Source organism: Ictalurus furcatus, chromosome 25 (genome assembly GCF_023375685.1).
Source record: "Ictalurus furcatus strain D&B chromosome 25, Billie_1.0, whole genome shotgun sequence".
In the NCBI taxonomy this organism is placed as follows: domain Eukaryota; kingdom Metazoa; phylum Chordata; class Actinopteri; order Siluriformes; family Ictaluridae; genus Ictalurus; species Ictalurus furcatus.
In genome coordinates this window covers 1202890-1347068 of record NC_071279.1, presented here as the reverse complement: position 1 = coordinate 1347068, position 144179 = coordinate 1202890, and the positions used below count along the sequence as shown (strand labels likewise).

Sequence of the window (144179 nt, the reverse complement as noted above, 5' to 3'; positions counted from 1 at the left end):
GGGAAACAGAGCGACGTCCTCGGCGGAGCAGGGAAACAGAGCGACGTCCTCGGCGGAGCAGGGAAACAGAGCGACGTCCTCGGCTGAACAGGGAAACAGAGCGACGTCCTCGGCTGAACAGGGAAACAGAGCGCTGTACTCAGGAGTGGGAATGACGTTCGCCATGGAGCAGGAAGGCTGAGCGACGACCTCAGCTGAACAGGGAGGCTGAGCGACGACCTCAGCTGAACAGGAAGGTTGCAGCTCTGGAGTTGAGATCTCCTCGTAGATCTCAGGCTGGGGCTCTGAGGTCACCAGGTGAACCCTGGGCATGGGCAGAACTTGGGCGGCTGTGTCGGTAGACTCGGGCGTGAGCAGAACTTGGCTGTGCGTGTCGGCAGACTCGGGCGTGAGCAGAACTTGGCTGTGCGTGTCGGCAGACTCGGGCGTGAGCAGAACTTGGCTGTGCATGTCAGCAGACTTGGGCTTTGGCAGAACTTGGGTGGTCGTGTCGGTAGTCTTGGGCGTGGGCTGAACTTGGGCGACCGGGTCGGTAGACTTGGGCGTGGGCTGAACTTGGTCCGCAGGCTTGGACATGAGCATGACTTGGGCAGCAGGCTTGGACATGAGCATGACTTGGTCACCTGGGTCAGGAGGCTTGGACGTGAACGTAACTTGGTCAGCAGGCTTGGACGTGAGTGGAACTTGGTTAACTGGGCTGGACATGAGCGGAACCGGGTCAGCAGGCTTGGACATGAGCATGACTTCTGGCCGTAGTGTCATTGGGGCTTTTCTGTGTAAACGTTTGTGCTGACGCCAGCTGCTCTTGAAGCATTCCTTGGAGCAGAAGAAAGCTTCCTGGAGGCCCAGCTTCTTGCAGGTGGGACATTGAAGCTGAGTCTCTTTCCCACAGCCCTCGGTCATACATCTCGAAGAATTCTCTCCCGCGTTGGCCGGAACCTGAAGCGGATCGCTGGTTACTGCCCTGTCCATCTCCTCATAATAGAGGTTGAATGGCGGGTCCGCCTGGGGCTATCCATTGACTCTCCACCCCAGTAAATCAAGACCATGAAGTTGTCCAGGCTGTGAAAACTCCCCCATAAACAGTTCTGAAAATTGTGAGACGACATGGAGGACTGAGGACCCAGCACTCACCAGCTGCTCCGCCCAGTCACGGGCCGGACTGCAAAACCGGGACACCATGAACCCGATCCACTGTCTCTTATTAGGTTTGGGATATGCCAGGCTGCAAAAATACACCTGGCAGCTAAACAGAAACTCCAGCGGGTAGCTCCCCAATCCCGCGGTCTCTGGCGGAAGCTTGACGTCGTACCTTTGAGGAAATTGCACGGATGAAAAACGCGGCCAGTAATCCGAGTGTTCCCTGATGAGGTATCGTCCAATTACTTCCCTGGTTTCTGTAGCTTGACTTCTCTCTCGTCCTCGTGCTGCATCCATGGTACAGCGGAATATTCTGCCACGACTCGTGACGGAGCGGAAGATAAGGCGAATGCAATCGCAGTTCGAACGAGAGTTTTATTTAAAGAAAGACAGTCAAACAAATCCAAATTGTAATCCAAAACGTAATCCAAAACATACAAGGTCAGACGATCGGTAAACAGGCATTAACTTGGGCAAGGCAGAGATCAAGGTCGTGGTATGGAAAACAGGGTCGATAAACAAAACATAAAACGTGGCATAAAGCGAGGGACTGGTAGCGGAGAAACCAGTAAAATAAACTAACGAGCCTAAACATGAAACTGACTATGACTATGGACCGCATTAAACACATCTACTCTATTCTAGTCTAATATTCCGCATTGAGTGTTGTGAGGCATGCGGTATATATGCTGACATGATTACCCTCGCAACTGCTAACAGCTGAGGGTAATCCGGACACACGTGACATGACAACCAGTGACAGGACGGGGAAGAAACATGACATAAGCAATAACAAAAGCACAAGTTGAAATGTCACTGCTGTCAACATTGGAAAAGCAGGTGCTCGCGCATTCGCGCTTAGAGCACGCTGCTTCAAGGAGGAATCATGACAAGTTGAACGTCAACAGAGTCCAATAGGGGCAGACTCAAGTCCGAGTCCTTAATGGCCAAGTCCAAGTCGAGTCCAGAAAGTAATTAAATTGAAAAAAGATTTGAAATTGCAATTGTAAACTCAACACTGAGCTGTTAAATTAATATTTTAACCTTCACAACCCAATGGTATAATACATAAACATAACAAAAAATACCACTATTACATCTTGCCATTGCCATTTAATATTTTTATTTCATGTCAGCACTCCAAATAGTTTCCTATAAAAAATGGTTTCAATGAAAAAAGGGATATAAAGGTGTATGTAGAACTTATTATATTATGATGAAAATACAATAATAAAACAGCTTCATTTGTATCACACTATATTGTATCCTGCAGTTCGAGTTGACATTTCAATTATTTGATGCGTCTCATGAGGCAGACTCAACTGTACTCAGAAAACTTCCGAAGTGTCCGAGTCCGTGTCAAGTTCAACTACAGATTTACCTGAGTGCATGACAAGTCCGTGTCCGTGCATAATTGGACCAGAGTCCGGGATCGAGTACCCCAACCGTACATTATTAACATAATATAGATTCATTTAATCATTTGACACATGGTTTTTATCCAGATAGAATTGCAACCTTGTATACACACATGTCTTTACAGCAGTGGTCACCAACCTTGATCCTGGAGATCTACATTCCTGAAGACTTTAGCTCCAAACATAATCATGCCCACATGACCACCCAATCATTGCTTTAAGAAGTTCTTGGTCAACTAAAACAGGTGTGTTAGATTTTGGTTGGAGATGAAACCTGCAAGAGGTTTGGTGACCACTGCTTTAAAGGCTCTAGAGTTGAGTCATGAATACGAGAATGATTTCAATTAAAATGGAGTGAGCATTTCTCACTCCACAGGACCCAGTCAAAACCCCACAGGACCCACTACCATGTCCATATAGAATAATATATATATTATAGAAATTGCCTCATTATATTACAAATGTTAGTTCACACACACATACACGTGTATATATGTGTGTGTGTCTGTGTGTAACTACTGTTTTGTTGTCGGGTTGTTATTAGCACAGCTCTATATCATGATACATAGTGTGTATGGTAGAAAGGTTATTTTGCACATCTTTGTATCCACAAATTTTACCTCCACAAATTTGTAGGTCTGCTCTCCATAAAGCCTATTGGCTACGCTGAGGGCATACGGAGCTCCTGCTTTGTTCAGTTCAGCCATCAGCTTGTTGAAGCTGACGTGGACGTCGTCCTTGGCTTTGTTGTGGTGCAGCACCTAGGTAATATGGATGGAGATATAACCAAAGGTTTGTTTTTTGTTTTTTTTTTTGTTTTTTTAAAAAAAAGCAGGAAATCTTTGTGGTAAATGAAGATTACCTCCATCCTGAGAGAATTTTAGATTCACGTAACAAATCATGAATAAATGAGTAGAAACAAGTGAAAACTGTGGTTCATATGTCATACTTTTTAATATGTAAGCTGTGTAGTACAAATGCACAAAAAGAAGGGTCCCAGTTATCCGCCACCAAGGAGAAGCACCTATATGTATGCCATTAACTACAATCACCAATGTTATTGCCAAAATAATGCCTTTTCCCCATGGATGTTAGTGCCTCCACGGAGTATTTGCATCCAATAACCTTTTGTAAAGCCGATGGTAACTGGACCTTCTGAGATTGCTGTGCCTGTTGAACTGCTACTGGTTGAACACTTAGGCTTCACTGGTTTGTTGAAGCACAAGACATACAGTAACATATTAATCATCAGAATTGCAAAACCTTTTTTTAACTACATACACAAGTTGTTTGCATGAACATTAGTAAAATTTGTGCGTGCCTGCATGGTCATATACTTAGTATAGAAATGTGGACTTAAAAATCATGAAACAGGATTTTACCATGTTTATTATAATATACAGATCTATTGCACAGAACAAACTGTTCATACAGGAATTAAAGGGACACACTTTCCCCTACACCCTACTCATGTTTCAGGATGATCTAACATCAAACTAGGCCCAGAGTAATTACCAAGATTTGCATTTCTCTCAATAACCCATGATGTTGCAATTTCAGTGCAATTCCTATTCCAGTGAAGTGAATCACACTCCCTAAACAGTCTGAATGGCTGCTGTATGATGAGTCTTGCTTTTTATTTGCATTAGTTCAGAAATTTTCCACAGAATTTCTACCAGTCACCACAGAAAATGAAGAAATTTTCATATTTTCTTATGTTAACGTACCATCTGGGTGAATTTACACCACATTCACCATGCGTCCTGTGATGTTCCTTCTTTATAATCACAGTAGACAAACTGAATCCTACCCCATCAAAAGAAGGGAACTGAGTTGGGGTAGCAACTAAACAGATCTTCAATTATAAAGAAATGACAATGATAAATTTATGTGCATGTCTTCAGAGCACAGGATCCTAACACTGGTATGGAGTACTTCTTATCCAGCACATTTTAATGTTAAGAGTTGTTGGCCGACTAGTTCAATCAGATGTGTTGGGAGCTGGGAAAACACTCAAATGTGAATGGCAGCAGGGACTACAGGACCAGGATTGGGAACCTGTGCTTTATGTATTGCCAAAATATATAAAGTAAATGACATACTGCTATAGTACAGCACAAAGATTCCTGTGCATCAGCAATCATCCATCCATTCATCCATCCATCCATCCTCAACCGCTTATCCGTTATCGGGTCGTGGGGGCAGCAGCTCCAGCAGGGGACCCCAAACTTCCCTTTCCCAAGCCACATTATCCAGTTCTGACTGGGGGATCCTGAGGTGTTCCCAGACCAGTGTGGAGATATAATCTCTCCACCTAGTCCTGGGTCTTCCCCGAGGTCTCCTCCCAGCTGGACATGCCTGGAACACCTCCCTAGGGAGGCACCCAGGGGGCATCCTTACCAGGTGTCCGAACCACCTCAACTAGCTCCTTTCAATGCAAAGGAGCAGTGGCTCTACTCTGAGTTCCTCTTGGATAACCGAGCTTCTCACTCTATCTCTAAGGGAGAAGCCAGCCACCCTCCTGAGAAAACCCATTTCGGCCGCTTGTACCCGCGATCTAGTTCTTTTGGTCACTACCCAGCCCTCATGACCATAGGTGAGGGTAGGAACGAAAATTGCCCAGTAGATTGAGAGCTTTGCCTTCCAGCTCAGCTCTCTTTTAGTCACAACGGTGTGGTAAAGCAATTGCAATACCGCTCCCACTGCTCCGATTCTCCAGCCAATCTCCCGCTACAATGTCCCCTGAGGTACTTGAACTCCTTCACTTGGGTTAAGTACTCATTCCCTACCCGGAGTAGGTACTCCGTCGGTTTCCTGCTGAGAACCATGGCCTCAGATTTAGAGGTGCTAATCCTCATCCCGGCCGCTTCACATTCAGCTGTGAACCGATCCAGTGAGTGCTGAAGGTCACAGACCGTTGATGCCATCAGGACCACATCATCTGCAAAAAGCAGCAATGAGATCATCAGGCCACCAAACCGCAACCCCTCCCCACCATGACTACGCCTCGATATCCTGTCCATGAATATCACAAACAGGATTGGTGACAAAGCGCAGCCCTGGCGGAGACCAACCCCCACCTTGAACGAGTCCAACTTTTTGCCGAGAATGCAGACACAGCTCTCACTTTGGGCGTACAGCGATTGAATAGCCCTAAGAAGGGAACCCCTCACCTTATACTCCCTCAGCACTTCCCACAGTAAACCCCTGGGGACCCGGTCATACGCCTTCTCCAGATCCACAAAACACATGTAGACCGGATAGGCATACTCCCAGGACCCCTCCAAAATCTTTGCAAGAGTAAAGAGCTGGTCCATTGTTCCACGACCAGGCCAGAATCCACATTGTTCCTCTTCAATCCGAGGTTTGACTATTGGCCAAACCCTCCATTCCAGCACCTTGGAGTAGACTTTACCAGGGAGGCTAAGAAGTGTGATACCCATATAATTGGCACACACTCTCTGGTCCCCCTTTTTGAACAGGGGAACCACCACCCCGGTCTGCCACTCCTTGGGCACTGTCCCCGACTTCCACACAATGTTAAAGAGGCATGTCATTCAAGACATCCCCTCCACACCCAGAGCTTTCAGCATTTCTGGATGGATCTCATCAATCCCCGGGGCTTTGCCACTGTGTAGTCGTTTGACTACCTCAGTGACCTCCACCAGGGAAACTGACGATGATCCTCCATCAGCCTCCACCTCTGCCTCTACCATAAAGGGCGTGTTAGTCAGATTCAGGAGTTCCTCAAAGTGTTCCTTCCACCATGCAATTACCTCCTCAGTTGAGGTCAACAGCGCCCAATCTGTACTGTACACAGCTTGGATGGTTCCCCGTTTCCCCTTCCTGAGGTGGCGGATGGTTTTCCAGAAACACCTTGGTGCCGACCGAAAGTCCTTCTCCATGTCTTCTCCGAACTTCTCCCACACCCGCTGCTTTGCCTCTTTCACGGAGAGGCTGCAGCCCGTCGGGCCTGTCGGTACCTTGCAACTGCCTCCAGAGTCCTCCGGGATAACACATCCCGGAAGGCCTCCTTCTTCAGTTGGACGGCGTCCCTGCCCACCGGTGTCCACCACGATGTTCAAGGGTTACCGCCCCTTGAGGCACCTAAGACCTTGAGACCACAGCTCTCCACCGCAGCTTCAGCAATGGAGGCTTTGAACATTGCCCACTAAATCTCAATGCCCCCAACCTCCACAGGGGTGCCAGAAAAACTCTGCTGGAGGAGTGAGTTGAAGACCTCCTCCAGGCGTTCCCAGTTCACCCGCACGGCCCGTTTGGGCATTCCAGGTCTGTCCAGAGTCTTCCCCCACCCTTGACCCAACTCACCACCAGATGGTGATCAGTTGACAGCTCTGCCCCTCTCTTCACCCGAGTGTCCAGAACATGCGGCCTCAGATCAGATGATACGATTACAAAATCGATCATCGACCTTCGGCCTAGGATGCTCTGGTACCACGTACACTTATGAGCCTCCTTATGTTCAAACATGGTATTCGTTATAGACAGTCCATGACTAGCACAGAAGTCCAACAGCAAACGCCTGCTCAGGTTTAGAGCAGGGAGGCCATTCCTCCCAATCGCGACTCTCCAGGTATCTCCATCATTGCCCACGTGTGCGTTGAAGTCTCCCAGCAGAAGTATGGAGTCCCCTACTGGTGCCCCATACAGGACTCCATTCAGGGTCTCCAAGAAGGCCGAGTACTCTGAACTAGTGTTCGGTGCATATGCACAGACAACAGACAGAGTTCCCCCCCCACAACCCGTAGGCATAAGGAGGTGACCCTCTCGTCTACCGGGGTAAACTCCAACGTAACGGCGCTCAACCGTAGCCTTGTGAGTATCCCCACACCCGCCCGGCGGCTCACACCCTGGTCAACTCCAGAGTGGAATAGACTCCATCCCCTATCCAGGAGTATGGTTCCAGAACCGAGACTGTGCGTAGAGATAAGTCCCACCAGATCTAACTGGTAGCGCTCCACCTCCCGCACAAGTTCCAGTTCCTTCCCCCACAGAGAGGTAACATTCCATGTCCCCAGAGCTAGCCTCTGCCGCCCGAGTCTGGTCCGTCAAGGCCCCTGACCTTTACTGCCAGCCTTGTAGCAGCGCACCCAACCCCCACGGTTCACCCCACGAGTGGTGGGCCCATAGGTTGGAGAGGGGGGTGCAACGTTGCTTTTTCGGGCTTTGCCCGGCTTGGCTCTGTGGCAAACCCAGCCACCAGGCGCTTGCAGTCGGGCCCTTCCTCTGGGCCTGGCTCCAGACGGGGGTCCCGGTCTTCCTCCGGGCAGGGTAACTCCTCCTCTCTATGCTTTCTTCATGATGGTTTCTTTGAACCATTCTTAGTCTGGCCCCTCCCCTGAGACGACTTTGCCTTGGAAGACCCTACCAGGACCACAAGGCTCCAGACAACACAGCCCTCAGGTTCATAGGGACACACAAACATCTCCACCATGATAAGGTGACGGTTCCCGGAGAGCATCAGCATCAGTATGGCCTCATTTCATTTTAAACTCATCGTCTTTGGTTATATGTTCTTTCTCTTTGATGATTGCTTTTTTGCTTTTTGTAACCTTTGTGACCTTAACTGACTGAAGAGTCTGTAGTGTTTTGCAACGTTAGTGAACTGGAACTGCAAACTCAGTCAAACCCAGAGGAATGTTTTATACTCGAGTTCTGCTGAACTGGTTGTGGCAGTGTAGAAAACAGTTTTTCTTGAAATCTTAGAAAATCCTCACAAAATGCTAAATGATTTTTTTTCCTTTAATTAAGATGGTCCACATTTCTGCACTTTACTTCTACATACTTTAATCAAATCAAGCAATAAGGAACACCAAATCCATGGTACAGCCTTGTTCGGAGATGGGGAAGAAAGCAAAAATGTGGAGCGGTCTGAGAATAGACTGTTTAACTAGGCCTAAGCCATGTCATCATCATAATGAAAGATAAGATTATGACTGACAGCAACGATGTAACCATAGTAACGACATAGTCACAGCTACATGACTATAAAAGCTGTAGCATGTACTCATTTTAAAAGGTCACATATCCTTTGAGCTGACAGGGGGATTTTATAACAATTCCACTCTCGGCTAAATACAATGTGATGGACTCTAGGCAATCTAAGCTTGTGCATCTGAGTGTATCTAAAGACTCTTGGCAGTAAAACAATGTGGAAATCCGTGAGGCTACAAAGATCTTTGAACAGACACAAAGCTTTTTAATTTGGATCTAGTTCACATGCTGTGGATGGTTCGTAATGGATGACTATGCTGAAATTAAACTATGCTAGTTAGTTCCATTCAGTATCAGCATGCTCAACGTTAAAACACTCACTTCGGCTAACAGCACAATGGTTTTGGGAATGGCTTTTACATTCACAGGCTACCCATTAGATTGATCCGGTTTGAACAGTCACAAATCTCCAAGTATGCAAACTAACAGGTTTGATTCACGATATACTGCCAAAAGACAGCATCATGCAAGAAAGACACCACAGTTAAGCTGTGATAGAAAAAACCAGGACTCTACATTCTCCACTCCAATGATAAACTGGTTCTTCACCTATTTTTCTAACCAAGCATGTTTCGACCTTTATTTACTCCATGATTATTAACATTTATTGTCTTATGTGTATTAATATAACTATTATGATTTTGCATGATTATTATTTTTGTTCTGACCTCAGACATCTGAGTTGCTGTGTTGCCTGCAGCTCCTAGAGACACCATGGCCAGCGCAGAAGAGATGCTGAGAGGAGAGTAGAAGACATTCCCGGTTTTGTTGCCTTCCTTGATCTTGGTGAATAGGTGAAGTGCAAAATTGGTGTTTGCCACTGAAAGAGACTCCATTTTGCAAAATCTGAAGGAGAAATATATTTTTTGAAATAGCAAATTATATATATATATATCAATGAATAAAAAAAGGCAGTGAAAATATGACACTAAAAACATGAATTGACATGAAATTTACTCCATTAAAAAAACAGCGACAAGGGCGTGCGCCTGACTAAGGCAAAGCCCTTATCAGCTATTAAAACGTCATTCGAAAGTGAAGTAAACTGAAATAGTTCTAAACAGTCACAGAAACTTTGTGAACTAAAAACCAACTTCTGATGCTTCCTTCCTAACTACTGACAAACAGCCGTCTTGTAACGCTTTAACTGCAACATTCTCATTACAATACTGCACTACACTTACCTTAACTCCTGCACTGTTACACTGACCTGCTGTCTGAAATGCTGTGGTCCTCAAACTGTGTGATTTTATATTTATATACATCATTTCCCAGCCCACCTCCCCTCTAAGTCCCACCTCCCCTCTAAGTCCCACCTCCCCTCTGAGTCCCACCTCCCCTCTGAGTTCCACCTCATTGGAGGCAAGTCCAGAAAATGACGTCGTATGTTTAGAAGTCATGCGATTGTAATAGTGATGGGAGGTTCGGATCATTTTACTAACTCGGTTCTTTGAATCTTGTCCAGCAAAATGAACGAATCTTTTTCCGAGTCATTTCGTTCCTTTCAGCAGAATATAATTAAAATGTTACATGTTAAATTCCCCAACACATCTAGTACTTAATAAACTATCAAATAAACTATAGGCTAATGCAACCAAGGCCGAATTATGAGAAACAGAAATGATTCATTAATAGCTTAGCTGGGTCTTGAGGCTATGCAGTCTGTTAGTTCACCTCACCTCACGTTTTGTCACGTCACATTTGTCACGTCCGTTCCCCGGAAACAGAAATGATTAGTTCACACCTCGAGTCTTCGGGTCGAGTCGTTCGTTCATCCCGTTTCCGGTACTGCATGGTGCGCTGCCTATGTGGCGGTCACCAGAAGAACGAACGACTCGAACGCGAAGACTCAAGAGCTGAACTAATCATTTCTGTTTCCTATACAGAACCTATGAGGATGTTACAGCGCATACCCGGTTAAAAGTGAACGAATCACTCTCTGAGACAACTCATTGTTCCCGAGTCATATTAAATATTCGTTCAAAATGAACTTCACTAGATTGTAATGGCATTATTGTAATTTTGATAAGGTGATGCGATACACCTTTAAATACAACACATTTACCGTATATGGTTACTTGTTGAATTCCAACATGGCTAGCCCAGGTTTAGGCTAGTGACAGCATGTATTTTTATGTTTTGACGGTTTAATTAGTATATTAGTATATCGTCACGAGCAGTTTATTAGGAACACTGGTACACCTACTTATTCATGCAGTTATCTAATAAGCCAGTCAAATGGCAGCAGTGCAAAGCATTAAATCATGCAGATGCAGGCCTGCAACTTAAATAATGTTCATATCAGCCATCAGAAAAAAACGTGATCTCAGTGATTTTGACCGTGGCATGATTGTTGGTGCAAGCCAGTCTGGTTTGAGTATTTATATATCTGCTGATCTCCTGGGTCGGGGACACACACACACACACACATCTATCGAGTTTACTCAGAATGGTGCAATAAAGAAAAAACATGCAGTGAGCAGCAGTTCTGCTGATGGAAACTCCATATTGATGAGAGAGGTCTACTAAGAATGTCCAGATAATGATTTGAGCTGATGGAAAGGTTGCAGTAACTCAGATGACCACTTGTGTGTATCTGTGGTGCTATGTGTCAGGCAAACGCTGATTGGTTGGTGGAGAGATGTGTCCGGTTCCATACCCATAAACATTTTGAATTAGGAATAATATTGCTCAATTCTTAGTAATATTGTTCAAAATATATCTGAAGTGTAAAGAATAAGATGCTGAACAATCTCACACACACACACACACACACACACACACACACACACACACACACACACTGAGAGGAGACCCAGACAGGAACAGAGTACAGAAATATATTTGCATATTTTAAGCGAAACATGTTTAGTCAGTGCACACTTATTTAGTTATGACATCAAATGACTGCATAGAGTTATAACTGCACTTCAGAGCATAGGACAATTTAAGGAGAGCTGTAGCGTCCACAAAAGAGAATGCTCCGGGTTGGTTTGTGTTGAATGAAAAAGAGGAAGGGGTGGTCTGCCACAAAGCGCTCTGGGGGAAGCATGGCACAACGCATCATCATGACGGCCGCGGTGGCTGCAGCTGCTTCAGTGCCTTCCTCATTCACTTCTACAAAAGACTTATGCACCACCTTGGAGAGCACCAGGTCATCGCAAGGGGACATGTGTGAAAAATCACACTTGCCCATGTCAAAGGCATCTACCATGCCCATGCTGATGAGCAGCTCCTTCATGTCATAGGTTTCCTCCAGTTTGAATCGTGGCAAAGACACCTGCACCTCCACAGTGTCCATCATATCAGGCCGTGTCCACTCCATGAAGTTGTCATAAGTGAGCTCGTGCTCAAGCTGATTTTATTTTAAAAAAAAAAAAACATATAAAAAAATTTTAGATAATAAATTATATAATACAGAAATACTATACATACACATCATTATTATTATATATATATATATATATATATATATATATATATATATATATATTTATATTTATATTTATATTATATATACACACACACACACATAATCTCACAAAAGTGAGCACACCCCTCACATTTTTGTAAATATTTGATTATATCTTTTCATGTGACAACACTGAAGAAATGACACTTTGCTACAATGTAAAGTAGTGAGTGTACAGCTTGTGTAACAGTGTAAATTTGCCGTCCCCTCAAAATAACTCAACACACAGCCATTAATGTCTAAACCGCTGGCAACAAAAGTGAGTACACCCCTAAGTGAAAATGTCCAAATTGGGCCCAATTAGCCATTTTCCCTCCCCGGTGTCATGTGACTTGTTAGTGCTACAAGGTCTCAGGTGTGAATGGGGAGCAGGTGTGTTAAATTTGGTGTCATCGCTCTCACACTCCCTCATACTGGTCACTGGAAGTTCAACATGGCACCTCATGGCAAAGAACTCTCTGAGGATCTGAAAAAAAGAATTGTTGCTCTACATAAAGATGGCCTAGGCTATAAGAAGATTGCCAAGACCCTGACACTGAGCTGCAGCACGGTGGCCAAGACCATACAGCGGTTTAACAGGACAGGTTCCACTCAGAACAGGCCTCACCATGGTCGACCAAAGAAGTTGAGTGCACGTGCTCAGCGTCATATCCAGAGGTTGTCTTTGGGAAATAGACGTATGAGTGCTGCCAGCATTGCTGCAGAGGTTGAAGGGGTGGGGGGGGGTCAGCCTGTCAGTGCTCAGACCATACTCCGCACACTGCATCAAATTGGTCTGCATGGCTGTCGTCCCAGAAGGATGCCTCTTCTAAAGATGATGCACAAGAAAGCCGCAAACAGTTTGCTGAAGACAAGCAGACTAAGGACATGGATTACTGGAACCATGTCCTGTGGTCTGATGAGACCAAGATAAACTTATTTGGTTCAGATGGTGTCAAGCATGTGTGGAGGCAACCAGGTGAGGAGTGCAAAGACAAGTGTGTCTTGCCTATAGTCAAGCATGGTGGTGGGAGTGTCATGGTCTGGGGCTGCATGAGTGCTGAAGGCACTGGGGAGCTACAGTTCATTGAAGGAACCATGAATGCCAACACGTACTGTGACATACTGAAGCAGAGCACATGCTGCCGCAGGGCAGTATTCCCGCATGATAATGACCCCAAACACACCTCCAAGACGACCACTGCCTTGCTAAAGAAGCTGAGGGTGAAGGTGATGGACTGGCCAAGCATGTCTCCAGACCTAAACCCTATTGAGCATCTGTGGGGCATCCTCAAACAGAAGGTGGAGGAGCACAATGTCTCTAACATCCACCAGCTCCGTGATGTCATCATGGAGGATTGGAAGAGGACTCCAGTGGCAACCTGTGAAGCTCTGGTGGACTCCATGCCCAAGAGGGTTAAGGCAGTGCTGGGAAATAATGGTGGCCACACAAAATATTGACACTTTGGGCCCAATTTGGACATTTTCACTTAGGGGTGTACTCACTTTTGTTGCCAGCGGTTTAGACATTAATGGCTGTGTGTTGAGTTATTTTGAGGGGACAGCAAATTTACACTGTTACACAAGCTGTACACTCACTACTTTACATTGTAGCAAAGTGTCATTTCTTCAGTGTTGTCACATGAAAAGATATCATCAAATATTTACAAACATGTGAGGGGTGTACTCGCTTTTGTGAGATACTGTGTGTGTGTGTGTGTATATATTATACACACACACACACACACAGACACACACACACACACACATTTTTTATATATATATATAAACACACAGACTATTAAAAAAAAAAATTCATTTTATACATAAATTAAGTAGATTTATCATTCACCTTCTCAAGGCCAGTAGTGTTATCTTCAATCTCAACAGGTAGCATAATTAGCATGCTGAGCTCCTTGCCCTTATATGGCATTTCAAGAATCTTGCACCGCAGATCAGGAATAAAGGCCAGGGGAAACTTTGCCTTCTGATTCATCATCTGCACTGGTTTAGTTTCTTTCTGCATGTAAAACATTAAAATACATTATTTAGCATTAATGTAAATGGGGGGGGGGCACAAAAATTCACAATTCACAAACATGCATGACAGATCACCACCGTTTCCACAAGGGGATCATGCTGTGATTTTTAACTGGAGAGTTTTTACCTCCACTACAGAGAAAACCTTATTCATGTACGCAAGTTACAGTGCTACTTTTTTCATCTTTAGGGTTTTTTTTTGTTTGGTTGTTCTTGTTTTTTCCCTTTTTTTTTTTAATGCCTATATTTTGTTGGATATCAGTGCAATTTCTGCAATTATATTATTAGGTAATTTTTTTTAGCTTTACGGTTTAACATTTTTTCTAAAAAACATGAAGTAGATATATCTATATTTAGTTTGGCGACTGTGCCTCAGGTGGTAGAGCGGGTTGTCCAACGTAGGGTTGGTGGTTCGATTCCCGGGCCACTTGACTCCACGTGACTCCTTTCCTTGGGAAAGACACTGAACCCCAAGTTACTCCCAATGGCAAGTTAGTGCCTTGCATGGCAGCTCTGCTACCATTTGTGTGTGTGTGTGTGTGTGTGTGTGTGTGTGTGTGTGTGTGTGTGTGTGTGTGTGTGTGTGTGTGAGAGAATGGGTGAATGAGACACAGTGTAAAGCGCTTTGGATAAAAGCGCTATATAAGTGCACCATTTACCATTTAGTTTCTTGGCCACAAGATATCGGTGCAATTTCTCACAAAACACAATAGGACAGGGCAGGAGTGCACAAAAGAAGAAGGAGTGCACAGGGGAGGACAGGAAGGAGGAGAGGAAAGGGTAAGAGACTGCATTTTTTTTGTAAGTGCATGGCACCCACCTTGTTCAGCTTGAAAGGAAGCTCCTGTGTTGCGTCAACCTTAAACTGCTTCTCCCAGCTGCCCTTGAAGTAGATGGCATTCACCAAGACAAGTCTGGTCAAATTATCAACAATTCCTTCTTCCAGCAAGTTCTTGATCTTTTCTATTGTGAGAATTTCGATTCACAAAAACATTGTTAAGCAGACACAACATTCATATAGAACCACTGCATAGAAAGAAAACATTTCTTCATGCAGTTAAGTAGAACATGATCATGATAATGATAATAATAATAATAATAATAATAATAATAATAATAATAAAGTAGTAGTATCCTAGTACTGAGGGAGTACACAAAATAAGTGAAAATCAGCAAGATCACAGGGGAACAATCTACAAAGTGGGTTTGAATTATAGCTAGACTAGATCTGTGGAAGGTAAACATGGATAGAAAAAGTTCATCAGCTTAAGAAGCATGCTGATAATAAAATACACACAATTTATTGTCAGTGTTTCACTAAAGTCACAAGAGCCCTCTATACAGTGCTAAAAAAAAGTGGATTATGCAGCAAGACAATGATCCAAAGCGTAGGAGTAAATCCTAGTCAAAATTACATGAAAGACTGATCTCCTGTTATCAGAAGCGTTTGGTTGCAGTTATTGCTGTTAAAGGTGGCATAACCAGATTTTAAGTTTAAGGGGGCAATTACTTTTTCACATGGGTGATAGGTGTTGGATTTTTTTATTATTATTGCATCAATAAAATTTTTTTAAAATAAATAACTATTGTGTGTTTTCTCAGGTTGCCTTTGTTTTATGTTGTATTTCATTTGAAGATCTAAAACGGTTTAGTATGAGATACACAAAAACAGAAGAAATCAGGATGGGGCAAATACTTTTTCACAGCGCTGTATGGTATTGCTCCAATAACAATATCATGGCTCAACTTATCAGCAACGGATTTTCTGAAGATTAAAGCTAACTGCTATCCGACTTTGTGACATTCCTACTTTGGGAATGTTTGATGCAGTGAAATTACATTCAAGGATTTTACAATCTGTTAATCAAACTATTTTACTTCCCATGGAAGTGGAAACACTATATGAATACATTTTAGATGGAAATTTCAAAAACATGTTTAAGTACTAACCTTTTGTTTGCTTCTCCACCCAGTTATTAATATTGACCCGTGCAGATTCTGCATTTGCTTTAAAGTCAACAGTTTCCAGCTCAGCATGGTAGTGTGTTTTTGTCTCCTTCAGAAATTTCTGTTTTAAAAAAAAGAAAATCAGTTAAAAACAATGAAATACAGGAAGATCATCAATTACTGGAGAATAAATGCAACAGAGTTGAACGTCAACAGAGTCCAAAAGGGGCAGACTCAAGTCCGAGTCCTTAATGGCCGAGTCCAAGTCGAGTCCAGAAAGTAATTAAACTGAAAAGATTTGAAATCACAACTGTAAACGCAACACTGAGCTGTTAAATTAATATTTTAACCTTCACAACCCAATGGCATAATACATAAACATAACAAAAAATACCACTATTACATCTTGCCATTGCCATTTAATATTTGTATTTCATGTCAGCACTCCAAATAGTTTCCTATAAAAAATGGTTTCAATGAAAAAAGGGATATAAAGGTGTATGTAGAACTTATTATATTATGATGAAAATACAATAATAAAACAGCTTCATTTGTATCACACTATATTGTATCCTGCAGTTCGAGTTGACGTTTCAATTATTTGATGCGTCTCATGAGGCAGACTCGACTGTACTCAGAAAACTTCCGAAGTGTCAGAGTCCATGTCAAGTTCAACTACAGATTTACCCGAGTGCATGACAAGTCCGTGTCCGTGCATAATTGGACCAGAGTCCGGGATCGAGTACCCCAACCCTACATTATTAACATAATTTAGATTCATTTAATCATTTGAAACGTGGTTTTTATCCAGATAGAATTGCAACCTTGTATACACACATGTCTTTAGAGCAGTGGTCACCAACCTTGATCCTGGAGATCTACATTCCTGAAGACTTTAGCTCCAAACATAATCATGCCCACATGACCACCCAATCATTGCTTTAAGAAGTTCTTGGTCAACTAAAACAGGTGTGTTAGATTTTGGTTGGAGATGAAACCTGCAGGAAGGTAGATCTCAACGAAGAGGTTTGGTGACCACTGCTTTAAAGGCTCTAGAGATGAGTCATGAATACGAGAATGATTTCAATTAAAATGGAGTGAGCATTTCTCACTCCACAGGACCCAGTCAAAACCCCACAGGACCCACTACCATGTCCATATAGAATAATATACATCTTAGAGAAATTGCCTCATTATACTAATAGACAGACAATAATATCAACTAACAAATGTTAGTTCACACTAACACATGTGTATATATGTGCGTGTGTGTGTGTGTGCGCGTGTGTGTAACACTACTGTTTTGTTGTCGGGTTGTTATTAGCACAGCTCTACATCATGATGGTCACGATCTCGCCGGCAGATGGCGCTGCGGCATCGACGTGCACGGACGGCTGCAGAGCGCGCGCACACGATATCACAGAATGAGAACTATTTCCTATGGACACGTGCCTTTGTTTTGGTTCTGTTCTCTTCCTGTTCAGGCATTGGTTGATGTTCGAGGGTGTCTCATTATTGGTCCCAGCTGTCTATGTTCAAGAGTAATTATGTTTGTTATGTAAAGCCCTCGTGTTGCTGTGCACTTTGCGCAGTATCAACGGAATAAGTGAATGCAAAGGTGAAGACGTTCAAGCATGCTTAGTGGTTGTGTTTCCGTGTCCAGTTTTATGTTTAACCTCGATTATCTCTTCCAGTCTAGACCGCATTTCTTGTTTAGTGACTTCAGTTTGTAAATAAAGACTTTGATCTGCTTCTAGAAGCTTCTGCTTCTAGTCTCATTTCGTAACAATGATACATAGTGTGTATGGTAGAAAGGTTATTTTGCACATCTTTGTATCCACAAATCTTACCTCCACAAATTTGTAGGTCTGCTCTCCATAAAGTCTATTGGCTATGCTGAGGGCATACGGAGCTCCTGCTTTGTTCAGTTCAGCCATCAGCTTGTTGAAGCTGACGTGGACGTCGTCCTTGGCTTTGTTGTGGTGCAGAACCTAGGTAATATGGATGGAGATATAATCAAAGTTTTTTTTTAATTTGTTTTTAATAAAAAGCAGGAAATCTTTGTGGTAAATGAAAATTACCTCCATCCTGAGAGAATTTTAGATTCACGTAACAAATCATGAGTACATTAGTAGACACAAGTGAAAACTGTGGTTTACATCATACTTTTTTAATATGTAAGCTGTGTAGTACAAATGCACAAAAAGAAGGGCAGCACTGGTCCCAGTTATCCGCCACCAAGGAGAAGCACCTATATGTATGCCATTAACTACCATCACCAATGTTATTGCCAAAATAATGCCTTTTCCCCATGGATGTTAGTGCCTCCACGGAGTATTTGCATCCAATAACCTTTTGTAAAGCCGATGGTAACTGGACCTTCTGAGATTGCTGTGCCTGTTGGACTGCTACTGGTTGAACAGACTTAGGCTTCACTGGTTTGTTGAAGCACAAGACCTACAGTAACATATTAATCATCAGAATTGCAAAACCTTTTTTAACTGCATACACAAGTTGTTCGTGCCTGCATGGTCATATACTTAGTATATAAATGTGGACTTAAAAATCATGAAACAGGATTTTACCATGTTTATTATAATATACAGATCCATTGCACAGAACAAACTGTTCATACAGGAATTAAAGGGACACACTTTCCCCTACACCCTACTCATGTTTCAGGATGATCTAAGCTTTGCGTAAGTGGCCTTGCCTAAACAAGCACAAAAATGCCTTTATAATAAGAAGGACTGCAAATAAGGAGTGCCTGGTAAAACATAATTTATCAACTACTACACTGTACTGTATATTGTCCTCGTGACAAACCAGGCCCAGAGTAAATACCAAGATTTGCATTTCTCTCGACAACCCTTGATGTCGCTATTGTGCAATTCCTATTCCAGTGAAGTGAATCACACTCCCTAAACAAACTGCTTTAGGGGCATGTTGCTAAAACACAAGCAGTGGATGTGACACGTGGTGAGAACCTTTGCTAAGGCCCAATAAACAGTCTGAATGGCTGCTGTATGATGAGTCTTGCTTTTTATTTGCATTAGTTGAGAAATTTTCCACAGAATTTCTACCAGTCACCACAGAACATGAAGAAATTTTCATATCTTCTTATGTTAACGTACCATCTGGATGAATTTACACCACATTCACCATGCGTCCTGTGATGTTCCTTCTTTATAATCACAGTAGACAAACTGAATCCTACCCCATCAAAAGAAGGGAACTGAGTTGGTGTAGCAACTAAACAGATCTTCAGTTATAAAGAAATGACAGTGATGAATTTATGTGCATGTCTGAGCACAGGATCCTAACACTGGTCTGGAGTACCTCTTATCCTGCACATTTTAGTGTTAAGAGCTGTTAGCCGACTAGTTCAATCAGATGTGTTGGGAGCTGGAAAAACACTCAAATGTGCACGGCAGCAGGGACTACAGGACCAGGATTGGGAACCTGTTCTTTATGTATTGCCAAAATGTATAAAGTAAATGACCTACTGCTGTAGTACAGCACAAAGATTCCTGTGCATCAGCCATCAGTATGGCCTCATTTCATTTTAAACTCATCGTCTTTGGTTAGATCTTCTTTCTCTTTGATGATTGCTGTTTTGCTTCTTGTACTCTGCATTTGTGACCTTAACTGACTGAAGAGTCTGTAGCATTTTGCAATGTTAGTGAACTGGAACTGCAAACTCAGTCAAACCCAGAGGAATGTTTTATACTCGAGTTCTGCTGAACTGGTTGAGGCAGTGTAGAAAACAGTTTTTCTTGAAATCTTAGAAAATCCACACAAAATGCTAAATGATTTTTTTCCCCTTTAATTAAGATGGTCCACATTTCTGCACTTTACTTCTACATACTTTAATCAAATCAAGCAATAAGGAACACCAAATACATGGTACAGCCTTGTTCGGAGATGGGGAAGAAAGCAAAAATGTGGAGCGGTCTGAGAAACACTAACAGACTGTTTAACTAGGCCTAAGCCATGTCATCATCATAATGAGAGATAAGATTATGGCTGACAGCAAAGATGTAACCATAGAAACACAACATAGTCACACCTACATGACTATAAAAGCTGTAGCGTGTACTCATTGTAAAAGGTCACATATCCTTTGAGCTGACATGGGGATTTTGTAACAATTCCACTCTCGGCTAAATACAATGTGATGGAGTCTAGGCAATCTAAGCTTGCGCAACTGGGTGTATCTAAAGACAGTTATCTTGACAGTAAATCAATGTGGAAATCCGTGAGGCTGCAAAGATCTTTGAAGAGACACAAAGCTTTTTAATTTAGATCTAGTTCACATGCTGTGGATGGTTTGTAATGGATGACTATGCTGAAATTAAACTATGCTAGTTAGTTCCATTCAGTATCAGCATGCTCAACGTTAAAACTCTCACTTCGACACAATGGTTTGGGGATTGGATTTTACATTCACAGGCTACCCATTGGATTGATCCTGTTTGAACAGTCACAAGTCTCCAAGTATGCAAACTAACAGGTTTGATTCATGATATACTGCCAAAAGACAACATCATGCAAGAAAGACACCACAGCTAAGCTGTGATAGAAAAACCACAGACGGGTAAGGAATTTATGAAATATTTCTTTATTAATAAAATACACGTTCAAATGCCAATGGTGGAAATGTACCGATTAGACTAAAATACCCTCAATATCCCTGAACAGTCTTGCTAACTGCTACTTGTCTGAACATGTCACCATTTACCAACTCTTACTCATCCAAACCTTCCCTTTTTTTCCCCCTTCTGTGACTGTACTATTCCTGCTACCAAGCTGTATAGCACTGGTAATCGTGCTCTCTCTATTCTAGCATCTCTCTGGAATTAAGTTTTAGCCAACCTCCACATCCTGTCTTCAAAACACATTTCCCAAGGTGATGAGCTACAGGACTCCACATTCTCCACTCCAATGATGAACTGGTTCTTCGCCTATTTTTCTAACCAAGCATGTTTCGACCTTTATTTACTCCATGATTATTAACATTTATTGTCTTATGTGTATTAATATAACTATTATGATTTTGCATGATTATTATTTTTGTTCTGACCTCAGACATCTGAGTTGCTGTGTTGCCTGCAGCTCCGAGAGACACCATGGCCAGCGCAGAAGAGATGCTGAGAGGAGAGTAGAAGACATTCCCGGTTTTGTTGCCTTCCTTGATCTTGGTGAATAGGTGAAGTGCAAAATTGGTGTTTGCCACTGAAAGAGACTCCATTTTGCAAAATCTGAAGGAGAAATATATTTTTTGAAATAGCAAATTGGCAAAGAAAGCCCTGGATGGTAAAAAAAAAAAAAATTAATAATAAATAAAAATGTAGTGAAAATATGACACTTAAAAACATAATACACTGCATTTTTGATAGATGTGGTGTTTCCCCCCCCCCCCACGTTTTTCTCACCACATATTCCCACATTGATTTTGCTGTGGCTTTATTTATTTGTTATTATTATTATTATACGATGCAATTTTCAGAGGTTTTTTTTTAAATACTTTTGTGTGGTAATCCACTTGAATTGACATGAAATTGTCTTTCACAGTAAGGTTTATTGGTAAATTAGACCTTTTAGCTGTACTCTTAGATGACTTTTAGATGCACTTGACTCAGACTGTAGCCCTGAAGATTTTTCCTTCAGTCCCGAATAATTATCCACTTGGAGTGGTTTGTTACTACATAACTGAAGGTCAGTGAAAGAAGACGGTGGTGTCGACGGAAGCGAGACCAATCAGACAGGGCTCACAGGAAAATACATGGAAACACTCGTGTCTTATTGGCTGCCAAACACTGACTCACAGTGTCACTGTGAAGAAAAATGGATATACACCGATTTTTAAAAAAATTTTAACCAGTAAAGGTGTTGAAACTGACACAGTAACATCCTCTGATGCTGAGCAGGAAAACAAGGGTGTGTAAATATGAATTCCAGTTTACGTGAACATGATATGAACAGAGCAGAAGGAAAGATAATGTACTTTGCATGGCACTATAGCAGCTAGACCCATACACTGATAGCTTAGCTGTGCCTCCCTGTGGCTAGCGACACCAAACTAGCCTAGTTAGAAAAGATTAATATTTTATCAGTCTGGTAATCCTACAAACACTAACAACACCCGAGGGAAGTTTTATGATAAATCCGACTTTTTCTGATCATGTCATACATTGACGAACGGTAAAATTACTGAAAGAACTATGAGTCTCACTTTGTAGTGTATTTTTGTAGGTTTTGAAAGTAAAGTAATTAGTAATCTGAGGACTTTTTACATTCAGTAATGTAATCAGATTACAACTTTCCCAACACTATATGCATATTATACACACACACACACACACACACACACACACACACATATATATATATATATCCATTATAACTTAATATTTTATTATCAACGCTTTAAACAGGACCCCATGGTGTATCAAATATACGCAAGTGCTCTTACAACCAACCCCGTTGTCCCTGCTCACTGTCCCTCTTATCAGTTCCGCATGAGGACTGGTGTCCGCCTTTCTCTTCCGCCCCTGGGACAGACTCCAGTAGTTTACAGTGGGCTGTCTGCACCACGCCCCGTCACATAACCTCCATACTACTTTACTCCAAATTTACTCCATTAAAAAACAGCGACAAGGGCGTGCGCCTGACTAAGACAAAGCTCTTATCAGCTATTAAAACGTCATTCGAAAGTGAACTGAAATAGTTCTAAACATTCGCAGAAACTTTGTGAACTAAAAACCAACATCTGATGCTTCCTTCCTAACTACTGCGTGTGCGATCGTCCTGACAAACAGCCGTCTTGTAACGCTTTAACTGCAACATTCTCATTACAATACTGCACTACACTTACCTTAACTCCTGCACTGTTACACTGACCTGCTGTCTGAAATGCTGTGTTCCTCAAACTGTGTGATTTTATATTTATATATATATCATTTCCTTGTCATCTCCCCTCTAAGTCCCACCTCCCCTCTGAGTCCCACCTCATTGGAGGCAAGTCCAGGAAATGACGTCGTATGTTGTAATAGTGATGGGAAGTTTCGGATCATTTTACTGACTCGGTTCTTTGAATCTCGTCCAGCAAAATAAACGAATATTTTTTCGAGTCGTTTCGTTCCTTTCAGCAGAATATAATTAAAATGTTACATGTTAAATTCCCCAACACATCTAGTACTTAATAATTAACAGTTCATGTTTTTGTTACCTCTAGGTTGGATAATTGCAATGCCTGATATAGAAAATATCTATGAAGTGTAAACAATATGTGTAACTGATATTTGAATATGTTAATGAAGTGTACTCAATATGTAACCAACATTTAGAATTATTACTTGAGCATAACCGTATAATCAATATTGGTTTAAAAACATAATCTATATATATAATCAACAGTTAGAAGCATAATCTAAATCCATAGAACAATGTTTGATCAGGTTATATTCTGAGTGGATTTGAGTTGAATGAACTCTGTGTTTCAGTGTACAACAATTGTTCTTCTGTATTAGCTGGCACCTGTCTCCACAGCAATAAATTGGCAGTAGATATGTGCATGCGTAAGTAAATAACTTTGAGGCAGATACCAATTAGGGAGTTAGGAGAGGGCCTCGGGAAAGGAGGTACATATCAGCGGGGACAACCGATAGAGACAAACATATGCTCATTGAGGCCTAAGAAGGGAGCCGAGGTCAAGATACACAAGCCTGTGTGAAACCATTCTTTTTTTTTTTTGTAAAAGAAACCTTGTCCTCATGAAACCTTTTAAAGAAAAACAACTAACTGCGCATGCTCCACAAATTTAAGATAACACATAGACATGAATATTTAATTCTGGCAAAAAAGATTGGTCTGTTTTAATGAGGAAAGGCAAAACCCCACCTACAAAGACTATGCTGTGGAGAAAGGTATATAAAGACATGTTTGTGTATGCATAATTTGGACTTTCTGCAGACTGTCACACTTTATTGATTTTCAATAAAGTTTATTTACTTTTTGACATCTACTAAACTCTCTGTCTCTGCAGTTTTTGACTTAGGCTAAAAAGGTTGATTAATCCATGACACTGACTGTCTGGATGTTCCAGTAGGTGCATAAACAAAATCCAGTTCGTAAAGAATGCAGCAGTCAGAGTCCTTACTAGAACCAGAAAATATGACCACATGTCATATCCACACTGCACTGGCTCCCAGTAAAATTTCACATTGGTTACAAAATACTATTATTATAGAACTGAATGGGCTACAGTACCCGAGTGTCTTTAATGATCCACCTTGCTTGCTTCAATCAAAAGGTGCAGAGTATTCTGGCATTGTTAAAGATTGATAACAAAGGATATGAATAATGTCTTTGTTGTTAATTAGCTTAATTCGTTTCACATGTGTGCCTATTAGAAACTACAGACAATTTGTCCATGTTGCCAAAATTTTCCATTTTGATGCAGTAAAATAAGTTAGTTTTCAAGAAACACAAAATATGTTTAGTTTCTCTTTAGCAAAATATTTTATGATAGCATAAATATTTATATATACATATATATATTTACATATACATTTTTAAAAATGTTTCAGTACTAATGCTGTGTTTGTTTCTCTACCCAGTTATTAATTGTTTTTTTTAAAGAAAGAAAATCAAGAAAAAAATAATAAATACATAAATAATTGTGTGCTCTGCGATGGACTGGCACCCTGTCCAGGATGTACCCCGCCTTGTGCCCGATGCTCCCTGGGATAGGCTCCAGGTTCCCCGTGACCCTGACAACGAGTAAGCGGTTGAAGATGGATGGATGGATGGATGGATGGATAAATAAATACAAAAAATAAATGTACAACCCCAGTTCCAAAAAAGCTGGTACAGTATGGAAAATGCAAAAAACCCAAAAAGAATCATTTGAAAATTCATTTCACCCTGTACTATATTGGAAACATTGTTAACACATTATTTGATGTTTTATTTTGTACATTTAATTTATTTTGAAAATATACACTCATTTAAAATCTGATGACTGCAACACACTACAAAAAAGTTGGGACAGTCGACTGTTTACCACTGTGTAACATCACCTTTTCTTTGAATAACACTTAAGTGTTTGGGGGCCGAGTGAAGACACCAATTGGTTCAGTTTTCCAAGTAGAACTTTCCTCCATTCATCCTTTATGCATTTATTCAGCTGCGCAACTGTATGGGGCCTTTTTTGTGCCACGCGTTCAATCAGAGACAGTTCAGGACTGCAGGCAGGTCATGCTAGCACCCGCACTCTCTGCTTACGCTTGTAATCCGGGCAGAATGTGGTTTGATGTTGTCCTGTTCTGGATGGCAGCATATGTTGCTCCAAAATGTGTACATATTTTTCCTGACGCTGATAACAGCTTGGACGGTCCTTTTCCTCTTTGGCCCAGAGAACACGACGGCTGTTTTGTACAAAAACTATTTTTCTGCTGTCTTGCTAACTATCTTGCTGCTCAGGTAGATAAGTTGCAACGACAGGTAGATAAGTTGCAACGACAGGTAGACACGCTGACCTCGGCGTTTAGTATGTCTGTTGACTTACAAAGCAGCTTGCTGCAGCAGTTAGAAGAACAGACCTCTCAGCATTCACGTAGACAGGACACAAAAGGCACACCCTATGCTTACCTCAACCCCTGCAGCGCGCACACTCGCTAGCCACACCAACCAAGATCATCAGACTTCTCAACAGACGCAGGCACAAGCCTCTAATGCCTACCCTGTAATTAGCTCAACCCCGGTTACACACACTCTCACTAGCCACACTGAGCTGTTACATCCACAGACACCAGCTGTTCATTCAGCCCATCTCCCTGGACTTATGCCACCCATGTTTGATGGGGGTAAATCTCTTGACCCAGAAGAACGGCTTCAGTCTGTTTCTTGGTACAAGACAACGCTTGGTTTATCTGACACTCAGTTCTTCCTTGAGTTGACAAGGTTATTTGGAAAGGAGCCCCGGAAGTGGTATTCTGCCATGCAGCCACACCTACTCTCATGGGTGCATTTCTCAGATCTCTTTCGACAGGCCTTCCTGCCTACAGACAATGTAGAGAAAATCTGGAGAGGGATTTGGGACAGAGTTCAGACTTCAAATGAGCCACTCCCCACTTTTGTAGCTCACCTAGTGACTGAGTTCAAGCGACTAAAGCAACCGCTTTCTGAGCGAGAACAGATTGAAGTAATCTGCTGGCATGTCTCTGATCAGTATAGACTAGCCCTTCATGTTACCGCACCTACAACTTTAACAGAGCTACTTTTGACCGCTCATGAGCTACATGCTGCACTAGGGCCTGTTTCGTCTAGTAGAACCCCCATTGCCCCGACACCTCCTCGCCAGGACCTGCACTGCTACAAATGTTTGACTCTGGGGGTCACCACATGCAATTGTGGGAACTGTAGGAAAAATAGGCAGAGTGGTAGTGCTGAACCTACCAGAGGGGTTGCTGTAGTTTCTAAGATAGTCCAGGAGACCCCAGGTACTTCTGAGGTCACTAGAGGTGGGACTGGTGCTTGGCCTCGTAGGTTTCAAAGGGCTCGTGAGGGTAAGCAGGGAACGGAGTCAGGGACCAGTGCACAACAGACAGAGAGTTCACACACAGTTAATTTGGTGCAAACCAGCCCAAAGAGGTCAAAGAATAGTCCACTGACGGCAGTGGTGGTCGTCAATCAGGTTTCAATGAAGGCAACCCTGGATACAGGCGCATCCATTTCAGTAGTCCATCCATTCACCCTTCTTAAGTGCGGGATAGAAGGAGACGTCGTTCTTCCTTGGAATTTTTCCCTGCTGGAGTTGGCAGACTCAAAACAATGCACCCCATCTGGTGTTGTATGGCTACCTGTTCAACTACTTGAGCAACCGTTTACTCACCGCTTTGCCGTGATTCCAGACCTGTCTTGTCCCATTCTCTTAGGGACAGATTTTATGATTCAGGTTGACGTCCACATCCACCCAGCCACAGGAAGCGTTAAATTGGGAGATAATGCCACCTCAGCACCAGACCTATGCTTGTTGGAGTTTGATGATTTGGAGGGCCACGTAGCTAGCCTCACCTTTAAGGACGTACAGACCAATCTTGGTCCAGTGGTGGAACAAGCAGCCCTGCCTTCAGCAGACAAGAAAAAAATGGCACACCTATTGGGAGACTTTGTTCATCTTTTTGGGGCAAATCTGGGACGTACCTCATTGGTTGAGCGCACAATAGACACTGGGACTGCAAAGCCATTGTGTCTTCTTCCCTACCGTGCTTCACCTGCAAAAAGAAAGATTATCGAGGAGCAGATTTCCAGAATGTTGGAGGATGGCATTGTTGAGCCCGCTTCAGGGCCCTGGGCCTCTCCAATTGTGATAGTCGAAAAGCCAGGCGCAGATGCAAGATTTTGTGTAGACTTTAGGAAAGTGAACAAATATACAGTGTAGGACTCCTACCCACTTCCAAGAGTGGATTACGCTCTAGATTTTTTGGCACATGGTAGATTTATTTCCACACTGGACCTTGCACGGGGTTACTGGCAAGTGTCAGTGGCCCCAGACGCAAAACCAAAGACAGCTTTCGTGTCACACAAAGGGCTCTATCAGTTCAAAGTTATGCCTTTCGGGTTATCAAATGCACCTGCAACATTTCAAAGATTGATGAATACTGTATTGGCAGGGCTCACCCACAACTGCTGTATGGTGTATCTGGATGACATTGTGGTCACCTCACCGACCTTCAACCAGCACCTGGAAGATCTCGCCAGTGTGTTAGGGCGTTTGGCAGATGCAGGCCTTTCCTTGAAGCTGGCTAAGTGCCTTTTTTGTACAACAAAATTACGCTACTCGGGTTATCTGGTGACACCAGAAGGCCTTGGCCCTGACGAGGGTAAGGTGGCTGCGATTAAACAGTTTCCCACACCGAAGACAGTTAATAATGTGCGACAATTCCTAGGAATGATAAGTTACTACCGTAGGCTCATCTCAGCGTACGCCCGTATTGCCGAGCCGATGATTGCCCTCATGAGGGAGGATGCCCCATTTGTGTGGTCCACTGACTGCCAGGTGTCTTTTGATTATTTAAAACAACAGCTAATCAGTGTCCCAGTCCTTATTTTGCCTGACTTTGAGAAGCCTTTTGCAGTACACACAGATGCCTGTGATGTGGGCCTTGGTGCCGCATTGACCCAGACTGGTGAGGATGGGTTGGAGAGAGCTGTCGCTTTTGCGAGCCATACCCTGCACAAGTTGGAACACCCATATTGCACTTCAGAGAAGGAGTGCCTGGAGGTAATTTGGGCTCTGGAACATTTTCGTCCGTACATTGAGGGCTCTAGTGTCACAGTGGTGACGGACCACAATAGCTTGAGGTGGTTGATGACAAGGCCCTCTCCCTCAGGACGACTGCAGGACTTTGACTTTGAGGTTGTCCACAGACCCGGCTCGGCCGATCTAGTTCCAGATGCACTCTCGCGAAACCCTATCAGTGACCCTTTGGGGTCTATAGACCTGTTACCACCTTACGCCACAGTTGGCAAATTAAACCTAAGGCGCCAGCCACAAATGGTGTTGGAAGACAAAAAACAGCTTCAGTCACTCCAGCAGGCTGACAAAGTCATCTCATCAATATATACTGACTTGGAGAGCGGCCTCTGTGTGGATTCGCCAGGCTTCTGTATTCTGGATGGGCTGGTTTACTTTGTGGACAAGAGGACATCCTGCTGGCTTCATCCACACAAGGATATACGCTTCTAAGTGCCAGAAGCTCTGAGGGGCACTCTGCTGAAACACTTTCATGATCACCGCATGGCTAGCCACTTGGGTGTAACCAAGACACTTGAGTGCTAACAGAAGCGGTTCTACTGGCCAGATATGCAGGGTGATGTTAAGAAGTATGTACTGTCCTGTGTAACCTGCCAGCTGTCCAAGCCGACCAACCAGAAGCTGGCGGGCTACCTAAAGTCAGTGGTGGCACAAGCTCCCTCGGACAATACGCCTGTGTCCACACACCCTGACTTTGTCTTACCTCACACTGATGTGCACCTCACTCACCCACAGTCTGTGCGCACAGAAGCACACTCATACGCCCTTGGCCCTAGGCATGCAGAGTTTCCTTACCTCACACATATGCATACACAGCCCACTCACACAGGGACGCACTCATACGCCCTTCGCCCTAGGCACACACCGAGGGTTACCTGTAACTGGGAGGTTAACAGGTGGACAAATCCTTATTTTGCTCCTCTATTTGAATATTGAAGTGATATGTTTTCAGTTTTTCCTCATTCTCTGGTCTTATTCTGCTTTATTTATTTATTTATTTATTTATTTTAATGCTATGTCTGTGAAGGCCTTATATTGGTTTGGCAGTCTACTGTCTTACAAGCGTGAACATTTCTTAATAGGGTAATGTGACATACTGCTTTATTTTGAAATACCGTTAATGCCTGTTATGTTATGATATTATTTCAGGCAAGTGTGAAGTTCTGAAGATGTTAATTCAGTGCACATTGGAAAAAAAGAAATGCTGTTCTTGTTGCAGAATGTTGGACTATAGTTATGTGGAACAGGCAAAGTGTGATTAATGGTACTGTTTTCTGTAGCCCTACTTAGGTAAGGGTCTCAGGTAAGGTACCATTTTTGGGATGTTTTACTCGGTTAATCCTCTTCTAATGACCGACCTGTAACCATGTGTAAGACTATGGTATCCTTCAATGCAATAAACAAAGAACAGCACTTTCACTTTGTGTCCGGCTGAGTTATATTAACTTTCCTGAGAAACCCGTGAGGATCTAGCCAGATCCTTACAAAGGTTATGGCGTTATTTTTGTGTCAAATTTCTACACGCGCAAGATCATATTTTGAGCGCGTAAAACATGACGGCAAATCCGTGCCAAAAATCCGAGCGAGTTATTAACGCCCGCACGTGCGGTAAACTACAACCGCGAGAGGAAAACAAAAGTTCACGCACGGAAAAGGGGGAACAATCTCTGTGCTCTGCTCGCACGAATACTTTTTCTTTTTGTCAGCAGTGGGCGGGCCCAACTGGCTTGACCGTAGCCTCAAATATCATTGGCTAACTCATTTTCCAGGACATCAGTTCTGATTGGCTGTCTACCACTGTGGCGAACCATTAGTGAAGCTACCTGTTATTTCATGAGAGACACGACTTCATTATTAACAGAATAATAGTCTCCACCAATATAACACCACCAGTCTCTACTCTCATTCTTGAGATTGTGATTTGGAATGTTTTTGCCTAGGAACTACTGTGCATGACCTGGACTGGCCTTTTCAATACGAAAAAAGGCAAATCTTGGATCTGCATACATTATTATAAACCTCCTGCACATGGATCATAAAGACCCTCTTGAGTCTCCTCCAGAAATTGAATTTTACCACAAAAACCCTAGCGTAGGACAGTGGATAAGACAGCTATATATTGCCATGTGTACACCAAACAGTAAGAAAACAGCTATTCAACAGTTAGCAGTTTCTTCCTTCCTGACTTTCTTCTCCCATTTCCTTTCCCCGTCAGTGAATTGGCTTTTCTGTTCATTTTGTTTTGTCTGACTGCTGCTTTATCTGAGACAGCAGAAAAGATTACATTTCAAGTGCCTCCCTTATTTCCATTGTAATTGGTTAAATATGTTAAAACCGTAGATGGTGGAACCTTACTTTCAATTAACGTTATTATTAGCTGATGAATTAATAATTAATTATAGCAATAATTAATTGAAGCTATTAATTAATGTTAAAATACACTTATTACTGTTATTTCAATAGTTTTCATTCATCCATCTTCAGTAACTGTTTATCTTGGTCAGGGTTGCAGTAGTGCAGGATGCCAGTCCACTGCAGGGCACCATGCACATACACATTCACTCACTCGTTCACACATAGGGACAATTTAGTGTAGCCAGTCCACCTATCTGCATGTTTCTGAACAGTGAGAGGAGACCCAGATGAACAGTGGGAGAATACCCAGACAGGAACAGAGTAAGGATTGAATCAGGGGCCCTGAAGCTGTGAGGTGGCAATGCTACCCAATTCTCCACCGTGCGGCATATTTTTTAAATATAAAGACAAAGATTGTTTAATAAAAGACACTGATATGTGATGTGAAGAACATGTTTAGGTCATTATGTAAGTAATGAATAACAAGCTATTTTGTCAAAGTGCTTTATTGGAAATATGTCAGGAAATATATTTGCATATTTTAAGCTAAACATGTTTAGTCGGTGCACACTTATTTAGTTATGACATCAAATGACTGCATAGAGTTATAATTGCACTTCAGAGCATCGGGCAATTTAAGGAGAGCTGTAACGTCCACAAAAGAGAATGCTTCGGGTTGGTTTGTGTTGAATGAAAAAGAGGAAGGGGTGGTCTGCCACAAAGTGCCCTGCGGGAAACCTGTAACAAAGAACCATATTGACGGCCGCGGTGGCTGCAGCTGCTTCAGTGCCTTCCTCATTCACTTCTACAAAAGACTTATGCACCACCTCTGAGAGCACCAGGTCATCGCAAGGAGACATGTGTGAAAAATCACACTTGCCCTTGTCAAAGGCATCTACCATGCCCATGCTGATGAGCAGCTCCTTCATGTCATAGGTTTCCTCCAGTTTGAATCGCGGCAGAGACACCCGCACCTGCACAGTGTCCATCCTATCAGGCCGTGTCCACTCCATGAAGTTGTCATAAGTGAGCTGGCGCTCAAGCTGATTTTATATATATAAAAAAAATAATAAAACAATTATATAATACATAAATACTACATATATACATACACACACACACACACACACAGTAGCTCACAAAAGTGAGTACACCCTTCACATTTTTGTAAATATTTGATTATATCTTTTCATCTGACAACACTGAAGAAATGACACTTTGCTACAATGTAAAGTAGTGAGTGTACAGCTTGTGAAACAGTATAAATTTGCTGTCCCCTCAAAATAACTCAACACACAGCCATTAATGTCTAAACCGCTGGCAACAAAAGTGAGTACACCCCTAAGTGAAAATGTCGAAATTGGGCCCAAAGTGTCAATATTTTGTGTGGCCACCATTATTTTCCAGCACTGCCTTCCAACATGGAGATCACCAGAGCTTCACAGGTTGCCACTGGAGTCCTCTTCCACTCCTCCATGACGACATCACGGAGCTGGTGGATGTTAGAGACATTGTGCTCCTCCACCTTCTGTTTGAGGATGCCCCACAGATGCTCAATAGGGTTTAGGTCTGGAGACATGCTTGGCCAGTCCATCACCTTCACCCTCAACTTCTTTAGCAAGGCAGTGTTCGTCTTGGAGGAGTGTTTGGGGTCATTATCATGCGGGAATACTGCCCTGCGGCAGTATGTGCTCTGCTTCAGTATGTCACAGTACATGTTGGCATTCATGGTTCCTTCAATGAACTGTAGCTCCCCAGTGCCGGCAGCACTCATGCAGCCCCAGACCATGACACTACCACCACCATGCTTGACTGTAGGCAGGACACACTTGTCTTTGTACTCCTCACCTGGTTGCCACAACACACGCTTGACACCATCTGAACCAAATAAGTTTATCTTGGTCTCATCAGACCACAGGACATGGTTCCAGTAGTCCATGTCCTTAGTCTGCTTGTCTTCAGCAAACTGTTTGCAGCCTTTCTTGTGCATCATTTTTAGAAGAGGCATCCTTCTGGGACGACAGCCATGCAGACCAATTTGATGCAGTGTGCAGTGTATGGTCTGAGGACTGACAGGCCGACCCCCCACCCCTTCAACCTCTGCAGCAATGCTGGCAGCTCTCATACGTCTATTTCGCAAAGACAACCTCTGGATATGACGCTGAGCACGTGCACTCAACTTCTTTGGTGGACCATGGCGAGGCCTGTTCTGAGTGGAACCTGTCCTGTTAAACCGCTGTATGGTCTTGGCCACCGTGCTGCAGCTCAGTGTCAGGGTCTTGGCAATCTTCTTATAGCCTAGGCCATCTTTATGTAGAGCAACCATTCTTTTTTCAGATCCTCAGAGAGTTCTTTGCCATGAGGTGCCATGTTGAACTTCCAGTGACCAGTATGAGTGAGTGTGAGAGCGATGACACCAAATTTAACACACCTGCTCCCCATTCACACCTGAGACCTTGTAATACTAACAAGTCACATGACACCGGGGAGGGAAAATGGCTAACTGGGCCCAATTTAGACATTTTCACTTAGGCGTGTACTCACTTTTGTTGTCAACGGTTTAGACATTAATGGCTGTGTGTTGAGTTATTTTGAGGGGACGGCAAATTTACACTGTTACACAAGCTGTACACTCACTACTTTACATTGTAGCAAAGTGTCATTTCTTCAGTGTTGTCACATCAAAAGATCTAATCAACTATTTACAAAAATGTGAGGGGTGTACTCACTTTTGTGAGATACTGTGTGTGTGTGTGTATATATATATATATATATATATATATATATATATATATATATATATATATAAAAATGGTAAATGTATAAAAAAAATATTTATGTATATACATATATATATATATATAAACACACTATTAAAAAATTCATTTTATACATAAATTATTTGTTTATTTATTATCATTCACCTTCTCAAGGCCAGTAGTGTTATCTTCAATCTCATCAGGTAGCATAATTAGCATGCTGAGCTCCTTGCCCTCATATGGCATTTCAAGAATCTTGCACCGCAGATCAGGAATGAATGCCAGGGGAAACTCTGCCTCCTGATTCATCATCTGCACTGGTTTAGTTTCTTTCTGCGTGTAAAACATATTAAAAAACATTATTTAGCATTAATGTAAATGGGGGGGGGGGCACAAAAATTCACAATTCACAAACATGCATGACAGATCACCACCGTTTCCACAAGGGGATCATGCTGGGATTTTTAACTGGAGAGTTTTAACTACAGAGAAAACCTTATTCATGTACGCAAGTTACAGTGCTACTTTTTTTTTAAATTATTTTTAGAGGGTTTGTTTGTTTGGTTGTTTTTGGGTTTTTTTTACTTTTTTTAAATGTCTATATTTTGTTAGATATCATTGCAATTTCTCACAAAGCAAAATAGGAGAGGTTCAAAAATGGCAATAAGCAGGAGCAGACAAAAGAGGATGGGGTGCACAGGAGAAGGGAGGAAAGACAAGATTTATGCAATTATATTATTAGGTTAAGATTTTTTAGCTTTATGGTTTAAAAATTTTTCTAAAAAACATGAAGTAGCTATATCTATATTTAGTTTGGCGGCTATGGTTCAGGTGGTAGAGCAGGTTGTCCACTAATCGTAGGGTTGGCGGTTCGATTCCCGGCCCACGTGACTCCACATGCCGAAGTGCCCTTGGGAAAGACACTGAACCCCGAGTTACTCCCGATGGCAAATTAGCACCTTGCATGGCAGCTCTGCTACCATTGGTGTGTGAGTGTGTGAATGGGTGAATGAGACAGTGTAAAGTGCTTTGGATAAAAGCGCTATATAAGTGCACCATTTACCATTTAACTTCTTAGCCACAAGATATCAGTGCAATTTCTCACAAAACACAATAGAACAGGGCAGGAGTGCACAAAAGAAGACAGGAGCGCACAAAAGAAGACAGGAGCGCACAAAAGAAGACAGGAGTGCACAGGGGAGGACAGGAAGGAGGAGAGGAAAGGGTAAGAGACTGCATTTTTTTTTGTAACTGCATGGCACCCACCTTGTTCAGCTTGAAAGGAAGCTCCTCTGTTGCTCTGACCTTAAACTGGTTCTTCCAGCTGCCCTTGAAGTAGAGGGCATTCACCAAGACAAGTCTGGTCGAATTATCAACAATTCCTTTTTGCAGCAAGTTCTTGATCTTTTCTATTGTGAGAATTTCGATTCACAAAAACATTGTTAAGCAGACACAACATTCATACAGAACCACTGCATAGAAAGAAAACATTTCTTCATGCAGTTAAGTAGAACATGATCATGATAATAATAATAATAATAATAATAATAATAATAAAGTAGTAGTATCCTAGTACTGAGGGAGTACACAAAAATAATATAAGTGAAAATCAGCAAGATCACAGGGGAACAATCTACAAAGTGGGTTTGAATTATAGCTAGACTAGATCTGTGGAAGGTAAACATGGATAGAAAAAGTTCATCAGCTTAAGAAGCATGCTGATAATAAAATACACACAATTTATTGTCAGTGTTTCACTAAAGTCACAAGAGCCCTCTATACAGTGCTGAAATAAAGTATTTGTATTTGATTTCTTCTGTTTTTGTGTAGATCTCATACTAAACTGTTTCAGAAATTAAAACTAAATCTAAGATAAAACAAAGACAACCTGAGTAAACACAAAATACCGTTTTTAAATGATAATCTTATTTATTGAAGCAAAAAAAGTTATCCAATACCAAGTGGGCCTGTGTGAAAATGTATTTGCCCCCGTAGTTACTAATTCCCCAAATCTATGAAACTGCATTGATAATGGAGATCAGCTGGATGAGACACAACCAGACCTGATTACTGCAAACCCTGTTCAATCACATCCACACTTAAATAGAACTTTCTCATCAGCATGAAGATGGTTAAAAGGTTTCACCCAGTAACACACTATGCCAAAACTGAAAGAAATTCCAGAAAAGAGAATGACGAGGAAAGTGATTGAAAGACATCAGTCTGGGAAGGTTACAAAGCTATTTCAAAGGCTCTGGGACTCCAAAGGACCACAGTGAGAGCCGTTATCTCCAAATGGAAAAACTCAGCACGGTAGTGAACTTTCCCAAAAGTGGCCGACCTTCCAAAATTCATCCCAGAGCACAGCAACTACTCATCCAGGAAGTCACAAAAGAGCCAAGGACAACATCAAAGGACCTACAGGCCTCTCTTACATCAATAAAGGTCACTGTTCATGACTCCACTATCAGAAAGACACTGGGGGAAAATGACATCCATGGAAGAGTGGCGAGGTGAAAACCACTGCTAACCCAGAAGAACATCAAGTCGCGTCTGAATTTTGCCAAAACACACCTTGATGATCCTCAAACCTGGGAGAACTTTGGGAGAATGTTCTGTGGACTGATGAGTCGAAAGTGGAACTGTTTGGAAGACAAGGGTCCCGTTACATCTGGAGTAAACCAAATTTTCAGAATTCCACAAAAAGAACATCATACCTACGGTCAAGCATGGTGGAGGTAGTGTGATGGTGTGGGGATGCTTTGCTGCTTCAGGTTCTGGGCAACTTGCAGTAATTGAGGGAATCATTAATTCTGCTCTCTACCAGAAAATCACAGAGGAGAATGTCCGGTCTTCAGTCTGTAAGTTGAAACTCAAGTGCAAATGGATTATGCAGCAAGACAATGATCCAAAGCGTAGGAGTAAATCCTAGTCAAAATTACATGAAAGACTGATCTCCTGTTATCAGAAGCGTTAGGTTGCAGTTATTGCTGTTAAAGGTGGCATAACCAGATTTTAAGTTTAAGGGGGCAATTACTTTTTCACATGGGTGATAGGTGTTGGATTTTTTTTTTTTGCATCAATAAAATTTTTTAAAAATAAATAAAAACTATTGTGTGTTTTCTCAGGTTGCCTTTGCTTTATGTTGTATTTCATTTGAAGATCTAAAACTGTTTAGTATGAGATACACAAAAACAGAAGAAATCAGGATGGGGCAAATACTTTTTCACAGCGCTGTATGGCATTGCTCCAATAACAATATCATGGCTCAACTTATCAGCAACGGATTTTCTGAAGATTAAAGCTAACTGCTATCCGACTTTGTGACATTCCTACTTTGGGAAGGTTTGATGCAGTGAAATTACATTCAAGGATTTTACAATCTGTTAATCAAACTATTTTACTTCCCATGAAAGTGTAAATACTACATGAATACATTTTAGATGGAAATTTCAAAAACATGTTTAAGTACTAACCTTTTGTTTGCTTCTCCACCCAGTTATTAATATTGACCCGTGCAGATTCTGCATTTGCTTTAAAGTCAACAGTTTCCAGCTCAGCATGGTAGTGTGTTTTTGTCTCCTTCAGAAATTTCTGTTTTTTTTAAAAAAAAGAAAATCAGTTAAAAACAATGAAATACAGGAAGATCAACAATTACTGGAGAATAAATGCAACTGAGTTGAACGTCAACAGAGTCCAATAGGGGCAGACTCAAGTCCGAGTCCTTAATGGCCGAGTCCAAGTCGAGTCCAGAAAGTAATTAAACTGAAAAGATTTGAAATCACAATTGTAAACGCAACACTGAGCTGTTAAATTAATATTTTAACCTTCACAACCCAATGGCATAATACATAAACATAACAAAAAATACCACTATTACATCTTGCCATTGCCATTTAATATTTCTATTTCATGTCAGCACTCCAAATAGTTTCCTATAAAAAATGGTTTCAATTAAAAAAGGGATATAGAGGTGTATGTAGAACTTATTATTTTACAAGAGTATGAAAATACAATAATAAAACAGCTTCATTTTTATCACACTATATTGTATCCTGCAGTTCGAGTTGACGTTTCAATTATTTGATGCCTCTCATGAGGCAGACTCGACTGTACTCAGAAAACTTCCGAAGTGTCCGAGTCAAGTTCAACTATAGATTTACCCGAGTGCATGACAAGTCCGAGTTCATGCATAACTGGACCAGAGTCCGGGATCGAGTACCCCAACCCTACATTATTAACATATTTCAGATTTATTTAATCATTTGAAACGTGGTTTTTATCCAAATAGAATTGCAATCTTGTATACACACATGTCTTTAGAGCAGTGGTCACCAACCTTGATCCTGGAGATCTACATTCCTGAAGACTTTAGCTCCAAACATAATCATGCCCACATGACCACCCAATCATTGCTTTAAGAAGTTCTTGGTCAAATAAAACAGGTGTGTTAGATTTTGGTTGGAGATGAAACCTGCAAGAGGTTTGGTGACCACTGCTTTAAAGGCTCTAGAGCTGAGTCATGAATACGAGAATGATTTCAATTAAAATGGAGTGAGCATTTCTCACTCCACAGGACCCTGTCAAAACCCCACAGGACCCACTACCATGTCCATATAGAATAATATATATCGTATAGAAATTGCCTCATTATACTAATAGACAGACAATTATATCAACTAACAAATGTTAGTTCACACAAACATACATGTGTATATATGTGCGTATATGTGTGTGTGTGTAACACTACTGTTTTGTTGTCGGATTGTTATTAGCACAGCTCTACATCATGATGGTCACAATCTCGCCGGCAGATGGCGCTGCGGCGTCGACGTGCACGGACGGCTGCAGAGCGCGCGCATGAGATCACAGAATGAGAACTATTTCCTATGGACACGTGCCTTTGTTTTGGTTCTGTTCTCTTCCTGTTCAGGCATTGGTTGATGTTCGAGGGTGTGTCATTAATGGTCCCAGCTGTCTATGTTCAAGCGTAATTATGTTTGTTATGCCCTTTGTAAAGCCCTCGTTTTGCTGTGCACTTTGCGCAGTATTAACGGAATAAGTGAATGCAAAGGTGAAGATGTTCAAGTATGCTTAGCGGTTGTGTTTCCATGTCCAGTTTTGTTTAACCTCGATTATCTCTTCCAGTCTAGACCGCATTTCTTGTTTAGTGACTTCAGTTTGCAAATAAAGACTTTGATCTGCTTCTAGAAGCTTCTGCTTCTAGTCTCATTTTGTAACAATGATACATAGTGTGTATGGTAGAAAGGTTATTTTGCACATCTTTATATCCACAAATCTTACCTCCACAAATTTGTAGGTCTGCTCTCCATAAAGCCTATTGGCCATGCTGAGGGCATACGGAGCTCCTGCTTTGTTCAGTTTGGCCATCAGCTTGTTGAAGCTGACGTGGACGTCGTCCTTGGCTTTGTTGTGGTACAGAACCTAGGTAATATGGATGGAGATATAATCAAAGGTTTTTTTTTATTTGTTTTTAATAAAAAGCAGGAAATCTTTGTGGTAAATAAAGATTACCTCCATCCTGAGAGAATTTTAGATTCACGTAACAAATCATGAATAAATGAGTAGACACAAGTGAAAACTGTGGTTCATATGTCATACTTTTTAATATGTAAGCTGTGTAGTACAAATGCACTACAAAAAGCAAATGTCTTCAGAGCACAGGATCCTAACACTGGTCTGGAGTACCTCTTATCCTGCACATTTTAGTGTTAAGAGCTGTTAGCCGACTAGTTCAATCAGATGTGTTGGGAGCTGGGAAAACACTCAAATGTGCAGGGCAGCAGGGACTACAGGACCAGGATTGGGAACCTGTGCTTTATGTATTGCCAAAATGTATAAAGTAAATGACATACTGCTGTAGCTAGTTCACATGCTGTGGATGGTTTGTAATGGATGACTATGCTGAAATTTAGTTCCATTCAGTATCAGCATGCTCAACGTTAAAACACTCACTTCAGCTAACAGCACAATGATTTTGGGATTGGATTTTACATTCACAGGCTACCCATTGGATTGATCCTGTTTGAACAGTCACAAATCTCCAAGTATGCAAACTAACAGGTTTGATTCATGATATACTGCCAAAAGACAACATCATGCAAGAAAGACACCACAGTTAAGCTGTGATAGAAAAACCACAGACGGGTTAGGAATTTATGAAATATTTCTTTATTAATAAAATACACGTTCAAATGCCAATGGTGGAAATGTACCGATTAGACTAAAATACCCTCAATATCCCTGAACAGTCTTGCTAACTGCTACTTGTCTGAACGTCACCATATACCAACCCTTACTCATCCAAACCTTCCCTTTTTTCCCTTCTGTGACTGTACTATTCCTGCTACCAAGCTGTACAGCACTGGTAATCATGCTCTCTCTATTCTAGCATCTCTCTGGAATTAAGTTTTAGCCAACCTCCACATCCTGTCTTCAAAACACATTTCCCAAGGTGATGAGCTGCAGGACTCTACATTCTCCACTCCAATGATGAACTGGTTCTTCGCCTATTTTTCTAACCAAGCATGTTTCGACCTTTATTTACTCCATGATTATTAACATTTATTGTCTTATGTGTATTAATATAACTATTATGATTTTGCATGATTATTATTTTTGTTCTGACCTCAGACATCTGAGTTGCTGTGTTGCCTGCAGCTCCGAGAGACACCATGGCCAGCGCAGAAGAGATGCTGAGAGGAGAGTAGAAGACATTCCCGGTTTTGTTGCCTTCCTTGATCTTGGTGAAAAGGTGAAGTGCAAAATTGGTGTTTGCCACTGAAAGAGACTCCATTTTGCAAAATCTGAAGGAGAAATATATTTTTTGAAATAGCAAATTGGCAAAGAAAGCCCTCGATGTAAAAAAAATAAATAAATAAATAAATAAATAAAAATGTAGTGAAAATATGACACTAAAAACATAATACACTGCATTTTTGATAGATGTGGTGTTTTTTCCCCCCACGTTTTTCTCACCACATATTCCCACATTGATTTTGCTGTGGCTTTATTTATTTGTTATTATTATTATTATACGATGCAATTTTCAGAGGTTTTTTTTTTAATACTTTTGTGTGGTAATCCACTTGAATTGACATGAAATTGTCTTTCACAGTAAGGTTTATTGGTAAATTAGACCTTTTAGCTGTACTCTTAGATGACTTTTAGATGCACTTGACTCAGACTGTAGCCCTGAAGATTTTTCCTTCAGTCCCGAATAATTATCCACTTGGAGTGGTTTGTTACTACATAACTGAAGGTCAGTGAAAGAAGACGGTGGTGTCGACGGAAGCGAGACCAATTAGACAGGGCTCACAGGAAAATACATGGAAACACTCGTGTCTTATTGGCTGCCAAACACTGACTCACAGTGTCACTGTGAAGAAAAATGGATATACGCCGATTTTTTTAAAAAAATTTAACCAGTAAAGGTGTTGAAACTGACACAGTAACATCCTCTGATGCTGAGCAGGAAAACAAGGGTGTGTAAATATGAATTCCAGTTTACGTGAACATTATATGAACAGAGCAGAAGGAAAGATAATGTACTTTGCATGGCACTATAGCAGCTAAACCCATACACTGATAGCTTAGCTGTGCCTCCCTGTGGCTAGCGACACCAAACTAGCCTAGTTAGAAAAGATTAATATTTTATCGGTCTGGTAATCCTACAAACACTAACAACACCCGAGGGAAGTTTTATGATAAATCCGACTTTTTCTGATCATGTCATACATTGACGAATGGTAAAATTACTGAAAGAACTATGAGTCTCACTTTGTAGTGTATTTTTGTAGGTTTTGAAAGTAAAGTAATTAGTAATCTGAGGACTTTTTACATTCAGTAATGTAATCAGATTACAACTTTCCCAACACTATATGCATATTATACACACACACACACACACACACACACACACACACACATATCCATTATAACTTAATATTTTATTATCAACGTTTTAAACAGGGCCCCATGGTGTATCAAATATACTCAAGTGCTCTTACAACCAACCCCGTTGTCCCTGCTCACTGTCCCTCTTATCAGTTCCGCATGAGGACTGGTGTCCGCCTTTCTCTTCCGCCCCTGGGACAGACTCCAGTAGTTTACAGTGGGCTGTCTGCACCACGCCCCGTCACATAACCTCCATACTTCTTTACTCCAAATTTACTCCATTAAAAAACAGCGACAAGGGCGTGCGCCTGACTAAGACAAAGCTCTTATCAGCTATTAAAACGTCATTCGAAAGTGAACTGAAATAGTTCTAAACATTCGCAGAAACTTTGTGAACTAAAAACCAACATCCGATGCTTCCTCCTAACTACTGCGTGTGCGATCGTCCTGACAAACAGCCGTCTTGTAACGCTTTAACTGCAACATTCTCATAACAATACTGCAGTACACTGACCTTAACTCCTGCACTGTTACACTGACCTGCTGTCTGAAATGCTGTATTCCTCAAACTGTGATTTTATATTTATATATATATCATTTCCTTGTCATCTCCCCTCCAAGTCCCACCTCCCCTCTAAGTCCCACCTCATTGGAGGCAAGTCCAGGAAAGACGTCGTATGTTGTAATAGTGATGGGAAGTTTCGGATCATTTTACTGACTCGGTTCTTTGAATCTCGTCCAGCAAAATAAACGAATATTTTTTCGAGTCGTTTCGTTCCTTTCAGCAGAATATAATTAAAATGTTACATGTTAAATTCCCCAACACATCTAGTACTTAATAATTAACAGTTCATGGTTTTGTTACCTCTAGGTTGGATAATTGCAATGCCTGATATAGAAAATATCTATGAAGTGTAAACAGTATGTGTAACTGACATTTGAATATGTTAATGAAGTGTACTCAATATGTAACCAACATTTAGAATTATTACTTGAGCATAACCGTATAATCAATATTGGTTTTAAAACATAATCTATATATATTATCAACAGAAGCATAATCTAAATCCATAGAACAATGTTTGATCAGGTTATATTCTGAGTGGATTTGAGTTGAATGAACTCTGTGTTTCAGTGTACAACAATTGTTCTTCTGTATTAGCTGGCACCTGTCTCCACAGCAATAAATTGGCAGTAGATATGTGCATGCGTAAGTAAATAACTTTGAGGCAGATACCAATTAGGGAGTTAGGAGAGGGCCTCGGGAAAGGAGGTACATATCAGCGGGGACAACCGATAGAGACAAACATATGCTCATTGAGGCCTAAGAAGGGAGCCAAGGTTAAGACACACAAGCCTGTGTGAAACCTTTTTTTGTAAAAGAAACCTTGTCCTCGTGAAACCTTTTCAAGAAAAACAACTAACTGCGCATGCTCCACAAATTTAAGATAACACATAGACATGAATATTTAATTCTGGCAAAAAAGATTGGTCTGTTTTAATGAGGAAAGGCAAAACCCCACCTACAAAGTCTATGCTGTGGAGAAAGGTATATAAAGACATGTTTGTGTATGCATAATTTGGACTTTCTGCAGACTGTCACACTTTATTGATTTTCAATAAAGTTTATTTACTTTTTGACATCTACTAAACTCTCTGTCTCTGCAGTTTTTGACTTAGGCTAAAAAGGTTGATTAATCCATGACACTGACTGTCTGGATGTTCCAGTAGGTGCATAAACAAAATCCAGTTCGTAAAGAATGCAGCAGTCAGAGTCCTTACTAGAACCAGAAAATATGACCACATGTCATATCCACACTGCACTGGCTCCCAGTAAAATTTCACATTGGTTACAAAATACTATTATTATAGAACTGAATGGGCTACAGTACCCGAGTGTCTTTAATGATCCACCTTGCTTGCTTCAATCAAAAGGTGCAGAGTATTCTGGCATTGTTAAAGATTGATAACAAAGGATATGAATAATGTCTTTGTTGTTAATTAGCTTAATTTGTTTCACATGTGTGCCTATTAGAAACTACAGACAATTTGTCCATGTTGCCAAAATTTTCCATTTTGATGCAGTAAAATAAGTTAGTTTTCAAGAAACACAAAATATGTTTAGTTTCTCTTTAGCAAAATATTTTATGATAGCATAAATATTTATATATACATATATATATTTACATATACATTTTTAAAAATGTTTCAGTACTAATGCTGTGTTTGTTTCTCTACCCAGTTATTAATTGTTTTTTTTAAAGAAAGAAAATCAAGAAAAAAATAATAAATACATAAATAATTGTGTGCTCTGCGATGGACTGGCACCCTGTCCAGGATGTACCCCGCCTTGTGCCCGATGCTCCCTGGGATAGGCTCCAGGTTCCCCGTGACCCTGACAACGAGTAAGCGGTTGAAGATGGATGGATGGATGGATGGATGGATAAATAAATACAAAAAATAAATGTACAACCCCAGTTCCAAAAAAGCTGGTACAGTATGGAAAATGCAAAAAACCCAAAAAGAATCATTTGAAAATTCATTTCACCCTGTACTATATTGGAAACATTGTTAACACATTATTTGATGTTTTATTTTGTACATTTAATTTATTTTGAAAATATACACTCATTTAAAATCTGATGACTGCAACACACTACAAAAAAGTTGGGACAGTCGACTGTTTACCACTGTGTAACATCACCTTTTCTTTGAATAACACTTAAGTGTTTGGGGGCCGAGTGAAGACACCAATTGGTTCAGTTTTCCAAGTAGAACTTTCCTCCATTCATCCTTTATGCATTTATTCAGCTGCGCAACTGTATGGGGCCTTTTTTGTGCCACGCGTTCAATCAGAGACAGTTCAGGACTGCAGGCAGGTCATGCTAGCACCCGCACTCTCTGCTTACGCTTGTAATCCGGGCAGAATGTGGTTTGATGTTGTCCTGTTCTGGATGGCAGCATATGTTGCTCCAAAATGTGTACATATTTTTCCTGACGCTGATAACAGCTTGGACGGTCCTTTTCCTCTTTGGCCCAGAGAACACGACGGCTGTTTTGTACAAAAACTATTTTTCTGCTGTCTTGCTAACTATCTTGCTGCTCAGGTAGATAAGTTGCAACGACAGGTAGATAAGTTGCAACGACAGGTAGACACGCTGACCTCGGCGTTTAGTATGTCTGTTGACTTACAAAGCAGCTTGCTGCAGCAGTTAGAAGAACAGACCTCTCAGCATTCACGTAGACAGGACACAAAAGGCACACCCTATGCTTACCTCAACCCCTGCAGCGCGCACACTCGCTAGCCACACCAACCAAGATCATCAGACTTCTCAACAGACGCAGGCACAAGCCTCTAATGCCTACCCTGTAATTAGCTCAACCCTGGTTACACACACTCTCACTAGCCACACTGAGCTGTTACATCCACAGACACCAGCTGTTCATTCAGCCCATTTCCCTGGACTTATGCCACCCATGTTTGATGGGGGTAAATCTCTTGACCCAGAAGAATGGCTTCAGTCTGTTTCTTGGTACAAGACAACGCTTGGTTTATCTGACACTCAGTTCTTCCTTGAGTTGACAAGGTTATTTGGAAAGGAGCCCCGGAAGTGGTATTCTGCCATGCAGCCACACCTACTCTCATGGGTGCATTTCTCAGATCTCTTTCGACAGGCCTTCCTGCCTACAGACAATGTAGAGAAAATCTGGAGAGGGATTTGGGACAGAGTTCAGACTTCAAATGAGCCACTCCCCACTTTTGTAGCTCACCTAGTGACTGAGTTCAAGCGACTAAAGCAACCGCTTTCTGAGCGAGAACAGATTGAAGTAATCTGCTGGCATGTCTCTGATCAGTATAGACTAGCCCTTCATGTTACCGCACCTACAACTTTAACAGAGCTACTTTTGACCGCTCATGAGCTACATGCTGCATTAGGGCCTGTTTCGTCTAGTAGAACCCCCATTGCCCCGACACCTCCTCGCCAGGACCTGCACTGCTACAAATGTTTGACTCTGGGGGTCACCACATGCAATTGTGGGAACTGTAGGAAAAATAGGCAGAGTGGTAGTGCTGAACCTACCAGAGGGGTTGCTGTAGTTTCTAAGATAGTCCAGGAGACCCCAGGTACTTCTGAGGTCACTAGAGGTGGGACTGGTGCTTGGCCTCGTAGGTTTCAAAGGGCTCGTGAGGGTAAGCAGGGAACGGAGTCAGGGACCAGTGCACAACAGACAGAGAGTTCACACACAGTTAATTTGGTGCAAACCAGCCCAAAGAGGTCAAAGAATAGTCCACTGACGGCAGTGGTGGTCGTCAATCAGGTTTCAATGAAGGCAACCCTGGATACAGGCGCATCCATTTCAGCAGTCCATCCATTCACCCTTCTTAAGTGCGGGATAGAAGGAGACGTCGTTCTTCCTTGGAATTTTTCCCTGCTGGAGTTGGCGGACTCAAAACAATGCACCCCATCTGGTGTTGTATGGCTACCTGTTCAACTACTGGAGCAACCGTTTACTCACCGCTTTGCCGTGATTCCAGACCTGTCTTGTCCCATTCTCTTAGGGACAGATTTTATGATTCAGGTTGACGTCCACATCCACCCAGCCACAGGAAGCGTTAAATTGGGAGATAATGCCACCTCAGCACCAGACCTATGCTTGTTGGAGTTTGATGATTTGGAGGGCCACGTAGCTAGCCTCACCTTTAAGGACGTACAGACCAATCTTGGTCCAGTGGTGGAACAAGCAGCCCTGCCTTCAGCGGACAAGAAAAAAATGGCACACCTATTGGGAGACTTTGTTCATCTTTTTGGGGCAAATCTGGGACGTACCTCATTGGTTGAGCGCACAATAGACACTGGGACTGCAAAGCCATTGTGTCTTCTTCCCTACCGTGCTTCACCTGCAAAAAGAAAGATTATCGAGGAGCAGATTTCCAGAATGTTGGAGGATGGCATTGTTGAGCCCGCTTCAGGGCCCTGGGCCTCTCCAATTGTGATAGTCGAAAAGCCAGGCGCAGATGCAAGATTTTGTGTAGACTTTAGGAAAGTGAACAAATATACAGTGTAGGACTCCTACCCACTTCCAAGACTGGATTACGCTCTAGATTTTTTGGCACATGGTAGATTTATTTCCACACTGGACCTTGCACGGGGTTACTGGCAAGTGTCAGTGGCCCCAGACGCAAAACCAAAGACAGCTTTCGTGTCACACAAAGGGCTCTATCAGTTCAAAGTTATGCCTTTCGGGTTATCAAATGCACCTGCAACATTTCAAAGATTGATGAATACTGTATTGGCAGGGCTCACCCACAACTGCTGTATGGTGTATCTGGATGACATTGTGGTCACCTCACCGACCTTCAACCAGCACCTGGAAGATCTCGCCAGTGTGTTAGGGCGTCTGGCAGATGCAGGCCTTTCCTTGAAGCTGGCTAAGTGCCATTTTTGTACAACAAAATTACGCTACTCGGGTTATCTGGTGACACCAGAAGGCCTTGGCCCTGACGAGGGTAAGGTGGCTGCGATTAAACAGTTTCCCACACCGAAGACAGTTAATAATGTGCGACAATTCCTAGGAATGATAAGTTACTACCGTAGGCTCATCTCAGCGTACGCCCGTATTGCCGAGCCGATGATTGCCCTCATGAGGGAGGATGCCCCATTTGTGTGGTCCACTGACTGCCAGGTGTCTTTTGATTATTTAAAACAACAGCTAATCAGTGTCCCAGTCCTTATTTTGCCTGACTTTGAGAAGCCTTTTGCAGTACACACAGATGCCTGTGATGTGGGCCTTGGTGCCGCATTGACCCAGACTGGTGAGGATGGGTTGGAGAGGGCTGTCGCTTTTGCGAGCCATACCCTGCACAAGTTGGAACACCCATATTGCACTTCAGAGAAGGAGTGCCTGGAGGTAATTTGGGCTCTGGAACATTTTCGTCCGTACATTGAGGGCTCTAGTGTCACAGTGGTGACGGACCACAATAGCTTGAGGTGGTTGATGACAAGGCCCTCTCCCTCAGGACGACTGCAGGACTTTGACTTTGAGGTTGTCCACAGACCCGGCTCGGCCAATCTAGTTCCAGATGCACTCTCGCGAAACCCTATCAGTGACCCTTTGGGGTCTATAGACCTGTTACCACCTTACGCCACAGTTGGCAAATTAAACCTAAGGCGCCAGCCACAAATGGTGTTGGAAGACAAAAAACAGCTTCAGTCACTCCAGCAGGCTGACAAAGTCATCTCATCAATATATACTGACTTGGAGAGCGGCCTCTGTGTGGATTCGCCAGGCTTCTGTATTCTGGATGGGCTGGTTTACTTTGTGGACAAGAGGACATCCTGCTGGCTTCATCCACACAAGGATATACGCTTCTAAGTGCCAGAAGCTCTGAGGGGCACTCTGCTGAAACACTTCCATGATCACCGCATGGCTAGCCACTTGGGTGTAACCAAGACACTTGAGTGCTAACAGAAGCGGTTCTACTGGCCAGATATGCAGGGTGATGTTAAGAAGTATGTACTGTCCTGTGTAACCTGCCAGCTGTCCAAGCCGACCAACCAGAAGCTGGCGGGCTACCTAAAGTCAGTGGTGGCACAAGCTCCCTCGGACAATACGCCTGTGTCCACACACCCTGACTTTGTCTTACCTCACACTGATGTGCACCTCACTCACCCACAGTCTGTGCGCACAGAAACACACTCATACGCCCTTGGCCCTAGACATGCAGAGTTTCCTTACCTCACACATATGCATACACAGCCCACTCACACAGGGACGCACTCATACGCCCTTCGCCCTAGGCACACACCGAGGGTTACCTGTAACTGGGAGGTTAACAGGTGGACAAATCCTTATTTTGCTCCTCTATTTGAATATTGAAGTGATATGTTTTCAGTTTTTCCTCATTCTCTGGTCTTATTCTGCTTTATTTATTTATTTATTTTAATGCTATGTCTGTGAAGGCCTTATATTGGTTTGGCAGTCTACTGTCTTACAAGCGTGAACATTTCTTAATAGGGTAATGTGACATACTGCTTTATTTTGAAATACCGTTAATGCCTGTTATGTTATGATATTATTTCAGGCAAGTGTGAAGTTCTGAAGATGTTAATTCAGTGCACATTGGAAAAAAAGAAATGCTGTTCTTGTTGCAGAATGTTGGACTATAGTTATGTGGAACAGGCAAAGTGTGATTAATGGTACTGTTTTCTGTAGCCCTACTTAGGTAAGGGTCTCAGGTGAGGTACCATTTTTGGGATGTTTTACTCGGTTAATCCTCTTCTAATGACCGACCTGTAACCATGTGTAAGCCTGTGGTATCCTTCAATGCAATAAACAAAGAACAGCACTTTCACTTTGTGTCCGGCTGAGTTATATTAACTTTCCTGAGAAACCCGTGAGGATCTAGCCAGATCCTTACAAAGGTTATGGCGTTATTTTTGTGTCAAATTTCTGCACGCGCAAGATCATATTTTGAGCGCGTAAAACATGACGGCAAATCCGTGCCAAAAATCCGAGCGAGTTATTAACGCCCGCACGCGCGGTAAACTACAACCGCGAGAGGAAAACAAAAGTTCACGCACGGAAAAGGGGGAACAATCTCAGTGCTCTGCTCGCGCGAATACTTTTTCTTTTTGTCAGCAGTGGGCGGGCCCAACTGGCTTGACCGTAGCCTCAAATATCATTGGCTAACTCATTTTCCAGGACATCAGTTCTGATTGGCTGTCTACCACTGTGGCGAACCATTAGTGAAGCTACCTGTTATTTCATGAGAGACACGACTTCATTATTAACAGAATAATAGTCTCCACCAATATAACACCACCAGTCTCTACTCTCATTCTTGAGATTGTGATTTGGAATGTTTTTGCCTAGGAACTACTCTGCATGGCCTTTTCAATACGAAAAAAGGCAAATCTTGGATCTGCATACATTGTTATAAACCTCCTGCACATGGATCATAAAGACCCTCGAGTCTCCTCCAGAAATTGAATTTTACCACAAAAACCCTAGCGTAGGACAGTGGATAAGACAGCTATATATTGCCATGTGTACACCAAACAGTAAGAAAACAGCTATTCAACAGTTAGCAGTTTCTTCCTTCCTGACTTTCTTCTCCCATTTCCTTTCCCCGTCAGTGAATTGGCTTTTCTGTTCATTTTGTTTTGTCTGACTGCTGCTTTATCTGAGACAGCAGAAAAGATTACATTTCAAGTGCCTCCCTTATTTCCATTGTAATTGGTTAAATATGTTAAAACCGTAGATGGTGGAACCTTACTTTCAATTAACATTATTATTAGCTGATGAATTAATAATTAATTATAGCAATAATTAATTGAAGCTATTAATTAATGTTAAAATACACTTATTACTGTTATTTCAATTGTTTTCATTCATCCATCTTCAGTAACTGTTTATCTTGGTCAGGGTTGCAGTAGTGCAGGATGCCAGTCCACTGCAGGGCACCATGCACATACACATTCACTCACTCGTTCACACATAGGGACAATTTAGTGTAGCCAGTCCACCTATCTGCAAGTTTCTGAACAGTGAGAGGAGACCCAGATGAACAAGGGGAGAATACCCAGACAGGAACAGAGTAAGGATTGAATCAGGGGCCCTGAAGCTGTGAGGTGGCAATGCTACCCAGTTCTCCACCGTGTGGCATATTTTTTTAAATATAAAGACAAAGATTGTTTAATAAAAGACTGATATTTGATATGAAGAACATGTTTAGGTCATTATGTAAGTAATGAATAACAACCTATTTTGCCAAAGTGCTTTATTGGAAATATGTCAGGAAATATATTTGCATATTTTAAGCTAAACATGTTTAGTCAGTGCACACTTATTTAGTTATGACATCAAATGACTGCATAGAGTTATAATTGCACTTCAGAGCATCGGGCAATTTAAGGAGAGCTGTAGCGTCCACAAAAGAGAATGCTTCGGGTTGGTTTGTGTTGAATGAAAAAGAGGAAGGGGTGGTCTGCCACAAAGAGCTCTTTGGGGGTAGGCCTGAAACAACGCGTCATCATGCCGGCCGCGGTGGCTGCAGCTGCTTCAGTGCCTTCCTCATTCACTTCTACAAAAGACTTATGCACCACCTTGGAGAGCACCAGGTCATCGCAAGGAGACATGTGTGAAAAATCACACTTGCCCTTGTCAAAGGCATCTACCATGCCCATGCTGATGAGCAGCTCCTTCATGTCATAGGTTTTCTCCAGTGTGAATCGTGGCAAAGACACCTGCACCTCCACAGTGCGCATCCTATCAGGCTGTGTCCACTCCATGAAGTTGTCATAAGTGAGCTGGTGCTCAAGCTGTTATATAAAATAAATTATATTTATATTAAAAAAAATTATAAAACAATTATATAATACATAAATACATTATATATATATATATATATATATATATATATATATATATATATATATATATATATAATTACACACACACACACACACACACACACACACACACACACACAGTAGCTCCCAAAAGTGAGTACACCCCTCACATTTTTGTAAATATTTGATGATATCTTTTCATGTGACAACACTGAAGAAATGACACTTTGCTACAATGTAAAGTAGTGAGTGTACAGCTTGTGTAACAGTGTAAATTTGCTGTCCCCTCAAAATAACTCAACACACAGCTGTTAATGTCTAAACCGCTGGCAACAAAAGTGAGTACATCCATAAGTGAAAATGTCCAAATTGGGCCCAAAGTGTCAATATTTTGTGTGGCCACCATTATTTTCCAGCACTGCCTTCCAACATGGAGATCACCAGAGCTTCACAGGTTGCCACTGGAGTCCTCTTCCACTCCTCCATGACCACATCACGGAGCTGGTGGATATTAGAGACCTTGTGCTCCTCCACCTTCTGTTTGAGGATGCCCCACAGATGCTCAATAGGGTTTAGGTCTGGAGACATGCTTGGCCAGTCCATCACCTTCACCCTCAGCTTCTTTAGCAAGGCAGTGGTCGTCTTGGAGGTGTGTTTGGGGTCATTATCATGCGGGAATACTGCCCTGCGGCAGTATGTGCTCTGCTTCAGTATGTCACAGTACATGTTGGCATTCATGGTTCCCTCAGTGAACTGTAGCTCCCCAGTGCCGGCAGCACTCATGCAGCCCCAGACCATGACACTCCCACCACCATGCTTGACTGTAGGCAAGACACACTTGTCTTTGTACTCCTCACCTGGTTGCCACCACACACACTTGACACCATCTGAAACAAATAAGTTTATCTTGGTCTCATCAGACCACAGGACATGGTTCCAGTAGTCCATGTCCTTAGTCTGCTTGTCTTCAGCAAACTGTTTGCAGCCTTTCTTGTGCATCATTTTTAGAAGAGGCATCCTTCTGGGACGACAGCCATGCAGACCAATTTGATGCAGTGTGCGATGTATGGTCTGAGGACTGACAGGCTGACCCCCCACCCCTTCAACCTCTGCAGCAATGCTGGCATCACTCATGGCCATGGCGAGGCCTGTTCTGAGTGGAACCTGTCCTGTTAAACCGCTGTATGGTCTTGGCCACCATGCTGCAGCTCAGTGTCAGGGTCTTGGCAATCTTCTTATAGCCTAGGCCATCTTTATGTAGAGCAACCATTCTTTTTTCAGATCCTCAGAGAGTTCTTTGCCATGAGGTGCCATGTTGAACTTCCAGTGACCAGTATGAGTGAGTGTGAGAGCGATGACACCAAATTTAACACACCTGCTCCCCATTCACACCTGAGACCTTGTAGCACTAACAAGTCACATGACACCGGGGAGGGAAAATGACTAACTGGGCCCAATTTGGACATTTTCACTTAGGGGTGTACTCACTTTTGTTGTCAGCGGTTTAGACATTAATGGCTGTGTGTTGAGTTATTTTGAGGGGACAGCAAATTTACACTGTTACACAAGCTGTACACTCACTACTTTACATTGTAGCAAAGTGTCATTTCTTCAGTGTTGTCACATCAAAAGATATCATCAAATATTTACAAAAACGTGAGGGGTGTACTCACTTTTGTGAGATACTGTATATATATATATAACACTATAAAAAAATCATTTTATACATAAATTAAGTAGATTTATCATTCACCTTCTCAAGGCCAGTAGTGTTATCTTCAATCTCAAAAGGTAGCATAATTAGCATGCTGAGCTCCTTGCCCTTATATGGTATTTCAAGAATCTTGCACCGCAGATCAGGAATTAAGGCCAGGGGAAACTCTGTGTCCTGATTCATCATCTGCACTGGTTTAGTTTCTTTCTGTGTGTAAAACATATTAAAATACATTATTTAACATTAATGTAAGGGGGGGGGGGGGATTCACAATTCACAAACATGCATGACAGATCACCACCGTTTCCATAAGGGGATCATGCTGTGATTTTTAACTGGAGAGTTTTTACCTCCACTACAGAGAAAACCTTATTCATGCACGTAAGTTACAGTGCTACTTTTTTTCATCTTTAGGGGTTTTTTTGTTTGGTTGTTTTTGTTTACTTTTTTTTAAATGCCTATATTTTGTTAGATATCAGTGCAATTTCTCACAAAGCAAAACAGGAGAGGTTCCAAAATGGCAATAAGCAGGAGCAGACAAAAGAGGATGGGGTGCACAGGAGAAGGGAGGAAAGACGAGATTCATGCAATTATATTATTAGGTAAAGATTTTTTAGATTTACGGTTTAACATTTTTTCTAAAAAACCTGAAGTAGCTATATCTATATTTAGTTTGGCGGCTGTGGATCAGGTGGGAGAGCAGGTTGTCCACTAATCGTAGGGTTGGTGGTTCAATTCCCAGGCCACGTGACTCCACATGCCGAAGTGTCCTTGGGAAAGACACTGAACCCCAAGTTGCAGCCAATGGCAAGTTAGTGCCTTGCATGGCAGCTCTGCCACCATTGGTGTATGAGTGTGTGAATGGGTGAATGAGACACAGTGTAAAGTGCTTTGGATAAAAGCGCTATATAAGTGCACCATTTACCATTTAACTTCTTAGCCACAAGATATCAGTGCAATTTCTCACAAAACACAATAGGACAGGGCAGGAGTGCACAAAAGAAGACAGGAGTGCACAGGGGAGGACAGGAAGGAGGAGAGGAAAGGGTAAGAGACTGCATTTTTTTTGTAACTGCATGGCACCCACCTTGTTCAGCTTGAAAGGACGCTTCTGTGTTGCTTCGACATCAAACTGCTTCTCCCAGCTGCCCTTGAAGTAGATGGCATTCACCAAGACAAGTCTGGTCAAATTATCAACAGTTCCTTCTTCCAGCAAGTTCTTAATCTTTTCTATTGTGAGAATTTCGATTCACAAAAACATATTGTTAAGCAGACACAACATTCATATAGAACCACTGCATAGAAAGAAAACATTTCTTCATGCAGTTAAGTAGAACATGATCATGATAATGATAATAATAATAATAATAATAACAACAACAACAACAACAACAACAACAACAATAATAATAATAATAATAATGATAAGAAGAAGAAGAAGAATAAAGTAGTAGTATCCTAGTACTGAGGGAGTACAGTGGAACAGGAACTGTTTATGGAACAGTCTTCCTATTAGTGTTCGGGACTCAGACACAGTCTCAGTGTTTAAGTCTAGGCTTAAAATGTATTTGTTTACTCAAGCCTACCCTGACTAGATTCTGTTCTACTACTTCGCAGTCATAATTATCTTTTTTCTCCCTCTCTCCTTTCGCCGAGCCCCACATGAATTTATGGAGATACTAGAGATCCAGATCCTTTCTGCCTCTGGATGGAGCTCAAATCTTCTCTAATTCCAGACTGCTGGGACTAAGGCTGCTCCTAACGCCATACAGACTTCATATAAATCCATAATGAACTTTTTCACACTATCTGTTGTTACCCAGATGAGGACGGGTTCCCTTCTGAGTCTGGTTCCTCTCAAGGTTTCTTCCTCTTAAAACATAGGGAGTTTTTCCTTGCCACCGTCGCCACTCAGTGGCTTGCTCAGTTGGGATAAATTCGCACCTTTAATATCTGTATACCATGTTGATATTTCTGTAAAGCTGCTTTGAGACAATGTCTATTGTAAAAAGCGCTATACAAATAAAATTGAATTGAATTGAATTGGAGTACACAAAATAATATAACTGAAAATCAACAAGATCACAGGGGAACTGTCATGTATCATGACGGAGCGGAGATAGGACGGATGCAAGTGCAGTATGAACAGTTGTTTATTTTAAAAGAGAGACACGCAGACAAATCCAAATGTGATCCAAAAACGTACTCCAAAACAGGCGAAGGTCAGGCGATCGGCAAACAGGCATACACAGGGTTAAACATGAATCAAGGTCGTGGTCACGGAAAACAGGGTCGATAAACAAAATGAGAAACATGAACTATGACGAGGAACTGGGAGCGGATAATCCAGCGTGAACGTACTCTAAACATGGAACGTGACTATGACTACTACACGAACTAATCTAACTCTACCATCATCTTCCGCGTTGTGTGCTGGGAGTCGCGCGGTATATATGTGGACATGATCAGTGTCTAAACTGCTAGCAGCTAAGGGCAATACAGACACACGTGAAATCCCAGCAAATGACAGAACAGGGAGGAGACATGACAGAAACATAAACAAAACACACGTGTCCAGATGTCACTACTGTCAACAATGGACAAGCAGGTGCTCGCGCATTCGCGCTTAGAGCACGCTGCTTCAAGGGGGAATCATGACAGGAACAATCTACAAAGTGGGTTTGAATTATAGCTAGACTAGATCTGTGGAAGGTAAACATGGATAGAAAAAGTTCATCAGCTTAAGAAGCATGCTGATAATAAAATACACACAATTTATTGTCAGTGTTTCACTAAAGTCACAAGAGCCCTCTATACAGTGCTGAAATAAAGTATTTGTATTTGATTTCTTCTGTTTTTGTGTAGATCTCATACTAAACTGTTTCAGAAATTAAAACTAAATCTAAGATAAAACAAAGGCAACCTGAGTAAACACAAAATACCGTTTTTAAATGATAATGTTATTTATTGAAGCAAAAAATGTTATCCAATACCAAGTGGGCCTGTGTGAAAATGTATTTGCCCCCATAGTTACTAATTCCCCAAATCTATGAAACTGCACTGATAATGGAGATCAGCTGGACTAGACACAACCAGACCTGATCACTGCAAACCCTGTTCAGTCACATCCACACTTATACAAAAGTGTTTACACACAAATAGAACTTTCTCAACAGCATGAAGTTGGTTAAAAGGTCTTACCCAGTAACACACTATGCCAAAACTGAAAGAAATTCCAGAAAAGAGAATGAAGAGGAAAGTGATTGAAAGACATCAGTCTGGGAAGGGTTACAAAGCTATTACAAAGGCTCTGGGACTCCAAAGAACCACAGTGAGAGCCGTTATCTCCAAATGGAAAAACTCAGCACGGTAGTGAACTTTCCCAAAAGTGGCTGACCTTCCAAAATTCCTCCAAGAGCACAGCAAAGACTCATCCAGGAAGTCACAAAAGAGCCAAGGGCAACATCAAAGGACCTACAGGCCTCTCTTGCATCAGTAAAGGTCACTGTTCATGACTCCACTATCAGAAAGACACTGGGCAAAAATGGCTCCATGGAAGAGTGGCGTGGTGAAAACTATTGCTAACCCAGAAGAACATCAAGTCGCGTCTGAATTTTGCCAAAACACACCTTGATGATCCTCAAACCTGGGAGAACTTTGGGAGAATGTTCTGTGGACTGATGAATCGAAAGTGGAACTGTTTGGAAGACAGGGGTCCCGTTACATCTGGAGTAAACCAAATTTTCAGAATTCCACAAAAAGAACATCATACCTACAGTCAAACATGGTGGAGGTAGTGTGATGGTGTGGGGATGCTTTGCTGCTTCAGGTTCTGGGCAACTTGCAGTAATTGAGGGAAACATTAATTCTGCTCTCTACCAGAAAATCCTAAAGGAGAATGTCCGGTCTTCAGTCCGTAAGTTGAAACTCAAGTGCAAATGGATTATGCAGCAAGACAATGATCCAAAGCGTAGGAGTAAATCCTAGTCAAAATTACATGAAAGACTGATCTCCTGTTATCAGAAGCGTTAGGTTGCAGTTATTGCTGTTAAAGGTGGCATAACCAGATTTTAAGTTTAAGGGGGCAATTAGTTTTTCACATGGGTGATAGGTGTTGGATTTTTTTTTTTTTTTTTTTTTGCATCATTAAATTTTTTTTTTAAATAAATAACTATTGTGTGTTTTCTCAGGTTGCCTTTGTTTTATGTTGTATTTCATTTGAAGATCTAAAACTGTTTAGTATGAGATACACAAAAACAGAAGAAATCAGGATGGGGCAAATACTTTTTCACAGCGCTGTATGGTATTGCTCCAATAACAATATCATGGCTCAACTTATCAGCAACAGATTTTCTGAAGATTAAAGCTAACTGCTATCCGACTTTGTGACATTCCTACTTTGGGAATGTTTGATGCAGTGAAATTACATTCAAGGATTTTACAATCTGTTAATCAAACTATTTTACTTCCCATGGAAGTGGAAACACTATATGAATACATTTTAGATGGAAATTTCAAAAACATGTTTAAGTACTAACCTTTTGTTTGCTTCTCCACCCAGTTATTAATATTGACCCGTGCAGATTCTGCATTTGCTTTAAAGTCAACAGTTTCCAGCTCAGCATGGTAGTGTGTTTTTGTCTCCTTCAGAAATTTCTGTTTTTAAAAAAAGAAAATCAGTTAAAAACAATGAAATACATGAAGATCAACAATTACTGGAGAATAAATGCAACAGAGTTGAACGTCAACAGAGTCCAATAGGGGCAGACTCAAGTCCGAGTCCTTAATGGCTCAGTCCGAGTCGAGTCCAGAAAGTAATTAAACTGAAAAGATTTGAAATTGCAATTATAAACTCAGCACTGAGCTGTTAAATTAATATTTTAACCTTCACAACCCAATGGCATAATACATAAACATAACAAAAAATACCACTATTACATCTTGCCATTGCCATTTAATATTTCTATTTCATGTCAGCACTCCAAATAGTTTCCTATAAAAAATGGTTTCAATGAAAAAAGGGATATAGAGGTGTATGTAGAACTTATTATATTACAAGTGTATGAAAATACAATAATAAAACAGCTTCATTTGTATCACACTATATTGTATCCTGCAGTTCGAGTTGACGTTTCAATTATTTGATGCGTCTCATGAGGCAGACTCGACTGTACTCAGAAAACTTCCGGAGTGTCCGAGTCCGTGTCAAGTTCAACTACAGATTTACCCGAGTGCATGACAAGTCCGTGTCCGTGCATAATTGGACCAGAGTCTGGGATTGAGTACCCCAACTGTACATTATTAAGATAATTCAGATTTATTTAATCATTTGAAACATGGTTTTTATCCAGATAGAATTGCAACCTTGTATACACACATGTCTTTAGAGCAGTGGTCACCAACCTTGATCCTGGAGATCTACATTCCTGAAGACTTTAGCTCCAAACATAATCATTCCCACATGACCACCCAATCATTGCTTTAAGAAGTTCTTGGTCAACTAAAACAGGTGTGTTAGATTTTGGTTGGAGATGAAACCTGCAGGAAGGTAGATCTCAACGAAGAGGTTTGGTGACCACTGCTTTAAAGGCTCTAGAGTTGAGTCATGAATACAGGAATGATTTCAATTAAAATGGCGTGAGCATTTCTCACTCCACAGGACCCAGTCAAAACCCCACAGGACCCACTACCATGTCCATATAGAATAATATATATCGTATAGAAATTGCCTCATTATATTACAAATGTTAGTTCACACACACATACACGTGTATATATGTGCGGTGTGTGTGTGTGTAACACTACTGTTTTGTTGTCGGGTTGTTATTAGCACAGCTCTATATCATGATACATAATGTGTATGGTAGAAAGGTTATTTTGCACATCTTTGTATCCACAAATCTTACCTCCACAAATTTGTAGGTCTGCTCTCCATAAAGTCTATTGGCCATGCTGAGGGCATACGGAGCTCCTGCTTTGTTCAGTTCAGCCATCAGCTTGTTGAAGCTGACGTGGACGTCGTCCTTGGCTTTGTTGTGGTGCAGAACCTAGGTAATATGGATGGAGATATAATCAAAGGTTTTTTTTATTTGTTATTAATAAAAAGCAGGACAAATTTGTGGTAAATGAAGATTACCTCCATCCTGAGAGAATTTTAGATTCACGTAACAAATCATGAGTAAATTAGTAGACACAAGTGAAAACTGTGGTTCATATGTCATACTTTTTAATATGTAAGCTGTGTAGTACAAATGCACAAAAAGAAGGGCAGCACTGGTTCCAGTTATCCGCCACCAAGGAGAAGCACCTATATGTATGCCATTAACCACCATCACCAATGTTATTGCCAAAATAATGCCTTTTCCCCATGGATGTTAGTGCCTCCACGGAGTATTTGCATCCAATAACCTTTGGTAAAGCCGATGGTAACTGGACCTTCTGAGATTGCTGTGCCTGTTGGACTGCTACTGGTTGAACAGACTTAGGCTTCACTGGTTTGTTGAAGCACAAGACCTACAGTAACATATTAATCATCAGAATTGCAAAATCTTTTTTAACTGCATACACAAGTTGTTTGCGTGAACATTAGTAAAATTTGTTCGTGCCTGCATGGTCATATACTTAGTATATAAATGTGGACTTAAAAATCATGAAACAGGATTTTACCATGTTTATTATAATATACAGATCCATTGCACAGAACAAACTGTTCATACAGGAATTAAAGGGACACACTTTCCCCTACACCCTACTCATGTTTCAGGATGATCTAAGCTTTGCATAAGTGGCCTTGCCTAAACAAGCACAAAAATGCCTTTATATTAAGAAGGACTGCAAATAAGGAGTGCCTGGTAAAACATAATTTATCAACTACTACACTGTACTGTATATTGTCCTCGTGACAAACCAGGCCCAGAGTAATTACCAAGATTTGCATTTCTCTCGACAATGTTGTTATTGTTCTTGATGTTGTTATTGTGCAATTCCAATGAAGTGAATCACACTCACTAAACAAACTGCTTTAGGGGCATGTTGCTAAAACACAAGCAGTGGATATAACACATGTGGTGAGAACCTTTGCCAAGGGCCAATAAACAGTCTGAATGGCTGCTGTATGATGAGTCTTGCTTTTTATTTGCATTAGTTGAGAAATTTTCCACAGAATTTCTACCAGTCACCACAGAACATGAAGAAATTTACATATCTTCTTACGTAATGTACCATCTGGGTGAATTTCCACCACATTCACCATGCGTCCTGTGATGTTCCTTCTTTATAATCACAGTAGACAAACTGAATCCTACCCCATCAAAAGAAGGGAACTGAGTTGGGGTAGCAACTAAACAGATCTTCAGTTATAAAGAAATGACAGTGATGAATTTATGTGCATGTCTTCAGAGCACAGGATCCGAACACTGGTCTGGAGTACCTCTTATCCTGCACATTTTAGTGTTAAGAGCTGTTAGCCGACTAGTTCAATCAGATGTGTTGGGAGCTGGGAAAACACTCAAATGTGAATGGCAGCAGGGACTACAGGACCAGGATTGGGAACCTGTTCTTTATGTATTGCCAAAATGTATAAAGTAAATGACCTACTGCTGTATCTAGTTCACATGCTGTAGATGGTTTGTAATGGATGACTATGCTGAAATTAAACTATGCTAGTCAGTTCCATTCAGTATCAGCATGCTCAACGTTAAAACACTCACTTCGGCTAACAGCACAATGGTTTGGGGATTGGATTTTACATTCACAGGCTACCCATTGGATTGATCCTGTTTGAACAGTCGCAAATCTCCAAGTATGCAAACTAACAGGTTTGATTCATGATATACTGCCAAAAGACAACATCATGCAAGAAAGACACCACAGTTAAGCTGTGATAGAAAAACCACAGACGGGTAAGGAATTTATGAAATATTTCTTTATTAATAAAATACACGTGCAAATGCCAATGGTGGAAATGTACCGATTAGACTAAAATACCCTCAATATCCCTGAACAGTCTTGCTAACTGCTACTTGTCTGAACATGTCACCATTTACCAACTCTTACTCATCCAAACCTTCCCTTTTTTTCTTCTGTAACTGTACTATTCCTGCTACCAAGCTGTATAGCACTAGTAATCATGCTCTCTCTATTCTAGCATCTCTCTGGAATTAAGTTTTAGCCAACCTCCACATCCTGTCTTCAAAACACATTTCCCAAGGTGATGAGCTGCAGGACTCTACATTCTCCACTCCAATGATGAACTGGTTCTTCACCTATTTTTCTAACCAAGCATGTTTCGACCTTTATTGACTCCATGATTATTAACATTTATTGTCTTATGTGTATTAATATAACTATTATGATTTTGCATGATTATTATTTTTGTTCTGACCTCAGACATCTGAGTTGCTGTGTTGCCTGCAGCTCCGAGAGACACCATGGCCAGCGCAGAAGAGATGCTGAGAGGAGAGTAGAAGACATTCCCGGTTTTGTTGCCTTCCTTGATCTTGGTGAATAGGTGAAGTGCAAAATTGGTGTTTGCCACTGAAAGAGACTCCATTTTGCAAAATCTGAAGGAGAAATATATTTTTTGAAATAGCAAATTATATATATATATAATAAATAAAAATCAATAAATAAAAAAAGGCAGTGAAAATATGACACTAAAAACATGAACTGACATGAAATTTACTCCATTAAAAAACAGCGACAAGGGCGTGCGCCTGACTAAGACAAAGCTCTTATCAGCTATTAAAACGTCATTCGAAAGTGAAGTAAACTGAAATAGTTCTAAACATTCGCAGAAACTTTGTGAACTAAAAACCAACATCTGATGCTTCCTTCCTAACTACTGTGTGTGCGATCGTCCTGACAAACAGCCGTCTTGTAACGCTTTAACTGCAACGTTCTCATTACAATACTGCAGTACACTTACCTTAACTCCTGCACTGTTACACTGACCTGCTGTCTGAAATGCTGTGTTCCTCAAACTGTGTGATTTTATATTTATATATATCATTTCCCAGCCCACCTCCCCTCTAAGTCCCACCTCCCCTCTAAGTCCCACCTCCCCTGTGAGTCCCACCTCCCCTCTAAGTCCCACCTCCCCTCTAAGTCCCACCTCCCCTCTGAGTCCCACCTCCCCTCTGAGTCCCACCTCATTGGGGGCAACTGATGGGAAGTTCAGATCATTTTACTGACTCGGTTCTTTGAGTCTCGTTCAGTAAAATGAACTAATCTTTTCTCGAGTCGTTTCGTTCCTTTCAGCAGAATATAATTAAAATGTTACATGTTAAATTCCCAACACATCTAGTACTTAATAAACTATCAAATAAACTATAGGCTAATGCAACCAAGGCCGAATTATGAGAAACAGAAATGATTCATTAATAGCTTAGCTGGGTCTTGAGGCTATGCAGTCTGTTAGTTCACTTCATCTCCTGATCTTTTGTCACGTCACATTTGTCACATCCGTTCCCCGGAAACAGAAATGATTATTTCACGTCTCGAGTCTTTGGGTTCGAGTCGTTCGTTCATCCCGTTTCCGGTACTGCATGGTGCGTTGCCTATGCGGCGGTCACTGGAGGACTTACTTAGGGTTTTATTTTTCTATGTGGGTGCTGTCTGCAGTGAGGAGGCGTGTGTGCGTGAGTGTGAGGGGGTTTTGTGGGGGTGTGGCTGGCGTTGCGACGCTCCCGAGGGCGTGTCGGGGTTCCCAGGAGGTGTGTGGGGGGGTTTTCCCTGTGCCGTCATCCACCGCCGTATGCGATCTCACCACCCGGCGGCCTCGTCCTCACTCAAACCTTCGGGGAGAGAAGGAGAGAGAGAGAGAGAGAGAGAGAGAGAGAGAGAGCTTAGCGTAATGGTGGCGTCGTGCTAAAGGTCGGAATACCTCTATGTTGCTGAAGAATGCGCACGTAGTCTGTATCTTAGCCGTCCTCCTCGCACGGGCGGAAGAGCGTCCTTTTATACTCTTCCGCCGTCGCCTGAGTAGTGGAATTTTCCCGACAGACTCCCCAGTCGCCGGCCGGTGTAGCGTCGACGGTCCCGCCCCACTGTGATGGTCCTTCCGGTGGTCCTTCTGATGGTGTGTTTGGCACTAGGCTGTCCGCTTCGTGCCTGCGCGGCAATCGGGGAAGGAGCGACTTTCTTATTATGCACGCCGGCTGTCAGTCCGTCGCAACAGTACCCCCCCCTCAGCTCCGAGCCTATTGCCGCTCGGTGGTGGGCCCAGAGTGTGTCTCGCCGCGAGAACCCATCTGCATTACCATGTTGGACCCCTGCCTGGTGCTGGACCTGATATGAGAAGTCCTGTAAGGCGAGGAACCAACGGGTTACCTTGGCGTTCATGTCTTTGGCCTTGGCCATCCACTGTAGGGGGGCGTGGTCCGTTACGAGGACGAAGTGCCGGCCAGCCAGGTAGTATCGCAGCTCCTCTATGGCCCATTTTATTGCCAGGTCCTCTCGCTCGACGGCTGCGTATTTCCTCTCAGCGGGGGACAACTTCTGGCTGATATAGAGGACCGGGTGTTCTTCTCCATCGAAGGTTTGCGAGAGAACTGCGCCAAGCCCGGTCTCGGACGCATCGGTGTGCACCGTGAATGGGAGGGCAAAGTCCGGGTTGCGCAGTACCGGCGCGCTGGTCACATTTCAGGGCTTGGAAGGCCCTCTCTGTGTCGGCTGACCACCTAACCCGGTCTGGCTGGCCCTTCTTTGTGAGATCTGAGAGGGGGGAAGCTACAGCAGAGAAGTTAGGCACGAACCTCCGGTAGTACCCCCCAACCCCAAGAAGGCACGTACCTGTTCCTTTGACGTGGGTTGAGGGTAGTCCTTTACGGCCTCGATTTTCTTTGTTTGTGGCTTCAGCATCCCCCGGCCAATGAGGTATCCCAGGTACTGGGCCTCAGTCAGCCCTAGGTGGCATTTCTTGGGGTTGGCGGTCAGGCCGGCCTCCCGGAGCGCCTCCAGGACCTCCCCTAGATGAAACAGGTGGTCTGCCCATGTGGAGGAGTGGAAGACTACGTCGTCCAGGTAGGCAGCTGCAAACATGCGGTGGGGCCGCAGGAGGATGTCCATCAACCTCTGGAACGTTGCGGGTGCCCCGTGTAGCCCAAAGGGGAGAACCCGGTACTGCCAGTGGCCGGTGGCCGTGCTAAATGCCATCTTGGGCCTTGCGTCTGGCGCTAGCGTAACTTGACAGTAACCTTTGGTCAGGTCCAGGGTAGATATGAACTGGGCCCTCCCCAGACACTCCAAGAGGTTGTCCACTCGCGGGAGGGGATAGTTGTCGAACTCCGATACCTGGTTCAGCTTCCGGAAGTCGTTGCAAAGCCGCATACTCCCGTCCGGCCTCGGCACGACGACGATGGGGCTGGACCAGGGGCTGCTGGACTCCTATGATGCGATCCCGCAGCATTCGACCAATTTCTTCCTCGATGGCTTTGCGCCGGGCCTCTGGAACATGGTAGGGCCTTTGTCTTACCACTACGCCGGGAGGAGTTTTGATTTCGTGGTGGACCAGCTGTGTCATCCTTGGGGAGGCCGAAAACACATCAGAGAATTGGTCTACCAACTCGGTGAGCTCCTGTTTCTGGGCGGGGGTAAGGTCCTCCCCCAAACCGACCAAGGTACGCTTGCCATGGTCTGTGTCCCGGGCCGCGTACGCCGACACTACCGGTGCCGGTTCCACCCACTTCTTTAGAAGGTTCACGTGGTAGAGCTTCTCCTCCGCGCGCTTACCGGGCTGTTGCAGGCGGTAGTTGACGGGGCCCCGGCGCTTGAGGACTGTATACGGGCCTTGCCACCGGGCCAGGAACTTACAGGCACTGCTGGGTACTAACAGGAGGACCCGATCCCCCGGCTGGAATTCTCGGGGCTGCGCCGGGCGGTTGTATACCCTTCGTTGCTCCTCCTGCGTGGCGCGCATGTGCTCCCGGACTATTGGAGCTACCCGATCGATCTTCGCTTGCATCTCCTGCACATATTCGACAACTGAGCGAAAGGGGGACGGTTGCTCCTCCCAGGCTTCGCAGGCCACGTCCAACAGTCCCCGCGGGCGCCGTCCGAAAAGGAGCTCAAAGGGGGTGAAGCCCATGGACGCCTGGGGGCACTCTCGGACGGCGAAAAGCACGTAGGGGAGGAGGAGGTCCCAATTCCTCCCCTCCTCATCCACCACCAGGCGCAGCATCCGTTTGAGTGTCTGGTTGAATCGCTCGACCATACCGTCGTTTTGCGGGTGGTAGACCGACGTCTTAAGGTGCTTCACCTGTAACAGTCGACACAGATCGGACATTAGTTTAGACACAAAAGGCGTACCTTGGTCGGTCAGCACGTCCTTTGGGATCCCCACCCGACTGAACAGGAGCACCAGCTCCCTGGCGATGTTGTGGGAGGTGGCTTTGCGCAGCGGCACCGCCTCGGGGTACCGGGTGGCGTAGTCGACAATGACCAGGATGTACTCATGGCCCCGGGCAGACTTGGGAAGGGGGCCCACGAGGTCCATGCCCACTCGCTCGAAGGGGACGCCGATAATGTGCAGAGGGATAAGGGGCGCCGGTGGGGGCCTCCATGGGGCAGTGCGCTGGCACTGCGGGCATTGCTGGCAGAAGGCCCGGACCTCCGCGTCCATCCCGGGCCACACAAAGCGATCCCTCAGCTTCTCCAGGGTGTTTCGTGGCCCCAGGTGGCCGCCGAGGGGATGGGTATGAGCCAGATGCATTACTGTTTGAGTCTTTGGTTTGGGCACCACCAGTAGGTCCACCTGCTCCCAGCGGCGGCAGGCCCACTGATAGAGGAGACCGCTCCAGACGAGAAAGTACGAGGTAAGGAGTCTCAGGTCAGGGCTCTGGTCGACTCCCTCTATCACTCTTACCTGGGCCCAGCAGTGCTTCAGGCGGTCGTCCTCCTTCTGCTCCCGTCCAAACTTCCCCTCCCGGTTCACCTGGTAAAAGACAGAAGACAGAGGGTTAGTGTGTTGGGGGGCCTTACCTTCCGTGGTGGCGTGTCTGTCGTCCTGGGCCAGGTAGGCCTGCCGGGCCCGGGTCCTCTTCGTGCGTCGCCGCGGCCTGCCGGACTCGATCGCCGGGCCCATCGGGAATCCTGGCCATTCCATTCCAAGGAGCAGGGGCACTGGGAGCTCGCGGATCAGGCCCACCTGGAGGGTCCAGATGCCGGCTTTACCCCGGATCTGGACCTCGGCTGCTGGCACTTCCCGGGTGTCCCCATGGATGCAGGTTATGGTGAGAACCCCCCCTGGGCAAAGTCCTTTGGGTAGAATGGATGGTCGGGCGAGGGTCACCGTGCTCCTGGTGTCCAGCAGGGCGGATACCGGGCTCCCCTCGACCCACACCGTCAGGGTGGGGCCATCTGGCGGCTGCCGTAAATGGAGGGCACACCCCGCTAACCATGGCTTCTGGGGCAGCCTGGCGGGTTCCATCTCCGGCTCCGTGGGCATGGGATCGTCCACGGGGGTTACACGGATGGGTGATCTCCGGCGGGCCCTCCAGGTGCCGGGACGGGGTTGGCGGTCGGGCCGGGGGCCAGGGGCACCAAAGGGCATGTCGGGGAGCCGCTGTTCACCTTGGCCGAGCTCAAGGGTGGCCATGGTTCGCTCGAGGGCAGTTAGGAGCTCCTGGGGTGTTGCCGGTGCTTGTGCCCCTACGGCCTGGCGTTCTGTGCGGGGCAACGCCCTCAGGAAACGGTCGATGGCCACTTTTTCCGCCACCTCCGCGGTGGTATGCTGGTCCGGCTGGAGCCACCTTTTGGTTATCCGGACGAGGGTGTTCAGCTGTCCGCGTGGTCGGGCCCCGATAGGTCCAGCAATGGAACTCCGTCGCAGCCTGGTAGGGGGTTCGCCCGCACCACGCCAGGACTCCCTCCTTCATCACCCCGTAGTTAGCCGCCTCCTCCGGCTTGAGGGCATAGTAGGCCGTGCGTGCTTCTCCCATGAGCAGCGGGCCGAGGGTGCGAGGCCAGTCGTCCTGGTCCCATCCCTCCCGGCGGGCAATACCCTCAAAGGCCTCGAAGTATGCCTCGAGATCTTCCTCGGGGGAGAGGGGGGGCAGCAGGCGGCGGATCTCGCGTCCCAGGTCGGGGAGGGGTACGGCGGCAGCGGGGGTCTCGGTCCTCAGGTCAACCAGCGTCTGGGTTGCGACCTGAAGGCTTTCGGCGAGCTGCTGTGTAACGGCTTGCTGCTGGATGCTAGTCTCCAGCAGGTGTTTCAGTGCGGGGTCCATGGTTCTTTCTGTCTCTCGTTTTTTTTTGTTTTGTTTTGTTGTTTTTTTTTGTTTTTTTTTAAGTGGTTGTTATTGTTGGCGGGTCTGTGCTCGTGCCCACATCCTCCACCAGTGTAAGGGAATTAGCCCGGGGAAGGGCTGAGCACAGACTCACAAGAGGCAGGTTTTAGTGATCCAGTGGTTAGGGTTTTATTTTTCTATGTGGGTGCTGTCTGCAGTGAGGAGGCGTGTGTGCGTGAGTGTGAGGGGGTTTTGTGGGGGTGTGGCTGACGTTGCGACGCTCCCAAGGGCGTGTCGGGGTTCCCAGGAGGTGTGTGGGGGGGGTTTCCCCGTGTCGTCATCCACCACCGTATGCGATCTCACCACCCGGCGGCCTCGTCCGCACTCGAACCTTCGGGGAGAGAAGGAGAGAGAGAGAGAGAGAGAGAGAGAGAGAGAGAGATTAGCGTAATGGTGGTGTCGTGCTAAAGGTCGGAATACCTCTATGTTGCTGAAGAATGCGCACGTAGTCTGTATCTTAGCCGTCCTCCTCGCACGGGCGGAAAAGCGTCCTTTTATACTCTTCCGCCGTCGCCTGAGTGGTGGAATTTTCCCGACGGACTCCGCAATCGCCGGCCGGTGTAGCGTCGGCGGTCCCGCCCCACCGTGAAGGTCCTTCCGGCTGATGGTGTGTTTGGCACGAGGCTGTCCGCTTCGTGCCTGCGCGGCAGTCGGGGAAGGAGCGACTTTCTTATTATGCGGCTGTCAGTCCGTTGCGACAATATATAGAAAATTCTAACAACCTTTCAAACACCACTGTATATGTGTGCCATGAACTATGCTATGCACTGTTCACCAAGAGTTAAAAGACTTGCATGCCTATCAGCAACCCTTGATGACTGTAAGAATTCATATAGCAGTGAATTGCATTATATTTCTTTCATCAACAACAGGCTTATTTAGATGCATGTCACAAAATTCAGGTTTAGATTTCCAGAGAACAGAGTTGGGTGTGACACATGGTGAGAACCTTTCACATTGCCAATTCACCATGCCAATTCACATTGAGCAATCTGGTTGACTGAAGCCTGATAAGTCAACCTGTATGACCCCATTTCATCCATCCATCCATCTTCTATACCGCTTTATCCTTTTCAAGGTCGCGGGGAACCTGGAGCCCATCCCAGGGAGCATCGGGCACAAGGCGGGGTACACCCTGGACAGAATTTGCCCCTATCCAAACTTTTTTGGAATGTGTTACATGCATCATTTTCAAAATAAACATTTATCTTCAAAAAACAATTCCGTTGATTAGGTAAAAAAAAAAAATCAAATACCTTGTCCTTATACGTTTTTTGTTGTTGTTTAAATACAAGTCAAAGTACATTTACAAATCACTCCTCTTTGTTTTTATTAGCATTTTCCATACTGTCCCAACTTTTTGGAATGTTTTGGAAAAACATGTTTGCGCAGTTATTGCTGCACAAGGGGCTCAAACCAGATACTGGAAGCAAAGGTTCACATACTTTTGCCACTCACAGAAATGTAATATTAGATAAGTTTCCTCAATAAAGAAATGAGCAAGTATAATATTTTACTTATTTTTTTAACTGGGTTCTCTTTGTTTAGGACTTGTGTGAAAATCTGATGATGTTTTAGGTCATATTTATGCAGATATATATAGAAAATTCTAACAACCTTTCAAACACCACTGTATATGTGTGCCATGAACTACCATTGCCTACTAATGCCTTGTCCTCCTGTATATTAATGCCTCCACTTTGCATTCAATAAGCATTTTTTAAAGCCGCTGCTAACTAAACCTTCTGAGGTTCTGTGCCTGTTGGACTGTTGCTGGTTGATCAGACTTTACTGGTTTGTGGAAGCATACGACCTACAGCAATTGTAAAACAGTATTTTCCCATGTTTATTAGTTGTAGAACAGATTACAACATACAGTTCCATTTCAAAATAGGAACTGTTCAAACATGATTTTAAAAGGGCCAAACCCTTCCCCTACACCTTCTCCAGTTTTCATGATGATTTGATGTGAGAGTAAGTGGCCTTACCTAATCAAACACAAAAAAAGTTTTTTATTCATCAAACCCCTTCAAATGATTCAGAATGCTGAAGCGCGCCTCGTCTTCAACCAGCCCAAAAGAACCCATGTCACACCCCTCTTCATCTCCCTCCACTGGCTTCCTGTAGCCACCCACATCAAATTCAAGGCCTTGATGCTCACCTACAAGACCTTGTCTGGAACAGCACCCTCCTACCTCAGCTCTCTCCTGAAGGCTTACGTTCCCTCACGCAATCTGCGATCGATCACGACCGACGCTTAGTAGTTCCCACTCAGTGTGGCTCAAGGTCCCTTTCCAGAACCTTCAAACTAACTGTTCCTCAGTGGTGGAATGGACTTCCAACCTCAATCCGGACCGCAGAATCTCTCACCATCTTCAAGAAACAACTAAAGACCCACCTCTTCCGTGAACACCTAACCAACCCATAACCCATAAAAAAAATTAAATTAAATTAAAAAAACACCTTACTCTGGCACTTACACCTCTACTCTGCACACTTTGCTTCTTCTGGAACTCAATTAATAGATCTTGTACGGTAGCACTACTTGTATTGTTCTCTGCTTGATATATCGCTGCTTATATTTTCTCATTTGTAAATCGCTTTGGATAAAAGCGTCTGCTAAATGAATAAATGTACATGTATTAATAAGGATCGTAAGAAATTGATCTTAAAGATAAAATCTTAAAATATTTAACTGTCTCTTAAGACCATACCTCAAATGGATTAAATATGGACAAAACAATAGATTCATACTCTATGTTCTGAATTGCTTACATACTTACATCAGCACAAATTTACTGACACCATTTCCGTTATTTAACAGTCGGAATATCAGTACCAGCAATTCATTAATTAATTTTAAAAACCAACTGAATTTAATGATCAGGTATATTGTCACCAAAAAAAGATACACAACATGCTTTCCAATAAAAAATACAGCAGGGGTCAGCCTCTTTTTCTGACCAAGCCAGCTATTCAGCTTTAGAATAGCCTTCCAGGTAATTTTCTGGACTCAGACATAGTCTCAATTGTTAAGTTGATTTACCTTTGTTTGCTATGCACTGTTCACCAAGAGTTAAAAGACTTGCATGCCTATCAGCAACCCTTGTTGACTGTAACAATTCATATAGTAGTGAATTGCATTATATTTCTTTCATCAACAACAGGCTTATTTAGATGCATGTCACAAAATTCAGGTTTAGATTTCCAGAGAACAGAGTTGGGTGTGACACATGGTGAGAACCTTTCACATTGCCAATTCACCATGCCAATTCACATTGAGCAATCTGGTTGACTGAAGCCTGATAAGTCAACCTGTATGACCCCATTTCATCCATCCATCCATCTTCTATACCGCTTTATCCTTTTCAAGGTCGCGGGGAACGCTGGAGCCCATCCCAGGGAGCATTGGGCACAAGGCGGGGTACACCCTGGACAGGGTGCCAGTCCATCGCAGGGCACAATCACACACACATTCACACACCCATTCATACACTACGGACACTCTGGACATGCCAATCAGCCTACCATGCATGTCTTTAGACTTGGGGAGGAACTGGTTTGACCGTAGTCTCACATATGATTGGCTAACTCATTTTCCTGGAAATCAGTTCTGATGGGCTGTCTACCATTGTGGCGAACCATTAGTGAAGCTACCTGTTATTTCATGAGAGACACGACTTCATCCACGGACACTCTTCCTAAGAGTTTTTTTTTTTCCCAGGTTAGGCTCTAGGACTATGTCCTCTATCTAAAAACTTACCCATTTTAAATAGTCTTAGGTTTTATCAGTGTGTGGCTAACAGTACTGTATTCTAGTATATCAATGGATGTCTCTGTTCGGTGTGTGTCTTAGTGTGCTGTGTATAATTTATTTAATTTATTTATTAATATATATTAAAAAAAGGGCATACGGTGGCTTAGTGGTTAGCACGTTCACCTCACACCTCCAGGGTCCGGGGTTTGATTCCTGCCGGGGCCATGTGTGTGCGGAGTTTGCATGTCCTCCCCGTGCTGTGGGGGTTTCCTCCGGGTACTCCGGTTTCCTCCCCCAGTCCAAAGACATGCATGGTAGGCTGATTGGCGTGTCTAAAGTGTCCGTAGTGTATGAATGGGTGTGTGAGTGTGTATGTGATTGTGTGACTGTGCCCTGTGATGGATTGGCACCCTGTCCAGGGTGTACCCCGCCTTGTGCCCGATGCTTCCTGGGATAGGCTCCAGGTTCCCCGCGACCCTGAAGAAGGATAAGCGGTAGAAGATGGATGGATGGATGGATGGATGGATGGATGGATATATTAAAAAAAATAATAATGTTCTAGAATTTCTATGTGGCCCCACTGGCGCCATCTGGCGGCACACCAGGGGGCCACAGTTTGAGAACCACTGGTTTAAATGATACCTTTTCAATAATGAAATATATATATTTTCAGTGTAGACCTGCACCACTGTTTAAGCAATTTTACCTTGTGCTTAACCTAACATAATATAATATTTTCGCTGTTCTTCTGACTTTTAACAGCAATATCCCCCTGTGTTACTGTTGCAACATGCCTTCCTAAACAGAATCACCTACATCATACATGTGGGACAAATGGAAAAGGATGATGAACATCACTAGAATGGATAACGTATTCAAAAGATAAGATGGAATTTCCTCAACAAGAACTAGACGCTTTTTTAATCAGCAGTTTACACTGGTTCTCATTCACACACACCAATGGTAGCAGAGCTGCCATGCAAGGCATTGCTTGCCATCAGGAGTAACTTGGGGTTCAGTGTCTTGCCCAAGGACAATTCGTTATATGGGGTCTTGTGGGCTGGGAATCGAACCGCCAACCCTACGACTAGTGGACAACCCACTATACCACCTGATCCACAGTCACCCAACTAGTGAGGCCATGTCGATGAGATTGTGACCACGTCCTTATATCTATTTGCTACAGTATTCTCAGCAGTTTTACCAAAATTATATATTCTGTATGGCCAAAAGTATGTGGACACCTGACCATCATGGAAAGCCTTTCCAAGGAGAATGGAAGTTATTATAACAGCAAATAGGGCCTAAATCTTCAATGGGATGTTCAAAAAGCACATATGGGTGTGGTGTGATGGTCAGGTGTCCACAGACTTTTGGCCATATAGTATATAATATTGTATATTTTACAGTATATGAGAAAGTAACACTGATACACAATTAAACATTCATAATTTCTTTATTAATTCCAAAATTCACACATACATAGTCGTATATTTGACAGAAAAAAAACTTTTTTTGAATCCAGAAAATCTTTTGATACAGTCTCACATATAAAAAACATGGCTGATATATTCAAAAGATAAACTCATCCACAGTATTAATATCTTAGTAACAATCAGTGTGGGTGTTTTATCCTCCATTTAATATTTATAATTTATTCATATCAATTCACATTTTTAGAAATGCACCTAACAAAAAACAGTACACAATAAAATATCACAACACCAAGCAAAGTCCAAAAATAATGAACAGTTATGTGTAGATTAACGCCTCCTAAAAAAGATCTTCTTGAAGGGGTTGTTCCTCGCATATTTCTTGGCATTTTCAAGTTTTCCCAGCATATTCTTCAAATCTGCATCAGTTTTTTGGACGTTTGTCTGTATGTAGTCAATCATGCTGTTCTGTTCTTCTACCAGCATGGCCATGTCTAGAAATACTTCATGGATGCCCCTTATGCGGCTTTCCAGTTCCAGCAGCTCTGTGTGTCGGTTTTCGATTTGGTTGAGGGCAGACTGTACCGTTTTCCCCTCTGTGACAACATTCTCACTGAAGATGTTCCACTGGTCATTACTTAGCATTTCCTCAACCTGCTCACCCGTCACCTCTCGTCCCACAATCTCCAGCTGCCTCTGGATATGCGTTTTGCACGTTTCCCTGTGGTTCATCTCTGCCTTGTTGTATTCCATCATCACATCACGGAAGCTGCTGCTCACACCAGCATATTGTGTTCGTGCAATTCGATAAAGGGCACTGTTGGTCCCATGCTTTTTCTCCAGCTCAGTAGCATGCATATCCATGTTGCGAAGACGTGCAAGCACATCTTTAGCACGGGACTTGATGCTGGCAGCAATGGCATTAGAGTCTTGCTTCACAGTGCTAGAATTTGGTAACTCATTCCTAACACGAGAGTTCTGCTCTTCAAGATGTTTCACATCCGAAAGGATGAGTTGAATGTCATGGCGAATGTTATCGGCCTCATAAAATATGGCCTCCATCTCAGGGTCGGTGTTATGTTCCTTCAATGAATGTGGGACTGTTGCTGCAGGTTCTCGGGTATCCACATGACTGGATGCCGAGAGTGCCTGAAGGTGGCTTAGTCTGTCCTTCATAGCTGGAAAAAGCTGCAAAAATGATAAATGGCCATATGTCAAAATACAAATAGAAATGTCATAAGACACAGTGGCAGCTTTTCTCTCTTCCACTCTGTTAATCTAATTTGCATGTGATGGACTTGCACAACAAGACAGACCTGATTGTTGAGAGAGAGAGAGAGAGATCATTTGCAATAGTGCTGCTGGGATTTTTAGACATTGTTGTTTAGCTGTGCTGAGAAAGGTCTAGTGATAAATGAGTGTAATGAATGAGTGTAAATACAAGGTAACCAATAAAGTGTCTGAACATATAAATTGTGTGAAGGGGTTAATACAGCTAATATATCTTTTGATTAATAACTGGCTTTAATGATAAGGCTGTGTGGAGAATAAGCTACTTTTGTATAAGTGTATGCGATTAAGTGTTGAGCAACTAACACAGTGCGATAATTAACATCTGGGCACACATTTATAAACACTGCAAAACAAAATTATGTGTGTGTGTGTGTGTATATATATATATATATATGTAAATCTTAGTGGGCTTTAAATAATGTATCCATCTTATACTAGTTAAAACCTGTTCATTATTGAGCATTTCTTCAATGGCCAAGATGCAGCATTTCAAGAAGCAATAAACACAATGTCAGACAGATATATTGTTCACTTGGGCCCATGCATGACATGTTCAATGAACCCAAAATTCCTACCATGAACGTCACAGAGAAATGCTAAAACAAACGTAGCTTCTTTCTCCTGAGGCACAGATTCTGATTTTGATCAATAAAGTGGCAATTTACTAAGCTGTATTGTTTAATGTTTCTGTGTGTCATTTTTAAAATAAATGTAATACAAATGAACAAGTCTCATATATACTGCTCTTTACAATTCCATACAATAATGACATACTAGTGTTTACTGGAGACTACACTAGGGAATTTGAAATTAATTTATCTGTTCAATTCTATATGTCCAATGGTTTAAAATACAAAAGCTTGCACTAACTAAGTCGCATATTTATTCATTCATTGGCAGTTTTCTGAGTATTTTGGCAGTTTACAGAGGCAACATTATCATGCACAAAAATGCCCAAAGTTTAGTGCAACAAACCGACGACGTTATAAGCCACACTTTCTATTTCTCCACAGCTTTTCACTGACCTCACACTTTTTGCATGCTCTTCATTCAGTTTGCTGCAGCAGCTAGGGGCCATAAATGTTGGTGGGGCAGGATGACAAATAACGATACAGCTTCAAACAAAATTAGGTTTAAAGGCTATCACACTTGACTTATGCTATAGGCCAGTGGTTTCAAAGTGGGAGCCGCCAGGGGGCGACCAGGGGGCCACCAGGGGGCCTCAACAATTTGGTGTGAAAAATAAATACATGATTTGTTCTATATAGGCATTACTATAACGTGTTATTTGTAACAATACATATTAAAATCACATTTGCTATACCTAACGTTCTAATTGCTAAACAGACAAAACATCAACGTAAAAAAGGGGGATATATTCAGAAGTCTGTATTTTTAATGTGTTTTAAAGACATCTTGCCTCGGTCAAATGTTAATGCCATTTGGGGGGCCTTGCCCTGGAAAAGTTTGGGAACCCCTACTATAGGCCACTATCTAGTGAATTTAGAGAGTAACCCTGTAATAAGTAACCACATAACAGTCATACAGCCTAGCTGCTCGTTTTGAGAGGTTTTTAGACCTGCCTGTTTTCCGATGCAGCAGGTAATGAGGCTTGTAAGGTTCCAGAAAAATGTACATTACAACTACATTTCAAGAAACCACACAAAAGACCTGAAACTCAACCAGACAGATTCAAACTGTGTGTATAGACATGTACAGACTTTTTAAAAAAATAAATAAATAATCATTTTGATTATTTGCTATAAAACAATATCTTGTTGGCCATGGAGTATTGTTAAACTAGTCCAATCTGGACTATTTAATACTTAATACTATCCTATTAAGTGTTCTGTCTGCTGCTCCTTCCCTGAGCATGGTTCAGCATGATTTGCATTTACATTCACGGCATTTTGGCTGACACCCTGATGCCTACCTTTGATCTCATTTTATACTGAGCAGTTGAGGGTTAAGGGCCTTGCTCAAGGGCTCAACAGGGTAGTAGAGCTGGGGTTTGAACTCATGACCTTCCGATCAGGAGTCCACTTGCCAACCGCCATTAAAACAAAAAGAAGAAAAAGAAGGAGTCCACTGCCTTAACCACTGATTTGTGTCCCAATGGGTCTTTATTACCACGTGCTGCAGTTCTGTATAGTAATAATAATAATAATAATAATAATAATATACACAAGGGATCATGCAGATTTTGTTCTACTTTTGTCTACTATTGCAAAGTTAATAATATAATGTAATGTAATGTTAGATAAAATAACCCTAGCTCTCGTGCAGCTAATACGATACTCGTAAGTAAACATGTCCCGACCCGAATGTGTGTTTATGGTTCTACCTGTCTTATTTACCGTCTTATTTCCTCAGAAATAGTTAGGTAATACGGAACCGAGCCTATAAAACGCTACATAAACACATATATAGGCTTTGTGTAGATATACACTACACATTACTGAACCGAACACGTTCAAAATACTCACTTCAGCAGGATATTACTGAGGCCCTCGCCTGCTCCAGAGACAGGTGTCGGAGTCATGTGACCTTGGGGTGTGTTCGAGCTTCTGGCGGAAGTGCGCAGATGAGCGGATCTACTAATAATACGTAAGCGAAAATACGTCGTGTAGATGATGTAGAGATCGCAGAACAGTCTGCGCTTCCTGCTTTTTTTTTTTTTTTTTTAACTCCGCCCCAATAAACCGCCGGTGTTGTCGTGTTTATACTGTTAGCCATTGTTACCTGTGCATGTGTTTGTTTATACCTCTGGCACGCTTTGAAAGAAAAATAAAGGCAGTAACCCTACGAGGATTTTTAAAAAAAATCGACCTGTATCTTATGTTTCAAAACTCATATTATATATACTGAATATTATTAAAATAGCTCTCTGCCAACGTTTAACATACAGTATAATAGGTTATTTTGCCATACTATTTAGTAGGCTAGTGTGCAGTTTGGGGCATAGAGTAGCCATATATCGTGATTTGGTAACCATTTTGGTCTTTAGGCTAGCCTTTATTATTATTATTATTATTATTATTATTATTATTATTATTAAGCAAATATTTTATACAAGTTAAAGGAGGTCTACAGGATTCTAAGTATAGTTTATTGCCTTTACCAGTAGGCTATTTATCTTTCCCAACTTTCTGTGTTGGTGGCCATATGGGGTCACCTGCCACAGAATCTTTGTAATAATAAACATAAACATTTAGGTGATGGGAAAGTCTTTCTTGCAAGATTTGGTAAGGATGTTGATCCCAGCTGCTTCGTTTCATCCAAACTCACATGTAGGCTAGATAAACTTTTCTTTTGCCTTGAAATACATTGTTGTTGTTGTTGTTGTTGTTGTTGAGGGTATAGACCCCCAAGAGATATAAACAAGTACTTTTTAATTCTCAATTTTACTTGACAAATTTTACATACATAAAGTGTAGTCATTTAAATGTTCCCTGTCTTTCAAAACGAAACCACCATGTAAACAACAACAACAACAACAACAACAACAGTAGAAATCCTCACAGAAATTGTTACGGTTTTAATGGTTATAATGGAAATTGTATTGGTTTTAATTGTGAAACTATAATGGGTCCTGTGGGTCTCTACTGGTAATATGTTGCCTTCTATTGGTGGCATTTTATATCTATTGAATATCATTAAGGACCAATAATGGTAATGGTTTTAATGGTTAGCTGATGGTTTGTAATGGTATTTGTAGGAGAAACCATTAGAATTTCTGTGATGGTTTCTACTGGGGTTTTTTTTTTCAGCAGGACAGAATATCTTTAGGTACAATCAGATCTTAAGAGGCCATGAAAACTGTTTCCTTTATTTAATACTTTTGTATCCAGCTGAAACCGATAGGTGTGTGTGTGTGTGTGTGTGCACTCTTTCTACAGTTACTTTGTTTTCTACATGACTATATACTGGTTTTGTGTTTGTGCTTTACTCAATAAAAAGGTGATGATGAGATGCGATTTTATATTCGTTTTTACATGATAGCGACACCGTGTGTTCAAACCGAAAACCTCGGTTTATTCAACTTTCTTAATCCCTTTGGTTTTTACTTCTAACATACAAGTAGGTCTCGTGTCATATTGTAAGACCCTGAGCTGTTGAGGATATGTGTTTTTGAGCAAAGCTTTTCTGTCGCTCTGGATAAGGACTGCTCTAAATGTAAATGTTTAGTCCAGAAACATGCAGCTCATCTTCATTCCACAAGAATAATTTAAAAAAAAAAAAAATTCCGCACGTTTGCAGACATTTCCGCCTACAATCAGTGGCTCTATTTTAAGTGCGGGTCTTGCGTAAAAAGGTGTGGTAACGCCCTGCCACGCACGTTCTCTCACGCGCTCTGATGAGCCACAGCCTTCTGAGGCTCACTAACCAGAACCACTCACTAAGATATATGGCATCTGTCAGACGTGCTTCCAAAAAAAAAAGGGTTCACACTGCTGCCAGTTCCGGCAAATCAGTAAGGTACTGTGGAACTAATGTTTAATCTTACATGAAGTGAGTTTTTGGTTGTTTTATTATTGCGAGGTTAGGAAAATCTGCTCTAATTCATAATTGTATAGACATCTTTATAATATAATTTAACTTTACAAAAATCAAAGCGTTTGCACATCATTTTTGTCAGTGGTTGCCTTTTTCTTGCGCTAACAGAATATCATTTTTGTTGTTAAATTCTTAAACAAATCCAGGCCTGACATTTTTCAAAAGAAATATTTCATATACATATTTCTAAATACGTAACATTTAACATCCATTCTTAGAAAACAAGTCAACTTGAAAGTTATGTGTTAAGTGTTCTTTGATTGCCTGTCTGAGGGAACCTATAAGGTTCTATATAGAACCCTATAACAGAGTGTTTCCCCTATCCGAATATGTTCGAAACAGAAGCGAACAACCACCAAAGATCAACTATTTCTAAGCGTGTGTACACATATTTCCTAACATGTGCTTATTTTCTAACATTATTTCTGGACAAAAATACCAGCATGCAAGAGTTCTAAACTATTTGTGCAAACTCGTTGGGTGAGTGACGCCACCCTTGAATAGTTTTGCTAAGTAAAACTTGTTGTGTGACTTTACTCTTGCGGAGGTGAGTAGCACATTGCCCCGTTCTTTCCATTAAAGCCAGTCATTAAAATCATTCGCATATCCGTAGTAAAGTCATATTTTAGAGAACATTGTTTTCTTATCATTGGTTTAAGGGGGTCTTTATTGTCGAACTAAACTGTTTGCTTTGATTTTGCATTAAAATAGGGCGCTTTAATATTATGTGTGAGACCTGCTCGCTGGTGGATATGTAAACAAGGACGGATACTTGAGTGCTTAAATCACTGTATGACATACATGCTGATAATTCACTGTTTCAGGTCTGCTATTAACCCTTCTCACTTAAGGCAGCCATGAGGGACAGACTGAGTGATCTACGGGCGCTTTCTGTGTCCAGAAGTAATCTGGAAGTGCAGGAATATGCAAAGTCCGCCTCAGACTCATTCAGCAATGTGGAATTGGAAGATGGATTCCATCAGCAGGCCGTCGTTTTCGACAACAATGAGATGGACACTGTGTTTGATGAGGCTCAAGATATAAGGCGCGAGATTCAGCTCATCCATCTGGATGTAAAGCGGCTCAGAGAACAAAACGCGCGCATCCTTAGTGAACCAACTCGAACCAGCACAATAAAGCGAGACTCCAATGCCATTGCTGCTGACATTAAATCCCGTGGAGAGGATTTGGTCAAACGTCTTCGTGAGCTGGACTCTCATGCCAAAGAGCTGGAAGAGGAGCATGGTATCAATTCAGCCGTAGCCAGGATTGCTCGAACGCAGTATGCCGGCCTAAGTAACAGCTTCCGTAATGTGATGATGGAATACAACGAAGCAGAGATGAACCACAAAGAAACATGCAAAACGCATATCCAGAGGCAGATGGAGATCGTAGGGCGAGAGGTGACGGGTGATGAGATCGAGGAAATGCTGGAGAACGGGCAGTGGAACATCTTCAGTGATAACATTCTCACAGAGGGGAAAACAGCACGGTCCGCACTCAGCCAGATCGAAAGCCGACACCGTGACTTGCTGGAGTTGGAGAACCGGCTCAAGAGCATTCATGAGGTGTTCCTGGATGTGGCCATGCTTGTGGAAGACCAAGGGCCCATGATAGACTACATATTCACCAACGTTCAGAAAACCGATGCTAAACTCGATGAAGTCCTGATTAAACTTGACCAAGCTAAGAGACATGATAAAAACAATCCATTCAAGAAGATGTTCTGTGGCTGCTTTCCATGCTACAAGTAATTGCTTCGCGTAAAGAAGTCTGACTTTTGATTATGTGGATGATCATATCTGAAATGTCTTTTCAGTGTGTCTTCAACAATTCTTATTTGGCTAAGCTGAGAAATTACAGGTGGCTTTCATATAGATAAATAGATTTATATAAAATGTCAGATGAGATAGCGGTTCACAGAGAATCTATTTTCCACCAGTAGGTATGCTCAACTTTGTCAAAACAACAAGTATGTGTGTGTGTGTGTGTGTGTGTGTGTGTGTGTGTGTGTGTGGTTGATGTTCAAAATACACAAGAGCACAGAGCATACTATAAGTATAGGGCTGTATGATTTAGTATAAGTATAAAATATAAATGAGCTGTATGACATTCATGAACGAGTTTAGAAACTGCACCTTGCAAAGTAGAAATAAAGTCTATAAAGTAGTCGTACAGTTTAAAATGAAGTAAATTTTTGAAGTATATTGAAACAAAATATAAAGTAGACTGTTTTCAGTGTTTTTTTATTATTGTATATTCTTGAAATTGAATTGAATTTTAGCATTTAATGCACTGTGCAGTAAGTGATGGTGACCTATATCCAAACAGTAAGAGATAAAGTACCCTTGAAATCAAAATGGGTGTTTCAGAGCTTTTTGTACCTGTCCATTAGTGTTATGGACATGTATATGTATATGTATATGTATATGTATATATTGTCCATCTCTGAGCCTGGATACAATTCTACAGTAACAGCTCAAATAGCAAACATGGCAAGTGGATTTTTGGCTGTGGGTCTCCCCACACAATATTCCCTTTTCAAACCACCCATTGCTTGAGGAAAAAAAATAGTTTGAATCTATTCTCTTTAAAGAGTTGGTGGAATTACATCAAGTTCAAGGTTATGTGATATTTTTAGTTCAGGGGCTGGAATATTTTGCTACCTCAGTCTAATCCAGAATGTGATTCTGTCTTTCTATATGCTGTCGGAGCTTCTCCATCAGTAACAGTAAGTAATACAATTTTATCAAGTAGCACAATATGTAGTTAACCCTAACCCTTCAACTATATGCTCATCTCCTAGCTATAAGTATCTCGAATGCTAAAATGTATATTCAAACAAGCCATCACTCTGGATTCCTATTTCAAATAGAAAATATGTGAACATATTGAATCAAATCACAGCTATCAAGACATTTCTTTAAAGAATAAAACATACAGTATAATGAGGAAACTCTAACTGTGGCTTTGGGCTGGTGAATCTGGAAGAGCCTACAATTATTGAACTGGTGCATACCACACACATACCTTCAAAATTAAATAATTATGTATGATGATTAGGGCAAGATCTGCACACACTCTGCAGGACTACAAGAATGCACGTTCTTCCCGTTCCCACAGAGCATGAGAAGGAAATTCAAAATAAGGCCACATCATAGAAGCATGCATTCAGGAAATGTGAGGATGCTTACTGCAAATTATCATTGATATTTACGCCTAATAAAGGATTGAGAATTGTAAAAATCTAAGGTATGTTAACAAGCTAATTTTTTTTTTTAACCTGGCAGTGTAGCAGGTGCAAAAGTTTCCGATTTGCGTCATCTGTCAGAATGAAGAAAGGGTGGATGATCTGTTGAGTATTAGTAGACATGACTGTAATCCATACGGACTTGCAGGAGATGCAGATTTCCAACATCAGGCAGTCATCTAGGAGGAAGAGCATATTGGACATCTGAAGTCTAATTTCAAGGCAGAAGAACTGTCATTCTATAAGAGCTTCAAGCTACAAATATGCTGCACATTCATAAGAGAGAGCAGTCCCACAATAGAAAAAGCCCTGAGCTGAGCTATCACATCACTAAGAGGCTATCACATCTTGAAAATCTAAATAATGAAGTCAAAAAAATGATTTTCCTTTTTTGCAATGGGTATGAAAAGGTATTTTATGTATAGATTTGATGATGCATAAACAGCCGTTCTTAAGACATGTATACTGCATTAATACATATTTGAGGGTTTGATAGAAAGTGGGAAGTATGGGAAGATTTTAAATGACTGCTAAAACCATTATTTTACTAATTCCATACACCCCCCCCCCCCCAACAACCCAACTTCTGCCCAAAACAAACAAACAAACAAACAAACACAGACAATAATGAGCACACAAGCTATTCATGAGTATGGTTTTGAAATCTATATTTCTGAAGGTCATAAAGTGCTCTCTTGCATATTTTCAAAGCATTGAGTAACAATAACAAATACCTCCTTCCTTTACATTTCCCCTTTAACCATTCTTCTCCTGTCCAACTTGGATCCCAGCTAAACCTGTTCTGTTGTCATCTTTTGTCTCAGGTAGCACTGCCAGCATAAACAGTTTCAATCAAATGGCCAAACCTGGGATTTAAAGTGTTAGCTTTAGTGTTAGCTTTAGTAGCTACACTCTAAAGAGAAAAAGGTCAGAACCCTTAAGGGTTCATTTTCAGTCTGGGGAAAATGCAGTCATTATAATACAACGCAGAAGCACAAACATCTCACAGAGATTCATCTGACTACTCTTCTTCATTAGACATAATTAAAACGTGGTCTGGAAACCAGCTGAAAAACCAACCCAGTTATACTGCATAAAATTATAACACCCTAAAAAAAAAAAAAAAAAAAAAAAAAAAAAAAAAAAAAAGCATGCACTCATATGTGTGTGGTTTTATGCCTTGTCCAGAGGATGGTGCTATTTTGCTTCAGTCTGTCGTGGAATAGGCCTGTGAGTGGTAGAGCTTATTATAGCTTGGTTTCATAGACACCAAGCTGCATTTATACGTGTTGTTTAGTTAATGGAATTAACAGTGAATGCACTGGGCTATGTAAATAATCTCACCTTGTCACTATATTACACACACCTCTTCCATTTTTACTAGGCTAACTTTTTGTTTTTAATATGCTTAATTAAAGATCATGTCTCAGGCATATGAGTGAATAATGCACCCTATCCTATCCACTATTTAAAAAGTTCTGTAGCACCCTAATGGGCTCTTTGATTTGTCCTTTTTAACCGTACAAATGAGGGCTTGCTTTCAGAAATGGTACCACCTAGAACCCATTTAGAAAGCTAGGACGTCTCTGACCTCTTACGTGGCACAATGTGAGTTTAGATACAAACTTCTGACTAATATAATGTATTTAATGAATATGATTTATCGTGCTTGGAATCAATCACGTGCTCGTACTTTTAACTAGTATTTGATAATGTAGTTAACGTGTTTGTTTGTTGTTGTTGTTGATGTTGTTTTGTTTTGCTTTTGTTCTTTGTTATTGTATTAATATAAGATGCTTTGTTTTTCAGGGTGACTTTTTAACATTCTATCAAGGGTCTACAGATGAAACATTCTGGCACATTTACAGTCGTGGTCATTAATGTGCACTGCTCCTGTAAATAAACAGGCCTACATAAATGAACAAATAAACAAAGGAAATTTAACGGCCAAGATATTTAAATGATGGACTGTAAATTCAGTCCAAATCACAAACACAGTAAAAACCAATAAACCAAATAATAATAATAAAAAAAGGCATAAAGAGCAAACAGTCCTTACAACTTCATGAGGCTCCACATGCTCCTTAAAATCAGCATTTAAAAACATTCTCCCCTTTCATATGATGTCTGCTTCATAATTGGCTATTTTTAAATCCTCCTTTAAATCACATTTTTATTCTTTAGTTTTTGAAAATGTCCAGATGTTGATGTTGTTATTTTTTTTTATTATTGTTTTATTGTTTTATTTCCCCTATTGTTTGGATCAATATATGTTGTGTTTAAGTGTGCTTTATAAATAAATGTTGATATATATATATATATATATATATATATATATATATATATATATATATATACAGTGAGGGAAAAAAGTATTTGATCCCCTGCTGATTTTGTATGTTTACCCACTGACAAAGAAATGATCAGTCTATAACTTTAATGGTAGATTTATTTGAACAGTGAGAGACAGAATAACAACAAAAAAATCCAGAAAAACGCACATCAAAAATGTTATAAATTGATTTGCATTTTAATGAGGGAAATAAGTATTTGACCCCTCTGCAAAACATGACTTAGTACTTGGTTTAAAAACCCTTGTTGGCAATCACAGAGGTCAGACGTTTCTTGTAGTTGGCCACCAGGTTTGCACACATCTCAGGAGGGATTTTGTCCCACTCCTCTTTGCAGATCTTCTCCAAATCATTAAGGTTTCGAGGCTGACGTTTGGCAACTCGAACCTTCAGCTCTCTCCACAGATTTTCTATGGGATTAAGGTCTGGAGACTGCCTAGGTCACTCCAGGACCTTAATGTGCTTCTTCTTGAGCCACTCCTTTGTTGCCTTGGCCATGTGTTTTGGGTCATTGTCATGCTGGAATATCCATCCACGACCCATTTTCAATGCCCTGTCTGAGGGAAGGAGGTTTTCACCCAAGATTTGACGGTACATGGCCCCGTCCATCGTCCCTTTGATGCGGTGAAGTTGTCCTGTCCCCTTAGCAGAAAAAAAACCCCAAAGCATAATGTTTCCACCTCCATGTTTGACGGTGGGGATGGTGTTCCAGGGGTCATAGGCAGCATTCCTCCTCCTCCAAACACGGCGAGTTGAGTTGATGCCAAAGAGCTCCATTTTGGTCTCATCTGACCTCAACGCTTTCACCCAGTTGTCCTCAGAATCATTCAGATGTTCATTGGCAAACTTCAAACGGGCATGTATATGTGTTTTCTTGAGCAGCGGACCTTGCGCGCGCTGCAGGATTTCAGTCCTTCACGGCGTAGTGTGTTACCAATTGTTTTCTTGGTGACTATGGTCCCAGCTGCCTTGAGATCATTGACAAGATCCTCCCGTGTAGTTCTGGGCTGATTCCTCACTGTTCTCATGATCAATGCAACTCCACGAGGTGAGATCTTGCATGGAACCCCAGGCCGAGGGAGATTGACAGTTCTTTTGTGCTTCTTCCATTTGCGAATAATCGCACCAACTGTTGTCCCCTTCTCACCAAGCTGCTTGGCAATGGTCTTGTAGCCCATTCCAGACTTGTGTAGGTCTACAGTCTTGTCCCTGACATCCTTGGAGAGCTCTTTGGTCTTGGCCATGGTGGAGAGTTTGGAATATGACTGATTGATTGCTTCTGTGGACAGGTGTCTTTTATACAGGTAACAAACTGATATTAGGAGCACTCCCTTTAAGAGTGTGCTCCTAATCTCAGCTCGTTACCTGTATAAAAGACACCTGGGAGCCAGAAATCTTTCTGATTGAGAGGGGGTCAAATACTTTTTTCCCTCATTAAAATGCAAATTAATTTATAAAATTTTTGACATGCGTTTTTCTGGATTTTTTTGTTGTTATTCTGTCTCTCACTGTTCAAATACAACTACCATTAAAATTATAGACTGATCATTTCTTTGTCAGTGGGCAAACGTACAAAATCAGCAGGGGATCAAATACTTTTTTCCCTCACTGTATATATATATATATATATATATATATATATATATATATATATATATATATATATATGGTATTTGCTATATATATATATGGTAAAATTCTCGGCTTGTATTAACTAGGGTGAGTGAACAAAACCCACAACAGATCAGATCACCAGAAGCATCATTGTTTACACATTTTCTTACTTTTTTTTTTTTTTTTAAGAAACCGTTGCTTCATGTGTTATAAAGCGATCAGGCCTCATAATCGAGGTAAACACCGACAGTGACCCTTGAGACTGAGACAGTGGATATTGTTTAAGATGCAGTTTATTTATAGATTAAGTTTGCCCATTACCAATAAATGAATCGGTCTTGATTTCAGAGAACGATAAAATGATATTTTGAAAACATTGTGAGCGAAAAAAAAAAAAAAAAAAAAATCCAGTCCCACCGCAGGTGAGCCCACGCGAGTTTCCCCGCAAGTTCGCTTACGGGACGTCCGCTTCTGACACCCGCACGTGCACGCGCTCTCCAAGCGCCCCGCCCCTTTTTGCACGGGAACCATTTAAGAAATTTCGCGGTCGAGAGTCAGTCTGCATCCTTCTGACAAACACCAAAAACCCCAAACTCTGCAGTGAGGTAAGGACAAGCCATGCTAGCAAAAAATAACTGATTTTAGTAGCTCTGTAAACGGTTCTGCGCAGGTCTGATCAGATAATCACTCATTTAGCTTAGACTTGTATACACAATGGCATTTCTGGTGTATTCCGTTATCTCGGGTAGTTTAGAAAAAAAAAAATTGGACTAGATGTCAATCTAAAAAGAAATCATTGCTTCACGTTATTAGGCAGGTATAGACAGGTGTCCATGGCCGCTGAGGCTCATGGGCTCATTCATGGGCTTTGGGTCAGAATGGATCTGAAATAAAGATATCTAAAGGGAACTTCTTGTTGATGAAGTGAACTCAGGGTTCTTTTAGGAACCGTTTAATGTTCGCGGTCTGATCTCTTTTTGCTGCTGCATGTCTCGGGTTAGATGTGCTCGGATGGAGAACGCGCGTCGCTGGGCAGCTCGGGAAACGGCAAGCTGCGCCAGTGGCTCATCGAGCAGGTGGACACCGGTAAATACCCGGGACTCGTGTGGGAGAACGAAGAGAAGAGCGTGTTCCGGATCCCGTGGAAGCACGCGGGTAAACAGGACTACAACCGGGACGAGGACGCAGCGCTCTTCAAGGTAGAATTAAAAACGAGAGGAGAAACGCGCACAGATAGCGCATCACACTTTAGACCAGGTGGACCGGGTGATGTGCGCTGCGCTCACGTGTTCGTCCTTTCCGTAGGCTTGGGCGCTGTTCAAAGGCAAATACCGGGAGGGCATCGACAAACCGGACCCACCCACGTGGAAAACGCGTCTCCGTTGCGCGCTGAACAAGAGCAACGACTTCGAGGAGCTTCTGGACCGCAGTCAGCTCGACATTTCGGACCCTTATAAAGTTTACCGGATCGTTCCTGAGGGCGCCAAAAAAGGCAAGTCATGCGCAAAGCGACGCGCGCGCACCCACAACCTGCAATCTCCTGTCCATGGATATATATATAACTTCTAGAACTCCGTGAACGTGTCTGTTTGGCACAGTGCTTGTTACACATATGATTTCTGTTATTACAGCCTCCAGAGCTCTAGAGGAAACGACATCAAACCCAAGCCCGCCGAGTTATCCACTACATCCTTCCTATGCGCCCCTCCAGAGTCAGGTAAGAGTTAATGATAGACTACAAAACATTTACACATGCTACTTTGTGTGTGTGTGTGTGTGTGGGGTGACACGTGTGTGTATGCCAATGAATCAGTAGAGAATGCGTCTCTCCCCACGCAGGTCTGCAGCTTCATTTCTCCAGCAGAGAGAAACTGGCGGGATTATCTCTCAGAAAAAAACACCATTGCTGACATCCCTTACAACCAAAATCCATACACCTCTCGGTGGGATACAGGTACACCATGGACGTCTCTCAATATTGGCATAGAGAGGATATTCTGAATGATCATATTTTTGAATGTGCTCCATGTTTGGCTAAATGTAAATGTAGAAATGCCTGTTCCTTTGTTTCTCTGCTCAGGATACCAGTTCAGTGGATCCTTCTATAGCTGCAGTGCCTCAGAACCTCTGTCGTCTGCTTTTACACTAGATGCCAGCATGAAGTCCGCAGAGGCCATGGCCCTCTCAGGTACACATGCGTAACTACACATGCGTTTGTAGAGTGTGGCCCTATGAAAGTATCACCGTGTTAGGAATGTCATGGCCAGATTTATTTATTTATTTTGTCAGGTGATGGCTGAAAACATCACTTATAGGACAGAGCTGCATGTACAGAATGCAAGTGAATGGGCTTTCACAGATGCTCTACTGTTCCTAATACCTAACAGAGTTTTTTTTTTATCAACATACCAACAATGCAAGAAGGATGAATTAAACCAACATGAGCAAGATATTCATTAGGTCTGCAAGAATCACACAGAAGTAGTAGACCTCACAGAGATGGGTGGACAAGCTTACTTAAAGGTTTGCCAACCTTGCCTGCCATGTGGCCTTACCCATGCATGCCATGCTGTCAGACTTTACATCTACTGCACTGTTACTGTGGTTGTAGACCAAATGCTAAATCCCTTGTTTCATTACTATTGAACGGTAGAATGGACATTTTTGAAGTGTAGACCATGCCTTTAAATTGTGACGATATGGGGTACGATGAACTCTGAGAACTCAGGCTGAAGCGCAGGAGGGCCTCTGCTTGCGCTAGACAGGAGTCCCCCATTTGTTTGAAGAGAAACAGAGTTGAGTGCGGAGGAGATGGGTGAGAAATTGGGAATACATATGGGAAACTAAGGAGGAGGTTTCAGGCATGGTCTTCCTCCCAAACTTCAGTTATTTTGTAATTCAAAGTAGTATTCAACTGGTGTACCCTAAGCATGTTTCGTGTTTTTGGAAGCACAGCTTTGGGGGAACACTCAAAGGAGAGGGTGTTTGTGATTGAATTTTGAAAACAGTTAGCTTCAGTTAAGTTTCACCAAAAAAGGCTGACCATACGTTTAAAGGCCAATGATGTCATTTATTATCCGTTAAACAGGTACTCACCTGTTTAATCACTTGATCTTGGTCTTCATTCAACTATCAACTGCAGCTCTTATTTGACTGCAGCCACACCAGGCCTTTGCATAAGACTGATGAAACTTGTTAAAATGTTAAAATGCTGATCTTCTGCCCTTCCCTTTCCTGGTTAGATTACCGGCTCCATGTGGCAGTATATTTCCGGGATGCCCTTGTGCGGGAGGTGACTGTGAGCAGTCTAGAAGGTTGTGTTCTGGGTGTGAACAAAGATGGCTTGCCATATGGAGCCTCTCAAGGTCCGGAGCTTGTGGAGCTTCCACAGATTGAACACAGCTCTCTGGAACATGGGGTTCTGCTGTGGATGGCACCAGATGGGCTGTATGCTCGCCGCTGCTGCCCCTGCAGGGTGTACTGGGAGGGAGGGCACACTTCGCACAACAACAAACCCAACAAACTACAAAGGGATCAGACCTGCAAATTACTGGATACTCAGCAGTTCATCACAGGTTAGAATAAATATCTTATGATACTTCTTCTCATCTTGACAATGACAACAGTTTTATTAACGAGTCCATTCTGTTACCGTAGGCAGTGCTTTCCTTTTTGTCCCAGATACATGAGAACACTGGATCAGTGAATGTCACGAGATGCTAGAGATTTGCTGCCCTTGAGCAATTTTATACTCATTTCATTTAAATGAACAACTTTTGGGTTTGCTTTTTCCGGATTCTCTGCAACGGTGTATTTCTCTCATCTTCGGTTACAAAGCGAGTAGCCACGCAAATCATCTAAAAGCCTAGAGATCATTCTTTTTCTGTGAATTCACCACTGATGAAAGACCACCAGGGAAATTATGTCCAATTATTACAGTAAACAAGGTCACTGAGACTTACAGTAAATATTCACCACACCACACTCAACATACAATGCACCACAACAGATAATCTCTGTGCTACAGCGGCCACCCACCTTTCTCACGTCACACTTGACTGGTTGCAGCACATTTGCATACATGCACACAGGACTTTCCAGGATGTGATTAGTGCACAGATGAGAATCCCCATCATGCCTCCACCAGACGACTTCTTGTAAGACAGATGGAGATCAGGGCAGAAAGAGTGAGCTACTTGTATGAAATTTTAAATACAGTTGACCAGGTAATTTCTATGATGGAGCTGTTACCGTAATACTACTCTGGCTGGTGGGGGAAAAACCTCCCCTACATTATAATGTGGATAAACGAGAACATGAGTCCATCAACTGTTCATGAGTAATCACAGATTTGTTGCTGTGTTAGGCATTTTGCACCTCTAGGTTTGATTTCTTTTCTGACTTTCTAATTTGTTTATCTGTAACAAGTTTATGATTAAACGTGGTGATGTGTTTTCCTCATTCTCAGAGTTACAGAGCTACGCTCGGCACATACGTCCTCCACCCATGTCCCAGGTGCTCCTGTACTTTGACGAAGACAGCACAGAGCCACAGAGACCAGGAAGGACCCTCACTGTCCAGGTAATCTATTTTGAACATCACCTTCTTTCAAAATGGATCATTCAAGATCGAGCTTGAAGACAGTGAGGCCAAACATGGAAATGCTTCAGACCCGATTCGGGTTTGGACGTGCACTGTGTGTAACGTGAAAATCTGCTTTCCATTACGCTCTAGGTGGAGCCTCTGTTTGCTCGGCAGCTCCTCTACTTCACCCACCCGAGCAGCATGAACTACATCCGCAGCCACAACCTTTCACCTCTGAGCCCAGAGCACACAATTCCCCCAAGTCAGGACTTCCACAGAATCATCAGCCATCACCACAGCAACAGCCTGTAAAATTTAGCCTCACCTGGAAAGCTAGCATTGGGCAAGTTGAACTGAAGCATGGACAAAGACGGACACAACAAATGCACTGTTCATGGCTCATGCGTGACACTGACAAAGCATCAACATTACCAACTATTTTCTCCGAACACACTCAAGCAGTTGGACTTGTGTTTGCAGAATGGACAAAAAAATTTTTGCACTTTGCATAAGTCTTATGAGCCCTTCGCATTCTTTTCCTTAGAGGTTTATAGTTCTTTAAGATCATCTCAGGGAACTGTAATGAAACAGTATTAAAATTGTTATGACCAAAGTCTGATTTCATTGTGGTTTATATATATATATATATATATATACACACACACACATACACGTGCTTCCACATGCCTGTGAGGCATCTGAAAAGAGAACAGTTGATCACTCAGGTTGTTCGATGACAGCATTTTCTATCATACATGCTGTTATTCTGAAGAAGAAAGGAGCAAGCAATGTTGCTGTGTGTGAAGGTAAGTGTGAGCACACAGGAAATGTGGTTTTGAGACAGGATGATGGTTGACAGACCTGCAGGTGATGACATCACGCAGGATGAGGTGGATTTTTAACATAAATAAGTTTTTCTGACACTAGTTTAGTCCCCAGAAAGGAAACTATGTGTATCCAATCATTATTCCACTTGCTAACAATAACAACTGACACATTTGATTGTACCAACAGGCCTTAGGACTATGTTTAAAAAAAGAAATAAAAGCAGATCTGTTTATGAGCCAGGTTGTTCAGTATATTTTGTCCTAGTTTATTAAGTCCACCTATTGTGTGCATATATTTACTGGCTGTTTCATCAACACCTTCCATATTACTGCTATTCAGTAAGCATATTTTACTGATTGTAGCCCATATGTTGGTTTGCAACCCCGTGTACCCCCACCTACCAATGGCAAGGGAGCAACCGTGCCTTGGTAGTGTCTGCTGCACTGATACGAATCTATATGGGGCAGTACGGTTACCTGCTTACACTCACTAGCCATTCCATTAGACACACATAGATATTTGTTCCATGCACAGTTTGTTCCAATTGTCTTATAGCCCTTAATATGATTAGTATGATAAGTTTACCTCATAAACTTCCCCATGGGTGTAGGGTAAAGTTAGCTGTACCTACTAAACTGCCAATAACACTAAATAGAGGGAAATGGCATTTTAACAGGAAATAGTGAGATTGAAAAGAATACTGGTCACCAGTAATATTTCAGAATGCTCAGTGCATTTACTAGGAGATCTGACTGATGTGATCTGAAACAACTGGTCTTGTAATGGCTGCTGCTGTTTCTTGCATTCTTCGTGTAAACTGGAGAGAAATCGTGTTCAATACAGATGAACCATATTCTTTATTACTTTAACATAAGCAATTATTTTACACACACAGAATTGTTTTAGCATCTTCCACTCCACCAAAAAGGAAACAATCCCCCATAAAACAACAACAACAACAACAAAAAAAAGACAATTTAAAGCAAAATTCAAACCAAAAACACCTCCTTAAATCCTTTATGGAAAACATACAGCGCTTTATATTAGCTAGATCATAATTCAGAAATTACAACCTGCACTGAAATGGTTAGGGAATAAATAACAAGCATAAGTATATCTTGATATTTGAAATCTGTAATCTACATCCCCTCTGTGGGGATTACACAGAACTGTGTAAACATGTTTGGATCAACTTCCTTCTGCCTACGTATAATGGAAAGACAAAATCAGAAAAACTTCCCTTAACACCTTAACCTACACCCACTACGCTACCTGAAACCACACAGAGCTTTGAAAAAGTCCTCCAGTAAACCTGTTCCTTTAAACAGGAGCATGATAAGTAGGTGAGCACTAATTATAGAAAAGTAAATAAACAAATCAAATTTGAAGCGTTGAGAAAAAGTGATGGAATGTTATTTCACAGAACATTTGCAGTTCCAGTAAGTACATGTCATAAAGACAAACAGGAAAAAGTCAACTGACTTGGCATCAGCTTTAAGCTCATCAAATGGCACACTTTTGTGATCACTGGTGACTAAGCACCGGGTTTTTCTGTAATAGACTTTTTATTTTATTTTCTCATTTTATACCACCTTCGAGGAAGATTTCCCCCAAAACTTCATTTAGATGCATGTGGTGCTTCATCTTTAACATGCTTTTAAACATATCCACCTAACGTTTAAACATCAACACCTTCCCATTTCATTCTGTCAAAAAGCTACAAATCAGCACAACATGTAGCATACAACAGAAATAACACGATTCTGACAATCTCAGTGCTATTACCCAGAAATAACTTGAAATGTCATTAATGAGTTTTAAAAAAGCTCTGAAAAATGAATGAATTTTTTAATAAATTTTTGAACAAATTGTTTTTCAGTTTTCCTAGTGAGATGACACAAAGTCTAATCATATCACAACTCTGTCTTTTCGGATCCTTTTAAAAGTTTCTTTTCTTTATTTCTCATTCGCAGCTCAGCTGATCAACAGACGTCTACTTCACTTTTGATTTCAGTTAGGAAATCCTTGCCTCAGTGATACAGTAAATATCCCATATGCTGGGGAGGGACAGGGTGTGAGGCTTTCTGTATGATGCCAGACAGGGTGTGAATCCGTACTCAGACAGGGTGTGTGCGTGTGCGCGCGTGTGTGCGTTGATGGTGGAGGCAGGGTATGAGTAAATTTTAACGATACAGTATTTTTACTCCCTGAACTATTAATGGACAATTTTATTAATATAACAAAGGGAATAATTTGTGTTTTAATATATCTTTACAATCAAATTCAGAATTATTGGCTCCCTGGCAAGATTAACAGAACTGCACCCATTACTGAAATGTAACATGGATTAAAGACACTCGTAGGGGATGTTCAACCCTCTCCACGCAGAACATCAAGATTCTTTATATTCTATATATTCTTATCGAGGGCGGCTGTGGATCAGGTGGTAGAGCGGGTTGTCCACTAATCGTAGGGATGGCAGCACGATTCCCGGCCCATGTGGCTCCACATGCCTCAAGTGTCCTTGACCTCCGAGTTGCTCCCGATGGCAGGCTAGCGCCTTGCACATTGTGTGTGGATGGGTGAATGAGAAACAGTGTAAAGCACTTTGTAGATCCACTAAGGTTAAAAGGCGCTTTATAAGTGCAGACCATTTTAGGGTTATACACTTGTTATGGACTGCCCTCTTCAATTAAACTTAAACCACAGATTTAAGTTTATGGGGGTATCTATAAACTTGCCACATACTTTTGAAAGAAAATTCTTCTATTAAAAATGAAGGTCTTTTGAAAATATTTACTGTTGGAGAAATGCCAAAGAATTTGTTAAGTTAATGAAATTAAAATTGTGCATTCTGGGCAATGTTTAATTATTGGCTATGCTCTTCAAGGGTGCCAATAATTATGAAGTTGACCAGATGCGGTCTGAATATAATTCTGGTTATTGAGTCATTTCAACGAGATCAGTTGGGCATCTGTACATGACTACCTTTTTATTTCCCCTGTATTAATAGACGTCATAGTTTAATACCCAAAGCACCCAGACCAACTTCTCTACAATGACAGAAGAAAGACATTATTTGAGCGCGGATCCTTTTAATGGACACTGCAACCAGTAAACATAACTCATGTAGTCTAACAGTATAATTAACTTTTTAGTGATGTACTAGCAATAGTAGGCCGAAATTCTTGGCACTTTGTATTAATGTTTATTCGCTGTGTAAATTCTTGGCTTATCTTTTGATGGGCTGAACAGATGAAGGCTGGAAACAGGTGAGCTGAAAATGCATACTGCTCTTAAACTTATTCAACAACTCCTCCAACAGCCTGAGAGAGACACAGAGAGAGACAGAGATGTAAGAAGAAAATGCAAGTACTGCTACTTTCAAAATGAGGCAACACCAGAATAAAGGTAAACCACATTCTTATAAAAAAACACCTTCTGTAACATGAGTTGCTCATGCTCAGTAACTCAGAGGCCATCAACAGGGATGCCTCCGCCACCAGGTCTAGTCCTTTCAGACATTTGACTCTGATGGGAGCTTGACCCTAGTTTGGATCATTTCCAAATTCTAATCAGTTTATCGGCTAGTTACAGTGCTAATTCTATAGAAATATTACAAATATTCAACCACTTGTTCTTGAGATACGGCACTAAGGAGAGTCTCAGAAGGCCGGACAACACGAAAACATAATGCCTCTACCATAGTCACATTTAATCAACACATTTTAAAAGCTAAATAACCATGAATGGGGGACAATATCCTGGAAGAGAGCACTCCCATCAAGATAGAAATAATTAATCATAGGATAAAGGTGATCGGTCTTTGTGTTCATTTCCAGTGACTCTTCCCTCTAACTGGACAAGAGGACACAAACCATGCCAGCTTACAGCATGACAGAGCTGTCTCCTCTCTGTAGACAGATTCATAAAATCCTACCACAGTATGGAATACGCATGTAGTACAAATGAAGACAGAAACATCTGGTAATAATCTACAAACTCCACTAATGAATGGGGAGCTGTAACTTAATTCAACAATAATCCATATCCAATGCAATAAGGCAATTTTAGGCAAGCTCAATGCTACAGTTGATTAGGTTTAATTATACGACATGGCTGTGGAATTCTCGAATCTGAACGGTCAGAAGGTGTTGATTAGTTTTCTATAACAGCAGCTCTGATATTAGTGCTGGTTGCAATTCAAATCACAAGTTTACATTCATATGTTCGACAAATACGTTATCATTTCTACAGTAACAAGTCATTCACAGACACTTGTACAGTGGATTTTTTTCTTTTTTCCTTATTAACTTCAAGAGTGAGAAGAAAGGAGAGGCTGGTGCTATAATGTCAGTGATAAGAACTTATTTGTTTCGTGTAAGTTCCACAACAATGAATCTTACCAGTTAAAAAGTATGATGTGTTGTTCATTAATATATGCAAAATTGTACCTGTAAGTAATATGCGGTGGTATAAAAAGAATAAACTACTTCTGGACTTGCTGTTATAGGTAATTAATCAACGCGGAGGCTGCTTCAGACAACCTTGTCGGTGATGATCGATCTATAATAGCACACCCTATCGTGTTCTATGCTTTAGTAGAGGAAGCCAAAAATCATGATCACAGTTGGAATACAATTGATTGTACACCCCTACTGCAGATGTTTCAATGTTTAATTTCTTCTAATCACAGGATTGCTGGGTTTAAGGAGGTAGATTTAAAACACAAACTCACTTCTTGTCAGCTCCACTCTGAAGCTGTGGCAGGGCCTCGACTGCTTGCTTAAAGCTAGCTCTGAACAACAACAACAAAAAAACATATGAGGAAATGAAGGAAAGCATCTTTATGCTGTTAAATTAAACCATGACACACTCCCCACTGGTTATGTTCGAGTAAGTGACATTTCCTTTATGGATGAGGTGAGTGTGTGTGTGTGTGTGTGTGTGTGTGTATGAGAGGGCTCTCACTGGCTCTCTGGGGTCAAGTAACAAACTACAGCATCCTTCAGTGCACAGATTTCCAAACGTGCCTAAAAGAAAAAGCAAAGAGAAGTATGTGTAAGTCATCTTACCATCTCATTCCTACCAATATCTCAAGCCTTTACTTTTACATAATGTACTATTTTGTTGTTGGTGGGTTTTTTTTTTCTTTCTTCTGTACCTGCAGTGCACCGTTCTTGCTAAAGGATGACACACACTGCATTAGACGGCTCATCTCTTCAGCCACAGATTCAACGATCTTTGACAGAATACGTGAAACCAAGTCCTTAGAAATGGTGAACACCTAGCAGAGAGAGAATATACAGAGATAATAATAATTTAAAAAAAAAAAAAAACACAATAGAAAAGACCAGAGAGAAAGAAATCACACATAAAACACAGAATTTGCAGCAAAAATATAATTGAGAAGAATTTCCTCAAGTGTAGTTGATCAGTTAGGATGTGCATGGTTTACAAATAGGGATGCACCGAATGTTCGGGACTGAACAATCGTTGACCGAACAATGACGTGTTTGATGACGCGACCAAATAGCCTAGCAACCAGAGTGAGACGCGCGAATTTCACGACCTCGACGAGGAGGCGTGCGCATGCACGAGCTGTGGACACGCGCGTTTGTTTTGTTTCTGTCACGTCGCGAGACGTAAGGGAGTAGAGTACGGAAGCAGGCGAAGACGTATTTATTCAAGGGCAGGCAGACAAATCCTATATCTACTATAATACTGAAGTGTACAGGGACGCGATGCACTGCACTTTTTTGTTGTAGGGTACAGAGTGTTCCATTCTTTCAGCAGTCAGTTATACGCCGAACATCGGCTATTCTCTATGACCACATCAAAATATTTTTATTTTACTAATTTATTTATTTAAAGTTATATTGTGCCTTGTTGGTAGCCTGTGCCTGCTGGAATGAAAAAAAAATGTTCAGTGTTAAATAAATATTTTGAAATTGTAGTTTTTGTAATTGATTTTTTTCTTTGAAAAGCAAGACAAAAAAGTAAAAAGCAAATTTTGACTAATTAATTTATGCAATGTTGAAAAAAATGGCAAAATAAATGGAAAAAACACGAAAAAACGTGTTCGGTATTCGGCCAAGTTTTTCATCATATTCGGTTTCGGCCAAGAATTTTCATTTCGGTGCATCCCTACTTACAAAGTCTGCTGCTTCAGTACTGCAGATAATGTGGCAAATGCATTATTTTATTTGTATGTTGACATTTTTAAATACACACCTATTCTGCCATTCCATGAACCTGATCACATACAAATTGCACAACCAAGTCAAATGATGTCCCCAATTTGGTTATCTGCCAATTTGCACCATGAACCAGTTCTCTCCTATCACTTGACAGCTACTAGCGGGGAGGGAGAGGTCAATCAAGTGCTTCCGCTGTGATAAGACATTTGGAGGAAAGCACTGCAGTCCTCTTCTGCATATATGAGCTCACAGACACGCACGATTGGTCATGCACTGACTGGCAGGGGATAGAGTAATGCTTTTATCCAAAATGAATAAGAATTGAGACAGGATATAACAGAAATTTTGGGTAAAGGGCAACTTAGTTGGTGTTGGGATAGTTGATCACTGGCTTTCTTATTTTTTCTCTCTCTTGTACTTTATTAAAAAAACGTGCATCCTGTTACTGAGAAACCTGAAAGTATAAAGTCTTCTGAAAGCTGAAGATTTTCCTGTTTTAGTAACAACAACATATTACAACAAGCACATTAACGTAAACCTGTGATTCACCGGATTAAAACAAAAAAAATTGAAGTAGCACCTTTTAACCAATCAGATTTGAGAATTCAACAGTGCTGTGGCACAAGTCTCTGCAGCAGATTTGAACCAGTTTGAAGCACACACTTGCCAGTTAGAGCTCTGTTTTGGGTCAGAAGTGTGTAAAAGGAGAATTGTTGAGCACTTAAAATTTTGCAGTGAAGACAGGCATGATCACACCCTTTGGCTTATTCATAGCAAGAAAGGGTGAAGCGTAAAAGATAAAAGCAACTACATGAACACTGATGCAGATCTGAAGTATGATGAGGTTTTATAGCTTACCTCAGCATGAACAGAGATGATACTGACCAAAGCTTCCTTCAAATAACTTCGTACACCTAAGAGTGAAAAACAGACACACAGAATGAGATACAGAAAATTGAAGCGGGAAAGCAAGAGACGTACGAGAGACATAGAAAGAGGCAGAATGTTAAACAAGCATGTGACATGAGTAAACACTAGTGTATGCATTGCAGGAACATCAGAGTATAGGGTCTTTCCCTTTATCAAGGCTTGGGTGCAGAAGAAGTCCTGGAAGATTCTACAGGGCCATCACGGTCACCTGACTTGAACCCCATAGAAGATCTCAGGTGGGATTTGAAGGCGGCGGTTGCAGCACACAAACCCAAGAATTTTACTGACCTGGAGGACATTGCTCATGAGGAATGGGCTAAGATCCCTCAGGAACGCTGCCAGAAGCTCTGCATCTCGTTTGCAGCAGGTCATAACAGCAAAAGCGTGCTCTACTAAGTACTAAAGATGCTCGCCATGATGGGGGTGAATAATTTTGAAACTGGAGAAATATTATGAGTTGCATTTTCTGTTGAATTGGGGGAAACCACTTGAAGCATCCGTCGTGTTGAACTATTTCAATTACTTTTGTTGGATTTCTTCATTGCTAAAAGTCTGTAAATTTTGACAATAAACCTGATTTGCACTGGGGGTTGAATAATGTTGATTGCAACCATATTCATTTTCTTAATTATGTATTTTGCGCACAATTTTCAAAAGCATTGCAAACTGCTTCTGCAACTGTGTTTCCTATTTGTGGATGCATAAATTGTGACATAATGCAAATGAAAAGGCAAATCGTGTATTATCAGTTGCATTTTTGGTTACATGAGCATACAGCACACGCCAAATTTCAAATAGAAAAGCAAAGTCCATTTGCAATCCCATGTCTTACAAGCTATGACCCAGTCATATAGAAATAGCAACAGTAATTACTCAGTTTGCTATTTCAGTTCCCTGAGTCGTGTATGGAGCCTGACTAAATTCAGATGGAATCGCAGATCCCTTTGCATCTGCATTTCCGATGCCTTGAACAGAAACCTGCCAATCAGTGCTGGGGGTGGGAATACACCATGCGGAGTGCTTGTATTTGGAAGTGACGTTTGAAGTTGAATGATGTCACAATTTATGCATCCAGAAATAGGAAACACAACTGCTTTTGAAAACTGTCAGCAAAACACTTCCATACAAAAGAACCATCTAGGGCTGTGATCATTATAAATGCTACAGTAGAGGCGAGATTTAATTCCATGGCTCCACTTGGAATCGTTTAATACATCTTATTACCGATTAAAGTGATATTTTACCCTACAATTAACAAATCCCAGATGCTCAATCAGCAGACGCAGTAACATCCCCTCCCCATACTATGTAAAGCGCTTTGAGTGTCTAGAAAAGCGCTATATAAATGTAACTGTTTGTCCAATCAAGAATATTATCGATAAACGCTACATATAGAAAACAAAATAATTATCACAAACACCCTGTAGTTTTTCAGGGAAGAACACACAATCTTATATAAAGCCACTTAAACTTTGTGGAGTAATTACATCATAGTCAGTCATTATGGGGTCAGAGTTTGTTAATGGCGGAACTGGCAGGTAAAATAAACTAATAAACACGTTAACGTGAATTGACAGGATCTTTGTAATTAACCTGTTTTGTTTTGCTAAATTATAATCTGCACATGCATTGCAAAAAGTAATTCTCTGTTAAAATGTGAATCATTGAAATTCCTATTACTCCTGGGACGCTCTGAAATCTGATAAAAAGGCTGTACATCTCCACCCCCCCACACATTTCTCTCACTTCTGGATTCTTGACTACAAGAGCAAGAACACTGAGGATGAGTCTAGACCTTAACTCTTTGATTTTTAAACATCATTTACACATCCAGCTCCTGATTTTAGATAGCTGAAGACTCGAGTGTTAAACACTATTTAACGTTTATACCATATAAAACGAGGTTCATTTAATAATGAAAGAGAGCGATTATAAAAACGCAGAAGTGACAGTCAAAGAAAAAGTATGCGTGTGTGAAATTTTCCACTCGGTCTCTTGAGGACTACACTCTTTTTTTTTTCCCCCCTCACGTGTCTGAAATGTTAACTTCAGAGGGACAAGAAAACGCATGCATGAATTCAAAATAAAAACAGTCCATTAGAAACAAGGATTCCTACCAGTGCATTATATTTTCATTACACCATACATCAGCGTGCAGCCATACCTGTAGGTAGTAGGCAGTCTTTCCAGTCAAAGTAGCCTGCATAGATTCCTGGCTCCAGAGAGCCCACAATGGGATCAGATTTCTTCTCAATGTATGACTCAAGCAGTCGTTCATCCAACTGACGAACTGCCTCGATGCTCACCTAAAACAGACACACACGAAAAAACAAGATACCTGCTGACATTTAAGCATTTCTATGTTTAAATAATGCTTGTGAACAATTTGGGTAAAATGGGTGTACATTGCTTTTTACTAAGTGCCAACAAACTGAACAAGTTGGTAAGGAAGGCCAGCTCTGTGGTAGGGATGGAACTGGACAGGGTGGAGGAAGGGACTGAGAATTAATTAATAAGAATGAATTTCCTCTACGGGGGATCAATAAAGGTATATCTTAACTTTTTTAAGCACAAAACATTAATTGGTTTCCTCCCTCTCTCTCTCTCTCACACACACACACAGTGAATAAACTACTCACTCATGCATGCCAGCCAGCTTGACTAAATTTCCCTGAAGTTAAAGAAACCACCGCCACATTAATGAGAAATGTAAACGTATTGATTACTAAGTGTGAAATCCTTTTTACTGTCATTAGTCTTTAATAATGCAAGAATAAATTCCCAAGAACTGATGCCTTAGCCAAAATCCAATAACAGTAATAAAGACTTTATTTAGCCCAATAAATCTTGGAAACAATGCAAAAACGTGAGACAGCAGAGCCTTCAGCACTGATCTTAACACTGTGATGTCTGTGCACCCGTCCGCCCGTTGAACGTTTGTAGGATTTATATGGAATGATCATTGTAACCATCAGATCAATTGATCAGATCAGGTTCACAAAGAGATCAGATGTCTAAAATAGTTTTTCTTCAATACTGTGCTTCATATTTGGGTAGACTGTAAAACATGTCAGGTGATTAAACTTAGAAACTTAAGTTCACCTGCCACCTTAAAAACGTGAGTAAACTCGACTTGAAAATAACCTTTGTTTCAACTCAAAAAGTTGTGTTTTTCAAGTCAAGACAATGAATTACTTTAAGTTTAATTTTTGAGAACTTATAAACTTGAGTTCAATATCCAAAATGTGTCATAACAACTGGAGTTAAAGAGAAGAAATAAGTTCACATAACTTAACGGGGCTATCATGTTTTACAATGTATTTAAAGGTACACATATTAAGAAAGGCATTCCCATCCATGTCGTGGGCACTGAGCTCTAATTCTATAAACTTTGTACTTGTGTGTACATGGTGTCGCATAGTGCAACGAACAGTGAACAGTGAAATCGAAATCATCATTATCATCATCATCATCATCATCATCATCAGCAAAAAGCACAGCTCCAGTTTTCTGTTGTGTTGAGGAGCTAATCATCATCTCGTGTTATTTAATGGGTGTGGGCAAACTAATACAAATACAAAAGTCTACCAATTGTGTGAAAATTGAGCATTAGTTGTTGTGTCATTTTGTTTAATGGCTTAAAAACAACCTTATCATTTGCCGTCAAACATCACTATATACAGGGCTCTACAGTGCGACCATTTCACTCGCATTTGTGACTGAAAAGTACTTTGTGCGACTGTGAAAAAATATTGATTCGCACCGGTGCGAGTGACCTGTTCGGAGTTGTATAATACAATCGGAATAAAAACTAAAACTCCAAAATGCATCTACACCGAGCAACAGTTACTTTCACACTGCTTTTAATCTCCTCAGTCGACCGAACAAGTGTGGAAATACTGCAGAGAAGCCATTATGATGAAGAGCAACTCCGTACATCATCTGCTTCTCTCAAACCGCCATCTTTTATTGATCCCGCAAAATGACCTGCACCTGCGACCTGCTCGTGTAGAGACAGTGGTAAATTAATAATAATGTTAACATTACAAGGTGGGTTTAATTCAAACTTCTTTATTAAATAATTCCTAACCTATCATAATCAAGAGTAGCAACTGTTCAGTCTGTAAACATACAGTACACTGCAGCTCTCCTTCACTCTCATCAGAACTCTAATAGACAGAGCATTCACTTCATTTAAACTCGGGGTTGCCAGATATCACTAGAAAAGTCAACTCCAGTTTCAATTAACCAACAGTATCTCATTGCTATTATTTTAATTCAATTAACAGTGACCAAGAGCAGAGAGCTTACATTTAATTGTTTATGATAGACCTCCTGATTAAAAGTTAAACAAGAAAAGATTGGTATCTGGATCGGTATCGGTTGTAAAAATCCTGATCGGAGCATCCCTAATGAACACCATAAACCTAAAGCGCTTTGCATCTGATGGACAAATGAACTTGCCCAATCACATCCTATATGAGATTATTCAGATATCTACACAATACACACAGAGCGGTTCGAGAACAGACTCCAGCCCAGAACCATGACAGTGGAAAATGTCTAATAGTGTAGCTTTAAATATATTTAAGAGGAGCAGACTTCAAAGACTGAACACTGAGGTTTATTGCATTTGTTTACAAGATGGAACTGGTTAATGTTTTTTTTGTTTGTTTGTTTTTTTTAGGGTCTGTAAAATTAACTGAAAAGGTTCAATTTAGTTTATCAGAAGGTAAATTAATTGTGTCATGACTCACACTAACCCCTAAATTCTGTCATAATTGACAAGCTCAAGTTTTCTCATGCCTACTTGTGTGTTATATTCTGGCACATTAACGTTACTAACTATAAAAAACAAAAAAAACTTCAACCGTGCTCCTAAATTTTTGTAATTAGGAGCACAAGTGCTCCTAAAAGAAATTGCTTCCGTACAGCCCTGATATATATATAGACAAAAATATTATACTTGATCATTTATTTATTGAGGAAAATTATTCAATATTCCATATCTGTGAGTGGCAAACTTATGCGAACTTCTAGGATTAGCAGTTTATTTTGAAGGTGAAATTAGAGTCAGGTGTTTTCAATCAATGGGATGATAATCAGGTGTGAGCGAGCACCCTGTTTTATTTAAAGATCAGGTATCTATCAGAGTCTGATCTTCAGAACACATGTCAGTGCACGAACAAAGGAGACTTCTGAGGACCTCAGAAAAAGAGTTGTTGAAGCTCATCAGACTGGAAAAGGCTACAAAACCATCTCTAGAGAGTTTGGACTCCACTAATCTACAGTCAGACAGATTGTGTACAAATGGAGGAAATTCAAGAGCATTGTTCCCCTCCCCAGGATTGGGGCAACCATCAAAGATCACTCCAAGAGCAAGATGTGTAATAGTCCACCCAGGGTAACTTCTAAGCGACTATAGGCCTCACATTGGCTAATATTAATGTTCATGAGTCCACCACAAACACTGAACAACAACGGTGTGCATGGCAGGGCTGCAAGTTGAAAACCACTGCTCTCCAAAAAGAACATTGCTGCCCATATGCAGTTTGCTAAAGATCACGTAGACAAACCAGAAGGCTATTGGAAAAATGTTTTGGGGATAGATGAGACCAAAATAGACAACATTTTGGTTTAAAACAGAAGCGTTATGTTTGGAGAAAGGAAAATGATTCATTCCAGCATAAGAACCCAATTCCATCTGTGAAACACGGTCGTGGTAGTACCATGGTTTGGGCCTGTTTTGCTGCATCTGGGCCAGGATGACGTGCCATCACTGATGGAACAATGAGTTCTGAATAAAGGAAAATGTCAGCACATGTGTCTGTGAACTGAATCTGAAGAGAAAGTGGGTCATGCAGCAAGACAACGATCCTAAGAACGCAAGTCGTTCTATAAAAGAAGAATTAAAGAAGAATAAAGTTAATCTTTGGGAACGTCCAAGTCAAAGTCCTGACCTTAATATAATAGAAATGTTGTGGAAGAACCTGAAGCGAGCAGTTCATGTGAGGAAACCCACCAACATCCCAGAGTTGAAGCTGTTCTGTACTGAGGAACGGGATAAAACTCCTCCAAGCCGACGTGCAGGACTGATCAACAGTTACCGCAAACGTTTATCTGCAGTTATTACTGCACAAGGAGTCACGCCACATACTGAAAGCACACTCACTCACAGATGTGTCATATTAGATCATTTTCCTCCATAATTTTTTAAATTGGGTTCTTTAAGACATTTGTTAAAATGTATATTTATGCAGATTTATAGAAAATTCAAAAAACTTTCAAGCACCACTGTACATCATATAAATAGATACACATTGTACATTCATACAATGTAATTTATTTATATTTTAAGTATCAGTATATGTGTATTTGATGACTAGAAGGCCCTGTTCATGTTTAATTCCACAGCACTGTTGAATGGTAGATTCTTATCTATTTTCTATATATTCTATAACATTTTCTATATGTTCTGAATTTTCTGTAACAGCACAATTTGGACAGTAGGTCCAGCTGTAATGTGTTAATGTGCTTGTTCTAATATGTTATCATTTCCACAGTACAGTAACTTACACAGTGACTTGTATAGTAGACCCATAGCACTTGTGTGACAGTTGTGGCATTAATATGAATACCCTCATGCCTCTTCTGAGAAGCTTATACATGAATTATTCACCAACAAGCAAAACAAAAAGTAACGCACGCACACTATGGTGGACCGTCCATGTGTAGGTGTGTGAATGTTTGTCTGTGCTTACTCTGGTGATCTTTTCAGCTGTGGTGAAGCCATGTTTCTCCAGGTGTTCAGCAAGGTTAAGGAAAGTGTGTCTCTCCAAATACTGACAGTTACTCAGAATTATGAGAAGGCGCTGTTCCTAAACACATACACACACACACACACACACACAGTGTCAGCTCGATTAACTGTCTATCCAACAGGCCTTAAATTGTAGATCTCTGCACATCAGATTTTGTAAAACATGTGAGTCATTAAGCAAGAAGTGAAGGGGATGCAAGATGAGTAAGAGAATGACAGAAAATGTATGATTGAACGCTACCAAAGACAGGACGGAGGGGAAATCAGCAACCCTTTCACCACATGGAAGGGGAAACCCCCGAACTTCTGCATAGTCTATATCAATCTCATTCTAGTTAACTCAGTGCTCAATCTATTTTTCTACCATTTTGATGATAATATTGCATGTTATCTACAAAAGGAGCCTAAAGAGATTTAAACGATCATAAGAAGTCATGAAAGTGAAAATGATTCAACGGAAACTTACTGATGATGGACTAACGTCTTCGTGAACGCTTCCAAAGAGATCGGGTGATGCCATATCCACAGACAAACTAAAACACAGATCATAATTGTACACATAACTACAATACAAACAGGTGCATGGGTATGAGCCCTGTCAAATTAGTTTAAAACTTGAAATTTTTCCCAAAATGCATCCGAATAATGACTAGCCGATCAATTTAAACCTCAGAATGTAAAAACTTCAAACTACTTTAATTAACATGTTAATCTGTTTTCACTTTAGTTTACTACAATACAGTTTACTATCTGCTAGCAGTTGTTCCACTGGGATTTTTGGATATTTTCCCCCAACTGGGACTTGCACCTACCCACCCCCTCGCTAGCTAGTTCTTCCGTATCACACGATAACTACAACCAGGGAGAGTAGGCCAAGCACATGCTTCCCCTGAGACATGTAAAACCAACCTCCTCATCTTTTCAAACTGCTCATGCAGAAAGAGCAGCGTAACACACTCGGAGTTAAGGACTATTTGCCTTATTCTGCAAGCATGTGCCCACAAACGCCCGCGATTAGTTAATCAGATTGATGGGGAGAGAGAGTATACGATCCCTCCCACCCAGACCGCATAGAATTTACAGAGAAATGCATCCGATATAATTGAATGGAGCTTCATCGTGCGGCAAAACAACAACGCAAAACATACTGTGAACACAACAGAGAACTTCACAAAAGATTGGAAGGTTTTAGACTGGCCAAGGAAAAACCAGACCTGAACCCAACTGAGCATGCGTTTCACCTCCTGAAGCGGAGACTGAAGGGAGAAACCCCGTGAAACAACCAGCAACTAAAAGAAGCTGTAGTACAAGTCTGGAAAAGCATCACAAACGAAGAGCGCAACAGTCAGATGATGTCAGTGGATCGCCGGCTTGATACAGTTATTGCACGCAAGGGATATGCGACCAAATATGAAGTGTTATTTACGTTAAGACTTCTGTTCCTATACTTTTGCTCACCTAAAATTGGGTGGTCTGCCACCAAAGGTGTCATGATCCAAGTTGTTTAACATGTCTAGGTGTAAACATCAGGAAATGAAAGCTAACATTCTGATCTATTGTCTCATCTCATATTCATCTATTGATCTCAAACCCAAATTGTCTTCAGTTTATAGCAAAAACAAAATAATTGACCTTGTTGTTCCGATACTTTCAGAGGGGACTGTATCTAAACAACATAGGAATTCAAATATTAGAAAATGTTACATTTGTTCTGATAGCCCCCCCACACACACATACATACACACACATACACACATACACCCACACACATATATACATACATACATACATACATACATACACACACACACACACACACACGCACACATACATACGCACACACACACACACACACACAAAGCAAAAGAACTTACTGGGAGGTATCAATGTCTCCATCAGTCTTGGTGCTAAGTTGCTCCAGACAGTTTATGAACACCTATAAATCATCAGAAAATCAATCAATCAGACTCTTCATATTCATATTTATTTATGATCATGCTAAATACCACTGACTGAAACATCATTACAACACTGTAACTCAAAACACAACCACCAGTGGCGTAATGTGAAAATGGGTATCAGCCTTGTTTGCTTTGCTGCACACCTTCATGATGCCCACACACAGCTCACAGGCTTTATTCTGGGCTAGCTCCAGCTGAAAAACCTACAGAAAATAGAGAGGATAAGAAAATGAAAGAAAAGCAGCAGCACAAGCACAGCAACTCTGATGCAATTCTGCAGTCTGAACCAATCAATTGTTTTTATGAAGTGTTGCATTGGGAGATAAACAGTGCTCTTACATTGACCTCTCCAGGCTTGCAGTCCATGGGCTCCTTGAGGGACTGCAGCATCTGCACCATGCACTGCTCAAACTGGGCTGGCTGAAACACACACACACACACAAAGTTAAAATCCTTGTACATTAAATATAATTATGATCTTTAGTCTTGAACAATATAAATGTTTCACCAGTGATGTGATTCCCTCGTTATCTACAATCCAGTCTTCTTTCTCTGGAAGTCTCTTGACGTCTGAATAAAAAACACAGTTGCATGCTCAATAATTACACAGAAGCACAATTTATATAAAGAATTCATCAGTTAATGCTAGAGCTACACATCAGTGTCTGAAACTACAACCATGATTATTTTGCTAAATTATTTCATACCAACAGACAACAGTATTTTATAATGCAGCGTACTGTGCGCATTACACCTGACTTCCTTCACATCCCCAGCTGCATGCTGGGTTATCCATGGATTCTCATGTCTGATTGTATAGTAGTGATCACTTTACAGAACACTGGCCTACACAGTTCAGTGCTGATTGATTTAGGTAACCCAAGCACAACAATAAGCATAGTCATTCTACAGGGCCAAGATAAGAGAAGCCAGACGCCTAGGACTGTACATTGTATATGCACACCTTTAACAACCAGTGCTGCTCTCTACTCCCCCCTGCTGGGCAGGGGCGTAACCTGGCTTGGGCATCGTTGAGACTTTTTCCTTTAGCCCTGGATACTTCTCCACTTGGACCAGATTGTCACTACATAACTGAACATCAAATAAGACACGAGGGGGAGGGGGAGAATGGAAATACGCAGGTTTTACTTATTTTTACCAGTAAAGAGGTTTGAAACTGAAACACTATCTTAAATGAACATGATATGAGCAGAGCATAAGGACAGATAACATACTCTACATGGCACTGCAGCAGCTAAAACCATACAGTGGTAGCTTAGTTGTGTCTCCCCTTCGCAACGACACCAAACTAGCTTAGTCTCGTGTTAGATATCCAAAAAGTTTGACATTTTATCAGTCTGGTAGTCCTGCAAACAGTAATAACACCCGGAGCAAGTTTTATGATAAAATTGGATAATAAGTTGGATTTAACATTTTTAAACAGTTAGCCCTCACATGCAGGAAAATAATGCATAGAAATGTTGTATTTTTTTTTTCCCATTGAGAAGAATCTTGTCTCAGCACCAGATGATTAACAGTCTAGCTAACACCCCTTGTAGGGTGCAGCAATATTTTTGAATGTGCGAGAGAGAAAAAAAAAAAACCACACAACACACATCCGCATGTTGGCTGTACACCTCCACAAATAGTTTTCATGGAATTTATAGGAATTTTTGAACTATTTTAATGATCAGTTTCCCATCCTCTAAAGCTGTCTCCTTGACCACAATCATTCAAAATGTATAGAGGCCCCAAGTAGATAGAAAGAATTCAAGTTTGAAATCAGTGGTTGTAATGATAACAGAATAAAGCATTATTTTTCCCTTACAGAGTCAAAGCAAGAGGTCTCGAAATGAAAAAGCAGACTAGACTGATGCAGTGAGTCACGTCTAGATCGGCCTTAATAATCAGAGAAAATTTATGAACAAGAGCGAAAGTCAGCATTATGCTACTGGTGCTTGTGGAGAGGAATTATCTGGAAACAAGTGAAAATGACTTAAAAATAGCTTTTTAATTGATTGGCTGATAATCGATGAACTGTGCATGCCCGCCCATGTTTCCAGAACATACACTAGAGTCTTCACTATCAAAGTCTGGGCTTCACCATACAGGTTTATGGAATTGTGCCATGCATTGATCAAAGGATATTTCTGAGGACCTCAGAAAAAGAGTTATCAATGCTCACCAAGCTGGAAAAAAAGGTTACAAAACCATTTCTAAAGAGTTTGGCCTCCACCAATCCACTGTGAGGCAGAGGATATACAAGTGGAGGAAACTCAGCATTACAGTAACTCTGCCAAGGAGAGGTCGTCCAGCAAAATCACTCAAAGGGCGCGGTAAATCATATTACAGGAAGTCACAAAGAACTCCAGGGTAACATCTAAGGACAATGATGTCAATGTTCATGAGTCCACCATCAGCAAAACACTGAACAAGAACGGTGTGCATGACAGGATAGCAAGTAGGAAGCCACTACTCTTCAAACAGAACACTGCTGCCCATCTGAAGTTTGCTCAGGACCACGTGGATAAGCCGGAAGCCTACTGGTAAAATGTTCTGTGGACAGAACCCACTGTGCAGGATTGATCCCTGGATTGGTCACTGGAAACATTCGACTGTTATTGCTGCTTATGTTATTCACTAGGTTCACTAGCACTACCGTACGTGGGCATTATTCAATCTTTAATGTGAATGACTGTAGCTGTGGTGACATTTAGTATTTCACAGTGACCCACCTTCTGCGGTGTGCTGCAGAGTGACGAGCAGGCAGTGCATACGCAGGTCAAGCAGCAAATCCTGAATCACCTGCAACAGATCGTTAGGAATCTCTAAAGCCGAGAGAGCCTCGTGACTCAGCCTGAGAGACAGAGATGAGACAAAGAGAGAAAGGCTTTTTAGATTAACCACTTCGGTTTCGGATGAGAATGTCCCTCAGCCCCTCTGTCCTCTTACCTGATGGTGTGTATGATCTGTGTGAGCCAGGTTCCAGTGAGGGGGATCTTGGTGTTCCAGCCCCCGTATACACGCAGCTCATTCTCAGAAAGACTACTGGGCAACAGAGCACCACGCACCAGCTGAACCAAACGCCGAGTCACCTCCTCGATCATGCCCTACACACACACACACACACACACACACACACACACATTCAATAGCTGCTAATCAATTATACACAAATGTGTTGTGAGGCTGTTGTGAAGGATAACTTATACAAAAAATATCAGTGGGCCCTTGTACTTTTTTGTCTTTCTATTTCGTGAGTAACAGAATTAAAACAATAATAAAACATGAACATCACATGATACATTTGATTATTGTAACCATAACCATATTATACCATATTATACCATAACCATAACCAAAAACCATACAGGAGAAATGAACATTTTTGTTTCGTTTTTAGTGTTAGAAATAGCAGATACAAAATTTAAAAAGAGACTCGTGTTTCTTTCGCTTCGTTGTAAATCAAAGAATGAAATTCTAAACACACTAAAACAGAAAATGGGTACGTTTTTCTGAAACCTGTGGTTTGTCAGTCCTAAGGCTAGAAATTATTTCTGACCTTTCCAGGTCAGTCCCCCCCTCCCCCCCCAAAAAAAGGAAGTGAGACAAGTACTCATAACATTACTACTTATAGGTCATATTTGCTTCCTGGACCTGTTCATTGTTGAATTTATCCATGACAGTTACATTGAAGATATTTTCTATACTTCCTACAGTATGTGAATTGTAGACTGGCATTTGAGACGAATAACAATAGCATAAACTATATGGCTAAACGTTTGTGGTGTGGACACCTGACCATCACAGCCAGATGTGGGTCTTCCTCAAACTGTTTCCACAAAGTTGGAAGCACACAATGGAAATGGGAGATATGGAAATAAAGTCTATATTTATTTATCATAGGACTGCGTCTCTACTTTCCTTTCGCGGTAGTTATCCAGTGTCATGAGGAAATCGGTTGTATAAATGGGAGACACACCATTTACACTTGGAAAAAGACTACTGAACTTTACCATTCAGAGTACAAATGCAATAAAAAGTACTGTACTTTTAAAAAGGATATATGGTACATAACAGGACTTTAAATGTGTAGTGCAGCAAAAAATCAACATACACAATTTTCTACTTAACGTAAATGTTCAGATGCATCAGATTTGTCTGGTGAACAAATTTTCAAATTTAGCTCTAAAGTGGACACATGTCAAATTAAAGGAAAAAACAGTGATTGTCATGCTTTGGGGGGAATTTTTCCTCACAATTTTTGGGTCCACTTGCCCCCTTAGAGGGAAGAGTCAGTGGAAATCAATACCAATATTAATGCCAATGGGGAAACATTTCTATCCTTATATGAGTTGTGTCTTCTAGGATGACTCCGCCCATCCACAAGGCATGAGGACTCACTGAATGGTTTGATGAGGATGAAATGATTTACACTATAAGGCCAAAATGTGGACACCTGAAAATCACACCCGTTTGTGTTCCTTCCCCAAACTGTTGCCACAACGTTGGAAGCACACGACTGTATACAGTTAGTCTTTGTATGCTGTAGCGATTACAATTTCACTGGAACTAACAGGCCCAAACATGTTCCCAGCACGACAATGCCCCAGTGCACAAAGCGAGTGGCCTGTACAGAGCCGTGACCTCGACCCCACTGAATACAGACTGCACGCCAGGCCTATTAGAATGAGCGTATTAATATTAGCCTGTGTGCTGTTAGAGAAAATGAATCAACACCTTCTGACCGATAAGAATGGATGATTCTGTGAACAGTGCTGTGGTACAAACACATGAAAAGGAATACACCACGCAGCAAGTAATTTACGTTTACGGCATTTGGCAGACACCCTTATCAAGAGCGACTTACACAAGTGCTTTCACAAGAATTCGGCATGTATTCGGTCTATTACATCACAAATACTGCACTTGTCCAGGCACACTGGAGCGGAGTTACTCACTTTAAAGTCATTCTGTCTCTGTCTGGCATTCTTCTTCAGCTTCTCCACCTGACCTGACTTCTCCCCGGTCTGTCAGAGAGCAAGCACATTGCACGGCGCGTCAGCCATTTAGTTGATCAAATCAGATTTCCTTTGTACACTCTCATCTGCGCGCCTACATACCTCGCTAAAAAGGCTGCCGTTAACATAGGAGATCCACAGTTTCCAGAAACTCGGCAGCTGACTGATGACGACGTCCGATAGCTTCTCCACGAACCTGACCTGCTGAGGGCTCTTGTAGTGCCACGCTGAGGGAGAGCGAGAGAGAGAGAGAGAGAGAGGATGAGCAACATTACTACAAATACGCTTACTAATTACTCACAATGATACAGTAGGACAACAGAGTATTACTGAAAGTCAGCAGTAAAGTTCCTTACAGTCGTCTCTAGGCGTCTGGAAGCTGCCGCCTCTATTTAGAGAGGCAGTGTGACTGATTCTGCTCAGAGCTGACATGCGAGGTTCTCCATCCAGCTCCAGCCCTCCACCACCCACTTGGAAACAAAGAGAAATGCAACAGGAAGAATGAGGAAAAAGTGTGTTTGAGAGGGAATGAGACAAAGCAAAATGAGAACTATGATATTTATTTCTTTTCATCACTAGATGGCACTAAAGCACTTTCAGTTACTGCTCCGTTTTCGTTTGGTACCACGAGATGAGCACAAAGCTGATACTCGCATACACATAGATCACATACAAAACGTTTCCATCCAAAGCTCAAATCTCTCCTCTTTTACCAATGTATTTGACCAACTGTTAATCTGACATGTTCCATGATTTTAGGATTCCCTCTCTTGTAAGAGTCTTGTCTTTCATAACTTAATGTGTCACGCTGATCCTCTCTTTACAAAGCCTTCCTACATTTCAGTCTCTCTAATTATCTCCATCTACATTTCTCAGTGTCAGGCTGCTCCCCTCCTTTGCTACCCTGTGGAAATGAGGACTTCCTGTTCTCGGTCAGGTCATGACCAGACCACACATACACTGCTCTCCGACTAAACACAGAAGGGCACACCACATGGTGGTGGTGTGGTATGAACACAGTCCACTCAGAGAGATCACGCAAGATTGTACAGATACCATTATCAAATACATCTGAAAACCATAAATCGTGTGTTGGTCTACATCAAGGCCATGCGATGCGAAGATCCGGACCATAACTGGAGCGCTCAAGAGACCGGGAACCTAAGGGCTCCAGTTTAAGTCTACTTAAAAGTTGCAATTTGTAATGTTTAATAGTGTTTCGAGGCCCGTAGCGATCAAATAAAAGAATCATTTAAAGGATAACTGATTTTCCATCGTTCCAGCACAATATAAGGTCCCCTACGAACATTATGGAACGGGAAGACCAGTTCTTTTGTTTTTGCTATACACTTAAGACATGTCTGTTTAAACAATTAATAGCTCTGAACATCTACCAAAAACAAAAGACTGTGTTCTAATATTTTCCAATACTTTCGATGGGGACTGTGTCTTGATACTTCCTTCATTTTATGCCATTTTTCTTGATTGTAATACAAGGTTGTTGATTTTTTTTTTGCAACCGTATTTGCACTTTGCCCCTCAGACAACAACGGTCCTTTAAGGGCACAAAAAAATATCTGAGTGGGGGGAAAAAAAAAAAAACACAAAGAGGCTCCAGCTTAATAGCACCAGGTTCATAGTTCAGCCAAATACCACTTCTCCACTGAACAGCACCATTCGCCAGGCCTTGGCAACAAATGTGAACCCAGGACGTTGCATATCCTGCCCTAGTGCGTGTGATGCGTTGCCACCGCTCTACCACTGAGTAGCTGGAGTTTCTCTAGAGGTTATCTGGAGGTGACTACAAGCAAAATACAATATGACTCAAAATACAACAACTTTGAAACAAATCTCAGCGGATGTGTAAAATGTGTGTGATTTCTCACAAAGCGAAGCACACGTAAATTGAGAGAAGTACAATACAGTTACTGAAATTAAAGAGATTTTCACTTAACGGCTGAACTTTCGAAGCATTGACACTACTCTTGCCGAATACTGACGATCTTAAAGGAGTAAAGAAGTGATGCAAAGCAGAGACATTAATCAGGAGGTCAGCGCAACAGTTTGACCAATCAATGGTCTGCACTTTTTTTTTTTTTTAGCTCCACCCGGCTGGAACCTGAGTAAAAAGTGTAATCGAATTCAGCACTGGTACTTAAGTAAGTATAGCAACAACATGGAGGATTATGGGTAATTCTCCAAGTCCAGGCAGACTGTCTGTTGGGAAAACGCTAGAAGAGATTGAGAACCGCTACGGCTCTTATTGTTTCACTGATGTAGCACACCAGACTCATCGGACAGTTGCCAAGCCTTTTAAGTGTATGTGATTTTCCCCTGTTCACCTCTCTGCTCTTTAATGAAGTCTTCTTTACAGTTCTGCATCAGCTGTAGTATCCACTTGTGTTGGGCCACGATACACTGCCATGCTGGGTCACCTGGAGCATGCAAGTCTGACAGGTACCTGTAAAGCAAACAAACAGGAGTAAACGTTTAAGCTGGGCTATAATAAATAATAATATAATCTGTACGTTATCCACCCACCTGATGTAACGTTTCTGATCGTGCAGCGTAGAAGGCATCTCCAGTAATTTATCCAGCAGTAAATTCCTCAGAGCACTGATTCGGGTTTCCACCTCCGCATACACTGCACGTGCACACACAGTTACAACCATAACGTTCATCTACGACTACTGTTCATCTGGTGATCCTCAGATCATATGGCACATGTCCAATGTTGCTTCAATTCCTCACTTTGGATAGCAGGATGTTAAACGTTACCTTTAGAGTGGACCTAATTAAGAGTGTTCACGTCTCATTATATCATATCATCACACAATGTTCAATTGAATAGTTCGTTCTGTTCAATGAATAAAGTAAGCTTGTAGTGGAGAAGAGAGGGTTTTTAACGCCTAGCCAGTATTTGCTGCAGCACTGAACTCCTTTGGTGTTGAATGTGTTTAATCGGGTTACTTGTATTGTAAGAAGATACCGCCGTGCCTCCTTTTGAAATTCTCGAATCCGGTATCAGTAGCGATGCATCCTTAATTATTGCTAAATAACAGACTGCGTTATGCATTGTGAGATATGAACACTTTTTAGGCTCGTATACCTTTTTTAAAGACGGGAACCTCGGTATTCCCAAACAGGGACTTGGCTTTCTCATAGTCATTAATGACCACGTCATAATCGCCCTAGAAGAGACAGAAACATCGGCAATCTACTACAGTACCAAGATATTGTTTAACTTTGCAACAATGCAAACCAGTATCATTAGAAGCTACTGCATATTATATTCCCGTCCTGTGGACACTGCGTATATTGTGCAGGTTCAGCTCCACCTTCTGGATGTTGCGCTCAATGTTGAGTGGCAGGTTGAAGAGGAATTTGAAACGCTGCAGTACATTGAGGGCGTTGCGTGTCGAGTCGGCTTTATCCTTTCGGCCCAAAACCTCCTGAAACAAAGTGTCCGCGGTATTGCTTGCCCCTGAAAGAGGGAAAGAACACATGAAAGGGGGTTAGAGATCTCAAGCTCGCACACAGATGAAATCCATTCTGCCTGTCTCTCTGCATGGGTGGCCATGGCCCTGCTGTATGCACTAGGTCAGATTCTTTTAATTAGAACAAGACTTTGAACCACGATAAAAATACAAAAAAAAAAAATCAGAGCAGCTGGCCAAATTATTCACGTTTTCCCCAACACAGTGCCCTTCACTGACTGAGCGAGAGACAGTGAGACACTGAGGGGAGTTAGGGATGAAAGCTTATCAGTGTGATTGGTTTATTTACATGTGCTTCAGGAAACGAGCGTGTTTATTAATCTTTCAGCACACCAGTCAAATTAAAATCCAGCAGGGGAGAACTAGGGGTCTCTTTCAAACTGTGAGAATGTGTGTGTGTGTGTGTGTCTATGTTTATTTATGTGCACGAGAGCAAGCTTCTTAATGATCTCACTGTTGAGGACGTTCTCTAATTGCCGAGTCATGGAGCCCTCCACCTTCTCAGTGCCGTCTGACTCGAGCTTCTGATGAATAGCTGTAAAAGAGAGAATGACAGCCATTTAATTTGTGGATTATTCAAGCATAAAGCAGACACAGACATAGACACAAACGCACAGACACATACACTATGTGGCCAAAACTACGTGGACACCTGACCATCACACCCATATGTGGTTCTTCCCCAAACTGTTACCATAAATTTGGAAGCACACAAATTGTCCTGAACGTCTCTGAACGCTGTAGCTTTAAAATTTCCCAAATCTGTTTTGGCATCAAGATATATCCCAGTGCACAAAGAGAGCTCCATAAACACATGGTTTACCAAGGTTGGACTGAAAGAATTTAAGTGGCCTGCAAAGAGTCCTGACCTCAACCCCACAGAATAACTTTGGGATGAATTGGAACACTGATTGCACCCCAGGCCTCCTCGCATGACATCAGTGTTTGACCTCACTAATGCTCTTGTGGTTGAATAGACAAGTCCCCACAGCCACACTCCACAATCTAGCGGAAATCCTTTCCAGAAGAGTGGAGGTTATTAGAACAGCAAAGCACATACCGTATGGGTGTAATGGTCAGGCGTCCACATACTTTTGGCCATATACTGTACAGACACACACACACACACACACACACACACACACACACACACACACACACAGACTGTTTCCAGTGTTCTTCAGGATAGCACTCCCACATATGATTTCAATGGAGATCTGACATGCAGTGTGCTCCCACACACATACAATACACAAACCCACACAGACAGACCGGTGACGTCAGAGCTAACCTCCAGGCCCCTGAGGTCCTGAATGCTGTGCGGAACATTTCCTGTGTCCCTGCTCTGTGTTTTGACTTGGGCAATGTGAGTTTTGGAACTTTTCTCTGGGAATCTGTGCAGCTTCCTTTAAACGCACTCCCACTTCCTCTCTTAATAATCTCTATAAACCTGATCCAAATCCAATCCCCCAGACCTGCGACAGCGCCTGTCACTCATACACGCGCATGCAGCTAAATGTTGAGTTTTCGCTCTTTAACCCCTGTGTGACAGACAAACGTACACCGTTCTTATGGCCAGACAGCATACAGCATAACATGGCAATGTGAATTGAAATGGAAACTCAGTAGAAAATTCCACTTATGTGTTAATGACAACTTGGGCTTTCTGAGCATGTAAACCTACTATTCTTCACTCTCTTTAACAGGTCAAACACCACAGTGCGATTCCATAAAGAAAAATAAACCTATAAAGGACCACAGAATGTCTGCGTGTACCCCCACTTTACACAATCTAATCTAATCTAATCCTGAATAATCCAGCCATATATTTATTTCCGACCTGAAGATTTTGTTTCACTCAGAAACATGATAAGCACAACACATTTCCATATGATGAGCAAAAGAATCCAGGAAATGTGCCTTAATAAGGGTGTATTGGTCCATGCATACCTGACAGCGCATCCTGGGCTTCAAAGAAAGTACTGAGTCCTCCTTTCACACAGGCCAGACTGCCTTCGTTCTTCTTACTTGCCTGCTTCTTCAGATTTCCCACTGCCATGCGCAACTGCTCAAAACTAGCACAGACGGGGAGGGGGGGGTAGGGGAATCACTGTGTTAGTTAACAATATGGTGAATTTATACATGCTTCCTCTTATACGGCTTAGTTCCAGGAACATAAACACTTGATTGCTTTCTAATAGTTTTTAATATCGAACACAATATTCATTCAAACTGAAATTCATCACATCAGGCTATGTTTTTCCAGTCGTCAGCCATAAACTTTCTGTTTATGGCTGACCCCGACCCGTCGTCGTCTTCTGCTGCTTCAACATGTTGTGCATTCTGGGATACCTTTCTGCTCACCATTATTGTACAGAGTGCTTATCTGAGTTATAGCAACCTTTGTTATCTCGAATCAGGCTGGCGATTCTCCCTTGTCCTCTCTCATCAACAAGGCGTTTCCGTCCACAGAACTCCCGCTCACTGGAAGTTTTTTCTTTATTGTACCGTTCTGAGTAAACTCTAGAGACTGTGTGCGAAAATCCCAGGAGATCAGCAGTTATACAAATACTCAAACCAGCCCGTCTGGCACCGACAATCCTACCACGGTCAAAAATCACTGAGATCACTTTTTTCCCTCATTCTGAAGGTTAATGTGAACATTCCCAAAAGCCTCTGGCCCGTATCTGCATGACATTACTGCTGTCACACGATTGGCTGATTAGATAACCGAATGAATGAGTAGGTTTACAGGTGTTCCTAATAAAGTGCTTGGTATAAGTAATGTTGTAGTTCCACAATTAACATCACTAGACAACAGAAAAGAACATACTGAAGTGTGTACGATGTTACCCTCAGCAAGAAATCCAGATTCTATAAATAAGCAAACTGAAAATGGGAACAAACAGGTAATAAACAGGTGTAATAAGAAGTAAAAATGGTAGAACCTAGGAGCAGGAACTTATTCAACCATGTCTTCCTGTTTCACAGGGGTATAAATATGAGGTAACACACAGGCCAACGTCATTCAAAACAATGGGTAAGAGACAAGAAATGGTAAGACCTGTGATGTGCAGCAAAAGGTTGTTGAGCTTCACAAAATGGGAGGTGGCTAGACGTGGATATTTATTCTCATTTTAGCACGGGCTCTGTCGCACTCCCTTTTTACAGGCTCTCCACAAAGTTTCTTGGTTCGAAATTTCTTGGTTCTGACAACAGCTGATTTCCCAGATGTCAACGATGATCGTGTTTAAAACGGTCCAGATTAAAGCAGCCATCTAGATGACAAGTCTAAATTCTAAGCAACTGTAGATACAAACACCCCACCATCCTCAGCACCCACACACGCGATAAAGTAGCCGGCTCTTCTGTTCTTCTGTTTACGGACGTGACGTAACCACGCAAAGGTGAATGACGTCAAACTGACGCGGAATCCGACTCGACAGCTCAAATTATAAATCATTATTACAAACTTACCGTTGCGATTCGGGGTAAGGAGACAGTTTGAACACTGATTTTTTTTTAATGCACTTGCTCAATAATTGATTTTTGGTCATTCTTAACCAAAAAAAAAAAGTTCCATACTGCAGCTTTAAAAAATAAAAAAAATGAAGCAAAACTGCTAGTCACATTCTGACCAGGCTACACACTTGCACAATCACATTAATTCCCCCATGTAAGGATTTAATATTAAAAACACCCTCACTTCCCCTCAGGAAGTGACATTATCCTCATCACTCCTCTCGATACACCACAGCCACTCTTATAAAACACACATGCAGCTAAATATAGGTTTTCCAAAACAATCCTAATTCCCGACTGCTCGAGTGATGTAGCAGGCGGGGAGACTAATAGAAAGACTAGACCTCTGCAGATAAGATTAAAGACCCTACGTTCCTTGCTCCATATAGCATCTCTAACTGTCAGATAACATGTACACTCATACTAGAGTTGACTAACCTGGTTGCAGTGTGGTTCTCAATGAGGTACCAAGTGGCGGAGAAATTCTCACTCGTGAAATCTCCACTCATCCCCGGAAACAAATTCTCCAAATCTTTCTGAAGAACTTTTCCCCTGCAGAAGAAAATAACACATCACCAAGCTTAGCGGATAAAACAGAGTGTTATCGGTCTCTGTACATCTGCAGAACTTGTTCAGACAAACTGATTATCTGTTATTAATATACGTTAAATTAGAATACACAAATATACACAGTGCTCAATAGTGAGATTAATAAGCTTTCGGCAAAGAAGTTTTTCACACACAATTATCTAGAATGTCTTTGTATGCTGTAACGTTACAGTTTTCCTTCACGGGAACTAGGGCACATGACAATGCCCCTGTGCACAAAACCCTGACCTCAACTCCACTGAACACCTTTGAGTTGACAAATTTTGATTCTGTTGAGCTATTTTTGCCAATTTTGACAGACGTGTGTGACTGATTTTCACTTAAAATCATTTTTTTTAAATGTCAAATCCACCTAGAGTGTAGCTCTTTTTCTTTTTTGTTTAATCTGACCATAAAGCCCAGTTCCAATCAAAGTTCCAGTAGTGTCTAGTGATCTCCAGATGCAGATGTTTGTGGTTAGATGAAAGAAAATACTTTCTTCTTGCACACATTCCAAATAGTTTGCTGGCACGGAGATGGCATAGATTTAGAGATTCTGAGACTCTCCCCAAAATCTCCCACCGTGATCTCTCTAATGTCCTCACTGCACATTTATAACCTTTCTCACATATTAGATTAAGCTAATTATCCACAAGGACATTTTTCATAACCATTTTTACCCAACTTTAACAAGGCTGCCAATAACTCAAGGGAGCTGATGACTCTCAGAGGAAAGCCCTAACTGCCCTCTTTCAGATATATGAGCTCACAGATGCCTAGGATTGGTTAATGTAACTCAGATTGACAGGGGAGAGAATAACACCATCCCTCCCATCCACTACTATGTAATTAAATAGGTGCATTTTTATATATATACATATATATATATATATATATACACACACACACGTGTATGTTAACAACAACTTACTTATCAGTTAACATACTTATCAGTTTCGATGCCCAGTGGGTCAGCCTGCCGGAGAGACAGGGGGGAAATGCCTTTGTTCCGGTTTAGTCGCTGGTCGTAGTAATTCACCTCATCTACCCACACAGCAGATTGCTCTAGAATATCTGTAAACATGCGCACAAACATACAACGACATATTCAAGCAATTTACAAAACATGAATTGATAACCCATGGATCAAACCACAATGAAACTTTTAATGTCCGCAAGAACGCATAACATCATTACAAAGGTGTGTATACGTGTACTTCCAACCTATCTTATCAGCTTTGAGGACTTTGAAGGAGACAGTGGATGTTCCGGGGCCTCCGCTCCTGGTCGTGACGATGATCTCGCCCTTGCCATCTTTAGCAGGACCAACACGGCACACGATCTTACTGGCAGACCTCCATTCAGCCGTCAGCAGACAGTTATGCCCGCAGATAGACAGGCCTGATGAGGTGTTACATAGAGACAGTACAATTATTCATCTTCTACTACTCTTAGGCTTGACATTTTTTAATACTCGAGGTTTTAAATACTTAATCGAGAGAGTGCCAAACAGAGGTTCTGCTGCATACAAGGTTCCAAAAGAAGCAGAAGTAACCGTGGCTCACCAACGAGGTCCGCAGCTTCGGTGCCCAGGTTTTCTCCACGGATAGTGACTTTAGTCCATGATGTGCCCTCATTCGGTGAGATGCCAGTGACTAGCGGAGGCTGTCGTGCACGAGACATGGCTCACAGCCTAGACAGAGAGAGACGGAGAGAGACAGTGAAAGACACAGAGAGAGAGAGAGACAGACAGGAAAACAATAACCATGAAAGTTATTATTATTTTAACTGCATGTGGGACTCTTATGCACACATATAGAGCAAGGCAGACAAAACAAAATCACTGCAGACCAGAACAAATAAATTAATCCATCTGGTCCTTGATGAAATGGACACTGAGAGGGTGTGTGCAGCGAGTGTGGTGCTGTAACAATTTCACGGTTAGTCATGGCGTATGACCGGACAGTTACCTTACAGTTGACTTTTTCCAAAATACAGTCAAGTGCATTTCTGTCTATTTCTGTCTACCCATTAATACTTTTACCCTCTTTTTTATTTTTACTATTATTCTAGAGGTTCTCATCCCTTTTGGGTGTCTGCGACTACGCAAACCACTCCCCTCCCTCTGCACTTCCCCTAAAGCAAGCTAAACAACTGAACAAATTGAGACACCTCAATACACGTTTAAAACCTAATCTAATAACAGAAAAACAACACATTTTAACTAATAGTTCAAATATAATTAGCTAATTAAAATTATAATTAGTTATATAATAGAGACAAACGTCGACATTTTCTATGTTATATAGTTGTAAAAACTGTATTTACTGAACTGAAATATATTTCTCTTTTGCATGCATCTCAACCAAAATAAAGTTAAGCCATGTTAAAACCTGGTTACCCCAAAAGTGACACCACCACGTTTATAACCTAATCTACTTACATAAAAACATCACCGCTGGCAAATTTGAAAGAATGATTGGTTTACAATGGGAAATGAGCTACCACCTTGATTATCAGCGACATACATCTACTTCAGGCTCTGCCTCATCACCTAAAGTAAATGCCACTCCCAGCATTTAACCAGCAGGAGCCTGGTCGTTTCTTGTAAACACTCTTTTCTGTTCTGATGACGATGATGATGTGACGGTGCAGACATTTGATTTGACCTTCACATGCACACGTCTTGGTCTGTTTTCAGCCTTCTAACATGTAGTAACTCACATACCCAGCATGCAGTGTAAAATCTGCCAAGCGTTTACCTTTCTGTGGAGATTGGGTGGCCTTCAAATTACAACATGCTACAAATAGATCATGATGTGGAAGTAAATACTGCAAAAGTTGTGTGTGACTCCATCCTACATCGCAGTGTGTATTTATTCTGAAAACCCAACCCCTATTTGAAATTGGGCCTTACGAAGACAGGGAATTCATGATTTCTTCAGTCAGTCTGTGGGTTAAAAGTATTCACCCACTAACCAACAAATTAATAACGTTCCAGGCTTGTTCGGTTATACAAGAAAACAAGAAAGCGAGTCCTGATCCCGCGGGACGTCAGACTTGTGCTCATTTCCCTGCTGTGATTCAGCCGACCTGGCTCGTGAAGGTTTAGTAATTAGCCGAGAGGTCAGTTCAGATGACTTGGATTACAAAAAACATAAAGTATGGGGTCACCAGGAGCTGTGATGGGGACCCGCGGCATACAACGTTACCTTTGTCTGACGTGTTTTGATATGAGAGAGAGAGACAGAGAGAGCGAGAGAGAGAGCTTTCACAGCGCACTGCAACCCCTGGCAAAAATGATGGATTCACCACACTTAGAGTTTTTTTTTTTTTTAAATTCTTAGCAAATAAACAAATCACAGATATGACACAAAACAATTTTTGTTTAATAGCTGGACATTCTGGTTTCATGAAACATCCCTCAAACAAATTTTATTAAATTGTTTTAATTAATGGCATTTTTCCCCCAGATCAAGTAGAGGAAAAAAAATATTATTTTGTTTGTAATTGTTTGAGATCCGTGAGAGCAGAGTATTTTTATGACTTTTTTTTTTTTTTAAACAAAAGATCAAAAGGTTAAACAAAAAGGACAGTTTTTCACAGACTTTTTTTTTGCTCATATTTACCACGAGTGCCGATATTAGTGGAGGGCAGGGTGTATATTTGCAGAACCAGTAAAAATGTGCAGAATGCCATCGCACTGTGATCATCTGGGTGTCTCATTTGGTTGACAAACACCTGATGATATTCTCATGCTGTGATAAATGTCGGTAATGTTAAACTGCACTTATTGACCCCTGTTATTTAATTGGTTACCGAAAAGAATCATTAGATGCATCTGAAATCGTGAGCTGAAAGATATAAGGACAAAGAACACTTTAATTCAAACAGGTCCTGTTTGGGGGGGGGTAATAATGTAGCATTTTTACATGATTACTGACATTAAAGCTGGACTGACAATCTTGTCCTGAACCGGACTAACATTTTCTAAACACCACCTTATTTAAACCATGGAAATCAGAGTGTGTGTATGTGTATGTATGCATGTGTGTGTATGTATGTATGTATGTATGTGTATGTATGTGTGTATCTATGTGTGTATGCATGTGTGTGTATGTGTGTGGGTGTGGATGTGTGGATGTGTGTATGTATGCATATGTGTGTGTATGTATGTATATGCATGTGTGTGTGTGTGTGTATGTATGTATGTATGTATGTATGTATATGTGTGTGTATATGTATGTGTGTGTGTGTATATGCGTGTGTATATGTGTGTGTGTGTGTATGTATGTATGTATGTGTGTGTGTGTGTGTGTGTATGTATGTATATGCATGTGTGTGTGTGTGTATGTATGTATGTATGCATATGTGTGTGTATGTATGTATATGCATGTGTGTGTGTGTGTATGTATATGCATGTGTGTGTGTGTGTATGTATGTATATGTGTGTGTATGTATGTATATGTGTGTGTATGTGTGTGTGTGTGTCTGTATGTGTGTGTATATGCGTGTGTATATGTGTGTGTGTGTGTATGTATGTATGTATGTATGTGTGTATGTATGTATGTATGTATGTATGTGTGTGTGTGTGTGTGTATATATATGCGTGTGTATATGTGTGTGTGTGTGTGTGTGTGTGTGTGTATATAAGAAGCGCCAATGTTTTATACACAATGTAGTGTGATTGTCTAGTAAGGGAACTAGTGACGGTTTGAGATACAACCCCAGTGACTCGGTTATACTGGGTGTGTCTGTCAGTCTGGAAACGTTTTCGGTGTTAGAAGATTGAGACTCATGCTCATACCGAATAATATTTCAGAAAAGTGCCGCTGATAACGAGGTCCAACTGGTTCAGTTGTCGCACAAAATTCCGCTAGCGAGCTAAAACACTTAGCTAACATGCTAGCATTTTAAGCTACAAGGTAGGAGACATTTCTCAGCGCCATGTCGAGGAACAAACAGGTCTGTTTCTATCTCTCTGGCATTCACACTATAACGCCCAGGACATTTTATGAAATTGTACCGTATTACTCACGGAATTCTCGACAGATCAGCTGGAAGCAGGTCCCTGATTGTTTTTGTACCAAAGAAGTGCATTTCCGGGTCACGCGGTTTCTCGCTCCTCCCCCAAACATCCAGTCCAAATGTTTTATTGACCGGAGTTCATTTTTACTGCCTGGGTAAAATAAACATTTTATTAATATTAAAAATAAATATTTTATTTTTCATAATTACGGGTTGGGAATTAGAATAAATAAATTCAATAAAAAAAAAACAATCCTTAGACCTTGACCTAATTTACATAAAATGTAATGTTTTTTTTAAATTTGGAAACCCGTAACCCGTATTTTTTTTGGGGGGGGGGGCTGGCAAAGGCAAAGTTCAAAGCAAAGAAAAACATTGTCAAAAATGTTAATTTATTAATGTGTGGTAATGTGATGTGTGTGTATATAATTAAAATTCATTTTTTAAGCGCTATAATGAGTCAGGGTCCCCAGCCTTGATTGACTGAAAGATAGATAGATAGATAGATAGATAGATAGATAGATAGATTCATATTTATCCCGGGAGGGGGCGCACAGTGGCTTAGTGGTTAGCAGGTTCGCCTCACACCGCCAGGGTTGGGGATTCCTGTGGGTGTGGAGTTTGCATGTTGTCCCTGTGCTGCTGAGGTTTCCTCCCCCAGTCCAAAGATGTACATGGTAGGCTGAAAGGCATGTCCAAAGTGTCTGTAGTGTATGAATGGGTGTGTGATTGTGCCCTGCAATGGATTGGCAGCCAGTCCAGGGTGTACCCCACCTTGTGCCCAATGCTCCCTGGGATAGGCTCCAGATTCCCTGCAACCCTGAAGGATAAGCGGTGAATAGATGGATGGATGGATGGATGGATAGAATCCCAGAAGGAAATTTATAGTGTTTGTTTTGTCTTCTTCATTCTGTCCTCTGTCTTGTTACATCTGCATCTATAGGGTTAGGGTTAGGTCATGGTTAGGTCAGGGTTAGGCCAGCAGGGAAGAACTATTATAGCACAACTTGCTGGCTATGATAGAAACGTGTCAGAACACAAAATGCATCATAGCTTGCTGGCAGGTGGTTTTAATGTTCTGGCTGATCAGTGTATAAGCACTCTTGGAATGCCACTCATCCAGTTGAATTAGTGGACCGGAACTAACTGTTATAACTGTTACTGTCTGTATCTTTCAATTTATATAGCGGTTTTAACAATGGACATTGGCACAAGCAAGATATGGATTTAGATTTATCCCTAATTAGCAAGCCAGAGGCGGTGGTGGCAGGGGAAAACTCCCTGAGACGACATGAGGAAGAAACCTTGAGAGAAGCCAGACTAATGAGCCTTCTATTCCTAACTATATGCAGAAAAATATGGCTGGTTCTTTTCTCAGACAATGAATGAAAATGAAAATGAAATGGATATGAAGTTTTATTTAATAGCTATGTTTGAATAATCAGCAGATTATAACTTTCATTGGCCATATTTTGTACTATTTTGGAAAATACATTGGTTGAACATGGCTGTTCAAAAAACAAAAACACAAATACTCTACACCGTACACATTTTCTGTCATCAGGAAACCCAGATTTTATGAATATGCACTTTAGAAACACTCCTAACCCCAAACGTCCCAATCCTCTCCCCCTGGTGTTGCACAGCTTATACTTGCATATTGGAACACAATAGTTTGTATTTTTGTGATGTAATAAAACAAACCTTTCACATGTTTAGTCCATATTCATCTTTAAAGAATAAACCAAGCATTGCAGTGACAATTTTTGCACTTTACAGTCTACCCACTCAAATACATTTTAATGAACACATTTTATACAGTTTGGTTGCTTTAAAAGGACTGTTCAATCAGACGCAATTCATATGCGACTCGCCCAAGACGTCATTGCACTGCTCAGTGCAGACCACCCACCCAGCATGTGCTGTTATCTGCGCAAGGCGAGGAAACTCTCCCTTTGATGAGGACTCATGGGAAGTAAATTTTTTCAATTATGCCGGTCTAATCAGAAGAATCAAAAACAATTTGGCCTTTGTGGTTTGAGCACATTGTGTTGTGTGTGGCGCAACGAATATCGTGATAGTGATGTCTCCTGAGAATTATATCCATCTCACGATTTCCTGTACTTTTCATGGAAGAATAGCATGATTACTGCAGTCCCTCCACGTTAACACCCCACACATATTACATCACTAAGTGGGTGGTTTATTGAAAGCCCCCTGACTCCAGTTCTGGGGATTCCTGTACACTATAAAGTTTTTTCAACTTTAGCACACTTTATCCACTTCATGAAAGCTCTAACAATTAGTTGTGGGTGGTGGAAATGTGAGGACCCAGTCGCTGAGCAGTGGCACGTGTTAAACTGTAATTTAGGAACTGGGGAAGTTCTGTTTCTTTCACGGTTGCCAATGATCTGTTTCTGTCTTAAGAGCTTAATTTAATTCACTAAAAATGAGTGTCTGAACCCTAAGTTCAGAGTATTCCTTAAATTAAATAAAAAACAAAACAAACAGATCTAGTATGCTCAGAGGTTTTATGGAGTATGTTTCAAGGAGCTGTTTGGTGGGGAAAATATATACAAAAAAGTAATCCAAGGCACATTTCCAATGGAGAAAGTCTTTATTTAAAAGGATATTTAATAGTAGAAATATTAAAATAAGGGGCAGTAATGGGCTGTAGACCAAATTTTTCAGAGCATTCGCTGTTCGTTGGTTTTGGCATGAAAATAGTAACAACATATCTTCTGATTCTTTTCTGACAGTGATTCGTGATAGAGTAAAGATTTAAAGAACACATTTCCAAAACTTTTGATAATGTTCCTGGCAGCCATAGTTTTAAAGTGTTTTTTAGCTGTTTTATTTTTTAAGGGGCTTCAGTTTAAAGGGGTTTTTGAACTGACAGCTAAAAAAAGGTGAGAATGTAGGTTTGGGCTTTAGGCATGTCATTGAGCAAGTCATAATTCCAGTCTGTAAAATAACAGCAGAGTACGTACACTCCTGGGCAAAATGGTCTTAACAGCAAATCACTGGTCATGAAATTAGCAAGAAATATATCTGCAAGCAGCAATACTGGGATCAAGCCAATTATCAGCACCATAAGCAGCAAAAGAAGCTTTGTGGCATATTTTTCATCAGAGTCTGATGAACAGTGTATGAGGATTTAGAGAAAGTAAACTTTCAATCATTAAAAATATATATATTTTAAAAATAACTAAAAATAGATTCTTTTTAGAAATTTTGTCCAGTATGTGGTGCTGTTTTGAAACTGCTCAGGTAGCATCTGGGCATGATGGGTATCATGCAGGAAAGCGGTCAAGAGTTATAAGCTAAAAAAACAGTTTTTGCTATCACCTGACCAGTAGGGGGCCAAAACTCAGCAGGTAACATACCAAGTCTCCGCACAATCCCTCAAAGCGTTGCAGAAATACAGCCTCAAGTTCAATTCTGCACGTTCTTCAAATTCGTTGAAGCGCCATTTGAAAACTCTGTGAATAATTTTTTTGTCGAGAGTGCATCTATATGAAGCAGGCCAATTTTCGTGCAAATCGGACGAACGGTCTAGGAGGAGCTCAAAAAAGTAAGTTTTCAAAATATTTACGAAAAGTGGACAGGAAGTTTGCTCGACCATGACATAATCGGTATCATTGTTCTCGGCCTGAACCACGGAATCTATCAAGACCAGTCTCATGACAGCAGGCAAAAGGAGTCAATAGCTGTTACCATTTTTAAAAATAGCATTATCATTTTTGTCCTCAAGGTGGCGCTGTCCCGAAACATTTTGCGTCCCTTCAGTGCATCGTGCCACATACACAGACCGAGTTTCCTAACAATACGCGCCAAGTCGTTCGTAAAATCGAATTTTTCCTCTGATTAAATTCTGCCAGTGTCAGAAGATTTGAGGCACAGTCCTGTAGTGTGGTTTCTCCGACTCTGTACGAATCTTCTTGCGTGCATCCGTTTTTCACGTCTTCACTGTTGTACAGTCTGACATTAACGACAGCTGAGATCCTACAGTGTGACACGGATTACAACGGGGATCGTGTTCATACAGTCTGACAGTGGCTTAGTGGTTAGCGCGTTCGCCTCACACCTCCAGGGTCGGCGTTCGATTCCCACCGTGGCCCTGTGTGTGCGGAGTTTGCATGTTCTCCCCGTGCTGCGGGGGTTTCCTCCGGGTACTCCGGTTTCCTCCCCCAGTCCAAACACATGCATGGTAGGCTGACTGGCGTGTCTAAAGTGTCCGTAGTGTATGAATGGGTGTGTGAGTTTGTATGTGATTGTGCCCTGCGATGGATTGGCACCTGTCCAGGGTGTACCCCGCCTTGTGCCCCATGCTCCCTGGGATAGGCTCCAGGTTCCCTGTGACCCTGATAAGGATAAAGCGGTATAGAAGATGGATGGATGGATGGACAGTGTGCACCCGGTTTTATGCAGAGTCTAAGTGTATATAACAACTTTGACCAATAGGGGGAACTGAAGAAACATGGAATATCACAGGGTGTGTGTCTGTGTGCATGCGTGAGAGAGAGAGCTCTGATTTACTTACAGACACTAGATTAAAGGCAAACTCTCAAAAGCATGAGAACTAAACAGAGATATGGCAGGATAGTAAAATCCATTAAAATCCAAATAGATTGGTGAAATTGCACTTTGCTTCAACATTACACTCTTTAAAAAAAATAAACATTACAACTTAGCCTGAAATAAGGAGCGCTAACAATATATAGCCTAGTATCTGTTCGTTCTGTGTATTCCGTAGCTACATCAGTCATTTGTTGTTAATGTAAAGGGTTGTGGGACTAGATTACTGCATTAGACATTCACAGCAAATGACACGGTGAGATTGCATCTCCACCCACACTATGTAAATCACTTGGAAATTTTCCTGCTAATGTAAACCTGATATATCATCAACCCACTCAACTCTCTGTCTCTCACATTACTTCTCTCTCTGTCAACATTTGGCCTATGAGGAGTAATATCTTAAGATTTCAGCTCTACTGACTGAAAGGTTGTGGGTTCAAATCCCAGAATTGCTAGAGAGCCACTTTAGGACAAAATCTGAATGCTCACATTCTCTGTTCCCAGCCTGTATTGTATTCTGACTTACTTGTATGTTGAATAAAAACATAAACAAAAGCATAAAATGTAGAAGATCGGGGCTATAGAGCCACCTCATTTCAGCAGCTAGTAATCAAGTACCTCAAAAGAAAGTTTGGGAAAACACTAAAGTACACAATCAGCACTCATGCCATAAGATTCTCTTGATATTCATTCTAAGGCACACAATTAAAAATAAATGATATACACACACATATAGAGATGTTATAGAGAGATGACATGTCTGACATTGAAATTCAGTACAGTTGAAGGTATGGTGCATAAAGAACAGCCAGTTAAGAACTTTTGTCCAAAACGTCCTATTTCTCGGGATTTTTTTCAAACTAACTCTGTATATATCTGTATATGGGTCAAAGGTAAAGTATATCTCTTTTTGTGTCTGAAAGCTGTTCAATTTATTTAAAAATTTGATCATTAATTCATTTTTTGCTTGTGTGTATGTGTATCCTAAAGCAGTGCAAACATGCATATAATTTCCGAATAAAAAAAAAAGCCTATGCTTCAAACAACAATCTTTTAACATTTTATATTTAGAATGAGTAAAACTATAATGTATTTCCTGCAACAAAACAGTTTCTATAAGCTGAATCATTTTTATAAAAATGACTTCTGTTCTAACTTGCTAAGCAAGCAAATGTTCAATTTCCCCAAAGGATGTTCATCCAAACTCTAAAAGAAATCTCATCTATCCATCCATCTATCTTCCATACCGCTTATTCGACACAGGGTCGCTGGGAGTTTGGATCGAATCCCAGGGGACTCGGGGCACAAGGTGGGAGATACCCTGGATGGGGTGCCAACCCAGTGCAGGGCACAATCACACACAGGTTCACACGCCCATTCACACACTACGGCCAGTTTAGATATGCTAGTCAGCCTACAACGCGTGTCTCTGGACTGGGAGAGGAAACCGGAGTACCCGGAGCTCTAATAGAAATAAAAGTAATACATGCACAACACAAATATTCAATAATTATTGTTTAACCAAGCATTTCTTAATGCTTTTGTAATACATTTCATCATGTTTGGGTTTTTTTTGTTTTGTTTTTTTTTTTTACTAAATATTTAAGATTATTTAAAAAAAAAAAATACAAAAAGTCGTGTGATTTTGAATCGGTGACAATTTTCCTGAGAGGAATTTAACTGGAGAGAGCAAGTAAGTGTTTATTTTGTCTTGTTTATAATCTTTTATTGTGTATAACCACTGGTAACGATCATACATTATCATCTGTTTTACATACTTTTTGTAACATACAGAAGGATTTTGCACTTGAAATGTGCACATAAAAGTCCATGCAACAACAACAACAAAAAAAGAAGCAAGTGAAACAGTCTGTCACGGAGTGTCGCGCTTCAGGCGGTTCACACGCACTGAAAGCTCCGGCACTCAGCACGCACGAACCGCCCGAAACACTACAGTGCACGCTTCTGGGTTGTCAAACTTTGTTTACTTTTGTACACATGTGTTTTGTTATTGTTTATGTCTTGTCTTTGGCCCTGTCTTGTGATTGGTTGTGTCCCTCACGTGCCATCATTATTCACAGCTGTTTATGTTTTGCCCTTTGATTTCATTATGTATCCCCTGTGTGTCTTTATTCGGCATGAAGTATTGTTTCTGTGTTTTGCCGCCTGTGCTCTACCGAGCCGTCTGTGCTGTGTTTCTCATTCGATGGTTTTTGATCCGGGTTTTCGTTCTAGGTTGTGATTCTCGCGTATGCCCTGTTTATGCCCGTTTGCCAATCGCTTGACCCTTGCCTGATAACTGTTTACGATATTGCCCTAAGTTTTTGTCTTGCCTCTCTTCATTAAAAGCATTAAGTGCACTTGCATCCGTCACCAACCCCGTTACATGACACAGTGAAAGTCTCCAAAAGAACTGTGGCAGATTCCGCATGCTAATTTCCCTATAAAACCGCACAAATTGTACCTAAGACGACCTTTTTTTTTTTTTAAACTAGCAAAGACTTGTCACACCAAATATTGACAGTGTTTAGTTTATTATTGTTTGCTGCACTTTAAAGTATTTTTTATGTAGAAACATTTAATTTCATTACTTTTGAGTAACGGGTTTACTAGTAACGGATTTAATATAAACCATGTAATATAGGTGCCTGAGATATGCCAACACAAAAAAAGGTCCAAAGGGTCATATTTGGAATAATGAACCATGTCCAGATTAGGTCTGTCCATGCAGAGGGACGGTTAATTGGTTTCGAGCCTGACAGTTCTGTCCTCAAATATATGAAACACCGAAACACACACAGACACACGTTCACACACAGGATGGAAATGACGTCACTCTTTACTGTACAGTCTTTGAAATATCAAAGAGACCTGGGGTGCCGAGCTTGGGAACTCATAACAGCACATGGAAAGTCTAATGACTCATTGTTCTCCAGCACGTCTGTGTTTGTGTGTGACCTGGGGGATAGCACTGATAGGAACACTATTAAGAACAGTGGGAGGATGCAAATAGCCCCTGCTAAACTACAGAACCCACTGGATAGATAATGGACACCATAAAAACCTGATTCTACAGCTGTGCTTACAATACCAGCCCCAAAAGCATTATATATCTCTCTTTCTCATATAAACATTTGACAACGTGTGGAAAATTGATCCTTTACAGTGAATGAAATGATCCCGCATTTGAAATAGCACAGTATTCATGTAGTGACCTTCTATATATTCTGAACAAGGTCACTGTGTATAGAAATATGGCAAAATGAACACATCAGTGAATGCTATCAAAAAGGACCATTTCCTTATCTTCCCTGCCAACCAAATAACCAAATGACAACAAGAAATACCCAACAGAGCATGTGTGTGTGTATCAGGAACTCTGAGTCCTTGGTGTAGGCGTGTAGTGGGATGAGAACAGAAGGAGTTTAGGTAAATTGGGAATCAATCTCCTCCTTTAGTTTAATTGCTTTCATCTCTCTTTCCTTCTCCTACAGGAAACAGAATAGCAGGAATTTGCATTAACTAATACATCCCATAATCACAGCAGTAAGGGCTGTATTGTCAAGAGACAATATGTAGCCATACATGTATGTTTGAAAGATAATAGCTGTCATTTCAAATAGTAGTTATTTCATCACATATTAAAACAGAATTATAATACAAGCCTAATATAAGCCTACACTCTAAAAAGTCATTCAGGGGACCTATTACCACGACGTAATTAAATGTGTGGTTGCAAGATAAAAATTCTAATTTATTTATTTAATTAAATATTTTAAGTTGTACACATTATTTCGATGAGTTGTGTTGACATAATAATGTTGATCATTACATCAACTTAATATCGTATGTAATTTTAACTGAAATTTCTGCATTAATTGGTTTAAAACAAAATTTAAGTTGTAGTAACTTAATGAATCTTCAAATCACTAATTTCAAGTCCCCTCCCCTACCCATTTAACATGCCTGGACAAATTCAGACAGTTAAGACTGTGTTAGAGAACCTGTAGACTGAACAAATGCTATGCAAAGGACATTTCAAGGTGAGTATCATTTCATTTACAAATTAATTCTGCTAAAGCAATGAATTTGGGTATATTCTCAGTTGGGATATGACCAATAGTGGGCTCGTGTATCGGTTAGGCTACACCAGCTATGGATTATATTGTACTACTACACATAGCTAATGCTAGTCATAGTTAGCAGTGTTATTTGAATATCTATCCTTTAGTAGGAGTGGATAGGAGTGGATAAGAATGACCATTTGACATTTGACAGATCTGCTCATCTAGAGAAACTAATTTCATGTATTGATACATTTTTAAAAATCTTTCGTCATTCACACATATAGCCTTCTAGCTCCATTGTAGTCAGTTTGCTCTTTGAGCAGAATTAGCAGCCTTTGGACTGTGGATAGTTCTATGAGAGATAAAAGTAGTAGACGCAGAGTGTTTCTTTTTTGTCTATATCGCTCATTTCATTCAGTGCTTTTATGTCTATAAAACCCGCAGAGATGTTAGGTATGATATTTGTATTGTAAATCACACTGGATTTTAGTTACTCTTGCTATACAACTTAAAGTTAGTACATTTTCCTGGTTTAAAAGGCTGTATTCTACTGGAGAAAATCTCATTGGAGCAACTTCATTTTTAAAAATGATTGTCAACTTAAAAACTTCATAATTGTGTTCATGATTATGGTAATTAAGTACATAACACTTAATGTGGGAAAAAAATAGTTGGAACAACGTTTATGAGTAATCAACATAAAAACTTGTGTTTATTATACAAATTATTAATTACGTGTTAATTGAAAATGCATTTGATTGTAGAGGAAAAGGTCATTTCTCTAACTCAGTGGAGTTCGTTGGTTGAAATTAATTTCATTAGAAGTTGTCATAACTCAAATGATTGATGCAAACTGTTGCGTTAATTGTTTTTGTTGAGCCTAAACATTTGTTTTTAGAGTGTAACTCTATCCCAACCATAATCAAAACCTAAACCTAACTCAGACCTAAATGACCAACATAATCAACACCTAAATCTAGCTCTAATTAAACTGTGATCAAAACCTAAGTCTAACTCTATCCCAACCATGACCAAAATCTAAATCATAACCTAGCCATATCCTTTAAATGAGTTCAAATGAGTACTTTACCTATTAATTATCAAAACTAAATACGGCCATATTTTAGTCCATAGTTTTCAATCCTTCCCCTGATTTAAAGGATGTGATTAGCTAGTTTAATCTGCACTGTTATCTAGCTAGTTATGTAACTAGCTAGGCTGTTAATGTGTCTGAGGAATGTAATTATCACCAACCAAAAAACAGCCTAATTGCACCAAGTTCTTATAAAATGTCTGACTTCAATAAAGCTTTGCTCTTTTTTTTGTCTTTTTAATGCGTGCATCTCAAAGATAGACGAGCTAAATTTCTTTACAAATAATGTAAAAAAAATAAGCAGTGAGATATGTGTGTTATATCTGAGTTCATTGTTGTTACGCTGTTCCTCTGTGCTGGGGCACTGGCTTTTAGTATAGAATATATCTTTCTGTTCTCGTGTGAAAATTGGTGTACATAGTTAGTAGACTCATATCTGATACTATGGTGTTACTCTAAAAAGTCACTATAGAGTTAGCTATAGCATAAGTCAAATGTGGTAGCCTCTTGAATTAATTTTGTTTGTGGCTATGTCGTTATTAATGTTGTCTTGCCACTTGAAGAGAAAAACTGTAGCTACCAAGTATCCTATATGTTTAATTTTCAAAATGTACTAGTAGAAATAAATACTCAGCTCTACAAGAAGTCTACACTTATTTTCATTTTTGCCCGTGAGCATGTTATACTTCAAATTTTCTAGCTACATTTTACATTTGTTTTTCAAGTTATGTAGTTGAAGTGAATAGAATCTTTAAAGTAATCTTTAAACTATAGCTAAACCAACTAGTAAACTATAACCATGAGTTAGTTTACTTACAGGACTAATTTGCCTTATTACATTAGTACAATATTATTAATTTATTAATATACAATATATTAGTACAAATGCTATACACAGTAGTAAACTTTTAAATATTCTATGTATTTAAGGCACTCATAGTACTAAAGTATATACAATATTTTTGTAAGGGAAAATCTAAACCTAACCTAGAGTTTCTTTTTCTTTTTCATGTTCCCCCATATTAGCAATTTGGTTATCTTTAAATGTATTTATATTTAATAATAAGAAGAATAAACTAGAAGGGAACAGACGTGGCCACTGCAAACCTAACAATTATATTACATAACCATGACTAAGACCTTCACTTCCTTCCACTACCTAATCTTCACTTATTGATTTAAAAACAAAAACCTGCTACAATCTCTTACTGTCTGGTCCTAACAGATTCCGATAACACAATGGCACAATGACATATTCCTAAGAATGTACGAGACTCAGCTCGTATGGAAAGTTTCAATTGTTTAAAGTTAATCTTGGGGTGGAGCTGGCAGTCAGGTTCTTTTTTATTTCTTCATTGGTATGAAATTCGACCAAACAGACCTGCTTGTTATTTAACTTCTTATGGAATTTGTGTGAAATCGGGTTGACACGAACGTACACACCGCTACTGGAATCTCACACACAGCACCACATTCATACACAGGTGTTTCTGAACCTCTGCATTAATCTATTGTAATGGACTGTTATTTTTTTATGGTCAGAGGAGTCAGACACGCCTGCAGGCTTGTGTGAATTCCACCGGTTTTGTGCAGTGAACTAAAGGGCTGGTTTTGAAACACACAGTGTTGTATCACGTTCGAAAGCCGGTGGAGATTGATTGATTGATTAATGTTTGACCATTTTCGCACCATTCTGTGTAAACTTTAGAGACTGTTGTGTGTGAAAATCCCAGGAGATCAGCAGTTTCTGAAACACGCAAACCGGCCTCTCTGGCACTAACAACCATGCCATGATTGAAGTCACAGAGATCACAAATTTTACTTCCTTCTGATGTGAACATTAACTGAAGCTCTTGACATCTCTTGACTTCTAAAACATTTCAAACATGTTTATCAAGTTATTTAGTGCAATGCTTCATGTAAGTCACAGGAATAGCACAGGAATAGCACAGTGTTGAGTGTGAAGAAGATAAATGAGCATCCAATCTGAAATAATCGATGATAACTGAGGTATTCATTCTTAATTGTGTCTTGCCAAATTTCTAACAGTGATTTTTTTTCAATGGAAAAGATATCCCTCGAGCTTTTTTATCACCTCTCGAGTATACTGACTGCTTGTGTTTCTGTGTATTTTGTGTGAGATTAATTGTAGAGTTGATGAGATAGAGTATCATCTGTCCTGACTGTCAGCTAGCGCGCCTCAGAAAGAACAGTTACACACACACATTTGTCAGTGTACAGACGAGATGTCTTACCCCATAGGTGTGGGTGGGGTGGGAGGGGGTTTGTGAGGGTTAGTATCTACTGTATTACTGCTGCAAAATCTGTCATTTTCAAACACAATAGCTATGTATTTCTTAATGTTTCTATATAATTTCTAATAATATAGCTGTAGGAACCATTACAGAAAAGGGCTACACACACAAAGTTCTACCTGAGTTCTGCCTGTGTACAAATGTTCATATGTTATGTTGATTTTTCATATCATTGTCATGATCTCACATGTGTACGTGCAGTATCAGTGCATGTTCAAATGCTCCAAATGTTTTTCACATGTGATTACAAATGACTCATATTATGATCACATGTGAAATGTATGCGAGGGGAATATTGCTAGGAGTTTGTGCGTATATATGTGTGTGTGTTTTCTTTTCTCTGCTTTTATGAGTCCTTTCTCTTTTCTGCCCTCCAAAACAGGCTGTGTAATCCTTAATCACTGCTATGACCTTTGCCTTAAACAGGCTTGGGGAGTAACGGAATACATGTAACGGTGTTACGTAATCAGGATACAAAATGCTGGTAACTGTAATCCGTTACAGGAATAAAGTAATCAGATTACAGGTATATTTTGTAAAAAAAAAAAAAAAAAAAAAAAAAAAAACTTTCAGGATTACAAATTTTTTTTACATTTAAAACCAAAGAAATGAATCTTTTGACACCATATAGACAGCTGCTTGATTATACCTCTGGTTCTCTCATGCTAGACGTGACTCACGTGAGCAACTTCCTGGTGCATGCGTAAAATCTCATTTGGTAGAAATGAACACATTGTTTTCTGAAATTCTTTCGTGATGTAATGTTCACCGCATCACAGACAGCGGTCTTGTTTTTATCCATTTTATTCAACCTAATCCAAACATTGAACATGTTTTTAAGCTCTGAAATAAGCTCTAAATAAAATTATTTTACATCACATTTGTGTTTCTCTTGACTTTATTTACATACGTGACCTTGAAGTAATCCAAACATAATCAGACAACATTACTTTCATATTGAAACATAGTGAAACTTGGATTACGTTACTGATGACATTTTTATGAAGTCATTTGTAACTGTAAAAGAATACATTTTTAAAGTAACCCTGCCGACCCTGACCTTAAACAACACCACATACAGAGAGAGAGAGAGAGAGAGAGAGAGAGGCAAAGGGATAAAACCTGTATATTGGTATAATAGGCCTGTTGTATAATAGGTTAACTCTGAGAGCATCTTAACCTCATCCAGCGGTGTGTTTCAGCTCAGCTTCATCTCATTCATTCATCTCAAATCAGTCTCTTTCAAGCTTGAAATTAGTTAAAAATATAAATAAATAAAACTAGAAATTGTTTTCATAATCATATATTTGGTTTACTGTAATCTTAGGAAACATTCCAGATATTCCCTAGCTAAGATGCCGTGTTTTGCAGTGTAATGCAGATTATCACGAAATACTAAAAACTGTGCTACTGAGTTGTACAGTCCTCATACAAGACTTTATCAAGACAGTTAATCACAGGATTAATCTTAAGCCTGTTCACAGTGAAGTGTAACCGGACACAGAAATGTAGTGGAGTAAAAGAGAAATGCATGAAGCTGCTTTTTAAAAGTAATCAACGATCCACAATAGAAAAAAAAAAAAAAACCCTGCTGAAATACACCTGACACCCGTATTTGCAGTCTCTCATTTTCATTATAAAGCCTTCATCAGGTCGGAGAGGGGAGGGAAAAGGAACGTAGGATTATTTCTGCTGTATGCTCTAATTCTTGAGTGTGTGTATATATGTGTATGTGTATGCTGCTTCTGTGACAATAAACTCTTAGCATAACACACACACACACACACACACACACACATACACACACACACACACACACACACACACACTAAACTTTTTGATCCCTCAGGCAGTTTTATCCTGAACGCATACTGAGAAACTGACTCAACCTCTATCATCACACACACACACACACACACACACACACACACACACACACACACACACACATGGATCCTGACCTCCCTTACAGATAAGCCTGTTGAACTGTGCTACTGTAAACTAACTGTAAACATGGAGGATATCATGGAGGATATCCTCCAACATGGAGGATATCAGTAAACAAGCTGCTTCTGTCTGTCTATATCCTGTCTATCCAGCCTAACCACAAAATCACAAGCCATCTGAGTCCTGTTTCAGGTATTTTGCCACTGGATGAAGTCTACATCCTTACACCATGACTACACAGTCCAGCAAACCTCTTAAACATGTCAAATCAATAATAAATCTTGCACACATATTAATAATTAAGTTCTGCTTATCAGGAAGCAAATAAAGCCTAATGCTAACCTTATCATTGATTTTGATAGACCAAAACCTTTAGCATAAAGAACAGGTTGTTTAGTGTTTAGTATTGAACAGAGGAACAGATTACATAGTTTAGGAAGTTTATTGATTACTGTTAATTATTAGAAGTTCAATCCACTAATATAATAAGGAAAGAAAGGGCATGGTTAAGGGAGTACCAAAGGCCAATCTCTACAAAAAAAAATATTATTTTCATCTCATTCACACATCGACGTCTTTCCACGACACACCATTTTAGATACTGTAGGAAAATAGAATGATTAACTTATAAATGTCCTCGAGAACAAGAAGGCCAGCTCTTTATCACTTTACCGCCAGTAATAAATCCTTAAATTGCATTCACAAGTCAAAATCAATACAACACCTGAAGTCTTATCACCCTGACTCTGAAATTTTGATATGTGCTTAGGTTTATGAGCAGATATATGTGTGTATATGTGTGTTTATCTTTATCCTTAATGGTTACATTTACATCTGCTTAACTTTATTAATGAGAGCAAGTTTCACTTGCCGGAGGTGAATCAGTGGAAAAACCTGAAGCAGAGGCTCCTATTGGCCAGCAGGCTGATAACACAGCTGTGGCATGAGCACTGCTCTGGGTATAGTACTGGATTTGTGTGTGTTCAAGTCAAGTTGGCACGTTAAGTAGATTATTAAGTTAAGTTTATTGTCATCCCTTCCATAAACGACATTTATAATGGAATGAAATGGCGTTTCTCTAGAACCACAGTGCAACGCATAGTAATACAGACGATCTAACAGTGCAACAGTCAGTACGTTTATATGGACAACGATATTCCGATATTAACCCGATTAAGACGATACTCTGATTAAGAAACTAGCATGTGAACAGAGATTATCGATGACCTTAATCCGATTAAAGTCACACTCGAAGTAAACACAAACGGAATTAAGACGTGTGGAGGATTCCTGTTTTAGTCGCGTTATCGACGTGCGTTACAGACGTGTACACACCTTAATCACACTATTAACGTCGTGTGAGAGTTTTCACCGCATTTTTGCGACAGGACACGTACACACAAACACACGGCAGCGCTCAACCGTTTTACGGCAAACAAGAGAGCATGGTTGCATCTGAAACCGCATAATTACCACTATATAGTAGGTGAAATACACGTATTTTGGCTACTATATAGACGGTAAGTACGCGGTTTGGGACGCAGCTCACGGCTTCAAGCAGTCGTCTATTTGCACGTACAGCACGACAGATAATTCACTGCACTTGAAGCGTTCGTAAAATTAAAAATGAAACGCCCGAAACTGTATACGGTCCCATAATGAAGACCACCTGTATGTCGATACGTGAAATTCTGGAGGGACGTCGGACGGCGTGGCGCGGTGACGTAATGACGTGTGCCGCTAAACGATCTATGTTCTATAACACGTAAAACGGGTACACGAAAGGAGTATTCTAAAAGCGACTCGTGTAAACACCTTAATCAGAATATTGTCTTATTCAGAATAAGGTCAGTAATCAGATTATTGTTGTCCTGGTAAAAAGGCCATTTTTCCCAGTGTCTCGTGTGTGTTAATGTGCGTAAAAAATAGTCCAGAAGAATTAAATAAGGAATTATAATAACGCATAAGTGTGTTTTCCACAACATTAAACATAACCAGGGATGCTGGTATAAATTGGCTAGCAGGGATATGCCCCCTGTCTTCAAGATCTCCTTCTTGGCATCCACATCAGATAATTTGCTGTTAAGAAATGTCTTAAAGTTGATGACTTATGTGCAACAGCACCACGACCTGTGGTAAAAAAAAAAAAATACACCGAATGCTATGGAGAAGAGAGACTAGGACTGATTTCGTTCTAGCCCAGGCTGTAGATGCATGCAGCCTATGCAGCATGCTGAGTAAAGTGATCGGTTCAACTTCTCACATTATATCCTGTTTCTACTTTCATGAAACTAAGATAATGGTTATTGTGGCTGCGGTTATAAGCCTCTCCTCCAAACAAGCCCCAAATCAGTCCTGAGTGCAGGCTCGAGTATTTGGACCAATTGTGAAAACGCCCTAAACGTAGATAGACTAAGCACACATTGTAAGTGTGTGCTTTGATCAAAGTTCAAAGTACACAACAATACAGATGACAGAACTGTAAGTTTAGTGTCTCCTTGGTTTGAACAAAGTGTCACAACTTTTCTGTTTGGTACCGTGTTTGGTATTCAGAGGAAATACAACATAAACCCATTAGGGAATGACAGACAGTCTATCTTCCTTTAACTCTGTGTGTGTGTGTGTGTGTGTGTGTGTGTGTGTGTGTGTGTGTGTGTGTGCAGTAGTTTGCCCCACATCAATCTTCTTATGCCAACGAGACCTTTTGTTATAAAGCATTGTTCAATGCTAATAGTTTCATTATCAAGCTACTGATAGATATTAGACCTCCCGTCTAATCACCACCCCTGAACATAACTATAAAAAGATATAATGCAAGTGATAACAGGAACTTGTGTCACAGATGTTCCACAACATTAAATGTATGAAAAGTATTATGTTTCGTTCTTTGATAAAATAAAAACTGTGTTAGCATTGGCAAAAGCTTTATGTTAGCACTCCTGTATTATGCTCCTATAACGTTTATTTATTAACATTTATTACTTTCCTATAACCGTATATACCAGCATGTTTTACTCCACTTATACAGTACCACAACTTTTTTTTTTTTACCAACACTTGTTTTCTATTTATTATTATTGATTACAGTAACATTTAATGTTGTGGAATATAAAAAAAAGTTATTTCCTGTTATCATTTATACCAGATATAAATATTCATTCTCTGACAATTCTCTGACTGTTATGCCTCAGTGACACTGCCATACAAGTCCTTGAATAAATTACTATAGAAACATTAGAAATGATAATGTGTTGGAACAAGCACGATATAAAACCTGTGATTTGTCAGAACTATTGTCCAGGCATATTGCTGTCGTAGACAATTAATCAGTCAAGCAATCAGAATTGAGAGTTCAACAGTGCTGTGGTGTAAAGCCAATATAATAGATTATCTTCTATTCATTTATTTTCTAATCACATTTAGAGTCTACATTCCAAGGATATCAAGTATCCAATGCAACATTTATCTATTTTGGCATAAAAATATGTTTGGTTTTTTTTCTTTTGGAATAAGTTTATAACCTTTAAGGGTTGGCTCAGCAGGTTGTGTTTGCCTCCTCACAGCTCCAGGGTCCCTGGTTAGACTCTGAGCTCAGGTTACTGTCTGCATAGAGTTTCATTTATTCTCCTTGCGTCCATGTGGGATTCCTTCAGGTTCTCCAGTTTCCCCTTACCTCCCAAAAACATGCCAGTAGATGGATTGGATGGATTGGTTACTCTAAATAGCTATTAGGTGTGAATGAGTGTGTAAATGAATGTTTTCTGGGATAGGTTCTGAATTCATGGCAACCCTGATTAAGATACAGCCGTTACTGAAGATGAATGAAGAATGAAAAGCTTCTTCTTCTCTATGTAGAACCTTACAATAGAATGATTCACTAAAAGAAAAGGTTAATTGTATAACCATTATTGAATGTTCAGAGCTCTTAATTATTAAAAAAACAAGGATTGTTCTTTTATTTAAGAGTTCCAGGAGTGTAGATTATTTCCCTACTTGGTTCATTTTGTTTGGTCTCCAATTTCAAATTAGAGCAATCAAGTATAATTTTATATAATTGACAAAGCAAGTGATTATTATGTATTTCTCTTGTGTAAGGGAAAGATTAAGATAAACATGAACTGCTCTATTATCTACTTTAAAATAATTAATTAACGAATTATAGTGTATATGAGTAACGCTTGTGAATCTAGGCCAAATGGAAAACTGCTCCAGAAATCTATGATGGGAAGACGTTTGGACATAACATACTAGTGTAATATTCATTCCGCGGCTGTCACGTGTTAAGCTTTTCAGTGTTTACACCCTAAAACACACCGTCAAAGAAGATAACCCTAAGGCGCTACTGCAAACTTGTAAAGCTCACACAGATGATGAGCGGAGAGGAGCGACTGCCATCTTTCATTCGTACCTCCTTGTAAATCCATTTACAACAAAGCAACACGAAATAAAGAGATGAAACAAACTCTTTGTAAATGCCAGATAAGGGTGATTCACACAGTGAATCAATATTTCACTAATTTGCTGATTAGAAAAACATAAAGCAGATTCTTTTGTTTTTTAAACAGTAGAATAAAATAAGATTTTAAATTAAAAGAGATTGCTGTATTATGTGATAACTGCTTGAAATAAGCCAGTTTTTAAAAGGAAAATAAATAAATAAATGCTGTTACATCCCACTTTATGTACCAGTTTTAGAAAATCAATAGGTAATTTTGAAGCACTGCAGTACATGTGACACTAAGCCACATATTCTATATTAATTTGAACAAAGAAGACAAAATTATTCATTCATTCATCTTCAGTAACCATTTTATTCTGGTCAGGGTTGTGGCAGATCTGGAGCCTATCCCAGGAACATTCACCCCACCTGGAAGTCCAGTGTATAGCAGGCCACAATGCACACACAGATTCACATCTAGGCAATAAAGAGTAGCCAATCCACCAACCGGCATGTTTTTGGGACAGTGGCAAAAAATCAGAGAACCTGAAGGAAACACAAACAGACGCAGGGAGATCATGCACAGAAACTACCCATGGACAATGTGTAAAAATAGTAATGTTTGAATAGAATGTCAAATAAATAAATAAAATAAAAAGTACACACACACACACACACACACACACACACACACACACACACACACACACACACACAGTTGAAGATAAAAAGGCAAGAGAATGCTAGCTAGTCGGACAGAAACAGAAGCGGGTATTTGAAATAGATAATATCTGTGCACAAGCAGGTTTGGTAACATGTGACCTGGTTAATAATGTTTCAACTCTATTTATTTAAATAGGAAATACTGTTATGTTCAGCTAAATAGTCTATTTGTCTCTCTGGCTAGGTGTGGACAAAGCAGAGTATACAAAAATTAGCAAAAGTCCCTGGAAGCTAAATGCAAAAATGACAAAAGAGTCAAACAGATGGACCGGTACTGCATAGTGATGAGCACTGCAGATCTATATGAAAAGTGATCATATAGTTTTTGTTAGTAACAATTTTCGGTCAATTGGAAGATGAAAACGAATATGAAATGAATATAAAATGCAAGTTTATTTTGTAAGTTATGATCAAGTTTACATGAACTGGGCAGTTGTAAAAGAATATACTAATATTGTGTTATATTGTCCCATTTCACTTTAATCTGAACTGAATGGAATTGTGTAATTAAAGCTAAAGTAAATTTATGGTCGTACTCCGGGACACACTGCTGAAACTGTGTCGGATTTATTTAGGATTGCTGGTTCATTAGCTTATCGCCTCAACTGTACTGTGTTGCAGCACACAACTCCTACGCCTAAAGATAGTGATACAACTAAGAGTCGTAACGTCAGATCAGAGGCCTGTGTATGTGTGTATGTGTGTTAATAACCTAATCAGATATATTATCAGATATATTTAAATGTGCATTAGAGAAAATGGCTCATTGTTGTCTACATATACTGTACAGTACTGAATACAACTGAATATATCAACATACTATAGTTCTCCATACACACAAACCTGTCTATGCTCTGATTTTGGAGTTTTTGTATTACCCATATAATAAAAATATATAAACTGTATTGCCCATTAAATAAAAATCTCCTTTAATCTGTTATCTTGTGAGTTTTTAGTTCACTGCACACCATGGATTTATACTTGCTTTAGTCAGTACAAACATGACATACAATACTCATAGACAGTGTTCATAATAACTGATAAAACATAATATATGGTGTGTTA

The 144179-nt window shown here is 41.0% G+C and overlaps 8 protein-coding genes across 21 annotated transcripts in view; 2 read left to right on the top strand and 6 right to left on the bottom strand.

The window, feature by feature from the left end:
• LOC128601548 (leukocyte elastase inhibitor-like) overlaps positions 1–9858 on the bottom strand; it is a 15315-nt gene extending 5457 nt beyond the window's left edge. Inside the window, exons 1-3 of one of the 3 annotated variants that reach the window (XM_053614836.1) lie at positions 9758–9858; positions 9242–9419; positions 3179–3319 (exon numbers count right to left, since the gene is read on the bottom strand). In XM_053614836.1, the coding sequence (XP_053470811.1) occupies positions 3179–3319; positions 9242–9409 (309 nt within the window). In that variant the 5' untranslated portion in view covers positions 9410–9419; positions 9758–9858. Of the gene's footprint in view, positions 1–3178; positions 3320–3683; positions 3765–9241; positions 9420–9757 lie in introns of those variants that run through there. The other 2 variants (XM_053614837.1, XM_053614838.1) reach the window with 2 other exon arrangements.
• Positions 9859–11399: 1541 nt separating this feature from the next.
• Positions 11400–23034, bottom strand: LOC128601547 (leukocyte elastase inhibitor). 5 transcript variants are annotated; one of them, XM_053614830.1, is made up of 8 exons: positions 22889–23034; positions 21095–21272; positions 18364–18468; positions 17862–18002; positions 16015–16132; positions 14885–15027; positions 13877–14044; positions 11400–11928 (listed from the first exon to the last, which is right to left on the bottom strand). In XM_053614830.1, exons 2-8 carry the CDS (start codon positions 21260–21262, stop codon positions 11521–11523), a joined length of 1251 nt encoding a protein of 416 aa, XP_053470805.1. In that variant the 5' UTR covers positions 21263–21272; positions 22889–23034; the 3' UTR covers positions 11400–11520. The 5 variants fall into 5 exon arrangements, with proteins under 5 accessions (XP_053470805.1, XP_053470806.1, XP_053470807.1 ...); XM_053614831.1 differs by having other exon boundaries at positions 22915–23033; XM_053614832.1 differs by lacking the exon at positions 22889–23034 and adding an exon at positions 22487–22873.
• Positions 23035–31163: 8129 nt separating this feature from the next.
• On the bottom strand, positions 31164–42024 carry LOC128601545 (leukocyte elastase inhibitor-like). 4 transcript variants are annotated; one of them, XM_053614827.1, is made up of 7 exons: positions 41905–42024; positions 40097–40274; positions 38752–38892; positions 36924–37041; positions 34714–34856; positions 33613–33780; positions 31164–31731 (listed from the first exon to the last, which is right to left on the bottom strand). In XM_053614827.1, exons 2-7 carry the CDS (start codon positions 40262–40264, stop codon positions 31324–31326), a joined length of 1146 nt encoding a protein of 381 aa, XP_053470802.1. In that variant the 5' UTR covers positions 40265–40274; positions 41905–42024; the 3' UTR covers positions 31164–31323. The 4 variants fall into 4 exon arrangements, with proteins under 4 accessions (XP_053470802.1, XP_053470803.1, XP_053470804.1 ...); XM_053614828.1 differs by lacking the exon at positions 41905–42024 and adding an exon at positions 41478–41865; XM_053614829.1 differs by lacking the exon at positions 41905–42024 and adding an exon at positions 41485–41865.
• Positions 42025–50129: 8105 nt separating this feature from the next.
• LOC128601544 (leukocyte elastase inhibitor) lies at positions 50130–61469 on the bottom strand. 3 transcript variants are annotated; one of them, XM_053614823.1, is made up of 8 exons: positions 61358–61469; positions 60815–60992; positions 58840–58944; positions 58338–58478; positions 56970–57087; positions 53519–53661; positions 52471–52638; positions 50130–50687 (listed from the first exon to the last, which is right to left on the bottom strand). In XM_053614823.1, exons 2-8 carry the CDS (start codon positions 60980–60982, stop codon positions 50277–50279), a joined length of 1254 nt encoding a protein of 417 aa, XP_053470798.1. In that variant the 5' UTR covers positions 60983–60992; positions 61358–61469; the 3' UTR covers positions 50130–50276. The 3 variants fall into 3 exon arrangements, with proteins under 3 accessions (XP_053470798.1, XP_053470799.1, XP_053470800.1); XM_053614824.1 differs by having other exon boundaries at positions 61384–61432; XM_053614825.1 differs by lacking the exon at positions 58840–58944 and having other exon boundaries at positions 61384–61432.
• Positions 61470–71892: 10423 nt separating this feature from the next.
• LOC128601139 (syntaxin-11-like) lies at positions 71893–75729 on the bottom strand. Its single transcript, XM_053614105.1, has 2 exons — positions 75686–75729; positions 71893–73094 (listed from the first exon to the last, which is right to left on the bottom strand). Exon 2 carries the CDS (start codon positions 73080–73082, stop codon positions 72237–72239), a length of 846 nt encoding a protein of 281 aa, XP_053470080.1. The 5' UTR covers positions 73083–73094; positions 75686–75729; the 3' UTR covers positions 71893–72236.
• A 1862-nt stretch (positions 75730–77591) lies between these two features.
• Positions 77592–79517, top strand: LOC128601312 (syntaxin-11-like). Its single transcript, XM_053614406.1, has 2 exons — positions 77592–77678; positions 78581–79517. Exon 2 carries the CDS (start codon positions 78614–78616, stop codon positions 79508–79510), a length of 897 nt encoding a protein of 298 aa, XP_053470381.1. The 5' UTR covers positions 77592–77678; positions 78581–78613; the 3' UTR covers positions 79511–79517.
• An 887-nt stretch (positions 79518–80404) lies between these two features.
• On the top strand, positions 80405–90160 carry irf4b (interferon regulatory factor 4b). 2 transcript variants are annotated; one of them, XM_053614403.1, is made up of 9 exons: positions 80405–80487; positions 85973–86170; positions 86277–86463; positions 86603–86688; positions 86811–86925; positions 87052–87159; positions 88214–88546; positions 89440–89552; positions 89706–90160. In XM_053614403.1, the coding sequence occupies exons 2-9, from the start codon at positions 85973–85975 to the stop codon at positions 89865–89867; spliced, it is 1302 nt and encodes a 433-aa protein (XP_053470378.1). In that variant the 5' UTR covers positions 80405–80487; the 3' UTR covers positions 89868–90160. The 2 variants fall into 2 exon arrangements, with proteins under 2 accessions (XP_053470378.1, XP_053470380.1); XM_053614405.1 differs by lacking the exon at positions 80405–80487 and adding an exon at positions 85064–85576.
• A 1056-nt stretch (positions 90161–91216) lies between these two features.
• On the bottom strand, positions 91217–124055 carry exoc2 (exocyst complex component 2). Of its 2 annotated transcripts, XM_053614030.1 has the most exons (28): positions 123961–124054; positions 120488–120615; positions 120147–120323; positions 119870–119996; positions 118773–118886; positions 116763–116887; positions 115267–115347; positions 114654–114799; positions 114425–114506; positions 113857–113959; positions 113658–113776; positions 111672–111785; positions 111418–111542; positions 111256–111324; positions 109247–109404; positions 109030–109151; positions 106803–106864; positions 106634–106714; positions 106438–106497; positions 106208–106269; positions 104800–104866; positions 104275–104391; positions 99678–99819; positions 97442–97497; positions 95548–95670; positions 95355–95416; positions 95122–95181; positions 91217–93709 (listed from the first exon to the last, which is right to left on the bottom strand). In XM_053614030.1, exons 2-28 carry the CDS (start codon positions 120603–120605, stop codon positions 93616–93618), a joined length of 2766 nt encoding a protein of 921 aa, XP_053470005.1. In that variant the 5' UTR covers positions 120606–120615; positions 123961–124054; the 3' UTR covers positions 91217–93615. The 2 variants fall into 2 exon arrangements, with proteins under 2 accessions (XP_053470005.1, XP_053470006.1); XM_053614031.1 differs by lacking the exons at positions 91217–93709; positions 95122–95181; positions 95355–95416; positions 95548–95670; positions 97442–97497 and having other exon boundaries at positions 99713–99851; positions 123961–124055.
• Positions 124056–144179: the final 20124 nt, after the last annotated feature.

Bases quoted from the DNA above. Each gene is read 5' to 3' on its own strand.
- LOC128601544 (XM_053614823.1), bottom strand. From the start codon at position 60,982: ATGGAGTCTCTTTCAGTGGCAAACACCAATTTTGCACTTCACCTATTC. The intron at 58,945-60,814 runs GTCAGAACAAAA...ATGTTACTGTAG, and splicing joins CAGCAACTCAGATGTCTGAG to GTCTTGTGCTTCAACAAACC. The intron at 57,088-58,337 runs GTAAGATTTGTG...TTTTAAAAACAG, and splicing joins AGACCTACAAATTTGTGGAG to AAATTTCTGAAGGAGACAAA.
- LOC128601139 (XM_053614105.1), bottom strand. From the start codon at position 73,082: ATGAAGGACAGACTAAGCCACCTTCAGGCACTCTCGGCATCCAGTCAT.
- LOC128601545 (XM_053614827.1), bottom strand. From the start codon at position 40,264: ATGGAGTCTCTTTCAGTGGCAAACACCAATTTTGCACTTCACCTTTTC. The intron at 38,893-40,096 runs GTCAGAACAAAA...CATATTACCTAG, and splicing joins CAGCAACTCAGATGTCTGAG to GTTCTGTACCACAACAAAGC. The intron at 31,732-33,612 runs GTGAATGATAAT...ATATAAAATCAG, and splicing joins ACACTACTGGCCTTGAGAAG to CTTGAGCGCCAGCTCACTTA.
- exoc2 (XM_053614030.1), bottom strand. From the start codon at position 120,605: ATGTCTCGTGCACGACAGCCTCCGCTAGTCACTGGCATCTCACCGAAT. The intron at 114,800-115,266 runs GTGAGATCATTA...TCCCTCTTTCAG, and splicing joins ATTAGAGAACGTCCTCAACA to GGGCAAGCAATACCGCGGAC. The intron at 106,270-106,437 runs GTGTGCAGCAAA...GATGATTTATAG, and splicing joins TGTGTGTGGGCATCATGAAG to GTGTTCATAAACTGTCTGGA.
- LOC128601547 (XM_053614830.1), bottom strand. From the start codon at position 21,262: ATGGAGTCTCTTTCAGTGGCAAACACCAATTTTGCACTTCACCTATTC. The intron at 18,003-18,363 runs GTTATTGGATGC...CATATTACCTAG, and splicing joins TACCATCGGCTTTACAAAAG to GTTCTGCACCACAACAAAGC. The intron at 15,028-16,014 runs GTTAGTACTTAA...TTCTCACAATAG, and splicing joins GGTGGAGAAGCAAACAAAAG to AAAAGATCAAGAACTTGCTG.
- LOC128601312 (XM_053614406.1), top strand. From the start codon at position 78,614: ATGAGGGACAGACTGAGTGATCTACGGGCGCTTTCTGTGTCCAGAAGT.
- irf4b (XM_053614403.1), top strand. From the start codon at position 85,973: ATGTGCTCGGATGGAGAACGCGCGTCGCTGGGCAGCTCGGGAAACGGC. The intron at 86,689-86,810 runs GTAAGAGTTAAT...CTCCCCACGCAG, and splicing joins ATGCGCCCCTCCAGAGTCAG to GTCTGCAGCTTCATTTCTCC. The intron at 89,553-89,705 runs GTAATCTATTTT...ATTACGCTCTAG, and splicing joins GAAGGACCCTCACTGTCCAG to GTGGAGCCTCTGTTTGCTCG.